General features: G+C 37.3%; 6 protein-coding genes, 1 non-coding gene and 1 pseudogene across 20 annotated transcripts; 3 read left to right on the top strand and 5 right to left on the bottom strand.

Moving 5' to 3' along the window:
* Positions 1-13350: 13350 nt before the first annotated feature.
* LOC126803326 (uncharacterized) lies at positions 13351-24563 on the bottom strand. Of its 2 annotated transcripts, XM_050531114.1 has the most exons (14): positions 23993-24563; positions 23780-23869; positions 22701-22763; positions 21811-21897; positions 21559-21702; positions 21276-21436; positions 20559-20793; positions 20320-20430; positions 18259-19317; positions 17925-18167; positions 15942-16127; positions 14660-15814; positions 14218-14556; positions 13351-13840 (listed from the first exon to the last, which is right to left on the bottom strand). In XM_050531114.1, the coding sequence occupies exons 1-14, from the start codon at positions 24401-24403 to the stop codon at positions 13598-13600; spliced, it is 4527 nt and encodes a 1508-aa protein (XP_050387071.1). In that variant the 5' UTR covers positions 24404-24563; the 3' UTR covers positions 13351-13597. The 2 variants fall into 2 exon arrangements, with proteins under 2 accessions (XP_050387071.1, XP_050387072.1); XM_050531115.1 differs by lacking the exon at positions 23993-24563 and having other exon boundaries at positions 21559-21694; positions 23780-23865.
* Positions 24564-37031: 12468 nt separating this feature from the next.
* Positions 37032-39166, bottom strand: LOC126802727 (transcription factor bHLH91-like; annotated as a pseudogene).
* Positions 39167-41266: 2100 nt separating this feature from the next.
* Positions 41267-44105, bottom strand: LOC126803327 (pentatricopeptide repeat-containing protein At5g14770, mitochondrial-like). The gene is given in 8 exon segments (XM_050531116.1): positions 41267-41452; positions 41455-41526; positions 41529-41771; positions 41774-41933; positions 41936-43475; positions 43477-43626; positions 43628-44042; positions 44045-44105. Coding segments are annotated over 8 exon segments (2793 nt in total). The 3' UTR covers positions 41267-41300.
* An 8353-nt stretch (positions 44106-52458) lies between these two features.
* Positions 52459-52565, top strand: LOC126804178 (small nucleolar RNA R71). The gene has a single exon (XR_007673138.1). It is a non-coding gene; the product is annotated as a small nucleolar RNA R71 (small nucleolar RNA).
* Positions 52566-66060: 13495 nt separating this feature from the next.
* Positions 66061-67932, top strand: LOC126803329 ((+)-borneol dehydrogenase 2). Of its 2 annotated transcripts, none has more exons than XM_050531122.1 (2): positions 66061-66096; positions 66923-67932. In XM_050531122.1, exons 1-2 carry the CDS (start codon positions 66068-66070, stop codon positions 67719-67721), a joined length of 828 nt encoding a protein of 275 aa, XP_050387079.1. In that variant the 5' UTR covers positions 66061-66067; the 3' UTR covers positions 67722-67932. The 2 variants fall into 2 exon arrangements, with proteins under 2 accessions (XP_050387079.1, XP_050387077.1); XM_050531120.1 differs by having other exon boundaries at positions 66062-66096; positions 66899-67932.
* A 304-nt stretch (positions 67933-68236) lies between these two features.
* LOC126803331 (uncharacterized) lies at positions 68237-72648 on the bottom strand. 9 transcript variants are annotated; one of them, XM_050531127.1, is made up of 8 exons: positions 72389-72495; positions 71807-71887; positions 70923-70976; positions 70044-70135; positions 69767-69874; positions 69033-69154; positions 68823-68944; positions 68237-68690 (listed from the first exon to the last, which is right to left on the bottom strand). In XM_050531127.1, the coding sequence occupies exons 5-8, from the start codon at positions 69870-69872 to the stop codon at positions 68384-68386; spliced, it is 657 nt and encodes a 218-aa protein (XP_050387084.1). In that variant the 5' UTR covers positions 69873-69874; positions 70044-70135; positions 70923-70976; positions 71807-71887; positions 72389-72495; the 3' UTR covers positions 68237-68383. The 9 variants fall into 9 exon arrangements, with proteins under 9 accessions (XP_050387084.1, XP_050387083.1, XP_050387081.1 ...); XM_050531126.1 differs by having other exon boundaries at positions 70044-70082; XM_050531124.1 differs by lacking the exons at positions 70044-70135; positions 72389-72495 and adding an exon at positions 72500-72648.
* Positions 72649-77688: 5040 nt separating this feature from the next.
* LOC126803328 (pentatricopeptide repeat-containing protein At2g13600) lies at positions 77689-84348 on the bottom strand. 4 transcript variants are annotated; one of them, XM_050531119.1, is made up of 3 exons: positions 84178-84348; positions 83504-83584; positions 77689-79973 (listed from the first exon to the last, which is right to left on the bottom strand). In XM_050531119.1, exon 3 carries the CDS (start codon positions 79898-79900, stop codon positions 77777-77779), a length of 2124 nt encoding a protein of 707 aa, XP_050387076.1. In that variant the 5' UTR covers positions 79901-79973; positions 83504-83584; positions 84178-84348; the 3' UTR covers positions 77689-77776. The 4 variants fall into 4 exon arrangements, 3 of the variants coding, with proteins under 3 accessions (XP_050387076.1, XP_050387075.1, XP_050387074.1); XM_050531118.1 differs by having other exon boundaries at positions 84197-84348; XM_050531117.1 differs by having other exon boundaries at positions 84086-84192.
* Positions 84349-91684: 7336 nt separating this feature from the next.
* On the top strand, positions 91685-92230 carry LOC126803074 (dirigent protein 22-like). The gene has a single exon (XM_050530823.1). It carries the CDS (start codon positions 91685-91687, stop codon positions 92228-92230), a length of 546 nt encoding a protein of 181 aa, XP_050386780.1.
* The last annotated feature ends 20284 nt before the right edge of the window (positions 92231-112514 follow it).

The following is a 112514-nucleotide window of genomic DNA, read 5'->3' as shown; positions in this document are numbered from 1 at the left end:
ATGGATCTGTTGAAGCATGATAACAATTGTCTTTTGATCTTTTACCTCCTAAAACTACATTACCTTGATCATTAAATACAATGCATTTTTTCTTGTTGAACCACACATCTTCAAAGTCATCAGTCAATTGACTTACACTTACCAAGTTTGTAGCCAGTCCTGCCACATATAATACATTCTCCAGTTTTCCCAGATTTTCTGATTCAACAGTTCCCTTACCTAGAATGATTGCTTTTCTTGCATCTCCAAATGTTACTGTTCCAGTAACTCCTTCCTCCTTAATATCAGTAAAGTAGCTTTTGTTTCCACACATATGTCTTGAGCATCCACTGTCAATGTACCACACATTTTCACTTCTGGAGTTTACAGCAGTTGGAGCAACTAGACATGTGGCCTCAATGTGCTTCTCAGTAGGATCAACAGTTGCTAATAAACAGTTTCCTTTGAAGACCTCCTTTTTCTTCCAAGTCTTAGCTCCAAAGTGATTTCTTATCCTGGCATTTTTCTCAATAAACTCATTAGATTCAAGAGCACGATTACATTTGTTTTCCAGAATTTTTAGTCTGAAAAATACTTTATCAAACATATCCTCATTTCTCATGAGGTTTCTATCATGTTTTTTACATTGTTCCGAGAGATCACTGAATGAGAGATTATTTGTTTCCATCGACTCAGAAAAATTAATTTTTAGTTGATTTAATTTCTCTTCCAAGGACTCCAAGTTTTTTGTTAGCATCGACTTTATTGAACAAGTGTTAAGTTTTGATGAGAGTACCTGAATTTTCTCACCTTTTGGTTCTGTGTCTTTGCTGTCATTGCTAAATTTGTGACTATCTTCATTTTTGCTTTCAGGAACAAATTTGAGAACAAATGCACTTTCTCCAACATAGCCTAATCCAAAACTTTTCTTGAATTGTCTCCCTGCTCCAAGCATTTTGACAGCAAGATGAGAACTGTGCTAAAACTGCTTGAATTTATCATTTGCTTTAGTAACCTGCTCCTGCAAAAGTTCTTTCTCAAGGGTGAGTTCAATAATAATATTTTGTTGATCATTTACCTGTTTTGATGAATTATCTAATTTATCCATTAGTGATTTTCTCTCAAGTTTCCACTCATCCTCAGTGAGTGTATAAGACAATTCTTTCAATTTTACTTCAAAGTCCCTTTCTTTTAGTTCATACTGACTTTGTTGTTCATGACTCGCCAGTTACTGTTCATATACTGTTCTTTGAAGGGAAGATACTTGTAGTTCAAGATCAATGTTTCTGGTATGCACTGTTTCTGCAATGTCACATAGTTTTGTATATCTTTCATTCATGTCAGAATAATCATCATCACTGTTTACCTCAAAATTGCCAAAAACTTCTGATTCAGAGTCAGAATCTGACTCAGACTGATCAAAACTCAGGGAGGCTACAAGAGCCAGATTCTTCTTTATGAACTTAGGGGAATACTCCTCATCTTCACTTTCAACATCACTCCATGAAGCAGTTAAAGCTCTCTTATTTTCACCACTGTTTTTCCTATTACCACATTCAACTGAAATGTGGCCTAGACCACCACATTCATAACATTTAGGTTTAAAATTAGGATTTCTCCTGAAATTAGTCCTACTTTCTTTTAAGTATTTTCTAGTTTCAGAAAACCTGTATTTTTTATTCTCATAATTCCCTTTGGAAGTACTAGGATTATTATTTCTGTATTTTAGGATTTTCTTAAATACTTTGGTTAATAACCCTAACTCGAAAAGTTCATCACTTACCTCTTTCTTCTTGGTTGCTTTCAGTGCTAGATTTTTTGACTTCCTTTGATCAGTTTTGTCATCCTCATTTATCTCAGCTTCATAAGTTTTCAGACTTCCAATAAGCTCATTCAAGGAATAGGTCTCGAGATCTCTTGATTCTGAAATGGCTGATTTTTTCATTGCAAATTTTTTCGGGAAAGAACTCAAGATCTTCATCACAATATCATCTTGAGAGATTGCCTTTTTTTCCATTTATGCTCCTTATGCTGCTGGTAATAGAAATCACTCTCTTGTAGAATTGATCAATAGTTTCATCCTCCTTCATCTGTAAGTTTTCAAATTCATGTAACAATAATTGTAACTTTTGAAGTTTAACCTTTTTATTACCTTCATAGGTGAGTCCAAGAGTGTCCCAGATTTCTTTTGAGTTTGCACAATGCTTGATCAGTGCTCGATCATCTTCTGATAAAGCAATAAATAATGCATTTTTTGCTTTATTTTCAGCTTCACTGTAAGAAAGTTCTGAAGCAGTCCATCTGTCAAATTTCTTTTCCTTTGCTTCTTCAGATCCTTCAGATGCTTCTTCATCTTTGGGAGGTGTCCATCCATGCAGTATACACAGCCATGCCTTAGAGTCTTGCGCATAAATGAATGCTTGCATCATGCCTTTCCAATCATCAAATCCTTCTCCTTTAAGCAGAGGCGGCATATTGATTGATGTTCGCTCCATTAGTCCCTGGACCTCACAAAGTATATCTAGTGGACCAGCTCTGATGCCAATTGAAGATACCTAGGAGTGAACAAACAACTCTTATGCAGCACAAACAGATTATTGATTTGTAAAACACAGTGTTGGAATTTTATTCACAATGCAAAAAACCTCATTGAGGAAAAACAACACCATGATTAACTGAAATTAATCTCAATGATTTACAAACAGTCAAGTTGATCTCTTGTCCTATCCATAAGAGTTCATTTAGCAACAATACATCACTGTTGCAGTTCTAGACATCTTAGTTCTATATCACAACTAAGTCTAAGAACAACCTACTCTATACACAGCAGATTTTTCTCTAAAACAACTCTATATCACAGTTGCAACCTCTTTAGGAGAACAAGAACTCTTTGTCACAGTCTTGATCTCCACACAAGTTTTTCCTTTTTGATTTTGACTAATGATCAGTTATTCCATACTATCTACTCAGCTGTTGTGTTCTTCACATATCACTCATGCATACCACAATGCAGTATGATCTGGTTTTTACACACTTGGCTGTCTATGACCCCTGCAACAAGAGAATATCAATTAGTCATTTTATAAGCATGATCATGAGAATGAAATAAAACACCTTAGCAGGGAGACATGTATCTGTTACTGAGGTTGTGGCAGAATAGCAGGGAACATGTTCCCAGAAAAGCAGGAACAATTTTTCTACAGTAGTGGAAGAACATGCTCCATGTTCTTAGAAAGTAAATTTTTAGCACACTGATCCTTCCTTGAAGGATTAAAACTCCCCCATAATTGATGACTTCCAGATAAACATTTTAACCATGAATGATTCTTGTTAAAAAAGAGACAGAAGGGTCTCACAGTGTTGGAGTTGTGCATATTTCCTAAGTTGACTAGGAAAGCCAATATCTTCACCATACATTTGCAATTTTATTGGCTACCGCTTCAAATTGCTTGTACTTCAAATATGTCACCCATAGAACCCCACTGAATGTCAAACCCAATGTTGTGTACGTGTTTTCCTTGGTAAATGTAGTTTGAGAAAAATACATTTGCAAATTATGCCTAATTGATTTCAGTGTGTAACCACTACTCCTTTGTTTTAGCTTATGTCTACTGTATATATATTGTTCTCTGAAGTGAAGGCTACTGACTGCTACTATGGCTGCTGCCGGACAGGGCTATAATGCAATTGCTCTCGACGGCTTTGGGTGAAATCTGAGCATAGACCTTGAGGAATGATTTTGGCATTAAACCAGTCAGGAGGTCTTCCTATATAGAATGAACTACGTACTATGAGTCTATGAAGCTATTCGACGGTTGTGCCTTGTTGCATGAAGGAAGATAAAGTTGTAGTTTACTGCTTAGGATTTTACATAACATCGTTTAAGCTTTTAATAATTACCAATTAATTCAAAGATTATTAGAAAAAAATTATAAGTCGTGTTTTGACTTTTGAGACGTTGATTCTTTCTTAAAGGCCATGTTAATTGCCAACATCACAACGTAAGGAGACTTTTACAAATTTGCAAAAACAGAAAGGAAAGGGGTTGAGTCTGTCTACCGAATCAGAGGTCCAGAAATGACGTTGGTTCTTGCGAGGAGAGTAAACAAACGATCTCTTGCGAGTCAAAAACCCTCAGAAAATGACGGTTCTTGTTCCTATCTATTGGAATTGGCTTTAATTGAATGTTGGATAAAACCCAACTTGTGGATTAGCCCACTCTGATCACGTGGGGAATGCATGCCTAGCTAGGTTAATTAGGATATATATGCTAGGGTATATATATATATATATATGTTGTGCCGTCAACATATTTGGTGTGAGAGGGAATTTGTAATCAAACTAAGAGCAAAGGCAGTAGCTGCCAAGTTGGGTTTTGAGTTAGAGGGTTTTAGTATAAACCTCTATTGTATTCTCTCCAATTGATTATAGTGGAAGTTATCGCCGGCTCCGAAAGTGGACGTAGCTCAATCACATTGATTGGGTGAACCACTATAAATCTTGTGTTCGTGTGTTTGTTTTTCTTATCGTTGTTTGGTTGTTCCATTATTTCCAATACTGCTGTTTGTTACGCTTCCGCACAACACTATCAATGGTCAGTCTTTTCAGTTCACTCTCCCTCATTTGTTCACAGCTTCAATGATCTTGTTATTTACTCTAACTGTTTTACCTTCCTTGTTGGGTTTCACTTTCTCTCTATGTTTGCTTACTGGGGAAAACTTGTTGCAGAATTGTAGAGAACTGAAACTAAATCACTGCCGCAGTTAAAGACGTTGTCTCACAGTTCTTATGGCCAGTTCCTCCAGAGTTTCATCTGCTAGGGTAATGTTTTTGCTCCAGTAAATTTTTTTATATTTTAATTGTTTTATTTTTGAGAATTTGAATTTATAAGATTCAAGCTTTGGGTTTGTTTCTTTGATTTTTCACTTTTCTTGTGTTGCCATTTGATGCAGGGTTTTGAATTTTAACAGTAATGGAGAAGGAACAGGGGTGGAAGGAGAACCAAGTCAACCAACATATGTTTGTTTCTTTTTCACCATTTTACGTCATGTTGGTTTTTTTGACAATGTGATGATAGCAACCTGTTTGACTTGCATGATGAGAAATTATAGAACTAGGATGTGAGTGTGACCTGAAATTTGAAATTTGAAGCAAATGTTCTTGCAGAATATCAGTAGCGGAGTTAAATGGCTATAATTGATGTCAAACTTGAGTACTTTGATTTAAATTGAAACAAATGTATTTTGCTTGTTATGTCTCAAACTTGAGTATTTTAATTTAAATTGAAGCAAATGTATTTGGCATGCTTATGATGTTTGGGACTGCTAAGCATGGCAAGTACTGTCTTTAATACAACCGGTTGGAACGGTATTATAGCCTAAAGCGTTGTTAGAATATATGTATCTTTCTGATTGTTTGTTCTTATGGTACGGTTCTAATTATTAGTTCTTTTGAACACACTTGTGTCTATCAGAAAGACAAGGTCGTTGATGCTTTCATGAAGAAGTTTGCAGAGTCACACCCTACCCTCACACTGGATCAGAAGAATGCTCTCAAACATCTCTGCAGACGCATACCTGTGAACTTCAAAATGCCTGATCACCCACCCTATGCTGCGGTAACACTCTCTTTCTCGTCTTCTTACAGAAATTACTTCTATGGACTACGGTAATGATTGTTTTGCTGAATGGTACCACTTTTAAACTTGAAATTTTATCTGTATAGATGATACATAAGGCAATTGAGGAGTTGAATGAGGAACATGGTTCGACTGAAGAATCACTGGAATCAGGTGATTTTGATACAAGTCTAAAACTAGCTATTTATAGGAAATGAATTGGACAATTGCATTGTTGTTAGCACTATCTCTAATAATGAATCTAGTTGTTCTACCACCATGAGTAACATGTTTGTTGCTTTACACAGCTCACTCACGCTAACACTCCCCCTCAAGTTGGCGCATACACATCAATCATGCCCAACTTGCAAAGTGAGTCATAAAAAACCTTCTTAGACACTCTTTTTGTGAGTATATCCACCTCAACAGAGCTTGCCACAGAGTTTGGGATGAAGGATGTACTTCCTCTGACACATATAGATACCATCACTTCCCCTGGCTACTTCAATGCCTAAGAAATACTTGAGTGTACCTAGGTACTTCATCCCAAACTCTGTGGCAAGCTGTTTCTGTAATCTATCCACCTCAACAGTATCATTCCCAGTAACTACCATATCATCAACATATATAATTAGGGCTGTTACATTCCCTTGTTGATGTTTGAGAAATAACGTGTGGTCTGAATTACTTTGTCTGTAGCCAATTTTCCTCATGAATTGTGAGAATCTTCCAAACCAAGCACGAGGTGATTGTTTAAGACCATACAAAGACTTTCTCAATCTGCATACGGAGTTACTTGGGGAAGCGGCCACATATCTAGGCGGAAGATCCATGTATACTTCCTCTGTTAGTTCTCCATGAAAGAATGCATTCTTAACATCAAACTGCCTAAGTGGCCAGTTCAAGTTAGCAGCGACAGAGAGCAATACCCGGATAGTGTTTATCTTTGCAACATGTGCAAATGTCTCATCATAGTCTATGCCATATGTCTGGGTGAACCCCTTCGCTACTATGCGTGCTTTATACCGGCTTACTGACCCATCTGGATTATGTTTCACTGTAAACACCCAACGACATCCTACAATCTTCTTGCCATATGGTGGAGGTACAAGCTCCCAAGTATTGTTCTTTTGTAATGCTTCCATCTCTTCCTCCATTGCTTTCCTCTATTTTGGATCTCTCAATGCATCCTGCACTTTGTTAGGTACTGATACAGTAGATATTTGATTCACAAATGACTCATATGACTTAGATAATCTTTTGGTAGATATAAAATTTGCCACTTGATACTTGGTTTTAGTCTGAATGGTAGGTTCATATTTTTTTGTTGGTTGTCCCCGAGTAGACCTATTTGGCAAAACATATTGTCTACTATTAGCCCTAATAGAATGACTAACCTCAGATGAGTGATCTTCTGTACCAGGAGAGCATTGGCCAGGGGTATAAACAGTTGTACGGGAGACATGAGGGGCAGTTGTGTTGTCAGCCTCTGGTGCCTCAATCTCTTTAGTGACGACCTCCGGTGGTGCCTGTGTGGCTGACACATTGGTAATCTCAGAAGAGGAAAAATAACTTATGTCCTCAAAAAAGGTAACATCCATAGTGACATAGTACTTCCAAGTAGGGGGATGATAGCACCGGTACCCTTTCTGATGTTCTCCGTACCCAACAAACACACATTTAACTGCCCGTGCATCCAACTTAGAACGCTAATGTTGTGGAAGATGAACAAAAGCAACACAACTGAAAACACGGGCAGGAAGATTATGAAAAGACAGTAATGAGACATGAGATGCAAGCACCTCATAGGAACTTTCCCCTGAATGACACGAGATAGAAGACGATTAATAAGGTGGGCGGAAGTAATGACAGCATCACCCCAAAGGTATTTAGGCATGTGGGCACTAAAAAGAATACATCGAGCCATATCAAGTAAATGACGATTTTTTCTTTCAGAAACCCCATTTTGCTCAGGTGTGTAAAGACACGTTGTTTGATGAACAATCCCGTTTGTGTTAAAGAACTCCTGAAATACATGATTCACATATTCCCCCCCCCCCCCCCCATTATCAGAACGAAGAACTCGAATGGTGGCATTATATTGTGTTTGGACAGAGGTATGGAAGGCACGAAAAGCTGAAAAAAAAACCTCATCTTTATTTTTAAGAAGAACAATCCATGAAAGACGTGTACAAACATCAATAAATGACACAAAATATCACATTTCTGATACATTAGACTCTTTAGAGGGTCCTCAAACATCAAAATGGATTAATTCAAAAGGAAGAAAACTTTTAGTAGAAGTACTAGGGGAATAAGTAGATCGATGACTCTTGCCCAAACCACATGTCTCACAACATAAATAAGACTCGTCCACACTAATAAATAAAGTAGGCATAGATTTTTTCATAACACTAAAGATGGATGCCTTAAGCGACGATGTCATAACCAAACTTCACTTAGCTTGTCAGAAGTGGAGAGTAAAGCGGTCCGAGACTGTCCCCCTGCGTATGTCAGATCCAGATGAAACAACCGGCCCCTTAGATACCCCTGACCAATTACCCGTCCGGTGAGAAGATCTTGAAATATCACATACATAGGAAAAAAGGTCACAGAGCACTGAGCGTCAGCGTTTAATTGGGGAACAGATATCAAATGATGAGATAAAGTAGGTACATAGAGTACATTGTGAAGCTCTATGGTGGGAGTAATACGAACATACCTTGTCCCTAACACGGGAAATGCCTCACCATTAGCATTAGTAACATAGGGTACGGGTGGAGGGATAATATGGTAAAATAAGATTTGTCATAAGTCATATGATCAGATGCACCAGAATCAATAATATATGTATCAAAACTAACAGAGTGAGAAATATTGAAAGCCATACCAATTTGACCACGGCCAACGATGGAGGCTGTAGGTGCTCCTCCAGCCGTATGATGATCATGCCCAACCACACCATAGATATCGGGTTCCGGAACTAATTCAAGAGCTGCTTTTGCCTGGGAAAGATAATTAGGCCTAAGAGGCCTAAGGTGTGGATATAATTTCCAACAGGTCGCATGAGCATGGTTAGTATCATGGCAATAAGAGCAAGGAGGACGAGGCTGATTCCCGAAGCTTGGTGGTGGTCCTCGTCGGTGAAGGGGAGCGGAAGTTGCTTGTGGAAGGAGTGGTGCCGGAGATCGAGCATGAACAGTGAGACTGGAAACGACAACCGGTGCCTGAAGAATACTCCCCTGCTGAGAATCATCCTTTCGGATATAGGTGAAAGCGACGAGTAGGCTAGGTGGTTCGGTCATTCGGAGCAATTCGCCTTTCGCACTGGTATACTTTGCATCAAGACCTTTTAGGAAATGGTGAACTCGTTCAAGCTCCTTCTCATTTTGGTACCAAACAATATCCTCTTGATTTTTGATCATGCAAGGACGTTTCACATCAATCTCAGCCCAAATATTCTTTAGTTTAGTGAAATAGTGCGCCACTGGTTGCCCATCCTGGTGTATTGTCAAAGCTGTGCACATTAACTCATGAACCTGTATGAAATCAGAATCATTAGTATATAAGCCGGCCAGTGTCTCCCATATTGCATGCGCAGTGGTACATGCCTCCACCAGATCAACTATCTCATCATTCATAGCTTTCCACAAGACAGACATAACAAGACCATCATCGTCGTCCCATTTATTGTAGGCAACAATATCCTCAGGACTAGGAGTCTTAGTGACGCCAGTGACATGTCTCATCTTGTGCATGCCTCAAAGATGAGCAGCCATAAGTCGTTTCCATTTACGGAAATTGGTTCCGTTGAGTTTGGCGCCTCCAAATGAACCACTGTCAGAACCTTTGACAGATACTTCAAAGGTCGGAACATCAGGGAGCTGAGAACCCTCCCCTTCGTGTCCAGAACCCATTGAAAAGGAAACAATGTAAAAAATTAGGGATTAGACAGCAAAAAAGAATAAGAAATGGAGAACAATCGGTCGCTGGTGCACTTGCACTGTCGGGGAGTATGCACTGACTGAATCTAGCCGGACCGGGTTGGGTTGAATCCGGGTCGGGTTAAGTTGACCGGGTCGGGTCGAGTTGAATCTGGGCTGGGCTGGGCGCGCCGAATCTAGGCCGGGCCGAATCTGGGCTGGGCCGGGTTGCGTTGAGCGAAATAAAAGGCGAGTCGGGCGGTGGAGGCCGACTCGGGAAAATAAAAGGCAGTTCGAATGGTGACGTCGGGAGCAGCGGCTACGGAACAGCGACGTCGGGTCGACTGCGGATCGATGAGCGCCGGTGTGAGCAGCGGTGACGGCGACTTCGGGCCGAGTGCGGAGGGCAGCGACTTCGGGCCGAGCGCGGAGGGCAGCGACTGTGGACCGAGTGCGGAGCGGGCGGCGACTGAAGGTCGATAAGCGAGGAGCAGCGGAAGGTCGAGAGGCGCCGGAGTGCGGCGGTAAGCACGAGAGGACGACGGCAGGAAAAACAGAAGAAGAAGAAGAAAAAAAAGGAAAAAAGAACAAAGCGTTCTTGCTCTGATACCAACTGGAATCAGGTGATTATATTGCTTGATATTGATTGATGATTTTGATACAAGTCTAAAACTAGCTATTTATAGGAAATGAATTGGACAATTGCATTGTTGTTAGCACTATCTCTAATAATGAATCTAGCTGTTCTAGCACCATGAGTAACATGTTTGTTGCTTTACACGGCTCACACACCGCTCACTCACGCTAGCAGAATCAATATCAAAATTTATCAGAGAGCTGCCATACAGTTTGCCATGGGATCATGGAAGTTTCCTCAGTCATCATCTGAAGAAGCTAATTGAGAGGGGAGAAGTTGTTTGTGTATCAAATTGTTATATGCTTCCTGATGAGAAAGCTGATTTTCTTGTAAAAAGAAAACCTTTCCCGAGACAGAAGCAGGCTCAGAAGGTTAGGAGGAAAACAAAATCAGCCAAAAGAGATGAAGATAAGACCATGGCAGAAGAACAGGTTAAAGTGACCGAGAAACAGGCACAGCAGGGGCAGCAAAGTGAAAAGCCACAACATTGTGAGGCAGTTGACGACCGAACTGGAACTTTAGAGAAAGAAAATTTACAAAATCAAGTCAATGGACGACAATGTCAAGAAGATCAGCAGAGTAAGGTGATTGATGACCAAGAAGGATATCCAGACGCACAACAAGGAGAAGTGATTAAACAACAAATTCAAGATATTGCAGTCATTGTTGTTCCTGCGAAACAGACATATAAAGTCCCCGAGAAAAAAACAAGTTGAAGTGACTCAACAATCGCAACAGCATGGTCAGCCGAGCCAAGAACTGATTCGAGAAGGACAGCACAGTAGGGTAATTGACCGTCAAAATGACTGAACAACTGGCAGTAATATCGAGATTCAATTCAAGCAGAACATTTTAGTAAGATGCTTGGAAATAAATGTGGTTTAACAGATGGGCAGCAAGATAGAGTGAACGGACGTGATAATATAAACATATGCAATAAGTTGCGTTGATTGTTGATAAGCAATGTTGAAGTTAAGAAGCACCAAGGGAATGAAGGGCAGGTTGAAGTGATTAAACCAATGTTTTAAAAAACTCGCCTCAAGGCTCGCCTGAGGCTTAAAAAGCTTAAAGCTACTTACATAACGCCTCTGTTTTTCGGTTTGGACACCAAGGCTCGCCTTTTACGCCTTTTACGCCTTATGTTACGCATTTTACTACGCCTCAAGTTTTAAGGCTCAAGGCTCTCAAGAAAACGCCTTGGGGTACGCCTTCGCTTTTTAAAACATTGGATTAAACAGAAGACAGAACACGTGAAGCAAAGTGAAGAAGCAATGCAGTGCATAAAGGTGATTGATTTTGAAAATGGATAATCAAAGAACAAAATGAACAGAAAGATGAAGTATCTTACTAAGTTCTTACCTGTACTTGGTTGATTGATTTTTCATGTCTATACTCCTTGGTTGGACAAATTGATCTTGGAAAGATTTAGTTCCAGTCATCTCTGTTTTCTGCCTCATCCCAGATTCTAAACAAACTTTTCCTGCCACGATTTCCTTTTCTAAGTTTTTACTTGACCCTTTTAGAAAATGTGGACGCTCAACTTCAAGCGGTTGGACATCAAAAAATTTCATATTGTTGGGATGCTGCCTAGTGAAACTTTGAACAACTTGGGGGTGTCAGTTTAGTTGAAGAACCAAACACTATGAAAAACATTTAATAATTACTAAACATTGAGTATGTTCTAGCACCCGTACAAAGGAAACGAACATGTAGTCTTTCTGGTATAATAGTACATTAGTACACAACACTAGTAATCACAACTGATAGATGGTTGGCATTTTCCTCTTTTTGATGAAATATTGAGAGCTTGTTGTGTTGGCTTTTGTTTTCTCAGAAAGGATTTAACTGGTTTAGATTTGATTCAAGTTAGGGTAAATTAATTACAGCTGATTAATTCCATGGTCACTCATATGTTATTTTAGATCAATATACCGTGATTTACTGTAAAGCAAAGGAGATAATTTGTTTATAATCCAATGTAGTATGACTAAAAGTATGAGAAAGCAAAGTCTACCAACATGTAAATCATATTCTTTGGTCGTGGTATCAAATAGAATTGATGTGTCATAGATTTTTCCTGACTTATCAAAGAGTTTTAAGATAATGAATTCATTTGGTTTTCTTGGCTACTAAATTTATTTTGCTCCTTGGGCAAATCCTATACGAGAGTACAACAAATAGCTTTAACATGGTATGAGTATGACATCCAAGATTGCCATAACAAAATACTTCCATTGACTGAGGCTCTAGATGGATTCTATTGAAGTTGATCAACTTCTGTGTTGATCTCTCTCTCTCTGTCTCTCTCTCTCTCTCTCTCTCTCTATATATATATATATATATATATATATATATATATCTTCTTAATGAAGCAAAATGTAGATCAAAACACTTAAAATTTGTTTACCAAAATGGTGTTTTAGGACTTAGATGATGTTTTTGAAATCCTTATCAGGTGAAGAAGGCCAACTACCCTGAATCCTGTACTTGACTGAGTATGCAAATCTGAAATCCTTCCCAGAGAAGCTATTCCATCTCTTGGTTCTTTGCACATTTGATATAGATAGATGCGGAAGCCTCTCCAACCTGACACGCTTCAATATCTCCTATTGTGATAAATTCAGAGGCCTGGACAATTTCAGTTCTCTTCATAAATTGTTGTGAAGGTTTGGAATGCATTGTAGAAGAGGGTTGGTTTACCACCCAACCTGACCAACCCTTTTCGAGTCGTTGACAACGATACTACAAAGCGACTTTACGGAAGATATGACAGTAGTATTATTTATTCACAATCTGATCCATCTCTTCATGCTGGACCATATCTCATGAGTTTTCTACTAGGTAGTGTGAAAAGTTGCTTGCTGTGTCAAATTACTAGACCTAAACCTGTATATTATTATAAAGATCAATCATATCGCTATATGCTTATTTCTGCAGGAAAGCAACACCTGAATATTAGGGACTCTGATACATCAACCAGCATGTTTGGTGTTTATACGGATATTCATCTCAGTTTCAAGTCCTCTGCTCCATATGATCGTGTTTAATACAGAGCAGAAGTAGAAATAAATAGTGCAGAGAACTCTACGGCTTCTGGCGCAGATTAGAGTTCATTGTGTCCACTTCTTCAACGAGGAACTCGACAAGAAATATCATGTCTGCGACATCAATAGATGCAATACACTGATGAAATCAACCATAAACAAGTATCAATTTTAGTACATGAATTTTTGGGTTAAATCTTCTGTACACAACATTCTCTCAATTTAGTCCTTTCCATCTCACAGTGACAAAACTCAAGTGTCGCTGGCTAGCCCTCATAAGTCAGCTCTAGCTAGTAGCTACTAAGTCAGATTAATCTGGTTTTCATCGAAACACACAAGAAACAGAATTCGAGTTCTATATAGCAACCAAGCACAACAAACCCCACTACTGGGCAGACTACTCTTCCGTTCTCTCTTTGTCCAAATTGCTTTCGGGAGCCACATGGGCATCATTCAGGCTAGTTTCCATTTCTGTCGGCCCATTTGGTTGATTCTCAATCGATGAGTCCACTTTTCGGCCATTCATATCCAGTTCTGATTCTAGCACCCCATCAGCAGATACAGGAGCATCTGCATCCATAGGATCCTGCCCAGACATAGAGGTCTGCTGAATAGGAGCCACATACTGATGAAACTTAACCTGGCGGAGAGAAGATACAAAACTGTGAGAAATCACGTATAATGAAATTTCATCCACTTGTAAATATAATTCCCACTACCCTTCCCGCATCAAGAGATACAAGAATGGATACATAAGCAATACGAAACAACGAACTTTAGCACATCCGAACACACTCCAAATGTTATGTGATCAACATGAACTGAAAAGATAATTATGCAATATACAAAACCAAACAAGCACAGAGTCATGCCTACTCAGATCTTTAATTTGTTTATGCTGTTCCAAAGGGCAATGAACTCAAACTATACTTATATTTCCATGCTCTCCTCATCTACTCCAGATTAAATCATAAACAAATGCCAAAAAAACCTGGATGTCAACATTGGAAAACATACCACATAAAGCTGCTGGTAGATACTGATCATCTCATCAACGCTGCTCACAAGATGGACATGCCCTGTTTCTTCAACGTGACGTTCTGTGTGTGGTGTAGTCTCATTAAAATTCAGAGCAAGGCGATCAGGTCTCTGAAGTAAAAGTTGGAATGTAGGCTGAAGTTCATAGCATTGCTCAAACAAAGACCGGCGGCAAAACACATAAAGACCCAATCGGGCACGAGACATGGCCACAATCAATCTCCTAACATCACGAAGGTGACCCACAAAACGAGTACGCACCAGAGAGAGCAATATAAAATCATTTTGCTGACCCTGAAATTTGTCAACTGTTGTAACCTGTCAACAAAAACAGAACAACAACGTCATCTTACCAATATCAATATCATCAGAGAGGTCATTAACATCTTTGAACGTTATAAAGAGTAATATTGTAACATACCTTGCTGGGAGGGCCTATGAAGTCATATGGAGCGCATCGTCTGTTGATAACATCACGGATTAAAAGCTTTTGGCCATTATAAGTGGTCAATATAGATATCTTGCTCGCAGGGTAGCCAAGTAGACGCATGTAGATATACACACTGACAACATATTCAGCTTCTCCCTCATTTTGGTAGAACCACGGTGATGGGGCAGACTCACCTCTATCATGGTAATCTGGTACATCTACCAACTGATATTCAAAGGAGAATCCAGCATTTGCTCTATTGAAAATGGTATCTTCCTTTACATAAGGAAGGTCTCCCAATTCTCTATACCTCCAGTTGTAAAGTTTGGCTATACTTGGCCTTGCCCTACCCTGGGCATTAAGTTCAATATAAGGAATGCCCAAACGAACAAACCTTGTAAAGAGACTCTGGTCCATGTGGCTATACTTCTGAAAGGCCATATTCTTGACAACAGGAGGCAATTGGTGATGATCACCAATCAAGATGCAACGTTTAAGCCGTGCATAACCATCTTCCTGTCTCTGGAGCAACATTGGAATAAAAGTTTCGATCTCCAAAATTTGAGCACTTTCTTCCATCAGCAAGTTATCATACTTGAAACCTAGCTGAAGAAAATCCTTCCTCTTCAAAGCTGCGTGAGTGCATGTCATGGCTACTATCTTTGCCTGCTTTGTCATCAAGTAGTTTGCTCGATCAGCTGTGGACTTCAGCAACTCAAAGGCCCTACACTCTTCAAGCTCCTGAAACACAGTCTTCAGATGATGAAAGCAACCTTTAGCCGCCCGCATATCTTTCTCAAATGACTCGCCAGTAAAAACTGGCTTTGGTGCATTGGAGAAGAATTCCTTAAAGGGAAATCGATCTTTGACAAATGACTGTATATTTCTATTATCGTTACAAGCAGCCAAAAATTGCTCCCAACGCGAGTATACATGAAGCAACCAAAAGTATCCAGCAGTTTCACATGTATAACCAACATCCTCAGGCAATTGGAGAGATCTTGCCAGCCTCTCCACTTCACTAAGCAACTCTAACCTCCTCACAAGCATGGCATTGACACGGCCTTGCCGACTGAAGTCAAGATCAGTTGCTAGCTCTTGTTCTCCTTGCCCAAGTCGAAGAAGATAGCGTGCAGGTACATCCCTCTGATAACACAAACGAAACAAAATGAATTAATTCCAACTTAAATCCGAGCTTACACAGAGAAACATAACTGCAAGACATTAAGATTACTGTCAGAGAAAAAAAAAGACATTGAGATTATTAATCAACCTGCATTATCTTTTCAAAAAGGTCATTCAGAGCCTGGTTCGAGTGAGTGATTATCAAAGTTCTCTGAGATGGACAATTATGATAGAGAACATTCAGAATTTGCACAGCTGTATCAGTCTTTCCCGTACCAGGTGGTCCCACAACCATTGTTAGTCCTGGCTGAATACCTGAGAGGATCGCTCCAACCTACACAGGTGGTAACTAAGAGAGATTAAAACTTGAACATCAGTTTATAATCCACAGCTTGTTAAAAATCTATCATAGCTTCATCAAGCAAATAAAAAATAAAAAATCAAGTGATTTTTTTTAAAATAATAAAGTGGAGATATTTTCATGTATAGCCCCAGATCTCGAAAAGCCCAACATCTTAGCATTTTTTCGATTTCTAAACAACATATTATCATTGATTGCATTACAATCATAGTACCCTCTTTCTATCAGTGTTGTGTTCTCTTGGGCTTCACTGAAGACTTCTTGTCCTCTACAACACAATTTGCCTTTTTATTATAAAGTTTTGCTTTCTCCTCGAACAGACATAAACTGAAATTACCCAGTACGATAATCACACGCCTATGGTTGGGTTTCTCCTAGCCACATATTCATGAAGACCGTACCGAGCTGATTGGACAATTCTCACCTAACTGGCTATTCTAGACGATTAGCACTAAGGTTGGCATAAATACCCACGGGTGTGGGTATTTCATGGGTACCCACCAGTTTGGGTAAAACATTTTGGGTATGGGTGGTAACAAATTTACCCATGGGTAGATGGGTAATGCCGTAATGGGTATTAAATACCCGCTTGGGTATGGGTAAATATGCGGGTAACCATACCCATATAACTCCTTAAATTATTATACTATTTATTTTAAAATTTGCCAGATTTGATTTTTTTTTAATTATAATTTTTTAACAATTGCCGACCTAATTAATTTTATGACCTGAAAATAAAAGGAAAAAAAAGGGAAAAAATTATTTATGGCTATCAATTCGAGATGTTCATCTTCACAAATTAGAGCCTCATCTCAAATCTTCATCTTCTCTCATCTCAGATCTCTGTCTTTTCAATTTGGATTACAATTATACTACTATCTTCCTCTCAAATTGTTTACCACTACACAAGCCTCATCTCAAATGTCCTTCAATTTGTTCCGAATTGAGCTCCCAATTCGTCCTCGGCTTGCCAGCGATGGGAGCCTTGCACTGCTTTTTGGGTGAGGGAGGTTAGAACAGAGAAAATTGAAAGAGAAGAAGAATGGCGATGAAGAAAGTCGTATAAAAAAAACCCCAACTTTGTACTGGTGGACAAAGAGTTGAAGAGTTGAGAAGAGTGGACAAGAAATTGAAGAGTTGAAGAGTTGAAGCCCCAAAGGAGATTAGAACGATTCTGGTGGAGGTTGGTCTTTTTGCCTTTTTTTTTCAGGGAAAAACAATTAAAAATAAGCTTAAGGATAGAAAAAGGGTGGGTAGATGGGTATCCAATTACCCGTGGGGGTGGATATGAAAATACCCACGGAATAAAATATGGGTATTTACCCAGTGGTTATTACCCAAAATGGTTGTTGGGTGGGTAGAATACCCACAGGTATTACCCATTAGGTAAAAATGGCAACTTGATTATGCACATGTGCGTTGGTTCTAACAACGAGAAGCAGATAACCTTGTATAAGTCTACAAATCACAGTTCTGGAAAGCTTTAAAACTATTACATAAACTCCTAATTTAGGTGTAGAGACACCAAAAGAACACTGGACGTCAATATTCAGAAACAGGTCTTCAAAGGTCATGAGCAATTTTTGTTACGTCTGCAGGTGGACATGTCCACAGTTGAGCGGATTTTTTTTTAAAGGGGGCTGAGTGGACAATAAGCAAATAGACAAGTTGAACTCACATGATAATAAGCAAATTGCAAATAAGATTGACACTGTGCATAGCTAAGCATGAAAATGGTACATCACAGAGAATTAAAGAAAGGGATAGTACCTGAGTGGGCGTAAATCTAACTGAGTTCTGCCTTGGCTGGTCTTGGGGATAAGGACCTGGGTCAGGAGGGGTGTATGCCTCAACAACAAATTTGTCTTTCTCCTTATCAGTCACAGAACTAATCTTTGCTTTCTTATTGCCTGGAAGAGCATTAGTGCTGCTTGTGATCGCCTTAGGAAGCCTTATTCGAAAAGGAGGCCTTGGATCCATATTTTCTCTACCATCTGAACTAACAAAGGAAACCTAAAGAATGAACATGAAAACAAGAATTATTGGTCAAATTTCTCAGGATACAACTCATTCAACCTAAAATTAAGAAAATACATCAACGAACCTGATAGTCTGGAAAACATTCCTTCAGATGGTCTGCATCAAGGAAGGTATCTTTAAAATCTACCGTTTCTAGAAGATCTGGCATATTAGTCCATTGTGCGGCAGAGGGATTACCATAGCCCAGAAATGTTTTGTGCAACCAGTCAGGGACGATACAATATTCATTCATAAGATCTCTAATGGATTCTAAAATTGCTTTGAAATTGTTTTCCTTGGGCTTTCTCCTCATCAAAATATTGAATGTCCCATAAACATCTTCTGCACCCTTTGAAGCAGTGTTGCTGACATCCATGTAGTATTGTGCAGTATCCAAAGCAACAGTTAAAGTTCTCAATTCTCCTTTTGGAGGCTTCCACTCATCCCGTTTGATTCTTCCAGTGAAATCATTCATTAGAGTTCCTTCCTCATCACGAACCTCAATAATTTCACAGCCCCGTACATATTGAAGACCAAGCCTCTGAGGCACACTTGCCTTAGCACCCTCTTCTGCGCTAAGAGGCTCAAAGGAGGGGCGTATAGAAAGTAAAAATAATACATCATGCTCTTTAAGAGCATTCCATTCTGATCGTACCTGTGCTTTATAGCTGGAAATACTAAAAGTGATTTCTGCTGTCACAGCAGCTGGCTTAACTTCTCCAATATTTGGCTGTTTTACCTCACTGATCTTAAATTCTTTAATCGGCACAGCCATTCTTGACCAACCACGGAAAGCAGTTTCTCCCTCACTATTAATGCAGGCATTAAGATGTGGCACAGCCTCCTGAATATCCTCACGAATCTCATATGTTGATTCAAGACGGAAGAGATCAAAATTTCTGAGGAGATAATCATGCAGCGTCAAGAATTGTAAATTAAGTTTTGGAAGAGCCAGACAACCTTCTCCAGAGTAATTAATGCTTGGTACGAGGCTTTCATCCCACATGATCAGCTCATTTGGATACAGTGGAAGAGCATTTATTTTTTCTTTTTGAGACTGTTGCCTCTTGAAAAAGGAAACCATCACTTCAGTAAGGAAATCAATCCTGGATGACCACGGATCATTCTTTGAAATCAGTTTCAACTGCATGATGTCAAAATTAACAAAAATTTAGGAAATTGCCATAATACTTAGTTGTGAGTATACACTGAACTACATGCCCCGTAAAATAAACCAGACAGATGAAATGGGAAAGCCAACAACCTAAAAGATGCAGTTTATAAATAGATAAGGAATGGAATAAAAAAGCAAACATATAACACAGTAGACTTGAGTAACAAACTCCAGTTAATAATATTTCAGATCGAACCTCCGTGAACTTAAAGCTAAAAATAAGCACATATACAATTCCAGGTCTCATATCCTATCATCATATCAGCAAGACTAGGCCTTAACTGTTTGCTGGAGAGTTGCTAAAAATAAGCACATATACAATTCCAGGTCTCATATCCTATCATCATATCAGCATGACTAGGCCTTAATTGTGTGCTGGAGAGTTGCCTCACGAGCCATCCTTCTATCTTTTCGACCACTTACCAGTCTCCAAACAACCTACAAATTGTAGGCCTAAATTTCTATAAGCTTTAGTTCGGTGAGGATCAAAAGTCAAAACCTTAATATTCTTACATCACAATGAATACTAATATAAAATAATTCATAGTTCATGTCATGCAAAATACTCATCGCTCGTTTCTACAATACAATATAAAACCCCAAAAAAAATTATCAAAGTTAAAGCTAATGTTATTAGGTACTCAGCTATCACCTGGGTCTCAAATTACCAATCTTCTTCTCCATGGTTTTATCTTTCTCTACCCTTCTACAGTCACATCCAGCTATCACTTCCACTTCACCTTTTCTTTAACCCCAATCACTCTATTATCAGCTTTTTATAATTTAATTGGAATGCTCTCTTTTTTATTCAATGATTTCTTTGATTCGTTAATTGAAGTTTGCTTGATTGCTTCCTTTGATTTGTTAACTTATAATTTTATATGAACCAATGTTGGACGGATTACAGTCTACAAAAAAAACAGAGATTTCAAACAACACTACCTTAAAAGGCAATCAATATGTTCCACATACCTTTGAACAGACCAAATCCTTTAATTCTTCAGGAGAAAGTACAGACAGTCTCTTAGTGAGATCATTTCGGTTGTCAATTGAACCAATGTTAGCTAATGCAAGCTCTTGCAACTACAAGAACAAAGAGATTGAACTTCAGGATATAAGCACAATATTACTATGAAAGGAAACATGGAACTATGACCTCTAAGAATTTAGAAACACTTTTAAATTGAGTCTCTGTCTGTGACTATACACACCTTAGGAATCTTTTTAAAAGCAAGCAGCTGGAAGGATTGCACGCGATCGTAATGAGATTGGAGCACTTCATCATCGGTAAGTTGTTTCCCAACATTATCATTAATCTCAAATCCTTCATAAAACTGCAGCAAGTCAACAAGTTGAGTAAAGAGCTTCCCCTTTTCATGTCTATACAAAGCACTCAAGTGGCACTTGGGAACAACAGCAACATCAGCAACAAGTGGCCTCAAGTACCTGAAAAGGCAGCAGTGTTTATGTAAAAACATTTTATGATACAAACTCCAAGAGGTCCCGCTTTTATAAAAAGAAAATCACAGCAGTTCCAATAGGTAAAAATCTCTATGAAATAAATTTAAAAAAATACCAATATTGTGGCTTTTCTTAAACGATATCCTATATCCAAACATATCTGTACTGTTACCAAAATCGAAAACAGGGTATTTTGGATATATGGGCAGATACATAATCAGATAAGTATATCGTACAAAGACCATCCTTCAAAACAGAAGCTAATATCCACAAGATGCTAAAATGAAGTTCATAACAAATTATCAAAAAAACAGAGGATATGCTTAAGAACAGGGAACATTGACTTTTAATAACATGGTACAACTATAATGCTTACTTCAGTATCAAATGGGAAAATGGGAGCAAGGAAACAGGTTGCTCAAGTTAATTTCAGATGAGAAAGATTGGGAAAGCGAACAAACATGTACCTCCTTGTGGGCAGTTGGCTTAAGAGGTCAATGAGAAATTCCATAAACCTCTCACAGTACAAAACACAAGCATCATCAATGTGTTCTGTTCCATTAGCATCAAGAAATTGATCTTCTCTGTTGACACCATGATTTTGCGGTATAACTTTGGAATCAAGTATCTAGAAGAGGTTAAAATGCCATAAGTTATTAATATCAACTAGCTAATGCTAACAGAGTGCAAGCATCTCTCGGTGGGAGAAACCAAAAGCATTTCTAAGAGTAAAAAGAAGTACATCCACACCTCCAGGAACTCTTCAATGAGGTTTCTTAAGAACTGTACTTCAAGTGCAGTTGATGGGTTAAAAGAATCTCCATGTTTTGCGGCTTCCCTCTTTATCATCCTTCTCCATTTCTTGATCAAATCAGAATTTGAACCGAGCTCCATCTGCAACAAAAAAAATCAATAAGAGAAGCAGATCATGCACCAAAAAGTTCAGATCTCACATTCTGATGACAATCAGAGAGTTGAAATTAACCATATATGTTGCAGTACCTGAAAACGACCATACGACAAACTGTGCCAGGATTGAAAACTTGCCAACCTAAGGACAGTCTCACTGACTATCTCATCTTCCAGACTCTGTCAAAAAAGAAAATAAAATTCAGAATGTATTTACATAAATTTTCCACAATACGCAGATCATTGAAAGTATTCAATCTGACTGCCACAATAGCCGAACCAACTAAAAGAATACAGTAATTTTACAGTGTCATTCAACAATCAGAAGGCACATGTTACTGATGTGGTAGCATCGAACCTGTATCAATATACTGATACTATCAAAACTGTACTTATGCCCAGATGAAGGTATGTTTTGTTCCCTCAAACAAAGTTAAAAGAAATAACAGAATCTTTAAAGATATGGGGGGGGAGGCAACAAAAGCACCCTTGTGTGTCAAACCTTCACAAACTGTGCACATGAGACGCAAACTCAAGTATCAATAACTAGAAATTCCGTAAATGATTCTGTGGACGTTTAGTTATTAAGAACAATACTTTTGAAGTAAATCAAAATTTTACTAAACATTCACATATGTTCAAAAGATTTAAGCAAATGCCCATTTTCTAGGGAAATTAAATTCTCATCCGCAAACAAATTATTCACTAGCTTTAAATTTTTGGAATAAAGGTCAAATTTTGGTATTACAAAAATTTTTATTTCTTTTTTAAATAGAAAAGACAACATTATAGATAGAAAAAGAACCTCTCAATAAGAAAAACTGGTTCAAGAGAAGTCAATATAGATAGATAAGCAAAACATTTAAAAATAACTACAATAAATAGATAGTAACATAATGTAGGAAACATGTGTCCAGCAAGTACTTATTTGTAAGGATCAACCAAACAATAGTCTTAAAGCAAGCATTAGGATTCTACCATACCTGAAAGGCATTTATCATGAATACTAGATAATTTGTCTTCTCTGCTATACTTAGTTCTCTTTCCTGCAGATATAGTGCAAACATAATATCAATATAAACATATAAGAAACTTATTGTATATCAAACTTTATTTAGCACAAATATGTAAGAACTATGGCCTCATACTCATATTTGAATGTCGATGTCAGCATTTAACATTACTTAAAGACCATTGGACCATTTAACTATTTGTCATCACAGAATCATGAAAACATGGCCCTACTTTCAGATTCATTTAACTTTTAATAAGTACCACTATTTACGATGTTTCCATGTGTACACAAGACTGAATGCTAGCGAGGAATGACACTAGGAAGTGAGCTTCATTTAAATGTCAGTAAGCATGCTATCCATATTCATGATACGGACTAATTTACAGGACCCCGACTATTACCAGGGTACCAAGATAAAACAAATCAGTCAGGGAGGATTTCTTATCATAAAAACAAACTTTTAGTGATAAGAGAGGACGAGAAAAAGAAGCTGCAGACAACAAGTTTACATCAGCTAGAACAAAAATATCTTGGAAAAGAAGAAGCAGATATTTTATTAACATCTGATAGACAATAAATTTTTGATACTTTGAACCCCCCAAGAACTTGCTTTGCTGATCTGGGCTGGAGCTAGGGCTTCTATTGAATCCCTAAATTTCAGGCGACATTAAACAAATAGCCAGGGGCAGGTACCTAGGGGGCTCGGAACCCAGACCACATGGGAGAAAATAATGACCTGACCATTCCTACTATCCCACATTTGTCAAATGTGGTATGGGAAAAATGATAGCACACAATAAACTTTAACAGTATTGTTAGTTAAATATTTTAAAGCTATGAAGAATAACTCTTGGAAATATCTGAAAAGTTTATCCTTCAACATTGGTATTGTCAAGAATATATTTATATCGGTTATGAGTTGTTATCAGCTAGACATGGTCATGGGCTCAGACGTTATAAAATAACCAAAAAACACTCGTCATTATTTTCTCAAAACCACAGGGACATTCTATCAAACAAGTTCAAGTACAGAAAATGAGCACAAACCGATTTAAGCCGAAGAACCCTGCCAAGGAATCCCTTAAAGGCGTCTTTCCGGTCATAAAAGCACACCCAAGCTGCCACATTCTCTCGAAACTGCAAGAACAAGTGCACAAGTTAGTTCAATCAATACTTACATTTCCAAATAAACATAAAAAACGACTTGGACTAGTTGACATTCCCTGCCAAGTAAATCCTAGCGATTCCGAGACACCATACCTTCTCATTCACCATAAGAATCATGGACATAACATGCTCAAAGGTCGCCGTTTCGGCGTCGAAATTAGGAAACAGATAGTTCTCCAAGTACTGGCTGACCTCCAAAATCATCACTCTCTGCAACGGCACCGTCTTCCTCTGCCCCTCCTTCACAGTCAGCTCCGTCTCGTAAATCGTCTTCACCAGCTCCGCATCGAACGGCGGCGGACTCTTCTTCGCGTCGCCGGCCTTGGACCAGTTGGCGGCGGCGATCATGGTGAGCTCGTCCCGCTGAATCTCAGACAAGGTAATTGCGTTCGGGAGGGCCCCGCCGGGCTTGGCCTCGACCGGCTTGTCGCCGAGCTGGACCGGGTACTCGGCCACGTGGTGGCGCTTGAAATCGTACGCGCCGGTGCCGTAGACCTTCGTCATTGCCGAATTAGGGTTTTACAAATGCGAGGGGGATGGTTTTTGTAGGGATTGAATTGGGTGAGCGAGACGGGGTTTTAAGGGTTTCTGAGATTTTGGGAGAGAGAGAGAGGTCGGAGGGTATTTATGTAATCATCTGAGTCGGTTCTCGGATTGAGCTAGCTTTTGGGTATTACTACTCTGCTCTACTCGTTTGTTTCTAGGTTTTCTATAAGGCGCGTTATATAATTGTCACAAATTACAGATTGGCCCCTTATCTTTTCTATAACTAATTTTTAGCTCTCACTATTATTAAAACATATTTAGCGATATTAGTCATATTTTAATTTTTTTTTTTTTAAGAAACGATGAATTGTCATATAATAAAAAAGTGATTTATGAAACAACATAAACAAACTCTCACTCTTTTTTTGAAAATAACGATAATTAAGAGTTTGTGAAATGAAAAACTCCTAATAAACTAGAAAACTAGAACCAGAAATCCACAAATCAATGTTGAATTTCTACAGTCGACCCACGAGTAACCAGAATCAATATCATGTTAGAACGGCTAACTTATTGTAGGAACTATAACGACCTTACGAAGAAGGAGTCTGTCCAGGTTCAAAAGAAAAATGGACCCTTCAAAAGATAGGTAACAAAAATTAGGTGATTTCAGATCACATCGGCTTTCGGCGTTCACATCTTTATAATAGGTCCTCCCTTAGGGCATATTAATGGTGTTTTCAGTTTACCAGAAATTCTGACGATCAAACAATGTCTGAATTGGATGAAATTTTTATAGGGTCTCTAAATATAAGTACCGATCACATCGGCTGGTGTCGATTAATCTCGAGAAGTTTCTTTCATATAGTCACTTTATAATGCGATAGTTTTATTTTAAACCTAGTATAAATGTTATAATACATTAGTGGACACTTCGGCGATCGACAACTCCGGTTCAAATACGGTCGATCGACACTAGCAGATGTAATTGGTATATATATTTAGGGACCCTGTAAAAAATTTCATCCGTTTTGGACATAATTTGACCGTCTGTACCTACGGTTAACAAAAAAAGGCATTTTGACATATTAAAACCCCATTGACCGGGGCTTTGCCAAATGAGTTTCCTCGGTGCGACCACGCACGATCGATGACAAAAAGTAGATGATTTTCATATATGCAAACGGTTTTCGACGTTCGCATCCTGGTAATGAGTTTTCCCTTAGGGCATATTAGTGGTGTTTTCAGTTTACTGGAAATTTTAACGGTCAGACGATGTCCAAATTAGATGAAGTTTTAACTGGGTCCCTAGATATTAGTACCGATAACATCAGCTGGTGTCGATTAATCATGAGAAGTTTACTTCATATACTTCATATAGTTGCTTCATAATGCTACAATTTTATTTTAAATATAGTATAAAATTATAATATAAAAGAAATATAAAATTTTAAATCTAGTATTATTAACATATATAATATTTTTATGTATAATTAGAGGTGACAAATGGGCCCAAAAGCCCGAGCCCGGCCTAGACCCGGCACGTTAAAAATCGGCCCGAGCCTGTTATTGTAACGGGTCGGGCCGGACCGAGATATTTTGGCTCATGGGCCCGACACGGCCCGAGCCCGTTTTTAGCCCGGCATGACCCGATCACGATAAATTCATGAGTTGGCCCGTTAAATACATAATTTTATATTATTTATATCAATATTTAAACAATTAGCATTATTAAACTTGAATATTATACTTTTTAAAGTATAATCTATTGATTATTTCATTATTTTAACTAAAATATTTCACAAATATTATCAAAATAGTGAATAAAACGTAATTGTTTTGACATACGTAACGTTTTTAAAAATAAGATTATGAAATATGTTGTAATATTTTATTTATTTTACTATTTTAAATAGTATATAAAACAAATATTCAAAGTACATAATATTGTTAATGGGCGGGGTCAGCCCAAGCCCGGCCTGACATGAGCTTGGGCCGAGCTTAATATTTAAGTAAATGACCCAGTCCAAGCACGGTTTTAGCCCGTTTGCCACCTCTATGTATAATTATTACCAAAAAGACATATAATTGATATATGTATAATATATTATATGCATGTATAATATTTTTTTTCTTACGGGTTTTTACGGGCCGGGCCTTGCGGGCTTTTGGCGGGCCGGGTCCACAGGTCGGGCCGGGTTTCACACCTCTAAACTAAGCTCGGCCCTCTGCCCACGGAAACGCGCTTTGGCAGGCTTTCTCGCCGGCCGGGCCGGGTAAAAGTCCATCAGGCTTGCGGGCCTCCGCGGGCTAAATGATGAGGCCCAAAATTATGTTGCAACGTCTCCTCCCTATGGGTATTCGTCCTTTCTTGGACAAAGATGTGTGTACTGCATTTGTTGAGTTATGCATTTTCTTTCAACAAATATGTGCAAAGACTCTAAAAGTTTCATAGTTAGAAAGAATGGAAAAGGAGATAGTTAAGATAGTATGCAAACTTGAAAGAATTTTTCCACCCGTTTTTTTCGATGTGATGTTGCACCTAGTAGTCCATTTACCCCGAGAACTATTCTAGGAGGACCATTCACCTTTCGGTGGATGTATCTCATTGAAATAAATTTGGGTACGTACAAAAAATATGTTTCAAAAAAAGCTCGCCCAGAAGGTTCAATTGCTGAAACATATATTGTAAATGAGGCAATTACATTTTGCTCGATGTATTTTTGCGGAGTGAAAACACGCTTCAATCAAGGGAAACGTAATGTTGATTTTGATAATAAAGAGGATGATGACTTGTTAGTTTTTTCCCAAAGAGTTCATCGTGGCAAGAAATATGTATTGCTTGATCCAAAATAAGTAAAGAAAGCTCATTGGTACGTGTTATACAATTGTGAGGAAATCCAACCATATCTTGAGTAAGTGACTTTTATATGAGTTTTGTGCTTCGCGTAAATTTATATTTACAAAATATAATTGACTTTGTTTGATTGTCTGTTAACGTATGCAGTGAACACGAGGCAGAACTAAAGCATATAAGTAATGATAATTTATGTAAAAGACAAGAAGAAGAATTTCCCACTTGGTTTGAAAAACGAGTATGCACTCATCTCTCACTTTTTCTTTTAACAAGGTATTGTTTTTAAAGTATGCTAACTGATTAATTAATATTATTTCTAGATGACTCGCTTGGTCCAAATTGGAGAGGTTTTTGCAAATGATAACCTTTATTGTTTGGCCTGTAAACCCGATCCCCGCGCCCATACGTTTATTGGTTATGTTGTTGGTGGCGTTAGATATCACACAAAAGACCTTGATGATCGTCATACCACACATAATAGTGGCATTGATGTCCCTAGAGTTTTTGTTGGCGGAACACATGATTATTATGGTGTTCTACTTAGTATTGTCATATTGAGGTATGTAGATATGTGTCACGTTTATCTATTGAAGTGCAAGTGGTTCAACATAGACGAGATAGGAAGAAACGCGAGAAAAAGAGTACAACGTGATTATAATCTTATGAGCATTAATACGGATTTTGTCTGGTAGGAGGATGAACCTTTTTATACTTGCAAGTGAAGCGCATAAGTGTCTTATCTAGATGACCCAAAATTAGGTCATGGATGAAAAGTTGTCCAAAAAGTGCAAATGCGACATGTGTGGGATGTCCCAGAGGTAGATGTTGAAGAAGAAGAAGAAGAAGAAGAACAAGTAGAGATAAACAAGGAAGATTTTGATCCAGTGGCTGGTAATGATGTATATCAACAAGATGAGCTTAATGATGTTCAATGGTTGGTTGAAGAAGGAGAATTGGAGAATCCTCAACTACATCAAGAACATGTAGAGCCTAAAGTCATTTATTCAAATCTTGAGAGCATTATAAATGATTTTTGCCTCAATAATTCTACAAGTGATGATGATGAAGAAAGCAATAGTAATGACTATGATAGTGAAGAAATCATATCAAGTGATGATGATGATGATAGTGATTAATCTATGATGAAATGTTTTTTGATTGAGTTTGCGTGAGTATTACTTTATGTTTTGTTTTTCCTTGTCAAACAATTTTCAGTTATGAAAAATTGATGATAAATAATTGTTCTTTTTATGTTAAAATTTTATTCGCCCTTAAATTTGATTTGGATATGTAACATATGCTGCTTTTGTTATTTTATTAGTAAAACTGATAATATTTTTCTTGTAGTAGTAGTGACAATGTTAAAGCGTCTTCGTTCTAACGTGTCCAGTACTCAAAAGGCCAATGCTGGTATGTACAATCTTTCCATAGAGAATTATTTTTGTCTTTGCTATGTACATAACATATCAATAGAGAATTATTTTTTTTCACTTATAATAGTTAGTAAACATCATGCTAAATAAACATGTGTTGTTATGCCAAAACGGTTATGTGTACAAGCAAATGGTCCTCCAACCCAAACTTCTTTACAAGATGAACCTGTTGTTCGTAGTATGCCTTCCTCTAATAGAACCACTGAAAGGGCTGCTATTAGTACCATTACCCAAAATGCCTATTGTTGGTATACTAAATATTTTAAATTATATATCATTCATGGGCCAAAAATATGAAGTATATTTGTTATAATTACATGGACTATCTACAGTAAGTGACACAATGGATGCACGTATTCAACCCCAGACTACCAACCTGCCAGTAATAAATCCTACAACTGCAGGGATGAATGATGCTTCAACATCCGTTGATATCCAGGGATCTACTGCATGTAGTTACTGTGTTGTACTTTACTTCATTAGTTGTACATGTATGAACTAATAATATTTTGACAAAAGGACCAATTAAAAAAGTGCGTGGAAAGACAAGAGGATTAAATGCTGATAAGGTGCTTGAGCAGCTTGGTACTAAAATACATGTGACGTTGAAGAAAGAATTTGGTTTCACCATTAGGAATCCCGCACCCCTGGATGTCGAAAAGTGGAATAAAGTATATCCAGAAGATAGGATAAACTTGATCAAAAGATTAATTGTGATATGTGAATGATACATTTTGATCTACTTTTTATATAATTTTGTTACCTAGTTATATTGTAGTATTTTGTGTGACACTGCTACTATATACATAACAAGTATGACATTGACATGAATCTACCTTGGGTTGAGAGATATGTGAATAAATGTTTTGGATCAGTGTTTACTAACTTCCGTTATAAGCTGAAAAAGCATTTTGAGCAATTCTCAACAATGGAGGAAGCATTAGAACATAGACACAAGGAAGTCAAAACTGATGAAGAATGGGCTTATCTGTGTAATTGTTTTTCAAGTGAAGACTTCAAGGTATGTATTACATTGTTATGCACCAGTTCTTAATTATAGGAAGCCAGGTGTGAATCCATTTCAACTTGCACAAAAAATAGTGGCTACCACTACTTGATGATTGTATCTTATATATATTTACTTGCTTAATGTTATGTGCCAGACCTAAAATATGTTGTACTTTTCATATTGTTTCAAGGAAAAATGCTACTAATAGGTCATAGTTGAAGTATCACCATAAAGCAGGGTTAAAGTTTTTTATGTCGCACCAGGAACAGATTGTAAGTTATCTATAAAACTTATTATTCAATTAGTTATGAGTACCTATCATGCATGCCTTAGCAATATTTTTTGTTTAATGTTATAGGCCGCACAATCAGGGGAGATGCTAGGTGCAATTGAACGGTTTGAAATGGAGTACAAAAGAAATAAAAAAGGCTGGGATTTGGGAGTGAAAGAAAAATGGGTACGTCATATATAATAACATATTGATGTATAATATAACTTTATTGAATAATATGTGGAACTATATGTATGTTAATCAGTAGATATGTAAGAAAATGATTACATAACAATATGGTGATTCAAATGATGATGCCTCTTTATTATTAGAGATTACTTTAATTTATTAACCACCTAGTAGACATACTAATTGTCTTTCATTTACGGGATGAAATGGTGGTGATGCGTATTGAGACCACTCAACCTGATGGAACTCGAACTATGAGTGATGATAAAATCTGCGAAAAAGTTCTTGGACAAAAATCAGGCTACATCAGAGGTTGTGGTTTTGGACCTAGACCTCCACCATCTAACACTCCTCTATCATCATTACATGAAATGTCTGAGAAGAACAAAGAGTTGGGAGACAAACTTGAGGAGACTCAAAATACTATACATGCACAAAATGTGGTGATCCAAGCATTAGAAGAGAGGGCTAAGAAGTTTGAAGAGTTCATGAAAACCTATATGAACCAGCAACTATCAAGCTAGTTATGCTTACCTTGGATTTTGCAATTTCTATTAGACAAGTGAAAAAAGTTCCTTGAACTTTAGCTCATTTGGAATTTGGAATTGAGTTTAGACTATTTTAATTACTAGTTATGGTAGACAATACTATAAAGTTTGTTTTGCTGATAATTTATTATCAAGTTTTCAATAAAAATTATTATTTTATTAAAAAATTATATTATGCATTAAAAAAACAGGTTGAATCTTAATACAAACACAACTACAAGATAAAGAATATTTCCTCACTATAAATTAAAGTTAATAATGACGAAAGTAAATTTTCTCTTATAAACTTCAAATTCCACACTAACGAAAATAACTTTTCTCGTTGATGAGCATCTTTGGTGTGAACAATATTTCTCGCTAAAAGGATAGATATTACGATGAAACAAAATTGCCTTGCTGAAAACCAGTTTATAGCGAGAAACAACTTCTTTGTTGTAAATTATTATAGTGATAAAAGTATTTTCATCACAAAAACTATAGTTCCTACACAGACAAAATCAAATCCTCGTTGGTAAGTACATTTACTAAGATAATTTTTTCTCACTAAAAGGATATATATAATGATGGATTTAAATTTTCCCGCGAAAAACAGATTTATAATGAGGACAAACTTCCTTGTCAAAAATTATCTATAACGACAAAAATAGTTATGTCGCAGAAAAATAATTTTAAATTGATTTATTAAATTAATATTTTAATTATTAATTATTATTAGCGAGGAAATATTAAATTTAGTGAGAAAATTTATTTCGTCGAAAAATATATTTAACGACTATTTCTTATCTTGAACTTATTTGGCAACGAAAACGTGTGACTTTTGGTGAGGAAATAATAGTCGTTAAAGAATAATAGTGAGACAAATTAGTATCATCGTGAAAAAGGTTTATCAAGGAAATGATTGTTTCGTCGTTGAAACTTTCCTTGACGAGCATTCTCTAACAAATTGAAGACGAAATAATTTTCCTTGCGAAATTATTTTAGCGACAAAATATTAATTTTCAACGAGAAATTCATTCTTCGCAAATAACATCTTGTGTTGTAGTGTCTCTAAGGAAATGAAGTATAAAAACAAGTTTTCAAGCAGCTTCTCAAGCAAAGGACGTGGACGAAAGTTTACTTCTAAGAAGTATAGATTCAGGAAGACATTTTTCAAACGAAAAAATCTTCATAAGAGAAGAAAGAAAAATCATCTCCTAAAAAGAGATTTTTTAGAAAGAAAAAACCAAAGCAAAATAATCCTTTTAGAGATGCAAAGACATGTAGATGTTGGCTCTGCAAAGCTGAATGCCATTATGCCAATGAGTGTTCTAAAAAAGATAAAATGACTTCCAAGGCATTAATAGTTGAATATGATGAAATTATAGAATATGCAAACTTAAAAGAGTTTGAAGTCGCTTATTCTGATGATGAAAATGACTCCATATATTCTTTTGAATACCCATAAGATAGTGAAACATATAACACTTGAAGATTCTTCTGAAGAAGATGAAGATAATCGTCCTATATTTTTGTTATAAGTTCAAAATTGGAAACAAGAGCAAACCGATATTATCAGTATTTTTCGTCCAAAGCCATGAGCATTTTCATGTGACTATTGTAAATGTAAAGATAACAACACATTACCTATGAATTGTGAGAGAACATGAGAAACATATCATAAGGAATGCTTCATCGCAGAGTTAAGAAGGATGACAAGGGAAAATGATGCTCATATCTTTGTTGATCAAGAATATGAGATGTTCTATGAGCAAGAAAAAGAACAAATCCTCAAGCAAAGTCTTGAAAATGATATTGAAAAAATGAAGTTAGTAACTTCATTAAGAATATATCAACAAAAATTGGAGAGTCTTCCACACAAGAAAAAGAAAGGATAATCATTAGTAATCATTTGTGTCAGTTTGCAAAATGATTCTACCACCTTCTTCTAGTAATTGCAGAGGTGGAAGATTCTTCGTTAGTTCTTTAATCTTTTCAACAGTGTTGCTATCATCTGTCGTGAAAGACCACTTCTTTTTTTAGAGCTTGTTTTGGGAGAGAGAAGAGCAATGAAACTACTGACTTGAGGAATACAATCTCTCGCAAAATTAACAACTCCTAAAATTTTTTGTAAGGATTTAGCATATGGGATAGTATATGGAAACTGACTAATCTTTTTGAAAATATGATCTTGGAGACGAATATCTCCGTCCTTAACATGTATGCCAAGGAAATTTATTTCACCTTTAATAAGATGAATTTTCTTTTGTCCAAGAATGATTCCTTTATGGACAATAAACTTGCAAATCTGCTCGAAGTGCTTTAAATGTTCATTCATGATTTTAGAGAAAACCAGAATGTCATCTATATAAACTATGTAAAAATATGCATAAGGCTTGAATATATTATCCATCTTTCTTTGAAAAATGGAGGGGGCTTGCTTTAATCCAAATGACATAACTAGCCATTTTATAATGTCCTTGAGGAGTTCCAAAAGCGGTTTTTTTTTTGGGTCAATGGATAAATTTCATTAAACCTGGACAAGCTAGCAAAGAAATAACAACAAATGAAGAACGAGACTAAAAAAAAGAAGATAATAAGAACAAAAGTTTAGAACAATAGAGGCCTTGTGAGACCATCACTTCTGAGAACATGAACAAGGGAGGTAGGGGGTCTACCAACCCAGTCCGAAGAGCTCAACCTCGCCATCGCAAGCTTTGCCGCGGCATTCGACATGCGGTTTGCTTCCCTTGGAACCCAGTTCCACTCCACCAGAGAAAAACTTGCTGCCAACTGCCTAACATTCCTAATCATCAAGCTAATTCTCTAATTACAGCATGAGGAAGGGTTCATTAAAGCATCCATGACCTCATGACAATCACCCTCCACCACAATTGAAGACAACTTAGCATGGACAACCAATTTAAGGCCTCTGACCACAGCCTCAGGTTCAGCCTCCACCACCGAATTGTGAGAGCTAAGAAGGCTAGCACCAACAATTGACTCACCACTTTGACCTCTGATTATAATCCCCATCCTACTATTACTACTACCCTTTTTCCAAGCAGCATCAACATTTACTTTTTCCAAAAAAAGGGGGGGGGGGAGTGTGGCCTCCAATTCTTTCTAGCATCAGTAATGAGCCTAATTTCACCTGAAGGCCCTTCTCTGCTTTCATGGGCCTCAGTTCAATTTGTAAAATTCTTCTTAATGTTGCAGATTGTTGCTATCGGATTTGGCACCACCTTTCTCATAACAGCGATGCATCTTTGGTTCCAAATTTCAAGAAGATGAAAACAAATCATCATGAAAATATATCCATGATCACTAGGAAGAGAAGAGGTACACTTATGAACCGCCAAGAGCCACTCATCAAGAGTTGCGATTTTTTCCTTTGCTGGCATATACCCCAGGGGACCTCCAAAGTCCAAACCACACATTAGAAGTCCAAGGGCAGAGCAATAAGCTATGCTCCACCGATTCCACATGTTCACCACAAATACTACAAGTAGGCACTGGGACAATTTTTCTCTTGTAAACATTCCAACCAGTTGCGAGGTTAATGCTATGGAATCAGGATGCATTTTGACTTGCCAGAGTACTGATTTTGCATTAAACTTGGAGAAGATTCTTGCTCCCTTGAGTCTGTTGATGAGAACTCTTACCTGAGCTATTTGATAACCATTTATCACCATTCTAGCCTTTCGTCTTACTTGTTATGCATGATTTCTTTCAAGAAAAACTGAGGCATGATGATGACTATTAGATAGCCTAAATAGCTTCTTTTCAAGAAGTTCCTAAATCTGGCTGTCCATCTCTTTTCTATCATGCTCTCTGTAATGAGGAATTGCCTTAACATGGCAAATAACATTTGCATCATGCATCTTTAGCTCACAATATACTGGATCTCTTTCCCTATATAGTTGAGGATCTTCACTGATTACAGGTTTCAGTAAATGTTCAATCTCCGCAAGGGTAGGAATTTTTCTTTGCTCATCTTTATTGGCGTATACCTTGAGGTTGTGTTCCATTATTAAATCTTCTTCTCCATCGGAGCTTGAACTCTCAATATCAGAACTTTGAGGATCTTCTTTTGATTCTAAGTGTTCCGAGTCTTCTGAACTCATTTCAACTGTTGTTATTTCTAAATGCAAGATTGTGATAAGCACTCGGATGATAAATCAATATCGAAGGAATAAGCTCAATCAACTACTTCTGAATATGAGAAGAAACTCTTAAACGAGTTTTTGCTGCATTCTTATGCAGCCACAACTTATCAATCCCAGGGTAAAAGATTGACTAGCCCGTCTCAAACGACACACGGTAAAGGCATATCAAGTCCATTTATGACTGATGCCTTGCCAAAAGACAGAAGAGTCCCTTTTAGAGCAAGCAATCTTCTTGAAGTTACAGGAACAAAGAGGGTTTTCCACCAACATTTAAAGGTCTTTGACAGACTGGTTTTCAGAACAGAAAAGGTATTATCATTTAAACATAAAATTATTATCGATAATATTATGTATGCTTTCCTTGATAATAATGAATGTCATATGCTTCAAGCCCTTGAAGTATTAACAGAAGAATTGTATGGATTCCATACGAAAGTTAAGCAGATTGCTACTAAAGAATGTCAAGCTTCAAAGGTAATGTACCTTGAAAAACTGGAGAGTGCCAAGCTTCCTATCTTAGCATTAAGAGAGGATGAGTGGTATAATCTTCATAACATTTTAGGAGTTTCCAGAAAGAGAAGTGCTATTCCAGAAACATTATCAGTAGTCACTAGCCCATATTATGGGAGATATCTAGTTGATGTTCAACTAGAACATCCCCAGAATCAAAAACTATAGCTTTTGGAAAATGGTTTTGTTCACAATCTTTGGACAAAATCAAATGAAGATCTGAAGGATTTCATGAAATAATTTCTGGAGTTGTTAAGCATATCAGACATGACAGTTGCATTCTGAGATTAACATTTGTGTCCACACCACCAGAATGGACGTGATCAATGGAGAGATAAATTACATTTCTCCTTATCATTATGTCTTATTGATTCAGATTTCAACAAAGATGTCTTATGTCACAAAGAACAATGACAAGCCTAATCAAAGTATTCCATGGATGAAGGCAATGACCATTGCCAGCATAAGGAAGATAGTTTTGAGAGACAGAAACTCAAGTCTTCTAGCAAGTGGGGAAAAGATAATGGTCACTTGTTATAACCATCATCCGCTAAAGAATAACGACTTCTTTACATCCTTAGGAAGAAAAGAGGTTGATTGCACTCTGACCACCACCACTTGGATAGAAAGATAGAAAAAGAAAAAAAAAACATAAGATTCCTATCTATGATTTAGATCTTGAATCCGAGAGAGAAGATTATGGCTTAAATGCCTCATACGATTTTGATGATGAAGCACATCTTAACATTATCAACCAGATGGAGTGCTAAGTGGTTGCCGACGCAACAAGCGAATGAGTCCTTTTTCAGATTAAGACGTGAGTGGCTGCCGACTCTACAAAACATTCGACTTTTCTTTTTCTAAAAGTAAAGCTAAGCTTTTCAAAAAGAAGGATTCCTCATGTCGGCTACTATGTTTAAATCGTTTTCAATTTTTAGTTGGAGTTCAGAGTCTATATAAGAAGCTCACCATTCTCAAAAAAGAATCAAAAAATTCTCACCATCCTTCAGAAGAAAGGAGAAAGTCAGTCGAAGAGTGTTCTAATATAGTGTGAGTGTAAGAGTGAATGTATAATATAGTTGGAGTGTGAGTGTGCGTGTGGTGTGACGTATCCTACTATTGTAATCATTTGGTGTGGTGTGCTTATCTTACAAGTATTTATTTATTTTAAACAACTTTGACTGTTTATCTAAGAGTTGAGGCTGTGGGTTTTTAGATTGTATATATGTTTAAATAACTAAATTCATATTGTGAGCCCAAAACACCGTCTTTTGTTTTATGACAGGATTAAAGTAATCTAGGTTGTTTTTGTGAGTTTTCAACATTTTTCCTGGATAAGACAACAGTGATCCCGCCAAGCTTAAATAACCGTAGACACAAGAGGTCATTAGGTGAATTTTTTTTGGCATAGTGAATGCTAGTGCTTGACAGGAAAATGTTTGTAAACTTGTAGGAATACCTAGGTAAAAAAAATAAAAAATTCTGTTAACTTTAACAGAGCCATTATCTCCGGACACCATTTGTAGTTAAGATAGAAAGGTGAGACACCAACCTGATTTTTTTCAAAGGTCGGACACCAAAGTGCATATTTTAGTAAAGGTTGGACACTATTTCTATGATTTACTCTATAAGAAAAAACGTTTTATCAAGACTTATTGACTTAATAGATATTCCAAGCAACATGTCAGTTCTCATGCCCATAACTATTAGTAGGTGAATTTGCTGCATATTGTCTGTCCAGAGCCTCAATGAGCTTGTTGGCAATAACACTGCATACAAATAAGACCCTTCATGTATCTGCAAGACACAAAAACAGGAACCCAAAATCAAAGCAATGCATGAAGAAATGGTCAGCAGAAATGACCCAACTACTGTAAAACAAATCCATTTGATAGAGTAAGAACAAACCTTGGTGTTGAACAAAAAGCTTTATGAGTTCCAGATGTGTCCCCCAGAAGCATGATGGAGTTCAAGCTGCAACTCATCAAGAACCATGGGCGCAGACAGCAAGAGATTGATTTCTTTCCCTGGACCAATTTGATGATAACTTCATCCTTGACGATCTGGACATTGACCTCAGTGTCTTTGGACTACCTTTGAAGCCATGAGCTCCTCAGGGACCCATTGTTGTAGGAGTGGTCATTGTCATGGTCACCAAGAGGCTTCATGTTACAGCTCTCATCATCGTCTCCAGGATCAACGTCTTGCTATGTCATCTGCCTCTTGCTCCTCTCTATCCCACGCCTTTTCTTCTCCACCAAATGTTTCAGCTCACTCACAGTCCTCTTCAGCTCCAGTATGTAATCAACAACATCTCCCACTATAGATGCTCGATCAGACTGCTCCAATCAATTGTTTCCCCAGTTCCCCGTACATTAAGCACAGTACGTTGTTAGCATTATACCATAGACAAACAGTTACAATGAAACTCTTGATGCTCTAATTCATTCCCAAACTCCCCATACATTTAGCAGAATCATCAGTGTTATGCCAAAAAAGAATAGAAGCAGTTATGAAACAATCCAACGAGGCACCCAATTAAAACAAGAAAATCGATGCAAGTTGAAGTAGTACATCTGTGGAAATTATAAGAGGATTATTTCAAACATGAGTCCATCTACTTCACTCTTTGCTACAATTACTCCCCAGAAACAAAATATTAAGCAAAAAGAGATTTAACACGGAGACAGGGAAGCATGAAGAAACTACAAAACAGAGTCTCAAAATTCGCATTGTGAGACAGACAAGTAATGGAAGTGGTTCATAGTATAGATATTGGCAAAGTTTCATAAAAATGATCAAAACTTGACACCAAAAATTTGCAGTGATTGAGATTATCAGTTAAAAGGACAGCCTGCAACAATTTCCGCCAGACATGCATTAAGCAAAAGAACAATTAACAATGCCAAAAGTAACACAAAGCTGTTGGAATGGAGTACGTTCGTTATCCATGAAACAAATCATATTCTTGAATTGGGAACAATACCTTGGTTGGGTTTGGAACCAATGCCTGCAAAGCTTTATATTGTTCACTGACCCTGACTCTCCTTTCGCGCTCGGTACACTTGATCCCTTTATTCCCACCTCTTCCTCTTCCAAATGGCTTCACCTCTTTAGAAAACTCCAGTACCCCATTCTCAAACAACTGCTTACTACCATGCTCTACCTTATCCCCACCATTGCTAAACAAACTCGACCTGTTCCTGGATCCTCCCAAGTTGTACCCATGTGGCAAGGACTGCAGCAGCTCCCTGAACAGAGGCGGCTGGTTTGGGTGGATCATTGAGTCATACATAACCAAAGAGGCTGCCGGCCCAGATGAGTTTCGAGCAGGGCCTCATACCCAAAAGACTGTGGGAAACAGCCTCCCGGGTTCTTGGGGTTGGTGAAGGTAATGGAGGAGTGTGGGAGCACAGAAGAGGAGGGCAAGTGAAAATGACTGATCTGTTCATGTGGTGGCAATTGTTGTCGCATTATTGTTCCAATTTGTGGCTTGGTGGGTCTCAAAGAACAATTAACAATGCCAAAAGTAACACAAAGCTGGTATTGTTTTGGTCCATCTCATTCTGAAGCCGGTCAGTTTCCATAGTGGTTTTGTGGTAGTAATTATAAAGCTCTTCTTCCATGGAGAGCCTCCTCAGGTTTTCTTCAGGAGTAAAGGTACGCGGTGGTCTTGTAAATGTGATTGTGGAGCGCAACTTCTGGGACTGATTCTGAAATGGGATCAATATTAGTATTATTGGGATCAAAGTTGCTGCAGGCACCTCCAGCACTACCGTCCAAGTACAATTTTGGCTTTATGGAGAGATTGGAGTCCATGAGTGTCTGCTACTTGTTGATTTGTCTGTCTGCTACAAAAACCAAAAGAAATTAAGCGTAAAGATGGAAACAAAAGCAGCTGGAAGAGAGTTGGGGTCCAAAAAGGTCATGCATACCGGCTAAAGGGCTTGTGAAAACTTACCTTTCGACGAATATAGCTAGAGCTTATGATTCAGAAGAGGGAGGCCTGCTTGGTTGGTTCACAAAATAAATGTGAGAGAGAGAGAGGGAGAGAGAGAGAGTTGTTTTTTTTTTTCAATTCATGAGTGTTTTTTTTTTTTAAGAAACGACAATATTATTGAAGCAAAAAAAGCTTAGATACAGTCATTAGCTATAACCTCTTGAAGCATAAGAGGAGTAGAACCAAAAAACATATTGCAAGGCCTATTACACAAAGCCCAACGAGCAAGAATATGGGCAGCAACATTCCCTTCACGATACGGGTGGGTAGAAGTGCTTCCAGGCAACTGAGAGAACAAAGCCAGTACATCTGCATATACCGGCCTGAGTTGGATAGAGGAGTCACAGATCGAGTCAATTGCTTGGACTAACAATAGGGAATCAGATTCGAACCGAACCGGAGATAAGCCTTGACTCAAGAATCAGATTACAAGCTGCCTTACCAGCTAAAGCCTCAATATGAGCAGGACAGAAAACTTGCTCAAAACTGATGGCCATCCCACAAGTAAAGGAACCTGCAGCATCCGAACCACAATTCCAACACCACCTGTGTGCAAATTACTATCAAAAGCTCTATCCATACACACACTTAACCAACTTGAGGAGGTTTCTGCCAACAATGTCTTCGAGGAGGGGATTTCATGAGGGGAACATTTGCTACCAAATAATTTGCATACCAAGCTTGAGCACTGAGTAAGATAGAAGGGGCATCACAATTTTTGGTATTCCAAATCTTATCATTCCTAGCTATCCACAAGAACCACACTTTTACCAAGAGCCGACAAAAACTGATGTTGATAATTGCTCCATTCAACAATGTAACCCGTCCTTAAATTAGAGAAAGAGTTGGTTAAGAGAGCACAGTTGGGAGTCTGTTACTGAGATTCCCATCACTGGGGCCCACTCAGAGAGAGAGACTCAGATTCTCATCAGTGGGGCCCACTCAAAATCTCCTCATACAGAAACTCTCGATTCTGTTCCTGGCTCTCCCCCAAGGAGTTTGCACTTTCCTCCCTTCATTTTTTCATAAGTCCATGTCTGTATCTACTCAATTCTTGGTTTTTACTAGGGGTGGGTGTGGATTGCATGGCTTAGCGTTAGACCCAAAACCGAGTTTGATGCGAAATTACCGGTTGAGGTTAAAACTGGGACCTGAGAATGAAGTTAGATTTTACAATGCCGATTGTTAAGGGAAAACTACGGTTTATGAAAGTTTCTCAGACAAAGATCTATTACTTCTGGGTATATGTACTCATCAGAGTGTTCTCTGATTATTTTTGGATTTCCATACTACTCTACTTGTTTGTTCATTGGTTTTCTATTATATACCCCTTCGGCTGAGTAAATAACAAATTGCAGATTCCCCCTAACCTTTTCTGTAACCAACAATTAACTGTCTTATTTTTAGAAATTGCACTATTCTTATTTTAAATGTCTACATATTCACCATGGCTTAGTGGTCAATTTACTACAACAGTTGGTCTACATATAATTTATCTATATATATATTTTTTTAGCCACATAATAGGGAATAAGAAGACACAAGGAAAGCTAGCAAGTGCCTTGCTACTCTAACTGCACCAAGAAGGCAGCACCAGGGCAAAAGACCAAAAAGAACAGAAGTGATGTGGACATGTGGTCATGGCTAAATTGATTATACTAACTTCGTACCGATGATATTGAACCACAGCAATGTCAGCATAGCTTCCAACAAAGGTCTTGCCTAATGTATCAAGTTATACATGTAAGTTCCACAACAACAACAAGAGACATGACAAAAAAAAAACATCAGAGTAAAAAGAAAAGAAAACAAACAGATATAATATCATCAGTAGATTTGACAGCATCAGAACAGATGCTGGTCCCTGGAAGTGTCTGTCATAAGCTTGATGAATATAATGTACCTGTAGTGTATGCAAAAGCACCCGGATACCAGCTAAGCCATGACGATCTCTCATATGTTCTTGCTGATGTACAGTTCCTTTAATAGCCTCTGAGCATCACCCTTCTTTCCTGGTTTAGCAAAGGTAGAACTGATAGATAAAAGAGTACTGCCACCTGGAACAAACCCTTTCTCATTCATCTCGGTTAATAATCTCTTTGCTCAGCTCGGTATGATTTTCGCAACTTCTTCTCCACCTCTGATTGCTTTGATAGGTTACACCAGCCAGAGATTAAATGCTGTACGTTGAAGAATTAGGACAGGCACCCCTTGCCTGCATCTCATTCATAAGCTCCCTAGCTTCGCTCTTCTTTCCCACCTTAGCAAAATCAGTAATAAGCACATTGTAGGTGCCAGTATTGGGAACGAAACCTCTGTTTACCATTTCACAATAACGCCTTATGGCTTCCTTCTTATTTCCAATCTTACCATAGCCAGACACCAATATATTATATGTGGAAGCATTAGGAAGAAAGCCTCTATCTTCATTTCACTAAATAACTCATCTGCCTTTGTCATCAAACCACCACCTGAAAGGACAATTAAAAGAATATTGTACGTTTCAATATTTGGAGAAACTCCCTCAGCCAGCATCTTTGAGTGTGTAGCAAAAGCCCTTTTCAGGTGGCTGCTTATACAGTTATACCATATCCACGCATAAGGACATTGTAAGTAACAGTATCTGCTAACAGTCCTCTTCCAGTCATCTCTTCTTATACTGAAGTGGCCTTCCTGGTCATTCCTAGCCTACATAAGACAGTAATGAGATTATTATAAACATCATTATTGAGGTCAAGCCCCATACCTACAAGCTTCTGATGCATTTCCAAAATTGCATCAGCTCTTCTACTCTTTGAAAAAGCATCAAGCAGAAGCCTATGAGTAACTGAGGTGGGGAGAGAACCCACAGCCACCATTTCATTTAACAAATCCATTGCTTTGTCCATCTTACCTTTTTTACAAAGCCCACCAATCAGAATGTTACAAATGAATGAATTTAAAATTAACCCTTGACCCTTCATCTCATTCCAGAGTTCATAAGCATTTTCAGGGTCACCCCCTCTGCAGGACGCAATAATGAGGGTATTGTACGTGACATAGTCAGGAGCCACTCCCAATTCTCTCATTCCAGAATAGACAGGTTTTACTTCATATTTCCCAAGCCGCAACAGACCATTTATCAAGACATTGTATGAAACAACATCAAACCCCACATCTTTTTCTGCCATTTCTTGGAACAAGTTAAGAGCGATTGACTCTTTTCCCGCTTTAAAGAAACCATCCACCAGAGATGTGTAGATAACGCGGTCAAGAATCAAACCCTCAGAAGTCGTATTTATTATTAATCCCTCAGCTTCTTCCATTCTTCCGCACTTTTTCATGTTGTTCACCAAAGCATCAAAAGTGAAATTGTTGTCCAACAATCCTCTAGTTTTCATTTCATAGTAAAGATCAAGGGCAAATTCTTGTTTACCTGCCTTAAATAACCCGTCAATTAGTATTGCATACACGAAAACATTTGGCAACACATTTTTCTCCACCATCTTCCTCAATAAACCAAGAGCATCAGCAATCATTCCTTTCTTCATGTAACCCTTTATGAGAGAAGAAGAAGTGATAATATTCGGAGAAACATGTTTATCTTCCATTTCTCTGAGCATTGCTTCTGCACTACCCATGTCTCCTGAATTGCAATACCCATTAATCAAAGCAGAGTAAGTGATACAGATTGGAACTAAGCTGAGCTTTGAAATTGTTTGAAACAGGTCCTTCGCCTCATCGACTTTTCCAACCCTAAAGAGTCCGGTCATTAAAGCTGTGCAATTTACTAAATCAAAAACCAGGCCACGAACTACCATTTGGCTTTCAAGGATAAGAGCTTCCCTGGGAGAGCCTGCCTTAAACAAAAAGTCCACAAGGGTGGTGTAGGAGTTATTATTAGGATATACACCCATATTCTCTATCTCCCTTAAGAGCACTTTGGCTTCTGAGAGCCTTCCATGCTTGCAAAGACCGTATATAATGGAGCTACAAGTAATGAAATCCGGGAAAATGCCATTCATGACCATTTCCTCATACAGAGAAAGAGCCTCTTCAAGTCCTTGTTGCTTACTGTAAGCACTAATGAGAGTGGTTAGAGTTATAACATTTGGCGTAAGATTCATACTGCCAGTCCCAGATTCATTAACCTGAGATCCCAAAAATGTTATGTACAGTACTCTTGGCCTTTTCAAGTTCCCCCACATTACAAAATCCATGAACAAGAGTATTATAAGTAACAGTATCAGGAGCAAGACCATCCCTCTCCATTCTCTCAATTAAGTGCACGGCTAACCAACCCAGCTTTGCAATATCCAGCAATCAAGGTATTAAAACCTACAACATCCGGAGTAATTCCACCACGGACAAGATTATCCATAACCCATTCAGTGGAGTATGCAAAGTCAGCCCGGCAAAACCCATTAACTAGTCAATTGCTGGTATAGGAATCTATGCATATAGCCCTCTGCACCATTTGAGACAACAACCCAAAAGCTTGATAAGGGCATCCATGCTGGGAGAATCCCCAAACGAGAGTATTATACGAAACAGTATCAACAATTTGAGTATATCTTAACAAATGCAGTGCCAAACTCAAGTTCCCAACTTTGCAGAGAGAATGAATCAATATGTTTTGGGTGAAAACAGTAGGCACAACCCCACAGGAGAGCATCTCAGAGTAAAGGAGGGATACCTGAGAAGCCAAACCGAGACATTGAAATGATGAAGAAGCCGGTTCCAGAGAGGCAGACCAGGAACGAGGCCGTGACTCCGCATAGAGAAGAAGGCCTCAGAAGCATTGGATAATCTGCCGCAGGCCAAGTAGAGGTGTATGAGGGTGCAAAAGAATGATGCATAGAGATGAGTCTTGGATGGTGTCACAGGTATCACACGCAATATATATCAACCGTGTGCAAACTAATTTTTCTCACATGTCTTCTACCTATGTTTACCGGTTTCCAATTGCATGGGGGGTTATAAGTAATCACATGCATACTCGGTTTTGTGGAACTAGTGTCACTTTGATGGTTGCTCGATTATTCGACATCAATATTTAACGTTGTACGCATCATTAGTAGTATAAAGTAATAGGGTATCGTTCACAAACCGGGGATCCAGCCAGGGCTTAGAATCACAACACTTAACACGAATTCATAAAGATATAAAAGAGTTTGATATATAGGATTAGTATCAAAACAAAAAATATAAAACCTAAACTAATATATACATGTGATCAACCAACCAACACATAAGCAATCACCAAACAAATCATGTAAGAATAAAGTCATCGAATTCTATTCTCAATCTTGTTCATGCCACAGGTATCAAGGTTCAAACTAAGTTCGATCATGCATCAAGTTCCTACTTGGTTCCTAATACATGGATATATTTGAGCTTAACTACTTGTCTTGCTACGAAATCTAACATACCAATTCATCATGCAATTATGTATCACATAGAGAAATCAACATGTTTAAAGCACCTATCCAATGCCGAACTTAGAATCAAATTCGGTGGAAAAACCAGCAACATCAACTACTTGTCTTAATCACACATGCAATATAAGAATACACCGAAATTTAATCAAGAACATAGAACATGAACTCACGGTATCAAAACATAAATCATTGAAGAAAAATCGAAATCTTCATATCATTACACAATTCGAAAGTTACAACTATCTCATAGACAAGATTGAATTAAAATTTAACAAAACAAAAACAGAAATCATCCAAGAACAAGAACATATAAAACCGAAATAAAACATGAAGATCATAGAGTTCAACTTTGAAATAATCCTACGGGGTTTATTCTAAGCAAACATAGATCCTAGGCTACTTGCTTCGAATCCAAAGGATGAAAAAAGGATGAATTTCGGTTTTAGGATTTCTTGGTGGATGAGGGACTGATTCGACAGAGCTATGGCTTGTGCTTTTGTGCAAGGTTGATGATGAATGAATGGGGAGGCCGAGCATCTATATATAGGAGTCAATGAAGCCCTCTTGCCGTCCCAATTAGGAGATAGAATCCAATTGGGAAGTTGAAATATTCTTTGTTATGGATTTTGATTCATTCACTCCAAATCCAACTTGATGTAGGAAACCAAATCCAATAGGGAGACACATATGGGCTGCACGGCATCTCTCCATGTTCAAATAGGAATGGCTAGGCCGGCCTCTTCTTTTCCTTCTTCAACTCCGATATGATTTCCTTGTCTCACTAGGAATGCATCACGGCATCACTACTTCATTTCCAAGTATGATTTGTCTTTCCTAAAAAGAAATCGACGATTAAGGAATAGGAAAGAATGAAAATAGGAAAGTAGAGTCCTAGTCGAGTAAGGAATCCTAGCTCAATAAGAATTTCTAACACTTAGCACAGTTTCATCATCAATTCATTCAATTTCGGCATAGCTCTACTTAAAACATACAAATGACAAATATGAACCTAAAACAACTAAATAAGAAGTATCAAAGCATAAGAATAGGGCATATACACATTAAGAACGTCACACTTTGTGCTCCTATCAACAACCCCACACTTAGACTTTGCTAGTCCCTTAGCAAACACTAAAAAGGGAAATAAAAAACATAAAACAAAAATCAAAGCAACTAAAACTAACGAAACTACTAATGCCTTCAACATTGTGTCTCAGAGATCTTCAAACTCATAGCATTAAGAATAACATGCAATCGAAATAGATAGGATGAATTCAATGGTTAATAAACATGAGATTTCGTTTAACAAGTAAGACATGGCAGAAACAGAGGTGATTTTAAGCTCAACATGTTCAAAACAAGTTCAAATTCAACTCACAAGGGACATGCACTCCGAATCTTTTCCCTCAAGAACATGGCATATGCTTAAAAGCTTTTCACACACAAGAGTTATAAACACATAGTGAATTTGAAAACCTCATGAAAGATACCAATCATATGCACAAATGAACCCAAACCATATGCTTACTCATGAAACAAACTCCCCAGATCAAGAGCTACTAATTTTAAGAATAATGCGAATCTTTATAAAAGGGTAGGCTTAGGCTCGGCATGGATACATTTTTCAGGATAAATGAATCACAAAGGTCATCCTCAAGACTTATCAGAGCAAAATATCCACCTTATGTCGCCATACTCCATAAAACAAGGGCCAAATATCATCATGTTGGACCCATCCTTCACTTTAAACATTGTGAAAACGAATAAAGGCTAAAGTATAACATTATTGAGCCTTCAACAAATACATCACAACTCCAAATTCATATACACCAATGCCATGCAGTGACATCTTTCCATTCTTTTCAATTTTTTTCTTAACCATGCATATATTGTTTTCTTCTTTCTTTTATCACGGCATCATACATTTTTTTCTCTTTTTCATACTCTTGTCACGGAATTCTTACATACAATAGCATAACCCCACACTTGAATCAAGTCATCACTCCATATTAACACCAAAAATTGGCTCTGCCAAGTCTCAAAGACAAGGTAGAGATATACTATACTAAGCAAGGATATAACATGTTGGTAATGAAAGAAAAGGCTTAACGTAGGCTCAAAAGGGGTTAACAATAAGGTTCCCAAACAGGGCTCAAATAGGGATACGGCTTTTTGGCCTTAGTGGTGGAAATCCTAAAAAGATCCAACAATCCTTTTCAAAATCAGAGTATATTATGACATAAAGTTTCGAAAGTTTCACAAAGTAAGTTCTAGCATTCTCTAGTTCATTGCAATTCTATGGCATATGAATTGATCAAAATAGATGTAATGAGGTTATAAAGCCAAGAAACGATAGAATAAACTCTCCAAAGAAAGACACATATATATGGCTCAAAACTCACATAGGGTTACATGAATTCAAACAAGTAAGGAACATGCTCATTTTGTACCTAAGTTTCAAAATCTCATCTACTACATGTTCGTACAATCGCTACACATCGATTAACCATCAAATAACAATAAAGTTCATTTCCATATCATGATCATCTATCAACAATAAATTCAAAGATCAACTCATCCTAGACAGTCAAAGACATACCTATGACTCAAAACAAAAACAACTTAACAAAATAACTTTAAAAAAATCGAAAAACAAAACCAAAAATGACACTAAAAATCGAAAAACAAAACAACAAATCGAAACACATAAGCATCAAACAATAGAATTCAACGATTGATGTATACCCCACCCCACACTTAAAACTTACATTGCCCTCAATGTACAATATGATAAGCAATGAAAATTAAAAAGAGATAAGGGATAAGAAAATGCAAACACTCGTTGATGGCTCCTTCATTGACTTAAATTTAGAGTCTATAGCCTAGACTATCTCCAAAACATTACTTGCTTGCCGTAGGATCAAGGAGAGACGTCTCCTCAATCACATTATTCTCCATATTCTCCAAATAAGGCTTCAAGCGATGTCCATTGACCTGAAATTCGGTGTCTTTCACCATACTCTTTATCATGATAGCACCAAAAGGAAAAACGTTAGTAATAATGAAAGGACATATCCATCTAGAACATAATTTACCATGAAACAACTTAAGTCGAGAATTAAACAAAAAAACTTTCTGCCCAACGACAAAGTGTTTCTTCCTAATCATGCGGTCATGGAATGTCTTAGTCTTCTCCTTGTAAACCATTGCCAAATTATAGACCTCATTTCAAATCTCTTCAAGCTCATGCAATTGTAACTTCCTATGCAATCCGGCCTCATCAATGTCCATGTTAAAATTCTTCACAGCCCACCATGCACGATGTTAAAGCTCCACAGGAAGATGGCACGCCTTGCCATAGACTAATCGAAATGGTGACATGCCAAGAGGAGTCTTGTATGTCGTCCTATAGGCCCAAAGAGCATCATCCAATCATTGAGACCAATCCTTGCGTGATGGTCCAACAGACTTCTCCAAAATTCTCTTGATCTCACGATTAGATAGCTCCACTTGTCCACTTGTTTGGGGGTGATAAGGCGTAGCAACTTTATGCTTGATTCCATACTTCTTCAACAAAGCCTCAATGGTCCGGTTGCAAAAGTGAGATCCTCCATCACTAATGATAACTCTTGGCATACCAAACCTAGAGAAAATGTTAGAACGAAGGAAATCTGCAACAACTCGAGAATCATTAGAGCTAGGAAAAGGTCTCATGAAATCAATACTCCAACAATCAAATATTTCAACATGTATAATCGGTGTCATATGTATTTGATCCCTAGATCCTAAGTTTCCCATGCGTTGGCATCTATCACAAGTCATGCAAAAATGATATGCATCTTTGAAAATCGTAGGCCAAAAGAAACCACATTCTAACACCTTAAGAGCAGTCCTACGTGAACCAAAATGTCCTCAACAAGATTCAGAATGGCAAAAAGTAAGTATAGAATGATGTTCAAATTCAGGGACACACCTCCTAATGATTTGATCAACACAATGTTTCCACAAGTATGGTTCATCCCAAACATAATACTTAGCTAATGCCTTGAGTCTATTCTTTTGAGCATGCGATAAAGTATCTGGAAATTACTTAGAAACAAGATAATTCACAATATCTGCATACCATGGCTCACTTACCTCAACTCGAAAGAGTTGCTCATCCGGAAAGCTCTCTTGGATATCCAAGGGCTCGATATCTCTCACCAAACGACTCAAATGATCCGCCACAACATTGTCAGTTCCCTTCTTGTCCTTGATCTCAAGATCGAACTCTTGAAGTAAAAGAGTCCATCGAATCAATCTTGGTTTGGCATCCTTCTTCGTCATTAAGTACTTCAAAGCTGCATGGTCAGTGTAAACAATAACTTTGGATTGAAGTAAGTAAGAACGAAACTTATCTAGAGCAAAGACCACGGCAAGAAGTTCTTTTTCAGTTGTGATGTAGTTCTGTTGAGCATCATTGAGTGTTCGTGAGGCATAATAGATGGCGTAGGGCTGCTTATCCTTCCTCTGCCCTAGCACGGCTCCCACTGCATAGTCGGAGGCATCACACATCAACTCAAATGGCAAGGACCAATCCGGCGGTGCCATGATTGGTGCTGACGTTAAGAGCTTCTTCAAAGTCTCAAATGCATGCTTGCAATCATCATCAAAGTGAAAGGGAACGTCCTTTTGAAGCAATGAACTCATTGGTCTCGCAATCTTGGAAAAGTCCCTGATAAACCTACGATAGAAACCTGCATGTCCAAGAAATGATCGAACATCCCTCACATTTGTGGGGAGGGGTAAGTGACGCACAAGATCTATTTTAGACTTATCAACCTCAATTCCTCTAGATGAAACAATATGACCTAAGACAATGCCTTGCGTAACCATGAAATGACATTTTTCCCAATTCAAAACCAAGTTAGTTTCTTCACAACGTTTAAGCACAAGTTCAACATTCTAGGCATGTTTCAAAATTTTCACCATAAACAGAAAAATCATCCATGAAAACTTCAATTTTAGAACCAATATACTCAGAGAAAATGTGATACATGCAACGTTGAAACGTACCTGGAGCGTTGCATAAACCAAAAGGCATGCGACGATAAGCAAACGTACCGAAAGGGCATGTGAACGTAGTCTTTTCTTGATCTTCCTCCGTAACACTAATTTGATTGTATCCACTATATCCATCAATGAAACAATAGAAAGAATGACCAGCTAACCTCTCAAGCATTTGATCAATGAATGGCAACGACATATGGTCCTTCCTTGTTGTAGCATTAAGCTTCCTATAGTCGATACACACACGATGACCAGTCACTGTCATTTGAGGCACCAACTCGTTATCTTTGTTCTTCACCATCGTGATTCCTGACTTCTTTGGCACAACTTGAATGGGAGAGATCCACCTACTATCCGAGATGGGGTAGATCACGCCACAATCGTGCAACTTAGTGATTTCATCCTTGACAACTTGCATCATTGGTGGGTGAAGGCGTCTATGACCTTCCTTGGTCGGTTTGACACCATCTTCAAGCAAAATTCGGTGCACACACATGGTAGGGCTGATTCCTTTGATGTCGGCTAGGGTCCATCCTATTGCCGTCTTATGTCTCTTTAACACTTCAATCAATCTCTCCTCTTGTTCCTCGTTGAGTGCAGATGAAATGATCACTGGCAATGTATCCTCATCTCCCAAAATGCATACTTTAAGTGGTCCGGAAGAACCTTAAGATCAAGCTTTGGGGCTTGCACCACAGAAGGAAGATTCTTGTTAGTAGTTAAAAGAATTGGACTAAGTGACATAGCTTACCTCACGTGCAACCTCAAGAGAGGTCAAGTTCTCTAGAACAAAGAATGGCACGGCATCATTAGCTTCTAACTCAAAAACGTTAGAACCATCACTTGTAAATCCGGCCCCTTGGGCAATAGTGAGTGCCAACTCGTCATGTGCCAAGGTATCTAGATAGTTATATGCAAGGGAATCAAGAATGTCAACTGAAAAACAATCACTTATTTCCGAAAGGGGATACCTCATAGCTTCAAAGATGTTGAAGCTAATCACTTCACCATCGAACTCAAAGGTGAGTGATCCACTAAACACATCAATTTTTGTTCTTGCAGTCCTCATGAAGGGACGGCCTAACAAGATAGGGACCTCCTTGTCATCTGCCTCAGTTGGTTCCATGTCAATAACATAGAAGTCTGCAGGGAAAATTAAGCTTGAAACCTGCACAAGAACATCTTCAACATAGCCCAAAGGGACTTTGTTGGAACAATCAGCCAATGGAATCACAACATTATCACGTTTCAAATCACCTAGACCTAGGTCCTTATAGATATAGTACGACATTACATTGATAGATGCACCTAAGTCTAGCATTATCTTTTCAAATGTCATGTTTCCGATTGTACAAGGGATAGAAAAACTCCCTGGATCCTTAAGCTTTGGTGGTAGCTTCCTTTGGAGCACGGCAGAAACCGTCTCACTCATTGTGACAACCTCATTCTCTCGAGTCATCCTCTTATTGGTGCACAATTCTTTCAACAACTTAGCATACCTAGGATTTTGTTGTATGCATTCAATAAGAGGCATGTTCACTTCCACCTTCTTGAAGATATCGAGCATGGCTTGATCAGAGTCATCCTTCTTTTGCTTTGCAAATATACTAGGGAAGGGAACACGAGGAAGATCATTAGTGGAAACTAAACCACTAGAGTTAGGATCCTTACCTTTGTCATGCATGGCGTGATCTCCTTGGGGTAGAGGCACGGCATCATTAGCCTTAGAGGAGGCAGGGTCATTCTCTAAGTCCTTGACATTGAAACTCTCGGCCTCTTGTCCTTTAGAAGGCACGGCCTTCTTGTTTTACTGCAATGGTGCATCCAAGATCCTCCCACTTCTTGTAATCATGGCCTTCACGTTAGGATTAGGCTCAATTTCGCTCGGTAACTTTCCTCCTTCATGGATCTTGCCCATGAAGTCGATCACTTGTCCCATCTGCTTCTTAAGCTCGGTTATGTCCTTAGAATGAGCTTGTTGACCTGTAACTAAAGCTTGAGTAGCAGAGTTTAAATTCTGTTGCCCTTGAGCAAGGGACTTCAAAAGTTCATCATAGTTAGGTGCTGATGCATTATTCGAACCATGAACATTAGAGTTAAAAGGGAACAAAACCTTGAGGTACCTGAGGCCTCACAAACAAACCTGAAGGACGAGGTCCTTGACCTTGAGCATTAGACGGTTGAGCATTGTTGTTCCAACGAAAATTGGGATGATCTCTAAGTCCAGGATTGTATGTGTTCGAGTAAGGATCGTACCTAGGCCTGTGTTGCCCTATGAAGTTCAACTCTTCTTCAGTCATTGCACCATTTGGACAATTTTCAGTTGTGTGATCTTTGAAAGAACAAATGCCACATGCTTGAGTGATGATTCTCGAACTATTGAATGCCTTGACTAGGACGTCAAGTTTCATTTCTAAAGTATCCATCTGATTTCTTGCATCAACATCATACACCCCACGCTTTTGCTTTATCTCTTCTCCTTGGAACTAAATTGGCGATTGTTGTCAGCCAAGTCATCAATCAAGGTGTAAGCTTCTTGACCGGTCTTGTTCATGAATGTGAAGCGACATGCCGAATCCACCATGCTCTTATTGGTGGTGTCAAGTCCTTCATAGAAGAATTTCACCAAGTCATCCAACGAAATACCATGGTGATGGCACTTCCTTTGTAGTTCCTGAAATTCCTCCCATGACTGATAGAGTGAATCACCATCAGTTTGAGTGAAGTTCTGAATCTCCCTCCTAAGTCTTTTCATGAGTTGAGCAGGGAAGAATTGCTTCAAGAACCTCCTAGTCATTTCGTCCCATGTGGTGATGATTCCTGCAGGCAAAGAGTACAACCAACGCTTAGCATCATCCTTAAGGGTAAATGAAAACAAAAGCAACCTCAACCCTTGTTGAGAAAGATGATGAATCGATTGGAGCTTGCAAATGTCCAAGAACTCCCTAAGGTGAACATTAAGATCTTCCATTGAGGAACCAGAGTACTTAGGCAGCTGCCCAAGCAATTGAACTGGAATGGAGAAGTTAGCTTCATCAGGTGGAGTGAAAGCAATGCATGAAGGTGATTCAGGGGTGGTGGGGATGAATGCATTCTTGAGTGCCATTGAAGCACCAATAGGAATTATGTCACGGCCCGCAATTGTGTCTAGCTATGAATCGAAGATGAAGGGGAAGGAAAAGTCCTCTTCTTCTTCTGATCTAGGTGAAGAGTATAAGATTGAATTGCTTGGAGATGTTTCGAAATCTAAGGGTCCACTCGTGAAAGAGTTGTTTAAATCTCTAAGTGCTTGAATTCGATCCTTAAGCTCTTGTGTTTTCTTAGATATTTCGGACATGCATAGTTCCTATGACACGAAAGTTAAAGAGTTAGCATTGAAGAATACACAATGAACACATACAAATCGTGCCTTCCTTAATCATAAACACGCACACTTATGGAAGAGGCACGATACTATATTGTCAAGTTTACAAAGAGTTAGTTCTTTACGTTTACAAAAGTTCATACAATTCACAAGTTCTTTTTGCTGTTTCAATGATTGAATGATCGATTGATTCTAAATTGTAAACCAAGGTGGACGTGCGGCCTAAGTATGGATGCCTAGACACAAGATCAAGTGTTTGTTTCAGAAGGCCATGTAGCTCAATTAGAGATAGTGAACATGGTAGGACTCATTTTTGGAACTACGGAGAGCGAACTCCCTATCGACTCCATCACCGAGATATATGTCAGTCAGTAGTTCTCTAAGATCCAATTTTGGCCCCATGCACCAGAGTAATAAGAGAGCGTGCCCCTTACTCAGCTGGACTTAACCTTGTGTGTTAGACAAATTTCCAAGTGTTAATAAAAGCCGTCCTTGACCTCATGCAAACCCGAGAGCTAGCATGAAGGGTTAAAGTTAATATTAAAAAAAAGGATTTTACCTATTCCGTTCGATTTACAACCTACAACAATCTTTCACTCAAGCACCAAAACAACAACCTAAGATATAATACTATATGTACAACGAAACAAGATAAGAATATACAAATGTACAATATAGACAAGAATTTGATATTAAAAGTTAGGGATCATTCTCTATGGATCCCCGGCAACGGCGCCATTTGATGGTTGCTCGATTACTCGACATTAATATTTAACCCTGTACGCATCATTAGTAGTATAAAGTAAGAGGGTATCGTTCACAAATTGGGGATCCAGCCAGGGCTTAGGACCACAACACTTAACACGAATTCATAAATACATAAAAGAGTTTGATATATAGGATTGGTATCAAAACAGAAAATATAAAACCTAAACTAATATATACATGTGATCAACCAACCAACACATAAGCAATCACCAAACAAATCATGTAAGAACAAAGCCATCGAATTCTATTCTCAATCTTGTTCATGCCGTAGGTATCAAGGTTCAAACTAAGTTTGATCATGCATCAAGTTCCTACTTGGTTCCTAATACATGGATATATCCGAGCTTAACTACTTGTCTTGCTACGAAATCTAACATACCAATTCATCATGCAATTACGTATCACATAGAGAAATCAACATGTTTAAAGCACCTATCCAATGCCGAACTTAGAATCAAATTCGGTGGAAAAACCAAAGAACAATTAATCCACTACTTGTATCATAATCGTTACTAGCTTTGAATGATTAACATATGCAACATCAACTACTTGTTTTAATCACACATGCAATATAAGAATACACCGAAATTTCATCAAGAACATATAACATGAACTCACGGCATCAAAACAGAAATCATTGAAGAAAAATCGAAATCTTCATATCATTACACAATTCGAAAGTTACAACTATCTCATAGACAAGATTGAATTAAAATTTAACAAAACAAAAACAGAAATCATCCAAGAACAAAAACATATAAAACCGAAATAAAACATGAAGATCATAGAATTACACTTTGAAATAATCCTATGGGGTTTATTCCAAGCAAACGAAGATCCAAAGGATGGAAAAAAGATGAATTTCGGTTTTAGGATTTCTTGGTGGATGAGGGACTGATTCGGCAGAGCTATGGCATGTGCTTTTGTGCAAGGTTGATGATGAATGAATGAGGAGGCCGAGCCTCTATATATAGCAGTCAATGAAGCCCTCTTGCTGTCCCAATTAGGAGATAGAATCCAATTGGGAAGCTGAAATCTTCTTTGTTAAGGATTTTGATTCATGTACTCCAAATCTAACTTGATGTAGGAAACCAAATCCAATAGGGAGACACATATGGGCTGCACGGCATCTCTCCATGTTCAACTAGGAATAGCTAGGCCGGCCTCTTCTTTTCCTTCTTCAACTCGGATATGATTTCTTTGTCTCACTAGGAATCCATCACGGCATCACTACTTCCTTTCCAAGTATGATTTGTCTTTCCTGAAAAGAAATCGACGATTAAGGAATAGGAAAGAATGAAAATAGGAAAGTAGAGTCCTAGTCGAGTAAGGAATCCTAGCTCAATAAGGATTTCTAACACTTAGCACAATTTCATCATCAATTCATTCAATTTCAGCATAGCTATACTTAAAACATACAAATGACAAATATTAACCTAAAACAACTAAATAAGAAGTATCAAAGCATAAGAATATGGCATATACACATTAAGAACGTCACACTTTGTGGTCCTATCACACTTTTCTCATTTATGAATACAATCTAAAACCTAGCATGGATCTTTACAATAGTTTGTCTAACCCCAAAGTCTCATGCTCAAGACTTCTAACTATTTATACCTACATCTAATATGGAAGTTGACATCCTCAACTTCCCTAGGACACATGACATACATGCCTTTATTGTAGGTGTAGTGGACAACCCCAACTACTAGGTAACTAACTTCCTAAATGATGTGGCATGCTTGGCCAAAGTATGCAACTTGTCACGCCCCCAAATTCGAGACCACTATTATATGTAAATATGGTTTCCTAAATAGAGGTGTGACCTTAAAGCCAATAAAATTTCCTCAATAAAACTGATAGATATATATGTCTGAATAATACTTTTAATAGGAAACATAATCAGAGTTATTTTACAATAAATTAGATTTAGAAATACTGAAATTTAGCGAAGATACATGAGTCTCGCATTTATTGTCTCGAAAAACCATCATTTTATTTAGTAGATTCATCCCATTTCCCAAGCATCTACTCATTACCTGAAAATAAGATTGTGTAGCATCATGAGTAACGCAGACCAAGTAAGTACATGATACATTCTTATAATAATTTGGCTAATGAGAAATTCAAATATGAACAACCAAGTAAAATATATACCAAGAACCAGATGTATTTGGTCACACGAATTCTTACTTATACATATAGATATATATATATCAGCATTAATATATTCAATCAATTGTGTGAATTTTCAAGGAAACTGGTAATTAATTATAAAGTCACATGTTAGGGTTCACGTTTACCCAAAACACGGATAAGCCTCAACATACCGAGACTAACACCAAAGTATGTATACTCAAGGTCAATTCTCCTATGAGTATAATAGTGCACTATCTGTAGGGACTAGGGCCCAATGCTAACTCATAAAGCACAAAACAATTTTATCAGCAATTTACTTAAGCACGGGGTAGTACTAATCACCCGGCTTCACACCTCCAACTCAATAACGTCAATAAAATATCACAAAATTTAGTAATTAAGAAAATATTTAAATAATAAAAAAATAATAATCTTATACCAAGATATAAATACTTATCAATAACTCAATGTATGCATGAAATAAACAAGTTAATAAACTTGAAAGTAAATGTGTAAATAAAGTAAATGTATTTTAAATTAAAAGTAATTCGATAATATTAGTTAGTAGTCAAATTATTAGTAGTCATTTCTCTCATAATAAGGAAAGTCTTTGTCCAAAGTAGCAATTGTCATTCAAATAATAGTGTCAAAGTCCGTCAACTTTCCGTATCGATAACTCAATCAATAAACATCTAAATTAAGCAAGTGAGGAGTCTATGTTCAAGGATTTTTCGTAAGGAATCCAATAGGATAAGTCATACAGTCCAGTTCAAAGTCATTGAGTCCAAAAAAGTTCAAACACAGTAGCAATGCAGAAACCGATCATCAAGTTATCATCTTAGATGTCTATATATTCTACTTGTAACAAACATTTTATCATTTCTTCTGAAACTTTCCAGATTAAAAGGTCTTATAATTTAATTTGATATAAAGTTTGTGGAAAATGGTTAAGAAATGAGTGAGATATGAGTTTTTAAAGTTGTGAATGTTACAAAAGATTTTCAGTGAGTTTATTAATGCTAACTTTGATTAGTCATAACTTCTTCATTTCTAAACACTTTTGAGTGATTCAAAAACCTAAATTGAAGCATTTTTCATGAGGAATTTAATACTATTGTTACATTGGACAAACTCTGATGTTATAAAATACGAAAATGTAACTCTTACCAAAACATGGATTTTCCCATTTTATCCTTAGCTATGCATTTTGATAAATCTTAAAAGACAAAAGATTATAAGGATGTAAGATGTACTTACCTTGAAATTTCAGGGGTGAAATGAGGATTTTGATGTGGATCCAAAGTTGGATTACTTTAGTAAATAAGAAACTTGTTTAAGAGAGAAAGAGTGAAGACTGTAATTTTAGTTTGAGAAACATTGGATGGTTGAGTTTTCTATCAACTAAGAGAACTCTAGACTTGCTTGATTTCTGATTTTGAACTGTAAAGAAAACTTGAGGCAGCTCACAACTATGAATAGGTCAAGAAGGAACACTAAAGTTTAATTCTCACTACCATTCTCAATAAATAATATTGAATGATGGCCTAGTTAGTTAGTGTGGTTATTGACAAATAAAAAGAAATAGTGTGATGGGGTAAAACATAAAAATAAATCAGCTAGGTTCAAAACATATTGGCATAAAGATTATATATATATATATAACAAACATATTTATATGTGTTATTCTATAAAGTAAAGGAATTTAGTATAGTTCGTTCATAAGGTTTTTAATATATTTTCACTATATAACACTAATATAACAAACACATTTATTAGTATTAGTCTTAAACTCGATTACAAAGTATCGAGTATACGCAAGAATATGAGCTAACGTATTCAAATCGTGGTCTAATACTTACAAAAAGAAATTTTCTATCTTTGAAAGTATGAACCTTATCATCATTGGTTTCTAAAGAGAAATATTAGAAGAAAAATTGAATTAATTCTAAGTTGATATAACATTAGAATATTAAATAGTATATACTAAATTTCGGGGTGTTACACAACTGCCCCACAATGTGCGCCAACTGCCCTTGAATAACCTCTCCACAATATGCTCCAACTGCCCATGAATAACCGCCCACTAAGCAGCCAAGTAACCTCCTATAAAGCTGTAATATCCCACATCGGCTAACGGAGAGGGGGTGCTGTGCCTTATATGCCCATCTCCATCTAACAAGAGGCCTTTTGGGGGCTCAATGGCTTCAGAGGGGATGTGTACTCCGAAGTTAAGCTTGCTCGGGCTAGAGCAATCCCATGATGGGTGACCAACTAGGAAGTTGCTCGTGAGTTCCCATAAACGAAACCGTGAGGGCTAGGCCCAAAATGGACAATATCGACTTACGGCGGAGCCGTCCCGGGATGTGACAATTTGTGTCACACCCCGGGACCATTTCCGGGACTGGAATACAACAGTATTCGCCGTAGCCCTGAATTAATAAGTAACTGACACGTCAAAGTCGACTGCCTATCAACACGAAACTACAAGGCTGAATAAAAATATAAACCAAGGACAATGAGAAATGAGGAGCACACGAAAAATATAGAAAATAAATACAAATTCCAAAGGTAGCAACGTAAGAATAAAATGGGAACTAAGGGCATAATAGTAAATACCAAACACTACAGGGGTAAAACCGTCATTTCTTATAGCAATAAAAGGTGAAAAGGGTAACCTTCTCTCGGTAAAAACTAGTGTTTTCAACCTATGATCTCCGATCGGTTTTTGGCCAAAATCCGACAACTACACTCCTCCAACTCAACATGCCATTACATAGAAGGCATCGCAATAACACAACGATCTCAACCACACTAAAATTGAAGAGAAAGGGGTACGTTTAATACCTCAACGATCCTCCAATCGGAGCTGCTGCGCCTCTGTGCTCCAACCTTGATCGTCGGCGCTGCTCCAAGGATTTTTTACTTTACATATAAGTCCTCTCCGAGCTCTTCCCATCACCTAGGTTCCAAGATGGGTCTCGTAGGAGCTCGAATGGTTGCGGTGGAGGAAAACTGAGAAAAACGGGGAGGGAAATCCAAAATCAGTTTCAAATTAATGAAATTAAGGACATAATCAAGCTCGGTATGAAGTTCAATGACCGTGCTTACCAACACAATGACAAGAAAGCTCGTCGGAGCTTCAAAACTCGGTGAGGCACTCCCACTGCCTCAAAGTCTTGTCACAAAATTTGGTTGAATCCCACATGCATGAAATGAGTTTTGAAGAGGAGAATGAAAGAAAGATTTTGGTGGAGGTCTTGTGGCCATTGGTGACGGGACTGCGACGCTAGGCGGCGGTCAAGGCGCTGCAATTTTTGGGTTTCTATGTTTCAAACAGAGAGAAGAGAGAGAGAGAGAGAGAGAGAGAGAGAGAGAGACCCGTGAGAGAGACAGCCATCCCCCCCCCAGAAAGAAAAGAGAGAAGGAAAAGAAAAAGAAAATGAGGGAGAGGTTTGTGTGTGGGAGAGCCCACCCTAGTGTCACGAGCTTACTCCTTTGTTATGCTACTCGTGCAGCTTTAGCAAGTCCCTTATGCTAAGTCAGCCTTACTCTCGTAATCGCCCTGCTAGAACAATTGAAAGTCAAAGAGAAAATTCCAAAAGAGAACTTGTATTGAACAAAAAAAGAAAGCTTACAAGTATGCTTGATGGCTTCTTGCTTGATGCCTCAAATGTGAGAGGTGCCTTGCTATTTATAGGCCTCCTCATCCTACCTCTATAGTTCTAGAGAATTCTAGGACTATGTACAAGTGTAGATGACTCTAGAGAATTCTATACAAGTCTACACACATCTAAGATGCACCTTGAGTATTCTAGAGACTTCCGGAGTGGTCTTGCTCCCTTAGCCTCTCCATGGTTCTAGAGAAATCCGGAGATGTCCCAAGGCTTTCCCATTCTTCTGGAGACTTCCAATGCCTTCTAGAGCCTTCTATGAACTTCCAAAGAGTTCCACTATTTTTCGGATCCGCCTAGAATACTCAAGTGTCTTCCGTAACCTTCCTTGTGACATGCTTGCTTCAAAAATGCTCAAGGTAAAATTTGGCTAAGTTTGGCGGGATGTGACACTAGGCTCTCCTTTTACTTTAAAATCAACGGCGGAGATCAAATGTCAAATGATGGAGATCAATGGCTGATTTAAAAATGTAAAAAGTGTAATTTATGAAAATGTGACTTAGGTAATCGTAAACTTCGTAAATGCGTAGAAAATTAACCGAGTGTACGGAAAATATTCCGCGAATACCCCCACGCTTGTGATGACGTGTAGTTTAACACAAAAATGATAAACAAAAAAATTGACATCTTAGGAAAATATCGGTTAACGTGACAACAATACCGGAAAAAATAAACAAATTTTCAGGGGCTCATAAAAGCTCTTGTAACTGCTTAGGTAATTGCCATTATTCATGTTTTGCAACTTCCCCTGCTGACGAGGCTAATCTTCTTGTAACTGCTTGTTGACGAGGCTAATCTTCCCACAACTGCTTGCTGACGAGGCTAATCTGCCTGCATGGTCTGCAACTGCCTAGTGAGGCTAATCTCTCCGCAACTAATACGCCTGCTCCATGGCAGTGAGGCTAATATCCGGCCAACTGCCTGCCTAGTGCTTGCCGAGGTCTGTTAGCGACGTCCATGTCAATGCCTAGTCAAATCTGCCCACTTCTTTGCTAGCGAGGATAATATGCAGCCCACTGGTTATGCTAGCGAGGCTAATGTCTAGCCTATCCTCAGCAGTTGTCTTCGCGGTCTGCCTTGCATGCTGGTGAGGCTAATATGCCTGCATCTGTCGAGGCTCATATCCCTACAACCTCCTGTATTGCTTGGCACTTGACTCTATCCTTACTTGGCTATTGTAGCGAGGCTAACTTCCCCGCAACTTGTCTCTCCGAGTGAAGCTAATCACTCTGCCTCTTGTTGCCTAGTGAGGCTAATATGCTTGTGGCATGTTCAAGGGTGTAACCAAGGTTCAAAATCTCCTCGATATTTCTGATATATCCTCTGATATCTCATTTAAAAAAAATGATATATCTTAGGGGTAAATATCTTTATTTTTTCCCGTATCTACAATATTTCTCCGATAACATAAAATATCTCTGATATTTCTCCAATATTTACGATTTATCCGATATATCTTCAATATTTTAGAGAAATATCCGAAAAATTTTATTTAAATTTTTTTATCTCAACTTGAGGATGTCTCAGACTCTCGGAGATGAGTTTTTGATTAATTAATCATTGTTGGTTGCATCACTTAAGTATGAGTATGTGTATTTGTGTGTGAAGCTACCTACTCCCAAGTATAGGAGGTCAAGTTTTAGTAATAGATAATGTAGAGTATCGTACTCAAGGGATTGGGGGAAATTCAACTCTAACTAGATTTCTACAAGAAAAAATTAGAAAAACATGCATTCTAACTTTTTATAAGTTCACAACCTTAGCCCTTTGGAAGCTAAGAGTTATGGAGATGGTATTAACAAGTGGTAGTGAATCGGTTTGGTTGATTTTAAAATTAAGCAAAGCAAACTAATTCTTGCACAAAAACAACAAAGAAAGGTGATGTAGAAATAGAATCAAAAGAGGAGTAGAGACTTAGGCATTGCACCTAGCCTTACTCATGCACAAAAGTAACTCAAGATTAATGCATAAACATGTTTGACAAACTTCTCCCTAGTGCTTTGGTGAAGCTACCAAGAAACCAACTAATCATGCAATTTAACAAAGTCTTTTGGAACCAAATTAAATCACACAACTTTAGTCCCAATTATATTACCTTATAATACAAGTGGACTATGTATCACAAACATAACGCCCCCTTAGAGTAATTACACTCATGACACAAACATTAAGTTCAAGGTAAGAAATCCAAGCAACTTAATATTTCCCGTAAGAAACACTAAGCCACCACATAAAGGCTACATATGCTCACGGATTCAAGAAGTTGTCAAGTTTAAGTTCCGATTCATTAATTACCTAAATATGTTTCTAGGTGACAAAACTAGCAACACATTTAGTAAGCATTTTAAGTATAGAAGCCCATAGATTCAACATGCATCAACATCAATTAAGAGTAAAATAAATTCATTAGCACATGAGTTTGACTATGGCTAACCTAGCCTCAAATCCAACTTCTCACAACCCATTAAATACAACGAACCCTTGAAAATGAAATACATCAAAAAATAAGTAGAGTAAAGAGAGAAGAGATTACCAAGGATTTGGTACAAAGGATACCAAACTGTACCTTTAAAGATTCACTACCCACAAAGATGTAATAAGAAAGAAAGTGCTTCTAAGTATGGTATTAATGGGTTCTAACAAAGGAAGAACTCCATGAACACCATACTTTATCTACACAATCTAGGAACAAAGAACAAATGTTGAAGATGACTATGAGTAGATGATGAAGAGAGTGAAGTGAGTATGGCTTTGGTAAAACCCCCACACTATCACAACTCTTTACTCCAACCCAAATCTATGAAACAAGTTTGAGATTGATCAAAGGTGTAAAAGATCTTTGGTTTTTGGTGAAAACCCAAGACACTTTACACTTCTCTCTACACAACTTGATATCTATGACTTAGGCCTAAGAAAACTATGTTAAAACTATGGAAAATATGAAGTTTTCATGGAGTTTTAGTGTGGTAAAGGGTCACAAATGAAGGGTGGAAGGGGATGAATGACTAGATATGGTGGACAAATGTGGAAATACAAATTGTGGATCTTGTTCTTGAAATTGTCTCATTCATTTGTCTTCTTCTATTTTGAATTTGAATTTAAATTTAAATCTACAATCAATGCTCAATTGACTTATTGACTTTAGCCACCACCATTTCCGGCAACCACATTTTCATCGCCGGCGTTGACTTTTGTCTTCTTTTGAAATCTCCACATTTGCTCTTTTTGGCTTGAAACTTTCACCCGAATCCAGAATGTGCGCTAAATCCACTCCTTTTGACGTGTTTCCGATCATTTGCATATTTTCCTAGAATGAGTATGAATCGTAATAAGAAATAAATAAATATATAAAAAAATAAAGCAAAAGAATAAGAATAAGGCAAACATTACTAGGTTAATATTAACTTAACAATCACCTCGAGCCTCGAGAGATATCAAAAAGAAGACTAGAAGAGTAGTCACTCAATTGGCTAATTTTTAATTTTTCGTAAAAGAAATCTGGATGAGGAGTAAAGGTTCAAGTTTTAACTCTTAAGAATTAAACCATATTAGTGACAAGTGCTCTCCTTGACCTCGATGATGAAAATGACAACCCTCCTTCACACATCGTAGAAAAGGCAACTGATTTTGGAATTAATGTAAACAAGTATTATCTAATGAAGTTGAAGACCCCGAAAATGATTATGATAATGCTAGTGTGTGAGGTAACGTATCAACTCCAGATAGTTCAGATGATGATGATAGTGGTGGTGGTAATGGTAATGGTGATTGGTAGTGGTGAAAGTCGACAATGTGGTGGAGAGATACAAGGTTTGAATATGGACAATCTTATGTAGGTGGAGAATTTGAGCAGTTTACTTATGAAAAATAATTTTGATCATGCTACCTAAGATCAGAATCATGGATCTAGAGCAGGTGGTCATGGAGCGCAACAACATAATAGGTGCGGGAGGAGGACAATAGGAGTCATTGATGATTAAAGTATTTCTACTAATGTTATTTTAGTTGTCTTAAGTTTTGATTCTTTATTGATTGAGCACATAACATAGTGAGACGTCAAACAAATCACATGAAGTCAAACTATCAATTTGGTTATCATATTTACGATTATAGTCAGTTTGGAGAAGTATATGATTAATCATCAAGTTGGATTTATCCTTACTATCTCCTTCTCGAAGAAACTGTCAGAAGTTCGAAAGACATATATATCTATCATGTTAACCATTACAATTTGTATTATATGACTTGTATGTTTTGGGCAGAGTATTGTAATTTTGTTAACCAACGTGCGTATTTTCAAGCACATAGTTTTTTTTTCTGGTTCTAGAAAATGTTAATAATTGTATATGTTTGTATGTAATTTAATAATAAATAAATAAATAAATAATTTTGGAACATGAACGATATATTTTTTCCAATATCCCCTATATATCTCCGATATATCCGATATCTCTCTTAAAAAAATGATATATTTACCGATACCGATATTTTGAACTTGGGTGTAACAGATCCTAGGTCGTGGTAGTTTTGGGGTTGGTAACAAAGATTGGACTTGCCAATTAAGTGGAATGAGGAGGAACTCAAAGATCGAGCTGGGCAAAGGAGACTACTCTTGCCATGCTTCTTCATCTAGTAATAAACATCATCAAGTGTCAGATAACATGATGTACACATTATATCACACATTAATCACAATGTAATGATATTATCTTTTCCTTCAAAGCTATAATACATTGCAAATTTCCAAACTTTTGCATTTATTTCTAGCAATTGAAGCAACAAAAGCAAGATAAATTATTATCAAAGTCATGAAACAATGTCATACACACATATTGAAACTTGTGGAACAGAAATTCTAAATGGAAACCAAGCAAATTGAAGTCTTGCAAGTATTTCGAATTATGAAAAGCACTGTTCTTGAGAGAAACAAAAACGAACCCATGAAATTTGATTTGCACCTTAACTCACTAAACTTGCATGACTGTGGAAAAGAACCCACCTTTATTTTAAAAATACCAAGTAGAGAAATAAAACAGAACAAATAATCACACAGGGTAACACATATAACCATAAGAGCATCTCCCATCATAAGATAAACTTGGTAAGGTATAAGTGATATATAGCTTACCACTTTAGCATATTCCTTGGCATCTTTTTTGCTTTTTGTTTTTAAGCTCCCACCATAAAGTATAAATGGTAAGGTATACTTAGGGTTTTTGGATGACAACGACTATTATTTGAATCCTGATTGAAAAAAACGGCTACAATTTTTTTTGTCAACATCTATAACGGCTAGTTAACGGACATTTTTGAAAATTCTATATAAACACATATTCATCATATCATTTTTTATTCATCCAACATTTCAATTCTATCTTCTATCCATTGTCATGAGTAATTCAGATATATCCTCCTCCTTTTCTTCAAATGAAACCGATGATTACTTTTATCGAATCATGGTTTCATTTGATCAAGAGCAAGATTTATTGTTTCACACTTACGCAAATAATAATCAACTCTTAGCAGAGTTGGAGAGAGTTGGAAGAGGGTGACGAGGCTGAATCAAGACACATAGGAGCGGTTCCTGGCCATATCGTTATCAATCAGTTTTGAAGAGGCCGTTAATTATCGTTTATAAATCATAAGTAATTATTATACATTAAAATAATTTAACTCAATCATATTCAATATTGGGCTCATATGAAAGAGCTCACTGCGAGGTTCGTGATAGTACAATAGTTATTTGTAAAAAAATAAAAATAAGCATGGTATTTATGGAGAAAATTAATATGTAACTAAAATTAAAATGGATATAATTGGAGTATTAGAAAAAGTATGAGAATAGATTGGGAAGAAATGAAAAAATAAAAAAAAATATAACTCATTTACCTTACGGAATGGAATGCCATAGATAACATTCCACTGTTCACATAAGATAAAAAAAAAATTTGGGAAAATGTGTGATATCTTATGGTGAGAGGTGGTGGTAAGGTATATTGATAGTTTTAACTTATGGTGGGAGATGGTCTAAAACTTAAAGCTGGGCCATTTTCAGTTGTCTAGAACTTCATTCAGATACATAGAATCTGAAAAGCAAGAAGATGAAAAAAATGAAGAAGAGTGGTACCAGTCTGCCCAGAAGAAGAAGAATGTGGCCAAGTGAGTATGAATTCTAAACCCAACTCAATGAACCGAGACGCACGTGAGGGGCACGTACCAGATAACCGTGTGAATAGCACGTGCCGATCCGACCGAAAGGATAAAACGGCGGCGGTTGAGAGAGGACGAGAGCAGAGCAGCATCAACATGAGCACGAATGAAGTTCCAAGCCGGAGGTAAGTTCATTTGGCTTTGCTTTTTATTGGTCCAACTAGAAGACATGGGTTCAGTTCAATCTGTTCCATCTGGGTTCTCAAGTCACTTGCTTAATTAGTTTAGTTCACGAATGTTTCAACTCTTGTCTTTCTTCTGTAGCTTAATTACTGAATCAACTTTACTAGTGATCTCCAACTTTCCCCTTATGCTTTTGGTTGGTTCCAAAATAATTACTGAATAACCAGCTGGTGTTGACTCATATGTAAATCATACCCTTCGTTTAATATCATTTGTTCATATGCAACTCTTTGAATTCGTTGTTGGTGAACTGAAATCTGGACTGTTTGAATGTTTGATTGCATCTGAATCTTTGTCAGAAATAGTCAAGTTTTTAGTTACTGTTAACTTTTGGTTTTAATTGTCTGGAGAATGTATGGCTTATAGCACCTCAAAAATTACTTTGGGGGGGGGGGGGGGTGTTGTTTTTCTACCTAATTGAACAGAGTATTAACAGCTATGAAGTATAGGGATGATAGCGAATTTGATTGACCTCCTGGAGGTTAAGGATGATTGCCTCGGCTATTTTCTTCCTGCTCGATTCATTTTGAACTTAGCAGGACTATTTTTTCGAGTGTTATTGACTCTCTCATTGTTGTTGGCTCATTCAAGAAAGCCAATGGTACTAGAAATGCAATAAATTCTTGTGTCATGAATATTTGCGTTCGTAATTGCTATGCAATATTTGTTCTATTTTGTTATATGGTATCTTTTTCGCAGTAACAGGATCTGTATAACTGATACTATTTCAATTTGACACTGTAGAACTCAAGAGTTATGTCTCTTCAGGTTACTGGGTAAAGTTGCATTGGTGACCGGTGGAGCCACTGGTATTGGAGAAAGCATTGTGCGTCTATTTCATAAACATGGTGCAAAAGTTTGCTTAGTTGATGTGCAGGACAATCTGGGATTGCAAGTCTGCGAGTCTCTTGGTGCTGATGCAGATGTTTGTTATTTCCATTGTGATGTCACAAAAGAAGATGATGTTAGTAGCGCAGTTGATTTCACAGTCTGTAAGTATGGCACACTTGATATCATGGTCAACAATGCTGGGGTATCAGGATCATCATGTCCTGATATCCGCAATGTAGACTTATCTGAATTTGAGAAGGTGTTCGATATTAATGTGAAGGGAGTTTTCCAAGGAATGAAACACGCAGCTAGGATTATGATCCCGCTTAAAAGGGGTAGTATCATTTCTCTTTGTAGTGTTGCAAGCACTATAGGAGGCCTGGGTCCGCATGCATACACTGGTTCCAAGCACGCTGTGTTGGGGTTGACAAAGAGTGTTGCTGCTGAGCTTGGAATTCATGGCATACGTGTTAACTGTGTCTCTCCTTATGCAGTGGCAACTAATTTGGCTTTGGCTCACTTAATTGAGGAGGAGAGAACTGAAGATGCCTGGACAGGGTTCCGGGATTTCATAGGGAGAAATGCCAATTTGCAGGGAGCGGAATTGACAGTTAATGATGTTGCAAATGCTGTGCTCTTCTTAGCAAGTGATGAATCAAGGTATATAAGTGGGGATAATCTCATGATTGATGGTGGATTCACGAGTGTGAATCACTCTCTTAGAGTCTTCAGATGAGGAGTAATCTGATCCTAGAGGTTGTTGTATTGTTCTTCTTGGTCAGCTGGGATCACTCGCTTAGTCTTCAGGTGTGAGGTTATCTGAGCTTGAGGCGTGTTGCATTCTTGTTCTTGGTTACTTGGTATTTTTCACATGAATCGAGAACTAATCAAATCCTGTTTATTTGTTTGATATTAGTTAAACTAATTGAATCATCATATAATTGAAACTGGATGATGTGATTATTGCTGGATTACGTTCTGATTCCAGCAACCTTTTATTGTTGTTAGGGTGCACTTATGGCCCAGACATGGTACTATTGCTTGTTTGACATATCAAATGAAAAATGACTGCTGTGTTCGCCTCCAAATCCATGTTAGCAACTCAGCAATAACGATGGACCAAACAAGTCTAAAATTCAAGAAATAACGTACAAGTTGCATCCTTTGAGGACACTGCAAATCTAAACAGAATGATAGAGAGCAGGAAAATCACGACTGTCGTAGTCTAAGGTTAAGTTCTCACAAATCAGCTAAAGCATGATAATATTAGAGATCATCAAATTGACAACACTGCTCAAAGTGCACAATATATTGAACTCAAATGTTGGCTACACTATAGCAAAGTTTTTCCAATTTCTCTTTTCCAGATGTTAAATAATTACAACATTACCAACTTTTCTAGGGGGTCTCGACTTCGATTCCAGGAGACACTAAAAGAAGTGACTGGAGCTTTGCAGAGTATATTCCTAGACCAGTATGATCTAATCTTTGCTCTTCCGAGCCATATTCAACTTTTAAGGAACTAGTCTCTGAAATTGCAACTCGCTCACTATCATTTTCACCTGTGATTTCATCATTGAACAACCTCAGGGCATCTGTTGTAGAAAAGGAGTGAACGGATTCATACAACCCCTGAAATCGAGTTCTTTGTTCTTCAGTATCAATCAACTTCTCCCTTAAACCTTCTGGTAGGGAAGCCAACGCACTTCATATTGGTTAATGATGGACCAAAATAAGGAAAAGAATATAAGATATCAGTAAAAAACAATGACTATGAGTGGAAAAAAAAATAGTGAGTAAGAAATACTAAAACCTTATAAATTTATAATACTATTACCTTGTAACCCCTCTCACAAGACCCCAGTTGTAACCGACAAGAACTGATTGCTTAAAGCCAATATTAAATCCCTCCTGTGAAGAATCTTCCTTTCCTGCTATAAGACCATCACGGTATCCCATCTGCACAATATCAAACTTAAGGATGAATTAGTACGGAACACACCAAAACATAGATGAAGAAAATAAAAAGCCTGAGCTGTAGAACGACCGTATAGAATTCATCGCGTTTCCTCTGCCATTCCTTGTTCATATCAGATCCTTCATTCACTTCATCATCAGAACTGTACCACGGAGATCCATCTTCAGCCGACAACTGAACCTTACCATGATCTGAAACCACCATTGAACAGATTACGACATGGGAAAATCAGAAAAACTACAATAATCAATATAATTGTTGTAAGAACAAGAAACAGAGGCAAATGCAGAAGAGCAACAAATTTCATTGGCATACTAGACATGCTAGTATCCAAACCATTATTTGACATCAAGTACCAACTATGTATGTCATCAAGAAGAAGACACAATACCCACCCTACAGAGCACATATGAATGACATGCATTAAACTGGAAAAGAGTTACTTTTTTCATAGAAATTTGATTTTTATATATTTCTGTATCCTCAATTTATCAAGGGGTCATAGATTTAAGGAAACAAAGCTGCCCTCAAGAACAACTAAGGGGCAGAAAAAGAAAAAAAAACCCTAGGACACAAGTTAAACAAATTTATTATGACCCTCACAGAAAACCTAGTCTCACCTGAGATAAACTTGGTTCACCAGATGACACACTGCATTTATATCAAACCCCACCAAGGAAAATGAAAAGTGACAGCCAAACTAAAACGAAAGAGGTAAACCCCTAATATGTGGTGAATTTTGGCTTACAGCTACCTAGAGATGGTGTGTACTAAATATTTAAATAAATAAAAAATTAAATTACCATTTAAATCACTTTGTTTGCTGGTGACATTTGATGCAGCATTCAATTGCAATTTTGAGAGCTGTAAACTTTCTGAGTAAAGCTCATCAGCAAAACTCCCCTCCATCTCTAAGAAAATATGAAAGCAACCCAAATCAATTTGCAATCAATAACGCAAGGAACAGAAGTAGCATAGACAATTATAAGTTTATAACAGCTAATTTTACTTTCCCAAAAAAAAGCCAGCATCACTGTAATACATGAACACTCAAGTTAAAAAAATAAAGTTGTCGTATACCTGGAGTCTAATCTGAAGATTTCTCAATTAAAAAGGCTCCTGGTGTGTGATCATACAAATACCACAGCTTGTTAAAATTTGTTGCTTGATAGCTGCATATTTTTTTTCATTATGTAAAATGCATTGATTCAAAATTGGGGGGGGGGGGGGGGATGGGATTAGTTCCAAATCGTGCGATGTACCTAGAATAATAAAGCACTAAAGGAACTGACACTTACATGAATAAAAAGCTTGAATAGAAAACGGGAGAATTTTAACATTAGCATTAAACATATGAATGCTCCATAATGCATGTTTAAAAACCATCCAGGGGTGCTACTACCACATGGCTGTGATCTACTGCAATGTATGTTTTATTTCCTAGATTAAATTCAACGAAAGAAGTACATAAAGCCATTCAATTGATAAGGAAAATGTAACCACAAATGGTTAATAGCAATAGATAGGTGCTCATGACCAACTTCATTACGATAAATTAAGCTTTCAGCTAAAATCGGCAGAAACTCAAATTCTAAGTCATCTAAAGAAACCGACCAAGTAAATCTTTTACTGTTACTAACAATATAGATATAGAGGAGCATAATTAGAGTAGCTATAGCTAACTGTCAGTGGGTCTGTTACTAGCAATCTAGATATAGAAGAGCACAAAAAATTGTAAAGTAAATCTGCGCTGATTCAGTTACCTAACGTATAGTTGCAAATGAATCAATTGCAACTATAACAGTCAGGAGTTGAGACAACAATGTTCCTTTTTTATCTATTTTCTAAATTAATTGCAGAAGGAAAGATTAAGAAATTAATAGGAAGTTTCAAATGCCAAAGATAAGAATTCAAAATATAGTATAATATGAACATGTTAAGTTAATATGTGCAGTGTACCTTCGAATTCTTGTAAATAACAACTTGGAATCCAAACTGCAGGAGACACAGAACCTATGGAACACAAAAAACCATATAACTTGAAAAATTTAACAGTCCAATCACCGACCCCCAAAAACCAAACAAACACACAGGGAAATGAAAAGGGCAAGCTAACTATATTACCGAAGTCTAGAAGTAAGGACTGGCTGCAACAACGTACACAGGCAAACAAACTGCACCTTTTTTTCATAATTTGTTTAGAAAACATTGAAGTATAACTGACAGACCAAAGACACTTCCAAAAAAAAAAAGAAGAGGTGTCCACCTAATGGTGTTTAATAATGACCAGCTTATAGTGTTGTCATTGTACTGCCAATCTTTGGTGCCACTGTATTTTGGAAATCATCATAGACTTATTCAGAAAAGAAGAGGCTTTGATAAACTTGTTATTCTATTAAATTCAGAACTCAGAATGCATGAGTAAAAAGAAAAGAGAACTGTTAATATTCGATCGTTACTAACTCGATCAGTCTTCATGTTTCCTTAACATTTATTAACAAAATTGTTATCAAAGATTAGGGAACCTTATATATGTCTGTCTTTCTAAATAGTTGGTCAATTGCCAGTAAGTTTGTAGCTTTACTTGTGTATCTATTTTGAGCTATATAGTTGTATCTTTTGAAAAGTTATAATGGATGTATACCAAAACCTGAATCACCCCAGCAAATTGTCACATTATTTTATTCCGTGTAAGAACACTCAATAAGTAAGGTGTAAACATTTTTACTGCAGATGCCAAGAGTGTATTCATGTATATGAGCTTTACATCAGCCACTTCTTTATGCCTACAACATATGCCAAAATGCATGAATGCATTTTCTTTATTTCTAAAGTTCATTTACCTCTGATACACAAAAGCCCGAATTATTGTTTGCTTCTTTGTGATGGCCAATTGATTTGGGACTTTTGAGATAGAGGCGAAGCTGCACAAAATAGCAAGAAAATTAAATATGCTTGCATTGCATATCCAATGCTACTGTTAAAAAGTATATCCTCTGAGGTTTTGTTATGATTACTTTCAAATCAAACTAACAACTTCATAAGCCACCAACGTGATTGAATCAAACTGAAGAAGGGTCATCACACAGAGCGACCACATAAGCCACCAACATTATCAAATCATTAAGCAGACCAAACTCAAAAGACAATACACAAAATGGATTCATAAAAGAAGAATGATGACACAAACAACTTCATGAACACAGGGAGAACCAATACATACCAAGCCACCAAAAATAGAAAAAATACAGAACACCCAGAAAAAAGAGAGGACCCTTACACCCAGAAATTTAGCAAACACTAATTGGAAAGCTCAAAAACTTGAATTCAACAAACCCCAATTATACCCAGACAATTTCATAACCAATCCAAAAAGTGTCAATCTGAGGCAGGGGAAACAAAGTGACGATGAAACTCATAATTACCTCCAGTGATGATGAAAGCACAACCCAATATGTTGTTACAGAAACGATCCATAAGAAGAAAAGAAGAACTAAGGAACTGAAACACCACTAACCAAAGCAATAGAAGTGTACCCAATCTTGCTGTGCCGATGACCGACGAAAATCGATTCCACACTGAGCTAGGAGAAAACAAATCGATCCAACAACAAACGAAGTCTCTCTCACCTCCTCTCAGTTCTCCATTAAAGAAGTCGGTACTCTCTCCCTATGTCTCTCTCTTGACATCGACAGCTCCCCCTGAGTTTCTACCGAAGCCAATTAAACAGAAATAAACGACGCACTTGCAGCCACATAATTCAAACCAGCAAAGCCCACCAGCCCAGCCCAGTGGCAGAAAAGCAAATAAAATGAGGTATAGGAAATTTGATCAATGAACCCTTGTTTCATTCGTAAGGTTGATTTTTGCATTTAGTAATTGAACAAGGATATTCAAGACTTTTCATCCCTCGTTATGGTTATTATTCATTTGTTTGAGAAAACATTGTTATAAATCAATTTGAATACCAAAAAAAGGGTTTTTTTTTTCTAAATTTCTCAAAGATGATGATGTTAGTAGCGCGTATTGTTGCTCTTGGTGGGGATCACTCGCTCAGATTTTTGATTGATTGATAATTGTAAAATTGACTGAATCATCTGAAAATTTAAACTGAGTGGTGTGATTATAGGTTCTAATTCCAGCAATCTTTTGCTGTTGTAAGGGGTTCTCATCTCCCAGACACATTGTACTATTACTGAAGAATGATTGCTTTGTTCTCCATTTATTTCATGTTAGCAACTTGGCAACAATGTCATACATGCCACAATTTTATTGATTGCTTGTAAGATGCATTTTATCTTCTATGTCAAAATAGGCGCTGTGAATTTAAATAGAAAAAATACGGCAATATGATGCTGACTGTCATCATCTAAAGTTCAGTTCTCACTGTTCATCAGTTTGACATTCTCACATGCTAAAGACAACAAAATTGACAACGCTGCTCAAAATGTACAATTTCCATCTCCTAATATTGAACTCGAATGTTGGTTTATACTACATTTTTTTCTTTTTCAATCTTTTCTTTTACTAGTATCAAACAACTACAAAATAAGTAAATTCTGTTCAGGGGATCTCGACTTTGATTCCAGATTTCAAACAAAAAAGTGAAAGGAGCTTTGCAGGGTAATTTCCTAGATCACTATATGGTCTGATCTTTGCTCTTCCAGACCATTCAATGTCAACTTGAGAGGAACTAGGCTCTGATGTTGCAATTTGCTATATTATTTTTACTTGTGATTTCATCATTAAACAACCTAAGGGAATGTACAGATTTAAACAACACCTGAAATCGAGTTCTTTGTTCTTCAATTTTAATCAACTTATCCCTTATATCATCTGGATGGGAAGCCAATGTACTTCATATTTGTTGAAGCTAGGCCAGAATACGGAAAATAAAGAAAAAAATACATAAGATACGAGTTGAACAAATAAATTGAACAAGCAAAAAGAATTGCGTGAAATAGAGAACTAACGATAAGTAGTACAGGAGTCTTGCATATATTTCACCCTGTAATGCCTCGCACACGATTGAAACCAACAAGCTAGGACTGATTAAGCTAATATTGGCTTTAACCCCTCTTGAGTAGAATCTGCCTTTCCTGCTATAAGACCATGATGGTATCCCATCTTCATAGTTTCAAAACTAAGGATGAACTAGAACCACTTGAATTGGAATACAACAAAACATAGACAAAAAAAAAGTATTAGAATTCTGGACTGTAAAACAACCGTACATAATTAGTCATGTCTCCTCTGGCATTCCTTGTACATTTCAGATGCTTCATTCACTTTGTCATCAGAACCATACCATGAAGATCCATCTTCATCCGACAATTGAACCTTACGATGATCTGAAACGAGTGTTAATCAAACAACTTAATGCAAAAAACAAAAAACAAAAAAAACACAATGATTACCTGACAGATAAAATTCAAAGTCATCCAATAGCATAAATCATTGCAGGAAAGATTAATCAGAGGCAAATGCAGAAGAACAGATTTTCACTGGCATAATAGACATGTCAAGAACCTCTGTACGTCACCTAGAAGCAGACACGTTGCCCACTCTACAGGGCACATATGGATGACATGAAATAAACTGGAAAAGGTTACGCTGATAAAACAATTTACACTACTATATACAATACATACATTCTGTATCCTCAATCTTAGGATGAGGTCATAGACTTAAGAAAACAAAGGGGCCCTCAAGCACAAAGGAAGGAGGAAAAAAAGAAGGAACCTAGAGAAGCAAGTTACACAAAATTGTATTTCGGGAGAAGAGTGATTCACCACTATCATTACTGTATTCCATATAGATTAATTCTCACACTTGTAACTGTATAGCAGCTGTGGGTATATATGATAATTGTATTCAACCAAATCAATGAAAAATCATTCTTCATAGTTTCTTTTTGCTCTCAAATAAAATCTGGTTTCACCTGAAAAAATGTCAATTCACCAGATAGCACACTGCATTTATATAAAAAAGAAAAAAGAGGAAAATAAACTGGCAAACATTTATAAAAGAGGTAAACCCCTCAATATAGTGTGTATTAAACTTTTAAATCACCAATTATCTAAAAACAATTAACTTACCATTTAAAGCACTTTGTTTACTGGTGACATTCAATGTGGAATCCAATTGCATTTTGATAGCTGATTCCTGAGTAAGCTCTTCAGCAGAACTGCTCTCCATCTCTCGAAACATATGAAAGCAACCATATCAATGTTGCAATTCCTAAGCCAAATAGCCAATGAACTGAAGTAGCATAGAGCCATAGAAAACTATAATAACTAATTTTACTGGACCAATAAAAAAAAATTCAAATGCTGAGGTGCATGATATGCCTTAAATTGTTGTGCAAGCCTCATACAAAAATTATTACCATAAGATACAAGCATAGCTACCTTTCTCGACTCTAACTGATATTCCTCTCAATATTTTCGTAAGAATAAAAGTGGGAAGAAAGAGTTCTACTAAATTGCAAAGGTGGATTTGAGTTCAATTCTTTTTTAACTTTCTGAAATATTTAGTTTACAAAATTTGCTGAACCACTGCTAATGTTCATCTTTCACATTCTCACCTACAATAAGATCACCTAAGGGAACATACCATACACCTCAAACCCAAACTGGAAACTCTCACAAATTAAACACGGAAGTTTATTCCAGATATATACAGTTCATAAAGTTCAACTTACGAAACCCGGAAGCACATGCAGCAAATGAAACAAAATTCATATGTATGTCATGCTCTAAAACTAAGTTTAATTTCCAGACAGTTGCAAAAAACATGTTCCAAACACCATTTGCAACAAAATTCTAAAAATCCCACTTCTCTGAACAATCAGAATCCAGAATCATTCTAAAGCACATTCAACAGCTTATTATATTATGCAAACTATAAATGCACAACACATTTCTTTGTAAACAGAAGTCAAAGATGTTCCACACTCTGAAACTAAACTTACACTTAAAATCAGTTTGCTAATTATTCAAATAAACTACCACATGATTAGCCTAAACCAAATTTTCAAATTCCCAAATGGTGACATCTGACCTGAGTTTTTATAAGAGAATGTGTGGTGCTGTTTAGTTGCAATGGCTGAGGTATTAGTCGGTAACTTACTTAATGACGTTCTCATTATACGGGTCACTACTCACTAAAGAGGTCATTGGAGACCTCATCAATATTTGGTTGACCACAAATGACAAACAAAGGGTGTTTACTAAATATATAAAACTGAAAAAGAATTAAAATCTTGCATAACGGAAAAATATTACGATTTATAAATTGAATAGTTGACCCAGTAGAAAAACATATCTAATATTGCAGAAACTTTTATCGCCCTTTCCCATTTATACTTATTTCTCAATACATTGGCTGAAGAATTGATATAAAAGATTGGTAATGTCATTTTCGAATCAACATACTCCCAAAGACTCAAACATCAGTGTGAGTAAGAAAAACAAAGAAAATTATGCATCTAATCAACTTCTTCAAGATCTTATTTGTGCTTTCTTGCGCGGTCTTCATGATCATCTTCCTTGCAGCTGAAAGTGAGTTTCTTTTGTTAAATTAAATTTACATACACTAATAAATTACTCGGGTGAACGTTTTTTTTTTTTCAGGTTATTTTCTTTTGATGATGCATTCGGTGTAAACAATAATTTCCACACTAAAACACTACTACACAGTGTGGTCAACACAATAAATTAATTTAGCATAAAGTCATGTTATATTAATCTGATAAATGGATTCCCAATCAAAACTTCAGGACTTGATTTTCATAAGTTACTAATTCGTTTTTCTTTGTGATCTTTAGAATAATTAGGCAATGAGGTCCCTAACATTGACAATATACCAAATGATGTAATTAATGGCAGCAAACTATATCTCTAGTGCCTTCCTAAAAAGACAACAATACCGCCCGGCACCAAACACTGCTGCCATAAAACCAGGAACTGTTATTTAAACCGACAGCAGTGTGAAAATGAATCATGAATGCTTTCAAAGTGCTGAAATTGCTCCTGTTTGGAAATTTCCACGAAATTTTTTATATTATTAGTTACAATAAGACATGCTGAGTTAATCGATGTACTACTCTTTTACCGTTTAAGTAATATCAATATATGTTTATGTTTTTGATATAAATATATTGTATTTGTTGCTGAGTAGGGCTACATGTTTCAAACTGTTACCAAATTGTTGCCCCAGATGTCTATAGTATGATTTGGACTGGGTACAGATGCTTTAAACATCAGGGTGTGAAATATAGCTATAGAATAATCATAAGAGAATATAAAAGAGCCAAACATGTAGTACCTGGAAGGGAGTATGAGAATGGGGGTCTTGCAGTTTCCACTAATGTAAGGTATGTGCAATACCAGATATGGAGGGATCGTCTCTCACTCCAGGTCCTCCACCGGAATGGACAGTAATGGAGATATGTAGAAGCCGTGGGTCCCTGGATGTTGGAGATCAATACTTATGAATAAAACTAAAAGAATTCAAAGTAGCAGCATTCTTTTATATAGGCGAAAGTAGACTAAGATTCTTATAATTGACTGGAATTGTTAGTTCCACGAGAGCTGATTTGCTTCTAATTTGTAACAATTGCACTGCATACCAACTAAATAACAGATCCACAATAAGCCAGTTGCGCGTTATACCTCAAATTGAGCGGGAAGAAATGATTAGGAAATACTGTTTATGGAAAAATGGTAGTTGATTTCTTGTTTGCCAAAATGAACGTAGGTGTTGAGGAAAATGTTAGAAGAGAGTCCCTTTTGTAAATGATGTATATAAAATTACAGAACAGCTACATCTTTCGACATATCCATTTCGGAGAAGGAAGTCAGTTGCAATTCAGCCTGATCTTCATAAGAATCGTAGTCACAAGCATCTTGTACATATCCTTGTCTCTTCATTTGTTCTGTGAGCAGCTTCAAAAGACAATAAATTTCCATCTTCTGAGAATGCCTTTTATCTTTCACCAGGAAAACATTAAGATGACCCTGTATTTCAATCCAACTGCAACCTGGTTGCTTGACAACACCCTGTTGCCTCATCAGCTTCCTTACTCTTACAACATCCCTCCATCTCCCAAGCTCAGCATACATGTTTGAGAGAAGAACATAAGGTCCTGAATTTCTAGGTTCAATAGCTAATAGCTTCTCCGCTGCATATGTCCCTAAGGTAATGTTACGATGAACTTTACAAGCAGCAAGCAGAGAACCCCATATAACGGCATCAGGTTTCACTGGCATGACCTCTATCAAATTCTTAGCTTCGTCAAGGCAACCAGCTCGACCAAGTAGATCAACCATACATGTATAATGGTCCTTCAAGGGTACCACCCCGTGTTCTTCATTCATTGAGTAAAAATACTTTCTCCCTTCTTCAACCAATCCTGCGTGGCTACAAGCACATAGAACACCAATCATGGTAATATGGTCTGGTTGCTCCCCTGATACCAGCATTTTACTAAATATTTCAAGAGCTTCAGTCCCATGACCATTTTGTGCATGCCCCATAATCATAGCATTCCATGAGACTTGATTCGTTTCCAACATGTTTCTAAACACCCGACAGCCATCTTCAATAGACCCACATTTCATGTACATATCTATTAGAGAATTTCCAACAAATATATCAGGCTCTTCACCAACCTGGAACTGAAGACCATGCTTCAATAAGTGTGAATGAGCCTGCCTGCCAAGCTGCAGATCAACAAGAGTTGCACACGCATTGAGGAGAGCTGCAAATGTGTAGTGGGTGGGCCAAACAGACTCTCTCTTCAGGAGGAGAAAGAGTCCTAGGGCCTCTTCATTCTCTCCATTCTGTGAGTACCCTGCAATAAGTGCATTCCAAGAGACTATATTCTTCTCATTCATCTTTGTAAATATTGATCTTGCAACTTTTACACTTGCTGCCTTTGCATATCCACTTACCATTGAAGTTTCAGAGACCACATTTCTAACAGGCATCCCATCAAAAACCCTCCTGGCATCATTAATCCTCTCACATTTTGCATACATGTCAACTAATGCATTGCTTAACACAACATCATTCCTGTACTTATCACATTTCACCGCACAGGAATGTATTTGCCGACCTTCTTTCAATGCGGACAAGCTGGCACAAGCACTCACCACACTCGCTAAAGTCAACTCGTCCGGCTTGAACCCACACTCCATCATCCTCACAAACACTTCCACGGCTTCACTTATCGGACCATTCTGCTCGTAACAAGTAACCAAACTGTTCCAGGAAACCACATTTCGCACACTCATGCAATCAAAAACTCGCTGCGCACAACCAACATTGCCACATTTCGAGTACATATCAATAAGTGCAGACCCCATATAAACTGCCGAACCATAACAAGACTTAGCAATGACCCCATGAATTTGCACACCCATTTTCGCCTCCCTCAAACCCGCACAAGCACTAAGTCCGCCACCAAACGTGTACTCATTAAGAACAAAACCCTCCCCATGCATGCCCACAAAACACTCCAACGCTTCTTCATACCGGCCCTGCTGCGCAAACCCTGAAACCATGGAGTTCCACGAGCACTGGTCCGGCTCCGGCATCGACTTAAAAAGCATAAAAGCCTCATCAACACGACCCAATCTGGTCAATGCGGTGATAATGCAGTTCCAGCTGAAAGTGTTCCTCTCAGGCATTTTATCGAACATCTTATGTGCGTCGTCGAAGGAGCCGCACTTAGCGTACGCATCGATGAGCCTGTTGTGTATGTAGACCTCGGAGGAGAACTGGGTTTTAAGGATGCGGGCGTGGACGCGACGCGCGTCACGCGCCGACTTGGAGCGAATGCAGGCGTCCAAGAGGCGGGCGAAGGGTGTGGAGGTGATGAAGGAAAGGTCGCCGAGAAGTTGTTTGGACAGTGCTTGTCTGATTCCGGCCATTCCATTTTTATGTTATCAAGCACAACATCAAAAATGGGAGCAGAATCGAGCTTCTGGGTGTAATGATTAAACCCTAGAAAGCAAGAAAGCAAAACGAAAGTTAGAATTGGAAAAGAAAAATAGATTTTTTTAATAGTTGGAGACTTCACGTCCATAAATGAAATAAGAATATTACACTACGTCAATAATGAGATATCAAATGTCAAACCTAGTTTCATCTAAAATAATACAATCTTAGGAATAATAGTCCACAAGTAACAAAAAAACCGAAATTATCAAGATGGCTTCTGAAACTATTTTAAAGCTTCATCTTGATTTATTCAAAACAAAAAAAGTAGACTAGATTACCCAGACCCCTAGGGTCGAAGTAACGACAGCCTCAGGACTAGGCCCAAATCTACATATATATATATATAGTCCATATCCAGAGTGAACATTAACTCTAAATTACAGAGTGAAGTTCCAATTTTAGCACACTTTCGGTCAAATTTTTTCATCACAAGTTATTCAATATTTAGGTATGTTATTCAAGATCATCTCTGTAAAATTTCATCCAATTCGGTTATCGTTAAGGTATTGAAATTAGATTAAATCAATAAACGAATTAAATTTGTTCAACGTAAACCGTTCATGTAAATCTCAATTTTAAAAGCTCAAACCATTGTCAAATTGAATGAAACTTAGCAGAGATAATCTTGAATAGCATAGCTAAACATTAAATCACTTGTGATGAAACAATTTGACTGAAAAGTATGCTAAAATTGGAACTTTACTCTGTAATTTCAGAGTGACTGTTCACTCTGGATAAATACTGTATATATATATAATCTTTATGCTAATACATTTTGAACCTAGTTGATTTTTTATGTTTTACCCCATCACTATTTTTTTTCTTTGTGAACAACCACCATAACTAGCTAGGCTATTACTCAATATTAATTCTTGATTTCTTAAGTCAAGAATGGCAGTTGAGAATTAAATTTGTGTCCCTTCTTGGCCTAATTATATTTGTGAGCTGCCTCAAGTTTTCTTCACACTTCAAAATCAGAAATCATGCAAGTCTAGAGTTCCCTTAGTTGAAAGAAAACTCAATCAACAAATGTTCCTCAAGCTAAAATTCTACTTTTCACTATTTCTCTCTTAAACAAGTGCATTCCTTACTAAAGTAATCCAACTTTGGATCCACATCAAAATATTCTTTTCACTTCTGAAACTTGAAGGTCAGTATATTTTACATCTTTATAATCTTTTGTCTTTTAAGATTTATCAAAGTTCATAGGTAAGGATAAAATAGAAAGACCATGTTTTTGTAAGAGTTATATTTTCGTATTTTATAACATTTGAGTTTGTCCAAGGTAACAATAGCATTAAATTCCTCATGAAAAATACTTCAATTTAGGTTTTTGAATCACTTAGAAATATTTAGAAATGGAGAAGTTATGGCTAATTAAAGTTAGAGTTAATAAACTCACTGAAAATCTTTTGTAGCACTCACGACTTTAAAAACTCATATCTCACTAATTTCTTAACCATTTTCCACAAACTTTAATTTGTAAAGTTTAAGACCTCTATTTTTAATCTGGAAAGTTTAAGAAGAAATGATGAAATTTTTGTTACAAGTAGAATACGTAGACATCTAAGATGATAACTTGATGATCGGTTTCTGCACTGCTATTGTGTTTGAACTTTTTGGACTCAATGACTTTGAACTGAACTGTATGACTCCTATTGGATTCCTTATGAAAAATCCTTGAATATAGACTCCTCACTTTCCTAATTTAGACGTTTAATGATTGAGTTATCGATACGGAAAATTGACGGACTTTAACACTATTATTTGAAGGACAATTGCTACTTTGGACAAAGTCTTTCCTTATTATGGGAGAAATGACTACTAATTATTTAACTACTAACTAATATTGTCTAATTACTTTTAATTTAAAGTACATTTACTTTATTGCACATTTACTTTCAAGTTTATTAACTCGTTTATTTCATGCATACATTGAGTTATTGATAAGTATTTATATCTTGGTGTAAGATTATATTTTTTTAGTATTTAAATATTGTCTTAATTACTAAGCTTTGTGATATTATATTGACGTTATTGAGTTGGAGGTGTGAAGCCCGGTGATTAGTATTACCCCGTGCTTAAGTGAATTACTGGTAAAATTATTTTGTGCTTTGTGAGTTAGTCTTGAGCCATAGTCCCTACAGATAGTGCACTATTATACTCATTGGAGAATTGACTTTGAGTATACATACTTTGGTGGTGAACTATTTTACTCATAGGATAATTGACCTTGAGTATGCATATTTTGGTTTTGGCCTCGATATGTTGAGGCTTATCCGTGTTTTAGGTAAACGTGAACCCTAACATGTGACTTTGTGATTAATTACCAGTTTTCTTGAAAATTCACACAATTGATTGAATATATTGATGATGATATGTATATCTATATGCATAAGTAAGAATTTGTGTGACCAAATACACCTGATTCTTGGTACATTTTACTTGGTTGTTCATATTTGAATTTCTCATTAGCCAAATTATTATAAGAATGTACTGTGTACTTACTGGGTTTATGTTACTCATGATGCTACACAATCTTATTTTCAGGTAATGAGTAGATGCTTGGGGAATGAAATGAATCTACTAAATAAAATAATAGTTTTTCTTCAATTACTATTTCAAGACAATAAATGCGAGACTCATGTATCTTCCCTAAAATTTAGTATTTCTAAATCCGTTGTATTGCAGGAGACACAGAACCTATGGAACACAAAAAACCATATAACTTGAAAAATTTAACAGTCCAATCACCGACCCCCAAAAACCAAACAAACACACAGGGAAATGAAAAGGGCAAGCTAACTATATTACCGAAGTCTAGAAGTAAGGACTGGCTGCAACAACGTACACAGGCAAACAAACTGCACCTTTTTTTCATAATTTGTTTAGAAAACATTGAAGTATAACTGACAGACCAAAGACACTTCCAAAAAAAAAAAAAGGAGGTGTCCACCTAATGGTGTTTAATAATGACCAGCTTATAGTGTTGTCATTGTACTGCCAATCTTTGGTGCCACTGTATTTTGGAAATCATCATAGACTTATTCAGAAAAGAAGAGGCTTTGATAAACTTGTTATTCTATTAAATTCAGAACTCAGAATGCATGAGTAAAAAGAAAAGAGAACTGTTAATATTCGATCGTTACTAACTCGATCAGTCTTCATGTTTCCTTAACATTTATTAACAAAATTGTTATCAAAGATTAGGGAACCTTATATATGTCTGTCTTTCTAAATAGTTGGTCAATTGCCAGTAAGTTTGTAGCTTTACTTGTGTATCTATTTTGAGCTATATAGTTGTATCTTTTGAAAAGTTATAATGGATGTATACCAAAACCTGAATCACCCCAGCAAATTGTCACATTATTTTATTCCGTGTAAGAACACTCAATAAGTAAGGTGTAAACATTTTTACTGCAGATGCCAAGGGTGTATTCATGTATATGAGCTTTACATCAGCCACTTCTTTATGCCTACAACATATGCCAAAATGCATGAATGCATTTTCTTTATTTCTAAAGTTCATTTACCTCTGATACACAAAAGCCCGAATTATTGTTTGCTTCTTTGTGATGGCCAATTGATTTGGGACTTTTGAGATAGAGGCGAAGCTGCACAAAATAGCAAGAAAATTAAATATGCTTGCATTGCATATCCAATGCTACTGTTAAAAAGTATATCCTCTGAGGTTTTGTTATGATTACTTTCAAATCAAACTAACAACTTCATAAGCCACCAACGTGATTGAATCAAACTGAAGAAGGGTCATCACACAGAGCGACCACATAAGCCACCAACATTATCAAATCATTAAGCAGACCAAACTCAAAAGACAATACACAAAATGGATTCATAAAAGAAGAATGATGACACAAACAACTTCATGAACACAGGGAGAACCAATACATACCAAGCCACCAAAAATAGAAAAAATACAGAACACCCAGAAAAAAGAGAGGACCCTTACACCCAGAAATTTAGCAAACACTAATTGGAAAGCTCAAAAACTTGAATTCAACAAACCCCAATTATACCCAGACAATTTCATAACCAATCCAAAAAGTGTCAATCTGAGGCAGGGGAAACAAAGTGACGATGAAACTCATAATTACCTCCAGTGATGATGAAAGCACAACCCAATATGTTGTTACAGAAACGATCCATAAGAAGAAAAGAAGAACTAAGGAACTGAAACACCACTAACCAAAGCAATAGAAGTGTACCCAATCTTGCTGTGCCGATGACCGACGAAAATCGATTCCACACTGAGCTAGGAGAAAACAAATCGATCCAACAACAAACGAAGTCTCTCTCACCTCCTCTCAGTTCTCCATTAAAGAAGTCGGTACTCTCTCCCTATGTCTCTCTCTTGACATCGACAGCTCCCCCTGAGTTTCTACCGAAGCCAATTAAACAGAAATAAACGACGCACTTGCAGCCACATAATTCAAACCAGCAAAGCCCACCAGCCCAGCCCAGTGGCAGAAAAGCAAATAAAATGAGGTATAGGAAATTTGATCAATGAACCCTTGTTTCATTCGTAAGGTTGATTTTTGCATTTAGTAATTGAACAAGGATATTCAAGACTTTTCATCCCTCGTTATGGTTATTATTCATTTGTTTGAGAAAACATTGTTATAAATCAATTTGAATACCAAAAAAAGGGTTTTTTTTTTTCTAAATTTCTCAAAGATGATGATGTTAGTAGCGCGTATTGTTGCTCTTGGTGGGGATCACTCGCTCAGATTTTTGATTGATTGATAATTGTAAAATTGACTGAATCATCTGAAAATTTAAACTGAGTGGTGTGATTATAGGTTCTAATTCCAGCAATCTTTTGCTGTTGTAAGGGGTTCTCATCTCCCAGACACATTGTACTATTACTGAAGAATGATTGCTTTGTTCTCCATTTATTTCATGTTAGCAACTTGGCAACAATGTCATACATGCCACAATTTTATTGATTGCTTGTAAGATGCATTTTATCTTCTATGTCAAAATAGGCGCTGTGAATTTAAATAGAAAAAATACGGCAATATGATGCTGACTGTCATCATCTAAAGTTCAGTTCTCACTGTTCATCAGTTTGACATTCTCACATGCTAAAGACAACAAAATTGACAACGCTGCTCAAAATGTACAATTTCCATCTCCTAATATTGAACTCGAATGTTGGTTTATACTACATTTTTTTCTTTTTCAATCTTTTCTTTTACTAGTATCAAACAACTACAATCTCATTTTGTTTCCTAATAAAAATATTATTCAGACATATTTTTATGTCGATTTTATTAAGGAAATTTTATTGGTTTTAAGGTCACACCTCTAATTCGGAAACCATATTTCCATATAATAGTGGTCTCATATTTGGGGACGTGACATGCCTTAAACATCAACGGAGACACATTCAACCTCCCATCGATCTACTCCATCTCCGGTGGCTAACCTTCGTCCCACCATGCCACCATGATCACCAAATTAGAAGGTGAGAAACAACAACTCCATGAAAGCCCAAGCCGCCACCTCTCGCTGCTTGAAAACCCAAGCTGCCGCCTCAAAATCCAAATGGAAAAGAGACCGATCTGCTCCGGCTTTGAGAACTAGTTGTTGCCAAGAACTGCCGCCGCAATAGATGTGTCCTAGAAGCGACGAGGCCTTCTATTATGATCCACCACAACAGATACAACACGGGAGTGAGAAGCACCACCCCATTCCCAATGCCGCGCCGGAACGCCTTTCCGGCAAACGAGATCGGAGATTGCCGCCGCCGCTTCTCAAAACCTTGAGAACTAGGTTTTGTTTTGCCGCTCTCGAAAACTCGGAGCTCTTTGATTCAATTCTTTATGATAAGGAAAAATAGACTTTGATAGATAGATAGCTGATCAGCTACATTAGGTTAAACATATATAGTAGATTCTCAACGATCAAGATCAAGATCAAGTTAGTACTATTTATGTATTTTCATTGTCAAACAGTCAAATATGTTTAAAATTAAACCACTTAAGAAAACTTGCGTCGTTGCTCTGCTAGGGCATCGTCTAGGGTTTTGGCAACTCTGAATTCTTGGATTCTGATGGAAGTGATCTCATGGAACTGCATAGGATTGAACAATGACAGGGCTATGGAGGGTCTTCTCATGTGGATTAAGCAGCATCGGCCGATGCTGGTGTTTCTCTAGGAAACCAAAATTCACGAGAGAGAGGTGATGAACTCGGTCTTGCTACATGCCGAATATCGAAACTGTGAAACTTTATATAGCTCCAGCCAATTTGGTGGGGTTGCTCTGTTCTAGAAGGAGGGTTTAGACGTGCGTTTCTTGTCTAAGTCAAAGAACTATGTGGATGTTGAGGTGTTTGCAGTGGATGGCTCGCAGATCCGGTGGCGTTTCATTAGTTTTTACTGCAAATCGACGCCTCTGAGCAGTGGGCATCGTGGGCGGTCTTGAGCTGGCTGAGAGAAGTCTCTGGACTGCCGTGGGTGGTAATTGGGGACTTTAATGAGATTGTTTATGATGAAGAGAAGGAGGGCGGAGTACCGAGGGTGTGATCTCGCTTGCAGCGGTTCCAAGAGGCATTAGATGCGGCAAAGCTTATTGATTTGGGGTTATTCGGTGCGTCGTTCACTTGGAAATGTGGGGGTGTTTGGTGCAGGTTGGACAAGGCAGTGGCAACGCCGGCTTGGCTTGATCTTTTCCCTACAACAAGGGTGTTGCATCTGCCTCCCATTCATGGAGACTATATCCCTCTCCTGTTAGGTGTTTATGGTGATGAACCAACGGCTAGGGTACGGCAAAAAGACGGTTTAAGTTTGAATCGTTCTGGACACAACATGATTAGTGTAAGGAAATAGTTAAGCAAGGGTGGGCTCAGTCGATAGATTATGGTCTACGCGTTGTTCAACGTATAACTAATACATAGATGCTGTTGAATAATTGGCAGCATGTTACGTTTGGTAATAGACCCCGGGAGATTGGTTTGTTGCGTGGGCGGCTTCAACATATGCTAGGGTTGTCGATGTCTCCACAGTTGCTCACTGAGTATAGGAGAGTTTGAGAGTTTGTTGGAGGATGAGAGGTTGTATTGGAAGCAACAACTAAAAATCACTTGGTTGACTGATGGGGATCATAATACAAAGTTATTTCATCGTCAGGCTTCTAATCGGAGAGCTAAGAACTGTTTGTCGAGTTTGTTTGATGATCAGGGTGTGTGGAAATCTTCCCTGGCAAGTATGGAACATGTGGTGCTTGAGTATTTCTCTGGTATTTTCCGTATTGCTTCCATAGATGTGGATAGTATGCATGCAATTGTTTTGTTGATTGAGCCTAAGGTGACAGAGTTGATGAATGAGGAGTTATGTGCTGAGTACACGGATGGGGAGATTAGGGCAACGTTGTTTCAGTTGTATCCGACAAAGGACCCTAGACTCAACGGTATGTCTCCAGAATTATTTCAGAAAAACTGGGAGACCATTGGGAGTGATATTTGTGTTCCCGTAAGATCGTTTCTGACGTCTGGTTCATTGTTAAAAGGGGTTAATTTTACCCATGTTTGTCTTATTTTGAAAGTACACTCTCTTAAGTTGGTTTCTGATTTACGTCATATTTCTCTATGCAATATGATATACAAAATTTGTTCACAGGTGATTACAAATAGGCTGAAAAAGCATTTGGCGAGGATTATTTCACCTTTTTTAAGTGCTTTCATTGCGAGGATTATTTCACCTTTTTTAAGTGCTTTCATTCCGGGTCGGCTGATTACTGATAACTCATTGATACCTAATGAAGTGTCTCATTATATTTATACGGCGGCCACTGATACAGTTATGTCTCTCAAGCTTGACATGAGTAAAGCTTATGATCATATGGAATAGTGTTTTTTAGAGGCGGTTTTGCGCCGTTTGGGTTTTGTTGATCAAAGGGTGAGGTTAATTATGCAATGTGTAACGACAGTACGGTATTCATTTTTGGTGGGAGGTAAACCATGTGGCTCGGTGTAGCCTACCCGTGGGTTGTGGCGGGGGGATCCCTTGTCACCTTATCTTTGTGTTATGTGCTAAGGTGTTTTCTGCTTTGTTAGTTAGGCAAACAAAGCTTGGTATTCTTTGAGGTGTTACAGTTTGTACGGGTGCCCCAGTGATTAACCATCTTTTGTTTGCAGATGATAGCTTGTTATTTGGCCAGGCGACTATGGACGAGTGTCTTGCTATTCAGTCAGTTCTGGGTGTTTATGAGGCTGCTTCTAGTAAAAAAATTAATTATGCTAAAAGTAGTATTGTGTTTAGAAAGGGAGTTTCCGAGTCAGATCAGCTGGTTATGGCCAATATATTGGGGGTGGAGATTGTGGATAAACATGAGAAGTATTTGGGGCTCCCTACAGTGGTAGGGCGTAACAGAAGAGAGACCTTTTCTTTTATTAAGGATCAGTTGAGACTAAAGCTCGAAGGTTGGCATGGGAAGATTCTTAGTGGTGCTGGGAAGGATATCCTCATTCGGGTGGTAGGACAAGCCCTCCCATCTTATGCTATGAGTTATTTTTTACTTCCTAAATCGTTTTGTCATACTTTGCATCAGATGTGTGCCAGGTTCTGGTGGGGCAGTAAATCAGGAGATCGGAAAATTCATTGGATGTCTTGGGAGAAGTTATGTCGTCCGAAGGAGGAGGGAGGTATGGGGTTTTGGGATCTAATGCTCATAATTTGGCTCTTCTAGCTAAGCAGGGTTGGAGAGTAGTGCAACATCCTTCCTCTCTGATCAGTTGCTTGTTTAAGGCTCGGTATTTTCCTCAGTGTGATTTCTGGAATGCAACCAAGGCAATTAATGTTGCGGCTTGTTGGAAGGATATTTTTGAAGCTCATGATTTGTTGATTCGTGGAACCCGTAGGTAGATAGGAGATGGGGCTAGTTTGGACACATGGGAGGCTCATTGGCTCCCTAGACCGTGGGACTTTCGGCCTCTGGGGAGGATGGATAGCAGGTGTGGGTTGGTGAGTATTTCATCACAGATAGCAGGGGTTGGAACCAGGTTATGTTGGAGGAACATTTTCTTCCTGAGGATGTGCAGTTGATTTTGGAGATTTCAATTAGTCAGCGAGGTTCTGGTGATCATTTGATTTGACATTTGATAATAAGGGTCATTTTACGACCAAGTTTGCTTACCAAGTTGCTCAGAGGTTGGTTCATGGAGATGTGTCTGGGTTGACAACTAGTGAGACGATAGATTTCTGGAAGAAGACATGGTTTTCTGCAGTCCCGGGTAAGATTAAAGTTTATTTATGGAAAGTTTGTTCCTCGATCTTACTACTATTTCTGCTTTGAGATCTAAGAGGGTGTTTGTTCCGAATGGATGCTACTTTTGTAATGATGAGGCTTTCAGGCTCGTACGTATGCTCATCGTATGTGCTCGTGTGAAGAAGGTGAAGAGAGGCCTTGTTAGGCAGCCTTGGACGCCTCCCACGGCTGGGTGGCTGAAAGGTAGTTTTGATGATGCCTTTGATGTTGGGCGACAATAGGGAGGTATAGGAGTGTTTTTCATGACTCTACTGCTGCTATAGTGGGAGGAATTAGTTGTCGGGTGGACCATGTTACGTGCCCTGAGGTTGTGGAGGCTTTAGTAGGAAGGCTAGCTTGTTCCTTTGTTGTGGAGAGAGGTTTGTCTCTTGTTATTTTTGAGTCGGATTGCCTTAAGTTGGTTCGGGCTACTCAGAGCCTATTGATGGATGTCTCTGCTTTTGGGGTTATCGTTGTTGATATTTGTGATAGTTTGGATGACATTCCCTCTTGTTATTTTCATCATGTTTACAGAGAGTCTAATGTGGTTGCTCATAGGGCTGACGGGTTAGCCATAAGGAGTGGTGTTACTTATAGTTGGTTTGGAGGTTCCCCTCCCGACGTTGAGGTTCTTCTCAACTCTATGTAATCTTTTCGTTCTTAATATATCGTTGTTTCTTAAAAAAAACAATCAAATATTTTTTTCTTAAGTTTAATTGGTACAATTTGAAGTATAAGTATTAATTTCTCAAGTTAATTTGGTATATTTTGAAGTATATTAAATTTAATTAAAAATAAGCAAATTTGATAAATCCGATATATTCTGATATATCCATGATATATCTTTTTTTCTCCCAACCGATACGATCTCAATAAACGCTATTTAGACCATTGTTGACAGCTAATCAAGCCGTCTTGTATCGACCAATCAAGGTTTGTACTTGTCGACTTTCCAGTGCAAACTTGGGCGGAAAATATATTTCAAAGGTAAACAGCAGCAAAGTTTATCAAACTTGTCATGAATGTCTCCAACGCTATTCCCGATCATTGAAACAGCGTCCATCCTCAACAAGTTTTTTCTTGTGATCGACCTTTAACCGATGGGTTTAGGGTTTTATTTGGAGCATGCTTTTCGTGTTTGCCAGTATTCTATACAGTTTGCATTACATAAAAATTATTAAGTGACACAAATTTCGTGGCGTACGTGGTTAAAGATTTAACAAATTCTAATGTCTTTTTGAGAAATTGTTTGGGACATTCAATCAAAATGTCATGAACTTCATTTCAAAATAAACTTGGATATACAGTACGTATTTCATGGTTTCAATTATAATTGGTGGTACATGTGTTGTATTTCTTTTTCTATCAAGTCCTTAGAGCATATTTAACAATGGTAGCCATGACGCAAGACGATTTGATAGGTCAAAATGGGATCGGGTAATTTCACGTCTCACCTTGGTGCCGTGTTTGTCTTGATTTCTGGTTTGTCTTTGCTAATACTAGCTTTGGATCCTTCTATCTCAAACTATACATTTCTTTCCTTGTTGAAGTTGAATTATCATCATTCTTGAAGTTGTGAATTATGAGAACATGATTAGAAGGGATGACCACTATGCATTCTTATGTGGTACTTCTGTAAGCACTAAAAATTTCTCTATTATCATACGGAACGTTAGCTTAAGTTGCACATAAAATTTTACTTCAAAATATTCAAACTATATATATTTTTCAAATCAAACTAATCATCATGTTGGCCATTGTTTTCAAAATTATATATCTGTATATGATGTTCAAGCTTTAACCACATGAAGAAAAGTTGAGAAGCAACCATATATATAGGGCCGTTTATAATTGGTAGTTGAAAGTTGAAACAACTCATCAACTAATGCCAATAAAAGTTAAATCATAAAAGAAGAGGATGTGGTTGTTGATCGTCTATACGACTATACCTATTACAGAGAAGAAGACTATGTTTCGGCCAGCAGATCTCTTTCATCATGGAGACGATGACAAGTTATCCCCATATTCAAGCCTTAGCCACGATCGAAGAGAAAATATGAAAGTCATCTCAACCTATATGATCGATGTAGGTGGATTTGATACACATTTCTAGGCTTTTGGCTGGCCATGGGGCCATTGAAAAATAAAGAGAAAATTAGAGATAAGCCCGGAGCACATTTTTTTAACTAAAGAAAAAGATGCACTTGAGATTGGACATTGTTCTTGCTTCAAAAAGATGAAAGCGAAACACTAACAGAAAATTGGTTAAATAAGCTATGCTTTAACACAAAACCAGTGTTTGATTGAAAATGAATCAACCCATCGCATTGTGATGTAAAACCATCTTTTTGTTTTTTACTTTTACCCCCCTCGCCACTTTCCAATCCTTTAAAATGACTACAAATAAATTTGCTTCAATATGCCATTTCTCACCCACCCATATATCATGTCTTCTTTTCAATTCTTCACTCTCTTCACAATTTTCTCCACCCTTTTCTTTTCCATTGATGGAGTTCTAATTAGGCAATTCTTCAAGGCAGATCAAAAGAAAGCAGAAACGAGCCACCTCCATTTCTTCTTCCATGACATTCTTAGTGGCAAAACTCCAACTGCTGTCAGAATTATTGGTTCGCCAAACAATTCCAGCTTCGGTACCACCTTGATGATTGATGATGCACTCACTGAAAAGCAAGATCCCACGTCGAAGATCATCGGACGAGCACAAGGGTTTTACTCAGTGGCGGCACAACAGGAAACTGCATTTCTTATGGTCATGAATTTTGTGTTTGTGGAGGGTAACTACAAGGGGAGCAGCCTTAGCATTCTTGGGAGGAATCCAGTCCTAAACGATGTGAGGGAGATGCCGATTGTTGGAGGTACCGGATTATTCCGGTTTGCTCGTGGCTATGTTTTAGCTCATACGGTTTGGTTTGATGCTAATACAAGAGACGCTATTGTCGAGTACAATGTTTATGTGTCACAGACTTCATGAACTCTTAACTTTGACCTCTTTGAAGTACCTGTTTTTTTTTTTGTCTCTCTTATGTGTTCTTAGGCTATGGCTACCGTAAATTTCTAGTTTTTGTTTTTTTTTCTGTGTAATACTAGTACCTTAGTCTACTATGTTCAAGAACTTTATATATTGAAAGTCATCTTCTGTTATGATGGTGTGGGAGTGGAAAAATAGGTAGTGGAAAAATAGGTGTTACTGATTAGTGGGTGCAAAATAGATAAAATTTAATCTTTTTTTATTTTCTATTTTTTACCATCATATCTCTGGTTGTTTATTTGTAAGAGTTTGTGATATAAGGACAGATCTAGAAGTTTATAATTTGATGAAATTCTGAATGCTCACTTTATAGTACTATAGATATATTAATTAGATGTTGATAATATATTTATAGGAGTATATATTCATACCTCCTAAAATAGCACTTAAACTTCATTTTTTCAAAGTAGTATTGATTTTGTCAACTGATGTGAATTACCAATACATACAAATATAAGAATAAACAAGAAAAAAATCTTAATACCATATATTTGATCTCTCAATTTTTTTTCTTACCGTAATAATTCAAACGGACTCGTCCCTCATCTAACTAAACTATGATAATTAACATGCATCTAAACAAAAATATTGTTCTCACTTTATAGATGTTTTTTTAGTTGTTTTATTATTCCAATTTATTGTGATTTGTCCGTTTGAATGTATTTTATTGTTACAAATTATAGATAAATTTTATTTGCTAATTATACGTATACTGTGATTCTAAAAAAATTAGCTCGAGATACTCGATAGATTTATAATAGGTTTGAATCAATTGAATGATTTATTAAAGTATTTAATAGAGTTTTATTGATTTTATTGGACTATAAGCATTTTAAAGAAATTAAAGAAGTCTAAATAGCAGTTTAATTGTTTGTCAATGTAAATTAGATGTCTAATTACCACTCCAAATATTATTTTTGAAGTATGAATAGAAACTTCCTATATATATATGAATAGAAGCTCCCTCTATATATACTAGCTTTCATGTCAGTGCGATGCACGTGCAGAAGGGCTGCGCTCATGCGTGTGCATATAGTTTCTTCTTCATTTACTTTGTTATGAGGAACAATATTACATTGCAATTATTAATAAAACCTCCATCGAGAATTAACACAAAATTCACTTCATGCCCGTACTTTGAGTGTGCGGAAAGACCGTGCTCAAGTAAGCAATTATTACCCCTTCTATTACTTTGTTATGAGGAACAATATTACATTGCAATTATTAATAAAATCTCCATAGAGAATTAACACAAAATTCACTTCATGCCCGTACTTTGAGTGTGCGGAAAGACCGTGCTCAAGTAAGCAATTATTACCCCTTCTAAGCAAGTATGCAATGGGTGCTGCCATAATCCAAACGGACCAAACCTGGACTTACTGGCAACAATTAATGGCGATTGAAGTGGGGACTTAAGGAATATTTGCAGCCTTGTACGAACCAACTATTCAAGTGAACCATTTGAACTCAAACTGCAAAAGTGAAACTCAAATTCAGTCAAAACAGAGCAACAAAAACTCTATAATTGGATTGAACACCAAAAGCTAAACAAATTACGCCAGAAAACTATCCATTCACAAACCTTTAAACAAAACTTATTAAAGTTACTTTGTTATCTTATTGTTTTCGGGAAGCATGAACCATAAAAGAGTGAAAGAAAAAAACATTGAAGAACATTGGCGAAAGAAACACAGAAACAACAGAATCAAATTTACCCAAACCATTAATGCAAAGTGAAATTACCCGAAGATCAAAGCAAATTTCCTGCTTTGATCCGGAAACTTGAAACACGAAAAAAAATTGGTGCAATTACCTCATCTGACAATTTTCTCCTCCTTTTGGATTGTACTATGCTATGTTATAGTTTCCTTTCTGTTTTCACTCTGTTTTCACAGATCCGGCAATTGAATGTATCCATCAACTGTCTCGTGTCCAGGAAATTTAGAGCGATTGTGGGCGCAACCGTCTCTTTTATTTCTCCATCTCCTCTGTAAAAAAATTTCTTTTGTTTTGCCTTTTATTTAAAAAGTTACAATTATATCCCTCAAAATCTTATTTAGCTAAATTCGAAGTTTAATAAACTAGGGGCACTATGGGTATTTTAAAAATTTAACCATCTAACTTTTCTTCTAGTTTTATTTTAATAGAAGATATATATATATATATATATGTGATTTTCTGGAAAATAATAGAATGCTTAACAAGTTCTTGTGGATTGGCTATAAGTAGGCTTGAGCCACTCATGTTCAACTCGTGTTCGGCTCGCTTTTTAACCAATTTGGCTCGAGCTTGTAAAGTTAAATGAGCTGAGCTTGAGCGCAATATTATACCCGACCTTAAAAATGAGCCGAGCTTGAACAACAAGTATTATGCTATTTCGACTCATTTAGCTCGTGAGCTAACTCGAGTTCGTTAAAAGCTCGGCTCGTTTCTTAATTAAAATTGACTTAGTAACTTTTATAGTAATTTATATAAAGTTTTATATGATAAATAATATTAAAAATATAATATTAGTTCGAAAGAGCTGAAATGCTTCTTCTAGAATGATTAGTTAATGACTTTAAATTCAATAACAAGTTTGATTTGTTATTTTTAGTTTATTACAAATAAAATGGATTTTATGTGATGCGATGACATCAGATTTTAAATTTTCTTTTTAATTTCTTAATTTTAAATTTTAATTTTATATGATTCAAGCCGGCTCAATTTCAGTTCGACCTCGTCTAATAAAATTAGCCGACCCAAGCCTAGCTCGAGCTTTTTCAAACCGAGCTAAGCTTGAATATGAAAAACAAAATTCAAAATTTAGCCTAGCTCGAACTCAATCGAATGAAAACAAGCCAAATATGACCAACCTAATATTCGGCTCAACTCGAGTCATTTTCACCACTACTTGTGTAGAGGAGCAGTTTTGATATTCCACGAGACAAGGGTTCCCCTTCTTTCATTCGCTCGCATCAAAGTAAATGGACTCAAAGTAGCTAGTAGCTTCCTATCTGATAAACAAAACGACAACATTCAATGAAACAAAACGACATCAGCTATATAAGACTCTTTTTTTTTGTCAAAGACTGAGTTGACCCAAGTTTTGTATAGATTATGAGCTTAAATTCTCAAATAATCTGATTAAGGTGTTTGGTAAATCATCTTATTTCCTAAGTTCACGAACTCAAAAGTTGCATTTATGTAGATTATGAAAGCCGTAAAATTTAACTTTAAAAGCAGCTGCTAATTAAATTTGCAGACGCATATTTTTGAAGAATCACCTCGGGGCCAAACTGGAGAGAGGTCCAAAACAATATAATTAATATTGGACCGTAACAAATGTCCTCAAATCAAGGCGCATAGAATTGGTATGATTTGTTCAGTTTGGATCAGTTGTGAAAATGTGAAATACAACTGCGGTTCTGTTCAGAAAAAAGCTCGATCTTGTTAATTTCTAGACGTCAGGTTAATTCTTCAGGATCCGATGTTAATTTCAGGTACTCTCGTGAGACCACATACATTCACTCCATCCTAATTCTACCATCACGTACTGATGTACATATCCGTATTGTTACACATTTATATTTCTGACGTTTTGACATTGTATTCTTCGTGCAGAACGATCCATCCTATTGCACTTGTTAATTATGCTCTTCTTTCAAACGATCTAATGCTTAGGGTTAGGGTTTGGGGTTTTCCTGTCGCTGCTACTTTTACAAATTCAGACGATTTATTTCGAAGGATTGAAAGACGGCATCTAAACCACCTGCAGGTTATTCGATTCTCGATCCTGACATGAATTCTGACCCTCTTAGTTCTTGAAGGAAGCTAAGGTACATACGTATTACAAATTTATATTTCTTCGTCTTTCTCTATGTAAGACCTTAGCTTCAATTGGAGATGAACGTCCAAATGCCCTAACTAAACTCCTCATTTCCTTCTTTTGCTGTGGATGACTTACCTTAGTTTGTGCAAGGATAAATTATAGACGATATCGATGTCCTAGCTTGCTCATGGAAATGAAAGGGGAAAAATCAGAATCCATACATGCTTCATGTCCTGGCTTTGGAAGTAAGTGCAATCCGAAACCTTAAACCCCTTATAACCTAGCTTCGATGTATGTGTATTATTTATTTACTTATATAAGTTTGAAAATGCATGTTTGCTTTGTCCTACAGGGTTGTGCATGAGGGAAAGTTCAATTGAACACGCCAATAAGATATCCCCTTCCAAGGATGTTCCATCTGACCTAAACAATATTGATGCAGAGCATATAATCTATAAAATTCGCCGGAAAGCAACATCGAAGTTGCTGGAACACATCAAGCAGATTGTGCTAAAGAATCCCATAGAGCGGCTTCCATTATTCAAAGTGGAACTTGAAAAATTCATTGCTGCCTTTACCGAGTATGGGATTGATCCTTCACCGGTAAAGGTCAAGGTTGATAAGCTCATGATGGATATTGCTAGTTACAATTCGATGCAGTCTGCTTTCTCTAGGAAGATAACTCCTGAGGTACAGCATCAGCGGTTGGCTGACAATAAATCTCGTCTGGACAGAGTCTTTAATCTTCAAACAGCTGAAAAATGTAACTATGAATCGCTACGCGATCGCCTAGCTTCTCTAGAGAACCGTAGAGAGAAGCTGAAAAGAGAGCAAGAACGATTGGAGGAGCGGATGGATAACCTTCGTCTTTCCATAGATGAACATGAAATTGCGGTTGATAGGTTGCTGAAACAGAAAGTCGAGATTTCAAAGGCTCCCGTGTTGACTTCTAAAGATGCTAAAACTTTGAAGAAACTGAAAGATTCACTCGAGAGTCAGTGCAATGGCTTCAAGGACTTTAATTTGGGGTGACAGACGTGCTAGCTTCTCACATCGATCAGTTGCCTTGTTAAAAGATCAGCATCTAGATAGCTAGTTTTTGTGAACTACTAGCTAGTAATGCACTAAATCACTAATGCTCGATATCATGATGTGGATCGGAGTTTGATCTTCATGAATGTCAAAACTTGCATATGTACGAATTTTTAATCTGCATTGAGAGAGAGAGAGAGAGAGAGAGAGAGAGAGAGAGAGAGAGAGAGAGAGAGAGAGAGAGAGAGATCCTAAAAGATTAATTACAGTCTTCATAGTATATATGTGTGATGTGTCTAAATGAACACCATTACTACCTGAGAAACTAATCTTAGCAGCAGGCTTACCCCTAAACTAGAAAATTATGAAGGTCGAAGTAGAAGCGATAAGCCGATAAGGTTTTGATGACCTGATAAAGCTGAAGACGAAGCAATATATAAAGGTTGCAAGCATGCTTCGAAAAATCATGGGAACTATTCAACTATATCAATATTATTACTTCTTCTAGAACCCAACCGAGTGTTTAAGATGAATGTTAAAAGAAAAATTTGCAATCATTTTTCGCTTCATGCCTCGTGACATCAAATTTTTAATGTCGTATAATTATGATGACTTGCATATATGCAACAACAATGTAAATAACATACTCCTTCCATTAATTGAATTAAGCTAATTTTCGTATATGCACCTTCACTCAATACAAAAGAAAAAAAGTAATAACAATACTGGATATATACAAGAAACAAAGAGTATAACTGTAGAAGTTACATCATTAATTATTGGACAAAATACTTGTTACTTCTTAAACTTTATCCCTAAAAATATTTTTGTTCTCCACTATTCAAATTAAACTGGTTAGTCCATAATTTCTTAATTCTCAACAATAAAGTCAATTTCGTTGAAGTGGCAAATGTAATTACATTATAATGACTAAAACACTCTCATTTAAAATTAAGTTTTTTTTTTCATTTTTCTCTTTTTCCATCTCTTTCACACACACTCACAAATGAGTAACGAGTCTTAAGAAACACGTAGCTACCTTTTTGTCTTCCTTTCTAAGTTTTATTTTACATTCTCTCACCTCTCGCTTTCCCAATCTCTCTTGTTTTCCCATTCATCTTTAATGTCGTAGATGTGCGGATTTTTCTGAAGAGTGAAACAATATCAAGAATTGAGTTTCATTTAGAGTGGCAAAGGCGCGGTGGATCTAGTGGGATACTTATATATGCATGTTCATCTATGACAACTCCCGGAACAAGAAAAACAGAGAAAAAGGAAACATACAGGGAAAAAACAAAAGAGAAAAAGAAAATTAATTTTAACTGAGGTCTTTTAGTCATTTTATTAATTTAATTGACCATCTTGTGATGAAATTGACTATACTATTGATAAATGAGAGATTATGGACTAACCAGTTTAATTTGAAAAAGGTAGATGACAAAATTGTTTATAGGGATAAAGTGTAAAGAGTAACAAGTATTTTGTCTAATAGTTCAAACAAAATTAAGAATAACTCCAACAAAGTTATTAACTACGGTCCACATATCCTTTCTGTAACGCTGCTCGACATGACCGGGTTAAGTCCATCTACCACATCAAGAAAAATTCCTTCCGCGTCAAGTTTGATGGCTTGACCTTTTCCAGCACTATTTTCTGCTACCCAAAACTCTCCATCAATATATGTTTATGTTAATGTTGTCTGGGGCTCCATGCTGTTGGAAGAAAATATCAACAGTGTTGGCTCTGGGCCCTCGAAGACAATACCTCAAAATGTTCTTTGCAGTGGTTTGTGTGATTACCACACAATCACCATCTTTGCTTAGTGCCACCCCATATGCGAAAGACAAGCCATGAAGCAACACTGTCACATTCTTTGTCGACAGATCATATCACATTAACCTTCCAGTTTTATCACCATCAGTCAGAACAAGTTCCATCTCTGATAAATAACATTGGTGTTTGTAAAGTAGATCATCCCAGTTTGGCGATCAATGTCCACACCGTCCAAGAATATAATATAGTAGTTCAAAATTTCCATATTTTTAATTAATTTTTCATTAATTTTCTTAATTATTTTCTAAAATTTTAATTGTTTAGATCCTCGATATTTTCACGATCACCAAAATCTTAGTTCTTGTAAGTACAAGAGTTGCTCCACCATTTGGTCTCATCTTTAGAAGCCCAAAATAGACATCGGCGACGTACAACTTGCATGTTGTGAGGTCAAATTTCAAACCAAGTGGCCTCCTACATATTGGTTTTTGTTCCGGGAGAATTATTATTCTACCATTGTGTATGTCTTAGCCTTAATAGGTTTCATGTTAGGAGATAGATTAGCATCTCCGTAATAGATTAGGACTCTGAATTCTACGAGATTGTGGTTTTGTAATGCCTATATATAGGCCCCCATATCATTCAATAATACATAATTATTTCATCCTGAAACACGTTATCACGAACTTTTAGAGCCATAGATTTTTTTTCTCTCTTCTCCACCGCCTATTACGACCCGAATCTTTTGTGATTCGTGGCGATATTAGTTTAATCTTTTACTCGGAACAAGAGTCGTACTAAGTGTGACGACTCTAAAAGTTGACTTTTCGAGGCGTAAGTTTTACGGGAAAACTTCATTCACGAAAGTCGTAGGGCTCGTCGATACGAATTTGTGGACATGCGGCACGCCTAAATCGGAGTTCGTATGTAGAAGTTACGAATTAAGAACGTAATTGGGCATTTTTGGAAATAAGTATAAATAAGGATATAAACAGAACAGAGAGAAAAGCTCTCACTGCTCCGCCCTCCTCCTCATACTGCAACGACGTCCGACCTCCTCCTGACGGCGAACTACCACCACGCCGTCTCTCTGTCATTCTCTCTATGTCCATAGTTCTTAATCCACTATGCAACCACAGATCGGGTAGATCAAAGGATTATCGGGGAAGCCCTTTTCTGCAAACCTTGATCAATTTCTCAATCTTTGGTGACACCTCCGATCATAAGAGCCAGAGGTTCCAGTGTACGACTCTGATGTCTCTAACGACTTGACGACTTCGGTGAGGCATAGCTGCTTCTGTTTATGCGGGTTGAAGGGCTGAGAGTATCTTAGGAGCAGAACTCCAAGATTGGTGATTTAAGGAAAAGTCGGGGTCTTGGAGTTTGATTCCAATTCAGTAATTGGTTGTGTGAGTCATAGGGTGTTTGTGCTGGTGGGTTGCTGGAAAGTCAAGAAAGAACTGGAAGTTCGGCATGATAAAGTCATCTTTTGCTATTACCAAGATAGCATTCCAATTTGAATTCAAAGTTTAGTTTTAGTGTAATGCTACTATAGTTTCACGCATGTGTATCATTTGAATGGGGAAGTCAGCTTAATCATACTGAAGCTTCTTGCCATATGGAGTTCTATATTTGATTTAGGTAAATTGGAGGCATATTACTACGGTTTTGTCCAGTTGGTTAATTTGGAATCATGGAATTTTCTGGGTATGTTTCCAATGGTTTTATACTTGAGTGAACTCTGTATGTGAAAACAGAAGAAGAGATTGTAGGAATTATAAATGATTCATGTTCAGTTTGGTCATAATTGTGGATGATTGAATCCTGTTCATTTTGGATTTTTGGTTAAATTGGAATTAATAGGATTTGGTGGAACATGACTTGTTTTGTGATATTGGTTTTAGTTGTTGCAATTGAAGATGGATTTGGCGATTTCATGTTCACTACAATTAGCTTGTAGTAAATGCTGTGTGGAAATAATGTCAAGGCAGTTGGCTAGTTGTGGTTAGTGACACTGGTCAAGCTTGTTTACAATTAAAGATTTCAAAATTTGGTTAATTACAATTGGAGTGGTTGTTGGCTTTATGATGTAAAGCTATTACGTATATTGATTAGAAAAGGAAGAAGTTGAGGTTATTGTTATATGCTGCTGTATGAGGCCATGTTCCATAAGCATGATTATGGAATACTGTTTTGCATATATGTTGTGCTAGTAATGTGTTAGTGAAACCATGATCAGTCTAGGAAGTCGTTATGGTTCCAACCTATCTTCCTTATTTATTTACCTTTATGGTAAAATGGTAGAAATAAAATGGGTGTCCATAGTAATTTTATTTAATTATTATGTGATCAATATTGATGATAAAAGTAAATAATTGAGTATTTGCCGATATCACACTATCGAGTGGTATTCGTTGAAAGCGTGTTTTCGCTTTGATTTAGTAAATTCTCGGATTAGACGATTATTAGTCGTCGTGATTGTTTATGACTGTGGTCAAGTCATTAATGGTTGTTTAATCGAACTACGAATGGCTTGATCCCTTGTAGAGGGTACGTAGCCATCCCAAACAAGGTTTGGGTGCAGCCACAATTCAATTAGATTAGATTTCGGTTTGCCGGTTTTTATTTAGTTTTTAACGTATAATTAGGTTATTTTTGGGACGGGTCGTCTCACCGCCGGCCGCCGTCGTCTCCGGCCTCCAGAATCTTCCCGTCAGCGCTCCCGGTCGCCGCAGCCTTTGCCCGCCGTTCCTGCTCGCTGCCGCTGCTACCCCCGCAGCCCTGCATGCAGCGCCCGCACGCGACCCCTACAGCCCCCGCATCCCGCCCCTGCCTGCAGCCCCGCACGCGACCCTGCAGCCCCCGCATCCCGCCCCTGCCTACAGCCCCCGCATCCTGCCTGCAGCCCTGCAGCCCCTACGACCCCCCTGCTGCCCCTGCCTGCAGTCCCGTAGGGTCTCCTCCGCAAAAACATTTTTTTGCCCCACAAGACCCCGCATCAAAGGATTCAAAATTGCTCCTCCCACATATCTACGCAAGAAACACGAATTGCACAAGCAAACTCTTCGCTCAAGAGATGCTACTCCCATCTTCTCTACCCTTTTGGGCCTATGGCCTGCCGAGCACAATAGCCATTTGGGCTTCATACTATATTTTCTTTTCCTTTTCATTTTTCCTATTTCATTATTTAAATGTTTATTGGAACATTTTTATTTCTAATGATATTTCACGTGCTCGTATAGGTAAAATCATTGCTCGTCGTACTATGGTGATGACATTCATGCCGAGATGGACGATACTTTTGTCATCTACATACGATTTCGATCGTATCCTCTCAAGATTTTTATGTCATCGGACGAAGATCGAAAAGAAATTCATCAAGCAACTTCATGCATGACAATTGATTTGCAGAGCAATTTATTTGGAAGACCAACAAGTATGTTTTTCTTAAAGTTGCTGTTTTTTAATATATATATATATATATATATATATATATATTATCGGGCGCTATTAGCCTTTTTCATGTCTTCTTTTCCGGCCTTCTTATTACGCCGATGAGACCAAAGAGGGATATGATTCCCCTCTTAATTGACGTTTTTCGTGTGACGGTCCTGGGGGAGTCACGTTATTATTTCAAAGGGAAGATATCGATTTCGTGTAGTCGCCTGAGTGCACTGCTGTTTTGGGTGCGATCATGAGTATCGCCGATATGCATCGATTATTTTGTGACCATATACATCACAACACTTCTAATTTCGGTTACGTACTTGACTAGTTTCGATTATTCGAAACCTATACAACCCTCGTTTTCTCATGGATGCGTCGCCATCACGACTGTTATTTGAATGCTTGAGTTTTTTTAAACTCATGTCTATAAACCATAATCTCAAGGTCTACGTACTCATTTATTTGAGTTGATTCATTACTCTGATGCAGCACTATTTGCTGACAAAAGATCGCAAAAATAACACATTTTATGGGACACACTTAAAGTGATTCAATAAAACGTCTATGACGTTGTATTACCAGAGTTGACCTCGAAGCATGCTCCACATCCGAGAAACACATGTCATTTTTGGCACCTGTATCTATTTCTTGAGGGAATTTTGGAGATGGAAACGTAACATTCTTCCTTTCTCAAGTAAACACATTTTTTAGCCTCAGGCTACGGCTCCGCCAGATCCGATATGCAAGATTTTATTACTACGGACTTTTGATTAGTCAATCTATTTTTGACTGTGTTTTCTACTTACTATTTTTCAAGTATGACGTTGGCATTGCCATGATTCTTGCTTGACTTTAGCTTAAGTCATCTATTGGAATTGGAAGCTTGTTTGTGCTGTATTAAATATTGGCATATTCAATAAAATTTCTCGTATTCCTTGTTAACAAGATGATCTCGTGAGAATTTTATTTGCCTTGACTTAGCATGAATGGTCAATGTTTGTAACTCACGTGGTTTTTAAATTGACCGCTTTTGGGTTAAATGGGACCCCAAGAGCACTACATTGTGATTTTGGACCTTGAAATTTGGAAAACGAACCTCGGGACATCAAAATTGACATCGTTTTTCCCAATTACTGTTTCGGCATTTCCGGAACGTTTTCCGGCGTTTTACCGGCGTATTGACCGCCTTCCGGCCACTTTCGGCGTTTCCGGCGCCACCATCTGATTCCTGTCAGCGTCCCCTGTCGGACAGCAGCCCCCGCCTCCTTGCCGGCCAGCTCCAACTACCGCCAGCCGGTTCTGGCGAGTTTTCGACAATTTTTTCGTCGTTTCTCGTCATATTTCCCGCAGTTTTTACTGCCACGTTTTCTAGTCCAAATTTCACACGGTTTTGAGTTATTTTGACATGGTTTTCCGGTTAATTTTCCGGTTTTCTCCAAGTCGTTTCATAGCTCAAACGATTTTATTATTATTGGTGACCACCCGCCCCAAATGGATGGTTTTCCACCCTAATTGTTTGGTATTCAACTGCTCCAATACCATGTTTTTCCAACTCTTAAGTTGAAGAATGTAGTTCTATTGCCATGTGATACACTCGATGGGATTGCACATTTGTTTTAATCTCCCCTCTTACAATTTTATTTTGAGCATGTCCCGCAGTGAAATCGAGTGTCTTGCTAATTGCGTAATGACCCACACTGTCCTACGGCGCAGGTAGTTGTTTTCCGGATCTCGTGCGGAGATTGTGTTTTATATCTTCGTGTCTTACTAAGTTTCAAAGGCCCTACATGCCAATAATAAATTTTCATCTTGATATTTGTGTTAAGAATGGAGAGGGAATAAATCTGTCAGATTTCATTGACAATAGCTTTTTCAAGCTTAGACAGTAGTTTTTTTAGCCTGTGGACATAGCTTTGCTTGCCTGCAGCAGTAGCTTTATGTAACTCAAGATTCTTTGAATCATGGGTTCGGTTTTGCTGTCTCCTCGGTTTTTTTTTGGTCATTTTAAACGAGATATGATGATTCGAGTTCTTTGAATTCACATGATCATCTATTTTTCATGTTCACGAAGCGATTGGAGGATCACCTCACCTGTGCTCCACACGGTAAGGCCGTGCCTACCCGTGCCATGCATGGTGAGGCCGAGCTTGCCCCTCTCGGCGGCTCCATGGCATTCAGGTCGTCGGTGGCGGCATCCCCTCCTTCACAGGAGCTTGTGATGTCTCTCGTGTTTTCTAATGCCTCAATGGCAATCTCTTATGCCCATCGCTCTTTTTGCAAAGTTAGTTCTATTGCTAGATTTTAAGGAAGTCATTTCTTTGATAAGGCTCTCACCGAGAACATTCCATTCTTACAAAGTATTTAAGGTGACAGTAGTGGACCATATCCAACCGAATGCGGACATTTTTCGGTATTTTTATGGTATAGGTTAAAAGCATCGACACGTTGGTCACACGTCGCTTTGCTTTCCACATTACGCTGCATTTGCCAATGTTTTTAGCCATGATCATCATACTAAGGGCTTACCACCCTTCCTATCCTCTCAAATCTATTTGATTGGATACCGTTGGAGAGTTCACCTCCACGATTTTTGATGATTTCGTTTTGCATGTCTACTGGGATCGTCGTTGAACATATTATTCCTCGTATTCATTCTGCACGATCTAGTAAAGCTCGGACTTGGTTATGGGTACTAACTTGCCGATTTTTGCATGGGGATATGTAATGATGTTACATGCAGCGACACTTATTTGTTTCAGACCCACAACTTACCAAGCGTTTAGTGCGTACCAGACGGTTACTGGATACGATCCCAACGTTCTTTTCACTAAACGCTTATTTGGTTAAAGTTGTTTATGTGCCTCTATTGTAGTTATCTCAATGGGTGTACTTGAAACGATTAAGTATTCTGGTTGGTTATGATTTATGAATTACCAACACTTGTCCGCTATTTCCAATCTACAACCGTTGATCTCTATCCTGTGATATTAGCAGACGGTCACTTTGATGAGACATACTTCCCGTCGTTAGGGGGAGATATTGAATGCTCCCATTCCGGTTTTAACGCCAGGAATTGACGTGGTGTGACACTATGTCTCATTAAGATCCCGCACTACTCAAAGTGAGCAAATGTGCAATGCATTATCTACCTCCAGAAAGTCAAAGATTCGATGCTCAATGACTTTACCGATATTGCGAAAGTGACGAGATCGCAAATAAATACTGTGATGTGCCGATAAGGTTGGAACTCTCATAATATGAGAGAATTTCATATGACCTGGTCCTAGCACCGTTGGCACCATCCCTGATAGTGGGAAGGAAGCCGGCGATGGGACCATCGTACACTGTGGTGTTGTCGGCGCCCGTGGTATTGCACCACAAAACAAGGGCGACAAACGCAAAGATGGACTAGTAAGGGTCATAGCTTCGGTCTTGATTCCTACCTAGATGAGGGGGAGACAATTATTCTCTGGAATCAAAACCAGAAAGAAGCGAAGTGCGTAGGCACAAGTATTTCGCCAATCACCAAAAGATATTCTCTAAACATGTGTATCAACTAAGTTTCTGTGGGACGCTATAGACTCCTTTTATTGATGTTAGAGAAGAATAGAAATCTCACGAATTGATCGTATACAACGTGCGCGTGTTTAATGGATTGATATCCCATGATTGATGATGCATTCGCTTATGTCTTATTCCGTTGTAAAGTATCAACGATGAGCAACTTGACCGAAGTGGAAAGAATCAATACAGGCTGAGCTAGACTTTTTATGTTGGTCGTTGTTCGTAAGTGTAATGAGAAAGATGAAGTCATGCGATATATGCAGGACTTATGGCGCAAAGATTGTCTAATTATCCTAGTATTGACTACGATGAGTTATATTATCTTGTTATGGACATAATTGCTTTCCGCTACTTGATCAGTAGTAGTGTCCATGAAAACTGATTTGCAGCATATGATAGTGGTCATAGAATATCTGTGAAGGGATCTTGACGCAGATATGAGAGTGCCCGAGGGACTTTAAATGCCTCCAGACCACGGAGAGCTTATGTAATCAGATTGCGACGTTCGAGAGAACATAGTACAATCGGTTGCAAGAACTCATACCCATATGTGTTCATATGAAAGCTAATTCTTGATTCTCTATTCCGTCTAAGTATATATGATGAAGAGATTCAATAAGCTATACATTCATATATGTAAGTGTTGTTGGGACACTATTGCTTTCATTATGATGTGATTAACTATGCGCCTATGCATCGTCATTGGACTTGCATTGCTCCTTTGACATGAGTTTAGTTCTACACTTAGTGAACCAACACAAATCCTATCCACACCAACGCCGCCAGCAGCTCAAGCAACATCAATGTACGCCTTGGTGTAGCAGTCGACACTGGTAGCGTAAAGGATACGTACGGTTCCGTTTCGGACCAAAATCAGTCTTTCATTGATCCATTCCTCCATTCCTTTATGAAAGACACATTGAATGTGACAAATCAGAATCTGTCCATTTTCGTAGGTCAACTTCAACGAGACCTACATGACAGCTCGCTCAATGCATTATGGTGAAATTGATGCCGTTGGAAAGGTCTATATGTCTACTTTCAAGAGACACCAACTATTTGTTCATAGCTATCATATTGAGTGAGTTATGGCCGTTTTAGCAAAGTATGACAGTTCTGTCCGGAAATTTGCAAGTCAGTCAACTTCGATAGAGCACTGTGAACTGCTCCGATTGGATTAGGTTGTGTCCTTTATGTCATTGAAAGCCACGAGTGTCTATTTTCCAGAACCTTTTACGGTTTGCTGATACCTATTTTGACGAAGAAGTTATGGCCGTTTAAGTCAGTGAAGGTCATTCTACCTGAGAATCTGATTTTCATTGCAAACTCTTGTTTTGAGTTGTTATGCAATCCTTTTTCCTAATATCTAAGTTTGGCTAAGTATAGCATGTATGATCTAAGAATGCGTGGCTAGATTAATCATTAGCCCAAGACTACGTTTGAGAAGCATGTAATGAACGTTGTATACGTTGTTCTTTGTACTCCATGATTATGATACTAATCAGGGGGGGTTGTTTCGTAGACTTCAAGGGGAGTCTACCTCACATGATGTTATCAAATGTAGACGGTGCATTGTGCTCTTTTTCCCTTCGATTAAGATTTTTTTGTTACCCAAGAGGTTTTTATTTTGCTTGACAAGGTTTTTATCGGGGCAACGATGTATGCACCATGCAACCTAGGCATGCGACACAAGGGGGAGTGTTCCGGGAGAATTATTATTCTACCCTTGTGTGTGTCTTAGCCTTAATAGGTTTCCTGTTAGGAGATAGATTAGCATCTCCGTAATAGATTAGGACTCCGAATCCTACGAGATTGTGGTTTTATAATGGCTATATATAAGCCCATATATCATTCAATAATACACAATTATTTCATCCTGAAATAGATTTTTTTTTGCTTGTTGAGAGATCACATATTTCTCTTGGCCTACTGGGGCCGGTGACTGCAAATTCCATCCTCAAAAGGCCGGGCTTCCCAGCCACTTGAATATCCTAAGGTGCACCATTGCAGTCGAAAGCAATGCTTTCTGGTTGTGGTACATGGATTGGCATTTCATGATGGTTTAGGTTCGCTAGTGAAAAAGATGTTGCATGGGATTGGTTTACTGGACAAAATGAACAAGAAGAGAATAGCAAGTGATGACTTCATCGTTGGAGGATTTGGGGGTGAAAGTTTCAAGGTATGTTAGAACGTACTGCTAGCTGTTGTTTGTTTGCCACCTTATTTATGTGTGCAGACTGCAGACATATATAACCCAGTTTGGACAGGATAATCGTATGAAACTAGGAAATGGGTAAAATTATGTGCCCTGCTTGTTTCTTAATCTTACTTTCTTTCCAGTTTCTTTCATTTATTTTGTGAATCCCACTAAGGACATGCCTTATCCTATCTCGTCAAGGATTTATGTTGAGACCAATACGAAAATAATTTTTTTTATAGTGATCTTTGGGGCATTTTGGCTACATATAGTAATGAAATACTGTATTGATAGCCAGGTAGCAACAAAGGATTAAAAACTATTCCAAGTTATCAATCGTCTGAAAATTGAAACTAATTATCATGCTTTAGCTATTATTAAGTTGGGGGTCATCCTGGACCGGGTTAGGGCCGGCCCTAGCCCAATTTTGAGGGTTTAGGATAGGACCGGGTAGGGCTTGACATTAATCAACACATTTTAGGGCGGGGTAGGGTCAGACCAAGGCTTTAATATGTAAACCATTACCCACCCTAAGACCATCTTCAGTAAGGGAGGGCTATATTGAGCCCAAATCTATAATTTAGCCCTTTTAAAAATATTTTTAATTCATTGAAATAGTGAAGGGAGATTTTATTCATACCTCCCAAAATAATACTTAGACTTCATTCTTTTGCCAATTTCATATTGACATTTTCAACGTATGTGAAATTACCAAAAAGACATAAAAGAGTGAGAGAAAAAACAAGAGAATTCTTAACCTACTTATTTTATCATTTTTCCTTTTTCGTCAATTATTTATTTATTTATTTCAAGCTAACCCTAATTCGGAATAATTTATGATTTAATTAATTTTGTTTTTTATTGTAAAAAAATATAATAAATAACATTATTATTCTTCATGTATTAACTAAAAAAACATAGAATTTTTTATAAACATCGTCTGACAGAAAAAATTGTTCAATAGATGTTAGAATTCTTCTTGTTGATTTTACTATTTGGTGACTTTTAAATCAATAAATGAAAGAACAATATTATTAATTATGAATTTAGGAGTGAAAAAGAAAATTAATTTGAGAAGATAACTGTAATTCTAAAGAATTTTTTGATTTGTTTATAATAATTGAATATGAAAGTATAATTGGAAAGATACTAATGAATAGTAGATTTATTTAATATTTAATAATGATATATTGATTATGGGCATTTTCGAAAAAAAATATGGAGGTCTAAATAACATTTTAAGTATTTGTAAAAGTAAAAGAGATGTATATTAAGTAAGTAGATCCAAATACCGTTTTTGTAGGTGTGAATAGAAGCTCCCAATGGAGAATCATCTCCAACAAGGGAGAGCTTTAACCCTCTAAATATGTTATTGTTTTGCATTATGTTTTTCTATTTCTAATATTTTAAACTTTCTTATTATAATACTTTAATATAATTATGGAATGATTAAAGGGCTAAAATTTGGACTTTTTTGTGTGTGTATGTTCAGATGAGATTTTCATACAATTCCACATGTCTTTTCATAAGCAACTCTCGAGATTTCAGATTGGATATAGTGTCGACATGGAAAAACTAATCATTTGTGAATCTTATCAAAATTTCAGATATAATTTTTGAATGCCAAGTGTCGTGCTGTAATCCACTCTCTAGATTTCTGATTAGATTCTTTTGTACATGTGGCGGTTATATCTTTAACTTCAAACCTTAATAAAAATGGTGGTTTCAATTGCCTTATTCACTAACTGATCTATCATTCTATCTTCTGTCTATTGTTTGTTTGTTCAATTTAACACTTTTCTTTAGGGATTAGTAATGAATTCCAACTAGTTTTCTCAGCAGAATGAGAGGTTTCATCAAAACGAGGAAGATGATGAAGAAGACGAAGAATATGATGAGTTGAGGCAAATAAGCACAACACAAGTTATGATGGAAGCAGTTAATTGGTTCGCTACTAATCTGTTTCAGCAGCAACCTCAATGGTGTGGTTCTGTTCCAGGCCGCGTTATTATACATTGAAAACGTCATGTAGCTCATGAAAAATTGTTAAAAGATTATTTTGTAGCTGACCCAGTGTACCTTCCTGAAGACTTCAGACGTCGTTACAGGATGAGAAAAGAGGTTTTCCTACCCAATTTAGAGCATGTCCAAGTGGTGGATTCGTACTTTAGGCAGTCACAAGATTGTGTAGGGCGTCTAGACTTCTCACCTCACCAGACGTTGACGTGTGCACTTCGAATGCTAGCTACAACATGCTAGGCTGATACCTTAGATGAATCATTCAGTATGCCTCAATCAACTGCCATTGAGAACCTTGGTCGATTTTGTCTTACCATTGTCACAATGTATTAAGAACGTACTTCGGACCTTTACAACGGAGGATCTTGATAGGTTGCTACAAAGAGCTGAGCAACGAGGGTTTCCTGGAATGATATGTTTGCTTGATTGCATGCACTGGCAGTGGAAGAATTGCTCTGTGGGATGGCAGGGTAACTTCAGTGGCAAAACGAGGAAGCCAACCATTATTCTTAAAGCTATGGTAGATCCAAACACTTGGATATGGCATGCTTTATGTGGAATCCCGGCAGTTCAAAATGATCTCACTGTTCTGGAACGTTCTCCACTATTTGATGTTGTTACTATAGGTGAGTCACCATAATTGGTTATGTATTATTCAAGTCGACTGAGTCATGCTGTGGACTCAGTTTCGATACACTGTTATTATAAGATGACTTTCATATATTTGAGATTGTTTTAGAGTTTTCATGGCTTCGAAATCGAATTTTTATCATTCGAAATTTCGGGGTTGTGAAAGTTGGTATCAGATATTAAAAATAAAACATAAACTACTATTTACATGATCGACTCCTCTTTTCAATAGGCCAAAATTCAAGGTTGACAATGGTTTTTGCCCATTGTTTAATATAAGGGTGTACCATTCTCTCTTGAACAATTGTCTATAATATGGTTCAGACAATGCACGAAAAACATTGTCTGTTACAATTTCAGACAATGGACATGGTTTAAAAAACGATTGTCTAAATCCTAATAGAGACAATGTTTTTTTTGTAAACACATATTGAATAAGAATAACATAGACAATGGTGCTCTTCAAGTTTGAGATTGTTAGTGTAAAATAAGACAATGTTTTCTTTCCAGTGTGCCCATTGACCAAAAATCTTCCATACAATGGTTTTTCTCACTTTGGCTATTGTTTATAGCACGTCATACTATAGTTTTATTTTCATTTGAATTGTCATTTGGTACATGTAACAATGCTTTTTAGTTTTCTCAGTTGTGAATACTATTGTTTATATTTCATACATAGACAATAGTTCCAGTTCATATTCAAAATAAAGTTATCTAATTGAATGAGGAAATGCCAAAATCAATTGGTATCTAATTATCAAACCAATTCAACTCAATTGCATTATCATAATCAACTAGTTCATTACATCATCTCCATTATATCAGATGTACTACACCAAGCCAATTAGCATGAATATTCCAACCGTTGATATTGTCTAATAGAAGAAAAAATAAACTTATAAGTAGTAAGCAAATAACACTAGTAAATTACCCAATTCAGTCATACGCTCTATCTTTCTTGCATTACTATGTTTCTCTTTTCTTACACAACTCACTTGAATCTCATGCATCTCTAAGAACTATCTATAAATGAAAGTAACCAAGGCTATAAAGGAAAATTTACACAATATAAGTAATATACATCAATCAAATATAAGTAATCAGTGACTACCCCTCAACTTGTTTTAACTTGGTCTTCTGAAATGCCCAAAGCCACAAATTAACATTACGAAAATATTAGATACAAATGTGACCGAAATTTTATAATTTTATGGTTAAATTATGAAAATTTAAACTCAGATTAGAAAAACCAAGTACAAAAATTAGGTAAGCCTGAAGTTTTCAGGGTCTAATTAAGCACCAAACATTGTATCATGCTAACAAGAACAAATCAAGTTCACTCTTTTCACTAAAACTAGTATCAAACCTAACTAGGTATACAAAAAGCCCCAAATATACAAATCAGAAATGACTAAATCAACGTGAATTTGAATATCCAGAAACAAAATCAAAGCATTCATCCGAGCTGTAATCGCATGCAAAAAGATCAATAAGCTTTGGAATCAAGATCTGAAACTTGAAGTCGTCGGGTATTAAAGAAAGGGTAAAAAAGAGGACCTTAAAACTTGAAGTCACCAGTGTGATCGGTTCGATTACTCGAGATCAATATTAACCCTGTAAGCATCGTTAGTAGTATAAAGCAAGAGGGTATCGTTCACAAACCGGGGATCCAAGCAGGGCATAGAATCACAAACATTTAACAACGAATTCATAAGAGTTTGAGGATTTTGGGATATATTTCGGATTAAACATAA

The sequence above is a fragment of the Argentina anserina genome, chromosome 7 (genome assembly GCF_933775445.1).
Source record: "Argentina anserina chromosome 7, drPotAnse1.1, whole genome shotgun sequence".
Lineage (NCBI taxonomy): Eukaryota > Viridiplantae > Streptophyta > Magnoliopsida > Rosales > Rosaceae > Argentina > Argentina anserina.
The sequence above is the reverse complement of the archived record's forward strand: the minus strand, read 5'-3'. Positions and strand labels throughout refer to the sequence as shown.

What these genes read in the sequence shown, in the direction of transcription:
- LOC126803329 (XM_050531120.1), top strand. Translation starts at nt 66,068, where the DNA reads ATGAGCACGAATGAAGTTCCAAGCCGGAG. An exon ending in AATGAAGTTCCAAGCCGGAG is followed by an intron (nt 66,097 to 66,898) that starts GTAAGTTCATTT and finishes TTGACACTGTAG; the next exon opens with AACTCAAGAGTTATGTCTCT.
- LOC126803074 (XM_050530823.1), top strand. Translation starts at nt 91,685, where the DNA reads ATGTCTTCTTTTCAATTCTTCACTCTCTTCACAATTTTCTCCACCCTT.
- LOC126803331 (XM_050531124.1), bottom strand. Translation starts at nt 69,872, where the DNA reads ATGGAGGGGAGTTTTGCTGATGAGCTTTACTCAGAAAGTTTACAGCTC. An exon ending in CAAACAAAGTGATTTAAATG is followed by an intron (nt 69,155 to 69,766) that starts GTAATTTAATTT and finishes TGGTGGTTTCAG; the next exon opens with ATCATGGTAAGGTTCAGTTG. An exon ending in AACGCGATGAATTCTATACG is followed by an intron (nt 68,945 to 69,032) that starts GTCGTTCTACAG and finishes GATATTGTGCAG; the next exon opens with ATGGGATACCGTGATGGTCT.
- LOC126803326 (XM_050531114.1), bottom strand. Translation starts at nt 24,403, where the DNA reads ATGACGAAGGTCTACGGCACCGGCGCGTACGATTTCAAGCGCCACCAC. An exon ending in TCATGATAAATGCCTTTCAG is followed by an intron (nt 21,898 to 22,700) that starts GTATGGTAGAAT and finishes CTTTTTTGACAG; the next exon opens with AGTCTGGAAGATGAGATAGT. An exon ending in TTAGATTTACGCCCACTCAG is followed by an intron (nt 16,128 to 17,924) that starts GTACTATCCCTT and finishes CCACCTGTGTAG; the next exon opens with GTTGGAGCGATCCTCTCAGG.
- LOC126803328 (XM_050531119.1), bottom strand. Translation starts at nt 79,900, where the DNA reads ATGGCCGGAATCAGACAAGCACTGTCCAAACAACTTCTCGGCGACCTT.